This window comes from Delphinus delphis, chromosome 19, assembly GCF_949987515.2.
Source record: "Delphinus delphis chromosome 19, mDelDel1.2, whole genome shotgun sequence".
Lineage (NCBI taxonomy): Eukaryota > Metazoa > Chordata > Mammalia > Artiodactyla > Delphinidae > Delphinus > Delphinus delphis.
Window position 1 is genome coordinate 8,748,657 of NC_082701.1, and position 121,896 is coordinate 8,870,552.

The 121,896-nt window shown below is 48.0% G+C and overlaps 1 protein-coding gene, 1 long non-coding RNA gene and 1 other non-coding gene across 4 annotated transcripts; 2 read left to right on the forward strand and 1 right to left on the reverse strand.

Moving 5' to 3' along the window:
- Positions 1-29,985: 29,985 nt before the first annotated feature.
- Positions 29,986-30,172, reverse strand: LOC132415633 (small Cajal body-specific RNA 16). The gene has a single exon (XR_009517353.1). It is a non-coding gene; the product is annotated as a small Cajal body-specific RNA 16 (non-coding RNA).
- A 5,058-nt stretch (positions 30,173-35,230) lies between these two features.
- Positions 35,231-36,915, forward strand: LOC132414703 (uncharacterized). 2 transcript variants are annotated; one of them, XR_009517005.1, is made up of 3 exons: positions 35,231-35,386; positions 36,091-36,331; positions 36,419-36,915. It is a non-coding gene; the product is annotated as an uncharacterized lncRNA (long non-coding RNA). The 2 variants fall into 2 exon arrangements; XR_009517006.1 differs by having other exon boundaries at positions 36,225-36,331.
- A 31,418-nt stretch (positions 36,916-68,333) lies between these two features.
- On the forward strand, positions 68,334-120,344 carry SEC14L1 (SEC14 like lipid binding 1). Its single transcript, XM_059997917.1, has 16 exons — positions 68,334-68,498; positions 70,975-71,067; positions 102,658-102,807; positions 102,922-103,053; positions 104,294-104,422; positions 105,167-105,401; positions 106,635-106,744; positions 108,182-108,371; positions 109,202-109,290; positions 110,390-110,460; positions 111,540-111,711; positions 112,016-112,150; positions 114,037-114,171; positions 116,212-116,463; positions 117,584-117,762; positions 117,990-120,344. The coding sequence occupies exons 2-16, from the start codon at positions 71,005-71,007 to the stop codon at positions 118,093-118,095; spliced, it is 2,148 nt and encodes a 715-aa protein (XP_059853900.1). The 5' UTR covers positions 68,334-68,498; positions 70,975-71,004; the 3' UTR covers positions 118,096-120,344.
- The last annotated feature ends 1,552 nt before the right edge of the window (positions 120,345-121,896 follow it).

The following is a 121,896-nucleotide window of genomic DNA, read 5'->3' on the forward strand; positions in this document are numbered from 1 at the left end:
TTCAGCTGGAAAAACTTCTCTACTTTTAAGGGCTCATATAATGACACCCCCTGCAGCCACCCACCCCTTACCCATAATCCCAAATGATCTCCCTATTTTAAGATCTCTAATTATATCTGCAAAGTCCCTTTTGCCATGTGCCAAGTTTGGAAGTCCCCAAGACCACCTTCAGTTTTGATAATTCACTAGAAAGACTCAGAGAACTCAGGAAAAAAAACATCTGTTACATTCACAGTTAAGGTTTATTGCAGCGAAAAGATACTGATTAAAATCAGCAGTGGGAAGAGGTACCTGGGGCAGCATCCAGGAGACACCAGATGTAAGTTTCCAGGTGTCCTCTCCAAGGGGGGGTTGTGTGAACAGCCCTTGATTCTCCCAGCAACAATGTGCAAAAACACACATGGAGGGCTTCCCTGGTGGCGCAGCGGTTGAGAGTCCGCCTGCCGATGCAGGGGACACGGGTTCGTGCCCCGGTCCGGGAAGATCCCACATGCCGCGGAGCGGCTGGGCCCGTGAGCCATGGCCGCTGAGCCTGCGCGTCCGGAGCCTGTGCTCCGCAACGGGAGAGGCCACAACAGTGAGAGGTCCGCGTACCGCAGAAAAAAACAAAAACAAAAACAAACCACATGGAATACTGCCAACCAGAGATGCTCATCTGAGCCTTGGTGCCCAGAGTCTGCACTGGGTTTCAATCATGTAGACACAGCGGACTGTCCACGTGGCCGACCTTAGTCTGCAGCCCGTCCAGAAGTCGAGCCCAAGTTCTCTACCCCTCTGCCCCCCACCACCAAGTCACATCATTAGCACAGACTACCTGGCCGGCCAAGGCCCCCAGGTAAACAAAGACACTCTTATCAGGCAGGACCTTCCCGGGGCTCAGACCTCCCAGGAGCCTTTCTCTGGGCAAGGTTTACCCCTTACTGCACACCACGAAACTAACATATTCACAGGCTCCAGGAGAGGGAGGACATCTTTGGGGACCATTATCCTGCCAACCACAGGGAACATTAGTCTTCCAGATTCGAATGGAGCAGTGTTTCCCAAAGTGTGTCCTTTGGAACCCTAGTCCCACCAGATGCGTGATGGTGAAGAGAGTTCTGGATCAAACAGCTTTCAGAACCGTTGTCCCTCCCTCCCCTCCTTTCTCAGAGACCCACACTGGCTTTAACGGAACCCCGGCGAAACCCTGCCACAAAGAACCCTGTCACACTTGACTTAATCCAGCATTCCCTAAGCTGTCTTATCCATGGAGCTCTCTTTTCATGTAATCTTTTGTAAAGTTCTCAAAAGATATTTGGAGGAAAGTGGGACTGGACCTTAAGCCACTTTGCAACCCGAAGGCTTTCCTCTAACCACTTCCTCCCGACAATTTTAACTCCTCACCTCTTGTCCCGACGTTGAGTTTTGCACACATGCTGAGCATCTCTCTTGCAGAGTGGGCTCACCAGAGCCTGCCTTGAACCCTGGCTTCAAGACTTTCTGGACTGGTGACAACGCGTAGGTCTCTGAGCCTCGGTTTCCTCATCTGTAAGACAGGAATTATTTTATTTCCTATCTCAGAGGGTCATTTCACATTAAATTAGGTAATGCATGCAAAATACTTGGTTCATCGTATGCACTCCACAGATGTTAGCTATTACTGCCGTTTTTATTTTTTGAAGAACTAAGAACGTCTTCATTAAGCTTCCCTGGTGCCTTTTCATCACTGTCAACACCAGGTCCAAAGAGCCTGTGAAGCATCTTACAGGATGGTTGTGATTTTGGCTCAGGGACACGGAACGTGGCCAGGCTTGCTGGCCAACGGTAATTGATGCTTCTCCAGCGGTTCCCAGAGATCTGGATGAACTAACGGATCCAGAAGGATCCTGTCTGATGTACATGAAGTGAATAAAGGACTTGATGCTCAGAGTGACCAGGAGAAGTTCACTTACTGACACTTTCTTTCAGTGTTTACTGAGAGTGAACACTCTGCATAGAGGGGCTCATGACGGGGACACACAGGCTCCTGTTCTAACCCCTAAGCGTCCCCCATGTTTGTTTGGATCTCTCCAGAGAACCAAACAAATACCCCCATGAGCCTGCAAGGGCGATGCAGTCTGCACGCTGCCCCCTCGGCACTGCTCAGCATCATTAACCAAACGTGCTGCAGAAGGACCTGAAAGGCTGCCACGCCCCTGCTTTCTCTCTGGAGTTTCTCTCCTGCCAGCCTCCACGCATGTGGCCTCTCAGACCTTCCGCCCCACCTCAATCCTCTCTCATTAGACTCCACACAGTGGCTCCGACTCTCAGCCTGGCCCTGAGACTGACGTCCAGTTTGGGGCTTGCTCCCTTGGCTTTGACCTGGGGGTCCCTCCAGAACACAACTCCTTTACCGCCTTTGACCATCACAGATAACGGCAGATAGAGGCCCCGCCCAATAGGAACATGTCAAATAGGGCGCCCCTTGACGGTCAGCGGGGAGCCTGGATACACCTGCAGATGCCCCAAGTGACCCATGGGAATGGGTCACCCTGGGAAGATGTCTAAGAGGAGGCTGGGTGGACCACGATGCCATCCGAAGCTGGGCTTCTCGTGTCCAGACTGTCCATGCATGTGAGAGCCACGTGTGGTTTGTTTTGTCTGTTTTACACTTGCCCCACCTTTCCAAGGTCACCACATACCATTAAGAACAACGAGGATGACAGAGCTGGTGATGCTGGTGATGGCGTGTGCTCTGGGCTGGATTGGGTGGTAGGCACTGTCTCATGTAACCCTACCAGGTAGATACCGTCCGTACCCTCAATTCACAGGTGAGGAGAGGTTAAGTAACCCGGCTGGGGTCACCAGCGGGCAGGTACTGGCACCCGGCTTCTCCCCCAGGCCCGTGTTCTCCCGGCGGCCTCTGCTGTGCCCCCCCATCTCCCTGGATCTCCCTGGCCTGACAAACAGGTGGACACCGTCTGGCCATCAGTCTCTGGCCCTGGAAGCCCCGTGAGGAAGTCCTGGGGATCTGGAAAGCAGCCTGCTTCAAAATGCAGGGCCCAGGGACTTCCCTGGCGGTCCAGTGGTTAAGACTCCACGCTTCCAATGCAGGGAGCAGGGGTTCGATCCCTGGCTGGGGAACTAAGATCCTGCATGCCACGTGGTGTGGCCAAAAAAAATTTTTTTTAATTAAAAAATGGAGGGCCCAGGTGGACTCCCCAAGGGACGTCCTTCCAAGCAGGAGCCTCCTGTGGGTCTAACCATGGGGCTCCCAGCCCATACTCCACACATGTTGACAATTTGGTCTCCCCTCCTGGGTCCCTCACTGACACAGGTGACTCAAATGCCCCCCTTCCCGGGTTCCTCTGGGTTCCCTCCTCCCCTCCAGCCCCACTCGGCTACACTGGGGCCAGGCCCGGTCTCTACTGCCATCTAGTGGCTTCCCAGACCCGGTAGCCAGGAGTGTTCCAGAACCGTGGACAGGGTTTCAAGTTCTCGTGACAACCAGAATTCTCTGTGCCTTTAAAATGATGCTGTAGCTTGGTCTGGCTCAGACCTCTGCTGGGCAAACCCAGGGCTCTGCCCTCTGGAAAGCCATAGGCTTGGCGTAGCCCTGGGGTGACCCGTATCGGGCAGCAAGTGTCTGCGGCCAGACATCCTGCTGTCCTGCCTGTGGAAGAAGGTTTTCCAACCTCAGATGGTGGGTACAGCCTTCCCTCTGGCATCCAGCTCCACCCCTCTGCCCACCAGAGGCTGGAGGGTGCAACAGGCAGTGTGTGGAAGGCACAGGGCTGGCCCTGCCTGGGCCAGGAAGCAGGGGAGGAAGATTTTCCGGAGCAGGAGACAGTCGAGTGGGTTAAACATCCTGGAGGGAGAGGGGTCGTCTCCTCCCCCGCCCGGCGGGCCCTCTGAGCATTCGGGTGGCCAGGGTTCAGGTGCTCCCCCTGCGGCTCACTGGGACCATGTTTCCGGAAAATGCAGCCGCCTCCCACGTCCCGGCTGTTCCCATCCGATGGAGACATACGTGAAGCCCTGCACACTGTAGGCCCTTGTATTCGTGTCCTGGGGCTGCAGTAACAAATGACCGCACAGGGTGGCTCAAAACAACAGAAATTACTCTCTCCCAGGCCTGGAGGCCAAAAGTCCAGAATCAAGGCGTCAGAAGGGTTGGTTCCTTCCGGAGGCTCTGAGGGAGAGTCTGTCCCGAGACAGTCTCTGTCTCCACAGGGTGTTGTCTGTATGTGTCTGTGTGTCTTCTCTTCTTATAAGGACCCAAGTCCTATTGGTTTAGGGCCCTTATCCACCTTAATCAAGTATATCTTCATCTCGGGAGTTCCCTGGCAGTCCAGTGGTTAGGACTTGGTGCTTTCACTGCTGGGGCCTGGGTTCAATCCCTGGTCGGGGAACTGAGATCCTGCAAGCCACTCGGCGTGGCACGGCCAAACAAACAAACAAACAAAGTATGTCTTCATCTTAACTTGATTATATCTGCAATGACTCAATTTCCAAATAAGGTCACATTCACAGGTGCCAGGGGTTAGGACTTGAATGGGGGGACACGATGACGCCCACAGCAGCCCTGCGATAGAGCACTCGTTATCTGGGTTCCCTTCTTACCTTGGAGTCGAGAATAGGTCCACTCGTGTCCTCTGCCCCAGCCCTCACCTAAGCCCTGCGCTGTCCAGTTCACGTGCCTGACGCCGTGAGGCCAGACCAACCAGCACGTCCGCGTTTGGAGAGCAGAAAGGGGCTGAGCAAGGGGAACGGTCGGCTCGCACTCAGAAAGCCTGAACTCTATGCTGGTCTTCAGGGAAGAGCGTTTATGGGCAAAATTTGGGAGACAGGCTGCAGGTGTGTGACCTTCCTCTGACTGGTTGCTGGGAGGTAACAGGGCGGTGCTCCAGGAATCTCATCATCAGCCTTCCGGTTCCAACCAGTCTGGGGTCCCCTGCTTGTGCTCAGCCTGAAGTTACCATCCTCCACTGGGGTGGGGGCTTTAGTTCCTGTAGAAGAGCTCGGAGTATGTCGCTAAGGACCCTGCTTTACGGCTGCATTACTGCTTCTTGGCGGCTCCTCCCCCGTTTCTGCATTCCCTCCCTTCCCTGATTAGTAATTGTTTGAATCTGACCTTTGGAACGCAGGGAAGGTCAAGGAGACTGAAGCTTTTTTCCTACAAACAAGCAACAGGGGACACAGAAAGGCTTTTGTACTTGGGAGGGCCCTGTTCGGTTTCGATCCCCCTTTTTCTTTGACACTCCCCAATCTTGAGGGGAACAGGTGTTGGAATCATCAACTCAGCAGAGGAACCTGGTTTTAGGGGGTCGGTTTCACCTCGGGTCCTCCACACTGGGTTTGCCGGCTCCCACCTCAAAACGTTGGTCATGTCTGGCCTTGTTCACAGTGGAAATCACTTCCCACGATCAGCTCTATCATTTCCCATCTTTAAAAGGCTACAGAGTTGTCCCTACCCCGTGAAGTGTCCCCAGATCAGTTGCCACGCTCCACCCTCTCCCACCAGCCCTCCTTCCCCCACTGGCACGTGCAGGCAGTCAGGCACCAGCTGCAATGACACAGGCAGCCGTGTAGGGCATGTTCTAGGATTCAGCCCCTCAGCCCGCTTCTCATGGTCAGAAGGGGCTCAGAAGATGTTCTCACTGCCCGATTGGTCCAGGCAGGCCTCTGAAGGACAACTGTCCAGACAATTGTTCTGTGTAAAAACATGTCCTAGAAAGCCAGGCTTCCTGGGTCAAATGGTTAGCCTTTGAGTATGTTAAGGAAATGTTTCACCCACGTGGGCCCGAGAGCCTTGGAGAGGAGGATGGCCTGGAGGTCAGGGATGTGCCGGCCAGAGCAAGGGGTTTGAGATACCCAGCACCTCTAGGGGCCAGAGCGGGACCCAGTGGCCCACGGGAACTGGTGCTGAAGGAGCAGTACCAGACGGCAGGCCACTCTCACCTCTACCTGGCCTCCTGGAATGGTGGTCCCAGGTGGGAGTCAGGTGGGTGATGGTGAGCGAAGAGAGGCCTGAGAAACAGGGCTGAATAAAGCCGACGCCGTCCCCTAAACCAGGTCCTTGCTCAGCAACACGGCGAAAGTGAGGCCGCCTCCTTCACCCTCTAGACCACGCAGGGGCTTTTGCTGTGATGTCTGAGGAATTCCTGTGTCTGTTGTAACAAAACACCGCAGACCGGCGGCTTGAACAATGGAAATTTATTCTCTCCCTGTTCTGGAGCCCAGAGGTCTGAAATCAAGGTGTCGGCAGCCTCCTTCAGAGGCTGGTGGGAGGATCTGTTCCAGGTGCCTCCCCTTGGCTTTTGGATGGCTGTCTTTCCTCTGTGCACGTCTCTGTGACCAAATTTCCCCTTTTTATAAGGACACTGGTCATATTGGATTAGGGCCCACCCTAATGACCTCAACTAATTACATCTGCAACAACCTTACTTCCAAATAAGGTCACATGCTGAGGTCCTAGGGGTTAGGACTTCAACATATGAATTTGGAGGGGACACAAGTCAACCGATGAGCCCAAGTCACGCATTTTCTCTGACGAAAGTCCGCCAGGCAGGCTGCCCGTTAAGCTGAGCACTGCACTGCCCGTGAAGAGATGGGCAGTCACACAGCTCTAATGAGATGCTGTTGAAAAGCGCGCAGTCTGTGGAATGTTCCAGGCAAATTAAATATACAGCATCCGAGAAGCCAAGTGGCTTGGAAAACTGCATTTATGGATTTAACAAAAGATGGAACAGTTGGACCAGCAAGCAAGACACAGCGCTACCTGGCAGCTTCTTGTTTCCTCCCCACAGTTGCCTCATGGATTCGTTAAAAAAAAAAAAAAAAGTGTCGAAGGCTTGAAATTAAACACTTTAAACAAGGGGCTAATGGTCTCAGAGACCAGCTTTTGTTCCACATTCTGGGTTTTTTTTTCAGTCTGCAGAAAACATCGCGCCCCACAGGCAGGGGCACAAGATGCATTATTTTCATCTGAAGTGTGGCTCCAATTTGGGGAAGAAAAAAAGCCTTTTCATCTCTCTCATTCCTCATTTTCTTTTTCTCTCTCTCCGGAGGGAAGAATTTCCCTCCACTCGCCACGCTTTTGGAATCCCATAAAACATGCCAGCGGCACGAGTGTTTAGGACAGATAAACCCTCTTCCATCCCACCACGTGGCCCCAGCACAAGCTGTCACGGCCATTGTGGGGAGCTGGTGGGGGGACCAACAAGGTTTGGCAGGAAGCAGGCGGGAGGCACAGAGACGAGGTGCCAAGAGGGAAGGGGCGGGGGGAGCTGAGGGTCCCAAGTGTACTTGGCCCACAAGCGCCCCCGCGCGGCCAACTCCCTCCTCAGGCACGGCTGCCTCTTCAGTGCCAGGGCTGCACCTGTGTTTTCATCGCCCCATCACCCACATAACTGTAAAGGCAGCCTGACCACTCCGCTTAGGAAGCTCCTTTTCCTTTGAGCCCTTGAATCACAGAACTGGAGGGCCCGGAAGCTCAAGTTCCCATCCTTTTTTTCCATCTCTGCCCCCCAAACCGGAGTAAAGGAGATTTCCAGAACAACTTGATGGGTGTCACTGGGAGATCATTCTAAGGCAATCAGCCTCAGGATGGCCTGAGCTCTGGGGACCTCGGACACCACCCAAGGCAAAGGGACAGAGGAGGCTGGGGCTTCCCTGGCGGTCCAGTGGATAAGACTCTGTGCTTCCACTGCAGGGGGGCACAGGTTCGATCCCTGATCGGGGAACTAAGATCCCACATGCTGCGTGGCGTGACCAGAAAGCAAAAAAAAAGGGTCAGAGGAGGCAAAGGGGCCCACCTGGGGCCAGTCCCACTGCATCCTGTCTACAGAGGCATCTCCAGCAGGTGGAGAGAGACGGTGCATCTGGGGAGCATGGAAACGTTCTGCTCCCTCCATCCATGACTGAAGGATGGTGCGTGGCAGGAGCCTGGTCAGAAGAACAAATGGGTGACATGTCCCCCAGACTCAGTCTGTCACTGGGCCCAGGTGCTGCAGGATTATGGAGAATTGTGTTTGCACGTGAACACCCACATCCTTGTGGCAGCTTGCAAAATGAGAACCTCTAGAGACAAAAATTGGACTTGGAATTCTTTTATTATCTTGAGAGTCCTTCCTTAGTGCATTCTCTCTCTCTCTCTTTCTCTGTCTCTCTCGTCCCCACACTCCCATCTGTCAGTCTCTCTCTTTTGTCTCTCTCAAGCAGTAATCACAAAACGACATGGAAGAAGAGGTGACTTGGGTTCTCGCAGCTACAAGATGCTTTCAAGACCTGCCACTTGGACACGTGGGAAACTGACCTGCTGGTGGTGGGGACTCAGATCCACATCTTACCGCTGGGTACCACTTGAGAGCTGAGGAGATGCTCCAGTAAGCCCGATTCCTTCGTAAACCTTTTCAAGTCGGCTTCGCTGGTGTGTTTCTATTTTACAGTTGAGAGATGGGTCCATGTGGGACCCCCCATCGTTGTTCCCTCCAGTCACAGGCCATCTGGAAGCTGCAGACAATAAATACCAGCTACAGACATGTGGAACCTGAGAAAGGAGGTGCAGGTGTATTGCTGGGGCTCTGTTCCCCTCCAGAGTGGACGTTATAAAGAAATCCTGCTTTACAGGCCAAAGCACCCACCCCCGCCAATTTCACCACTATCTCCAACCCCAAAAGCAACCACCCGGAAGACCTTTAAACCTTTTTCACCTGAAGAAATGTGTGTAGCTGGGTCCTCAGCCACTGCTTCCCTCTTGTGGAATCAAAAGAAGAGGGAGGGGAAGAAAAAATAATGAAGGTATTAGTCTCTCCCAGGCACAAAGCACTGTGTTTCGAGCTTTACAGATGTTCCCACCTAACCCTCAGAACAGCCCCAGAGACAGGAATTGTTTCTAGTTCATAAAGGAGGAAGTGGAGGCTTTTGAGGGAGGGTAGTTAACCTGGTCAAGGTCGCTCAGCTAGTCTAGGACTGAGGCAGGACGTCAAACCCCAAAGCCCACGCTCCTGCTTCTGCAACCAGCTACCCCCAAAATGTTGATGAGATCCTGGATGCAGCAGAAGCAATTCTAGCTGTTGGGCTGTCCTTCTGTGTGATATTTGGCCAGACTGCTGCTACATTAACCTACTCCATTCTTCCCTTAACCCTCCAACCAGCCTGTTACCCTGAGGGTGCTCTTTCCTGTTCGCACTTCCGAGCCCAGGCAGTGCCCCTGAGTTCAGTTCTCAGCACCTGCTTTTCTCTTTCTGCTACTTTCCTTGGAAAATGCCTCCCTCTCCTACCTCCTCCACTGTCTTTGTGAGAAGGGCCCTCCCTCCGTGTCTGTGTCCCGTCCACTCCCCTGAGTCTCCAGCCACCTGCTCAGCCCTGCACAGGCTCACGGGGTTGGCGATCACCCAAGTGAACACTACCTGTCACGTGTGAAATGGAGGAGGGAAGCTGGGAACTGCGGCATCACATGATTCAGGGGAACACGCATTTGCTTTAAAACCATGCCTCTCACCTCCCTCCTTACACACAGATGAATCCAATTTGGATCAGAGACATCAATGTAAAAAATGAAAGCAGGGCTTCCCTGGTGGCGCCGTGGTTGAGAGTCTGCCTGCCGATGCAGGGGACACGGGTTCGTGCCCCGGTCCGGGAAGATCCCACATGCTGCGGAGCGGCTGGGCCCGTGAGCCATGGCCGCTGAGCCTGCGCGTCCGGAGCCTGTGCTCCGCAATGGGGGAGGCCACAACAGTGAGAGGCCCGCGTACCGCAAAAAAAAAAAAAAAAAAAAAATGAAAGCATTGGGCTTCCCTGGTGGCGCCGTGGTTGAGAGTCCGCCTGCTAATGCAGGGGACACGGGTTTGTGCCCCGGTCTGGGAAGATCCCACGTGCCGCGGAGCAGCTGGGCCCGTGAGCCATGGCCGTTGAGCCTGTGTGTCCAGAGCCTGTGCTCCGCACAGGAGAGGCCACAACAGTGAGAGGCCCATGTACTGCAAAAAAAATAAAAGAAAAAAGAAAAAAAGACATACAAAGAATATACCATCATATTAAGACATAAAGAATATGTCTTTATTTTTTTGTGACTTAATTTGCGTTTCATTCAGGCTGGGGGGAACCTCAGATCTCCATTAGTTAAGGGTTGTACCTCAGGAAATGAGTCTTTAAACCATGCTGGTAGAGAAGATAAAGTTCAAACTGGGAACTTTTAAGGGGAAAAGCAGGGAAGAGACCCAAAAAGGAAGCAAACATTTGGTTCATTTGAGCTCAGAAGTGTAAACTCTCTTTTTAGCTGTGTTTCCATGGTTTTATAAGCCACGTGGATCATAATCTGAAGTCGAATCACTAGAGCGGAAAGGGAACCGAGGTTCCATCTAACTCAGGGGAGTTCCCATGATAAATGGTGCGCCCTGGGCCTCAGTGTGTCCTTGCAAATAGCCCTCCAACGGTGCTTTTCTTTCTTTCTCTCTCTCCGTTCTTTCTTTTTCCTTCCCTCCTCTGGCAAAAAGGTATAACTGGCTTGTAACATTTCGCCAAAGGCAGGGGAGCTGGGGAGCTGGGGTGAAGGGAAAATATGAAGATTGTAATCAATTGTGTAGCTGGTTCACTGAGCGGTCTCAGACTTGGGGGTCTAAACAAACTGGTTTTATACTTTCTCTAATCAATCCTGTTAGCCGCACTCTGTCGAATTCTGCTTTCCTTCTCCTACCGATAGGCAGGCAGACCCCACTGTTTCTTGATCACTTTCAGTCATTACAAATCCTGCTGGCTTTAAATCAATGCCTCACATCCAGTTCAAAGCTTTCGGGCCCCAGTCTCCCAGCCCAGCCCAGCCGTGGCTCTGAGACAGGAGTGGAAGGGACTCCGTGCCCACCTACTCCGACTTGGTCTAGTCCATCTGCCCCAGGTAGTGTCTGCTTTCAAGGGGGTCTCCACGGAGACCATCACTCCCCGAGTTTTCTAGGGGGCTGTTCAGGCTCACGCTGGACATCATCTCCATGGCTGAGGACGCCCTCTGAAAGGAACGCCCATGTATCACCCCAGGCCCTTCCCCAGTGGTCCACTTGAGGGCAGCCTGGGCGATCTACGACTCCCGCCTCTTCACTGTCATTGGCATGGAACCATAGGAGGCAATGAGGGCCTCTACAGTGCCTTCTAAGAACTGTGAAGATATGGGTTGGGGGACCCCATATCCTTTCTTCCTTTGCAACTGCATCCTAGTCCCTACTTGCCCAGCCTCCACCAGCTGCTCCGGCCACATTCCTGCCCTCAGAATATTCTAGGTGGAAGCAGACATCTGTTTCTATGTTTTTTACACATGATACTCCAGAGGACCCAGGCCAAGCTCCCCTGGGCACACCTCCTCTGTGCCGCAGTCTGTTCCGAGAGCAGAGAAGATTGCAGATCTGCAGAAGCCCATCTGGGAGTGAGCTGCCTGCGGCCTCTGCCTATAAGGATCCCCAGCTCTAAGAGCCACCCCCTCGGAGCCCCACGTGTCTGATTTGCTTGCAAGGGAATGACTCCGTCTCTTGGTTTGGGTTGCAAGGAAGAGCACTTCTCCCCGCCCTCTACTAGGATGACGGAACTCTAGAATAAAATCATAACGATTCCTCATAATTAATCATGATTAACCACAACAGATTAAACGCTTATCACCAAAGCCATCCCTATACATCACTTCATTTCCCTAGAGAAGTATTCTATTGTGACCTCCATCTGGTGGTGAAAAAATGGAAAATTGGCGGGGAGGGGAATCACACCGTAGCCAGTGGGCCAAGTCTAGCCCACCACCTGTCTTTCTATGGCCCACAGCTAAGAATCGCTTTCACATTTTTAAACGGTTTAAAAAAACCCAAAAACCCAGAAGAGGAATACTTTGTGACATGAGAGAATTATATGACATTTAAATTGCAGTGTCCATAAATAAAGTTTTATTAGACCCGCTCACTCATTTGTTTACACATTGTCTGTGGTTGCTCCCGTACCACGATGGCAGGATTGGGGAGCTGCATGAGAGACTGATGGCCTGCAAACCCCAAACTATTTACTCTCTGGGACTGTAAAGAAAAGTGAACCAAGCCTGCTAACATTTCTTTTTCTTTTTCTTTTAGTTTTTGGCCATGTTGCAGGGCTTGTGGGATCTTAGTTCCCCGACCAGGGCCCCTGGCAGTGAGAGCACCGAGTCCTAACCGCTGGACTGCCAGGGAAGTCCCCAACATTTGTTTTTCATACTCACAGTTCTCTGGGTTGGCTGGGATTATCTCCAGGCTGCAGGATGGGTTCAGGTGGGGTCCATCTGCATCGTTCTGGGATGCAACAGTCTCCCAGGGCATATTCTTCTCAGGGTAGATGGAGGACACGTAGGCAGGACAGACGGCACCTCTGAAGCCCTCGGCTGGACCAGGCTTCCACATCCCACGTACTCTGCCCACTCTAGCGGGAGGGGCTGCAAAGTCACATGCCAAAAGGGCGACAATTTCTAATTCTGATACTGGGCATGAGTAAAGAATTAGAAGCAAAGATCTTCTCGACTACAGTTGGGGATCCAGGATTTGAACTCAGGGCTGTCTGACTCAAGAGCCTGTGTGCTCATCCCTCTGCTCCACTGACCTCTGTCTCTGGCAAACCGTCATAGCTGCAATAAAGAAAAAAAGAATAGAAAAACCATGGAGAAAAGTGCGCAGAAAGCTGTTGTTACCGAGTCCAAACGTGCTGCTCACCACACACCGGCCAATAACTTGAGAGACAAATTGTTGGGGCAAAGGAGTAGCAACTTTATCCAGAAAGCCAGCAGACCGTGGACTCGTGTCCCAAAGAACCATCTTACCTGAGTTAGAATTCAGGCTTCTTTTATACTAAAAGAGGAGGGAGGAAAGTCAAACATTTCCTGGTTCCGGTCAGCCTCTGGAGGGGATGTGTTCATTTCTTCCTTCTTGCAGTCATTCACAGGTGGGCTTGGTCAGCATGTTTTTTGTGAGCTAAAGAGAGGTATTTTAGCTTAATGCTCATTACCTGGGAGGCAGGGTTCCCAGAGGTGGGCCATTATGTATAATTTAAGCTTATAGGCAACATCCCTTTAGTGATGAACTTGTAATAGAATACAAAGGTTCTTCCCTATTACAATGTTTCCATCATTCTCTGTCCACGAGGGCTCTTCCTGAGCACCGCTGGGTACCATCTAGTACATCACCATGTTGAGTAACCAGAAGAGACAGCCACGGTAAACAAAGTCAAAATGGCTCCTGCAGACCCTTGGAAAACCTCAGCAAGTGCTCGCAAGAGCAGTGTATCTTTCAGGAATGCCACTGTTGACAACAGAACACGTAATGACAGGAAGTGGAAAAATTCTGAAGACCGTCATTTCAATTACCCAGCAGGCATTCGTGGAGCAAGCTTCTCTCAGAGTGAGAATATAAATAAGTCATGTGTGTCTGGAAGCCCTTCCAGATGAGAAGAAGGAGATGGGTGAATAAAACTTTCCGATTATCCCTCTGCCAGGTTTTTCACGAAAGCGGGAAAGAGCAGACGCACTGCAGAGTCTCCTGGTTATGAAATGCGAAGCCTCGCAGGAGTTGGGATCCATTAAGTATTTGTTGCGCTGAGTGACAAGGCTGGAAGCAGCATGGGAGAGGATGATGAATAAATGCCCCGGCATTACAGCAACTCAGTGAGCCTCCTGCGGCCCGAAGTTGATTCTCCATGTCATAATGGAATCAGACGCTTGCCAAGAAATCGACAGGAGGGAGAAAGAATTTATGACACATGTACAGGCTACTCGTCCTGTGACTGCTGTTTTGAAAGAAAGACGGGAGAAGAAACATAGCAAATAATACGGTGACACTGACATGCTGTAGAACGTGGTGAGATGGGGTGGATTTTCTTTTCAAGCTCCACCGAGAATCAAAGAAGCTGAGAAACAGTGGATGTAGAGGCTCTTTGAATAACCACATGTCAGAAATATGATACTTGATGAGACGTCTTCTCGGTTCAAAACCCTACGCTTATTATCCTTCTGAGTTGTGCTCCAGACAAAATCAAATACTTCTGGGCAAGTGTTTCTACTTACCTATGTAGAGGAATAAAAACTACTATTTATTGAGAACATACTTGTACCAGGCACAAACTGTCTTAAGGACAGGATTCAACCTTACCTCCGAGGTGGGCATGACTCTGCCCCCCAGTATACATGGAGAGACTGAGACTGAAACAGCAACGTCCAGTGACTTGCCTGAGGCGGCCTAGCTCATAAGTAATAGAGCTGAAGCTAAAAATTGGATTTGTTTGAGTCCAGACCAGTGTTTTGCATTCATTACATGGCCTCCCCAAAGAGCAGGTTAAAACACCTTACCCCCAAGTGGACATAATTTAGGCTATTTATGTTGCTGCAAAAAAATTTTTTTGGCAAGATTAAAAAGTCTTCCTCCCAGTTATGGGCTCCCTGCAGCCCTGACTCACCTACATATCAAACCCTCGAGGAGATCAGAACCAGCTCAAATCCATCCCCAATTTGTTCTGCTCCTTGGGTCACTGTGATGAACTCACTAGATGCAAGTGAACCCACTGGGTTCTCACCACTAGCTATTTCCCACTCTTTTTTCCAACATTTTGTTATGAATGTTTTGAAATATACAGCGAAGTTGAGAAAATTAAACAGTGAACACATATATCTATCACCTAGTTTTACCACTAACATTTTATTACTCTTGCTTTATCTGTCCATCCCCACATCCATCTATCCATGCACCTTATTTTTGCTGCATTTCAAAGTAAATTGCTGTCATCTGTACACTTCCCCTAAAAAAGTCAGCACACCTATCATTAGCTAGAGCTATTTATTTATAGTTTTTACTTTAAATTTTAGGTAATTTATGTAATTTAGGTAAATAATTTAAATTTTAGGTAAAATTTGCACACAATGAAATGCCGAGATCTGAAGTGCATATTCGCTGTTTTGACAAATTCATACACTGTAACCCAAACCTCTATCACTCTATAGAGCGTTACTACTATCCCCCCAGAAGGTTCCCTTCTGTCCCAATCAATCCCCACTCCCAACTCCCAGAGGCAAAGATGTGATAATGTACAGGCGACCACTATCAGATCCACTGGTCTCACCAGATACTCCATCATCTGGAAGCATCTGGACTCAGAGAACAGTAGGATGGCTCGTTAGAGGTTTATCGAAGGCACCGAAGAAGGAGTTAACATCCTGTGGCACAAGTGTGCTGTCCTCCAGGATGTGGTGGATGCACCAGATCGATGGCCAGTACGTGGTGCTGTGTCCACAAGTGCTAGAGGGCGCTGACCCCACACAGAGCCGTGAATGCACGAGCGAGAATCACTGGGGGCCGTCTCGGAGCTGGCTATCACAGCTGAGAACAACCCGAAAGTACTGTAACTGAAAGTGGGGTCCGGCTGCTCACCGCTCAAAAGCCAATGAAGAGGCAAGCCTGGTGGAACGGAAAGTTTGCTTTACTTCAAAGGTCAGCAACTGGGATGGGGGAGGGCCAACTCCCCCCAACCGACAATCAGTGGGCAAGAGCTTTTATAGATGGAGGGAGGGGGCTACATGTAGAAACAGCACAGGCAGCTCTGACAGGCATCTTGAAATTGTTCATCGGTGGTCTGACCAGCATCATCTTGACTGTTTTAAGTACAGTTAATCTTCAGTTCCAGGGTCGGTTTGTTCCCATTTCCTTGAGGCCAATTCTCAGAATTGTGGCAGCTTGGCTGTCATGTCATGTAGCCATGTCGTGGCTACAGCCTGGTCATCATGTAGTTAACTTCTTCCACCTGGTGGGGCTTTCAGTATCTATAAGACAGCTCAGAGGATATGGCTCAGAATATTATCTACAGCCCTTGAGGAGGAACTAAAGGTCCTTGAGTTTGCTTAGTGATTAAACTATTATCATTTAGTCTTGCTGGACTGCTTTCCTTTGCCTCTGTAATTTCTCATTTCTCTGATTAAACTTATTCTTCGGCCAAAGCTTTTCCACAAACAAAAGGCAGGCTGAGGACATGGGAGGCAAGGACCCTAGGGTCCTGCTCCATTTCAGTACCAGGGAGTTAATGCCAAAAAGTCAACTTGGACCATGGGGGCAGGAGCCAATGGAAAAATGCTTCACCTCTGTCCTTCCAGGCAGGCAGTTCTGAGATACATTTCATAAGGCTCCTGAGAAGGTCCTGGTGAAATCAAGCTCCAGTCACCACGGGCAGCACCAAATTGATGACGCGTCTCATATTGATTTTCCCACCTCCCGTGTTCCACTCCCCATACCCCTCACTCCTGCTAACTGGAATTACTTCTCAAATAAATAAACCTTTGTCTCTGGCTCTCTGGTTAGTGTGTGTGTGTGTGTGTGTGTGTGTGTGTGTGTGTGTGTGTGTGTGTGTGTGTTGAGGGGGGAGGGGAACTAAGGCTAAGATAGCTGTGCAGTATGTGTTGTTGCTTGTTTATTTATTTATTAAGGTATAATTATATATAGTAAAACGCACAGCTTTTTTTTTTTTTTTTGCGGTGCGCAGGCCTCTCACTGTTGTGGCCTCTCCCGTTGCAGAGCACAGGCTCCGGACGCGCAGGCTCAGCGGCCATGGCTCACGACGGGCCCAGCCGCTCCGCGGCACGTGGGATCTTCCCGGACCGGGGCACGAACCCGCGTCCCCTGCATCGGCAGGCAGACTCTCAACCACTGCGCCACCAGGGAAGCCCAAACGCCCAGCTTTTAAGTGTCCGGTTTGATGAGTTTTGACAAATACATACACACCCATGTAACTGACACTCCCCCACTCACTATAGAGTCTTGCCAGCACCCTGGAAAATCCCCTTGTATAGTTTTTCAGTCCATCCCCAGCCCCAACCCCCAGAAGCAACCTCTATTCACCTATTTATTCCTGTAGATTTGTTTTGTCTGTTTTGAACTTTATATAAATAGACTAGATGGGCAGTATTTTCATTGTGGTGGTGGATGGAAGATGATGGAAAATTCTTTGTCACTCTCTGACAAGAGGTCGAGTCTATTTCCCTCTCTCTCGGATCCGGGCTGGCCCCGTGACTTGTTTTGACAATAGGATGCTGCAGAAGTGATACTGTGATCTCCAAGGCTGGACTTAAGGAGTCTGCAGCTTCTTTATTCTCCACTTGGATGCCCGCTCTGGGCAGAAGTGCTGGCAGCAGCCGGGGTAAGATGAGGGGCCACCAGGGGACTTCCCTTGTGGTCCAGTGGTTAAGACTCCGCGCTTCCAACGCAGGGGGTGAGGGTTCCATCCCTGGTCAGGGAACTGAGATCCCACATGCCGCACGACCAAAAAATAATAGATAAAATAATAATAATAATAATTAATTAATTTAAAAAAAAGGAAGGGGGGCCACAGAAGTGCATAGGAGGTATGTCCACTAGGTCATCAGAACATGGGAGATGCAGCTAACATGGTACTTAAAGGGCGCCGGAAACCCCTAAAAATAAGAAAGGTGGAAAATATGGGCTAAGCAGGCAATTCAAGAAGCTAGAAAAAGAAGACAGCAGAGTAACGCTGAAGAAAGTGAGATAAAAGACATAAGGAAGGTGAAAGCAAAAATTCATGAAATGTCAATAGAAAACAAAGAGAGGGCATCAATGAAACAAGTGCTTTCTTTGAAAAAGTTCTGAAAAAAGAAAAAGTCTAGCCGAGAAAAAAAGCAAGAAAAAACGTAAAAGACAAACACTATCAGGAATGGAAAAGGGGATCTAATTCCAGATGTAGGAGAGATTTAAAAATTATATATAAATACTATGAACAACTTCATGTACATACATTTGAGTATAGCTGGGCAGACAGGCAGGTCAGACAGCACAAGGTGATGGAGACGGCGGGATGGCGTGTAGGGGCTGAGGAACCAGGAAGGGAGGGGCACACCGCTCACCCTTAGGGGGGCTAAATTATAATGTTCAAAAAGTTGAAAACATGACTTTCACATATAAAATGGACATATGTAAGTAACTGTTTCCAACTCATTAATTAATGAGGGAACCGATAAGATATTAAGACCAGTTGAAAGGAAAATTTGAAAATCAGCCATGTATAGAGGCAATCAGGAACGCCAGAACGAATTTGCTAAGGGATGCAAAACTGGTCAATGGGGCAATAAAATGTAATGTTTGAGGTCATCTTCTCCAGATGACAGAAACCAATTGTATCTCTGCGGGACAAAATCCATTTGCACTGTTGTGGACAAGAATTATTTCCATTTTCTACAGCTCAACTTCTCCCCCATCGAGCTGTAAAGTAGCCTCGTCAAGAGAAAGACAAGGGTCCAGGCTCGGCCAGGACAAGGCAACCCCTGGGGATGAGCTGCACCCGGCACGCCCAGTATCACTTTGCCCATTTTCAAGTCTTGGACAATTTCTCTAGACAAGGGACTGTCTCTGTCTCTTCACACCTGCAGGACAGAGAGTGCCTCAATCCAGTGCATTAGAATGACCCGGGGAACTTCTAAACAGCCGGATCCCAGGCCACACCCCGGACCCTTAAAATCAGTATCTCTGTGGGTGGTGCCTGGTGATCTTTAAAGTTCCAGGTGATTCTGACATGCAGCCATAGTTGAGAACCACCCCCCAGAGGACATCCAAGCGGGAGCTACGGGCCGCTGCCCTCCCACCACTCCCCGTCCCTCCCTCCACTCCCCGCCCCTCCCTCCACTCCCCGCCCCTCCCACACCATCACAGCCCTCCCCTCCCACCGTCCACTCCCTGCCACCCACCCCTCCCATCCCTCCACTCCTATCCCTCCCACCCTCCACTCCCATCCCCTCCACACCCCCTCCCAGCCTCGCTACCCACCCCCCACCAGCCCACCCCTCTCTCCTCTCCCTTCCCCGAGCCTGGCTTCCCTTGAGCCTGGGGGGTGGGGGCAGTCATCCCTACCACCGGGCAGAAGGGGCCGAGTGGGTGCTGCCTGGGACAACTCCCCTTCCAAAGCCCCCTCCCCCGGGGGTTCGTCCCAGGAAATGACCTCTTTTGAAAGTGTTTTGCTCCCAGACACAGAAGGAACAGCAGCTTGAGAGCAGCAAATGAGAAGAAATCTATCATCCTCAGGAAATTGGTTCAGGCCGCCCCGCAGAGTGACAGTGATCACAGAGGCCCTTCAAGTGCCCCGAGAAATGCATAGGTTGGATAGTAACGCACCAGCTGTCCTCGGGACGCTTGTAACCACGAGGTGGGTGGGCCATGGAGCAAGGGCTTAAATCAGGGGACATGGGGGGAGGCTCAGTCCCCAGAGGCTCCTTTCACAAAAAAGCGGGATGGAGCCAGTCTGCTTTCAGCCTCCAGGTACGTTTTCAGCCGAGTGAGAGCCCAGGGCTAAGCTCCCCAGGCTCCCATGCAGCCCACCCTGGAGAGCATCCGGGGAGATGGTCTGGGAGGGTAGGCTGGCCTTGAATGGAACTGACCAGATGTCCTGGCAGCAAAAATCCTGAGCAAGCTGACCAGCCAGAAGGCTGAAGGGGGAGCAATTTGTCCAGTGACCTCAGGCAAGCCTGAGCCTCTAAAAATTAAGCACAATAATACCTAGTTCCTGAGGTTGCTCTGAAGATTAAATGACACCACGGACAGAAAGGCCAGCCTCCGCAGTGTAATCTCCCTCCCTCCCTCCCTGTACATCCCCAAGAATCAGGGCATGGGCTTGGCTATCCTACAGGCCCTAGAGGTGCACCTTCCATGGTGGCAGCCACACGTGACCACTGAGCACTTGCAGCGGGGCTGGTGCAAACCCAGATGAGCCGTGAGTGTCAAATACACACTGGATTTTGAAGACGCAGTTTAAAAAGCAAGTACTCGGGCTTCCCTGGTGGCGCAGTGGTTGAGAGTCCACCTGCCGATGCAGAGGACACGGGTTCGTGCCCCGGTCCGGGAAGATCCCACATGCTGCGGAGCGGCTGGGCCCGTGAGCCATGGCCGCTGAGCCTGTGTGTCCGGAGCCTGTGCTCCGCAACGGGAGAGGCCACAACAGTGAGAGGCCCGCGTACCGCAAAAAAAAACCCAAAAAACAAGTACTCTCACTAATATTTTTTATACTGTATACTGGTATATTTGGTATATATATATATATATATTTGGTATATTAAGTTAAATATATTATTACAATTAATTTCACCCGGTTCTTTTTACTTGTTTTAATGTGGCTACCGAAAATCTAAAATTACTGGTGTGGCTCACATTATATCCATTGGACAGGGCTGCCTCACATGGAATCAAAAGGAGTCCATCCCACGCTACAACTACTGAAACCCACGTGCCTAGAGCCCGTGCTCTGCAGCGAGAGAAGCCACCGCAATGACAAGCCTGCGCACTGCAACGAAGAGTAGCCCTCGCGCGCCGCAAAGAGAAAGCCAGTGCACAGCAACAAAGACCCAACACAGCCAACAATAAATAAATAAATAGAGTCCATCCCAGAAGCTATAGGCGGCCTCCTGCAGGGTGAAGGGAGGTCACATGAGCCCCTGATGATGAGGGCTTTTCTCAACTGTGAAAAGCAATAGCTAGCTTACCAAGTCGCTCTGTCAACCTCCTTAGGAGAGCTGGTACTTCTAGTGCCTTCAACATGCTTTACTTGTTAATCCTCACTTAAATCTCATTAGAAAGAGCTGGGCCTGGGATGTGAACCGTTCAGCACATGTGCACTTGCATGCAGTGTCACACTGCCTCTCCCGAGTGGCTCTGAGGCAACCTCCTCCAAGGTTGCCACCAACAGCGGGGCAGAGGGCGCTCCTAGGCATGGCTTTGCCAACCCTCCTGCAGGTCTGAAGACAGACCCTCTCCCCTCAGAGAGGGGAGGTCAGGAGCTCCCAGGAAGAGTGTTTGGTGGGCTGACGGGGCCCTCTTGGTAAATGTCATTTGTTTTTAAACTTTTTTTAATATTTATTTTATTTATTTTTTGAAAAAAATTTTTGGCTGCGTGGGGTCTTAGTTGAGGCACGCGGGATCCATCGCTGCGTCGCGAGGGCCTCTCTCTAGTTGTGGCACGCGGGCTCCAGAGCGCGTGGGCTCAGTAGTTGCGGTGCACAGGCTTAGTTGCCCCGCGGCATGAGGGATCTTCGTTCCCCCACTAGGGATCGAACCTGCGTCCCCTGCACTGGAAGGTGGATTTTTTACCACTGGACCACCAGGGAAGTCCCTAAATTTCATCTGTTGATCTAAAATATACGCTGAGGCTGGTTAAGCAGCTACACACCTCAGTACATCCTGAGACGTGTGTCCGTGATGGGGGAGCCTTATTCAAACCCAGGCAGGAACATTTTATGCGGTGCAGATGAATGTTCTGTCTACCACTTCAAAGCCTTTTCTCTCAGGGCCCCCAGCCTTATGAAGAGTGCTCTGTTGTTCAGTGGTTAAAAGCAAGGGCTTAGAGATAGGGGCTTCAAGCCCCAGCTCTGCCACTCACTGGCTTTGTGGTCTCAGCAGAGTTACTTAACCTCTCTGAGCACGTCTCCATCTGTAAAACTATTAATGGCAGGAGACTCCTGGGTTCTATGAGGATTCGATGAGGTCAAGTGGTCAGAGTTCCCCGCCGTGGTAACCACATAAGACAAGGTAGCTTCCATTACCAGAGGGTGAGGGTGATAACGGGGCTTTGGCCCACACACTTGCAGGAGGCTCCTACACAGGTGCTCCTGAGGGCCGTGCCGTCTGCCTGCACAGCTGTAGACACAGCTGCAACCTGGGCCCAACACCACCAAGAGCTATCAGGGCCACAGTGGGACTCGTGTCCTGGCCCTGGCTCCTCGGTGGGTCCTGCCGGCTGCCACAGCTGCAGGGCCCCAGGCCGGCTCTTCAAAGCCCACCTTGCACAGTGGACCAGCTGGCACTGCAAACTCTAATCCAACACACCTGGTCTCCTCTGCCTCCCCGCTGAGTATCCCCAAGGCCACCTTTCTCTCTGCACGTGCAAGCAATTCTTCAGGCGCTGCAGGCCACACGCTGCTCTGCCTTTGCTTGGGGAGAGCTTAGGGCTGGCCCCGGGGACTGATAGACCTGTTCTCCAGAATGGGTTCCCACGCCCAGAGACTCGACATCCTGGCCCTCACCCTGCACATCAATGTTATGCTGGCGGTGCCTTCCCTGTCCCATGGCCACTGGCTCACACAGGGCTACGTGGTGGCTTTTGCCTTGCAGTTAGGGTTGCCAGGTAAAATAGGGAATACCTGATTAAATCTGAATTTCAGATAAACAACACAGATTTTTTAAAAGTATAAGTATATCCGATACACTATTCAGGACATACTTAAACTCAAAAAAAAAATTCCTTGTTTATCTGAAATTCAAACTGAACTTGGGCCAGCTTCTTTGATTTGCTAAATCCGGCAGCCCTGCCTGGACTACTCTGGAGCGGGGCTTAGGGTTTGAGTGTGCAGAGTAGAGAGCGTCCACTCAGGGGTCAGGTTCTGGCTCTGCCACCTGCCAGCTCTGTTTCCCTGACCTCGAGGCCTCAGTTTCTCATCTGCAAAATGGAGATGACAGTACTGGTCCCTGCTTCGTATGACTGTCGCAGGGGGGAGATGTGACAGGGCACAGGAAACCTGCCACGTCGGAAGTGCTCCCCTGCCGTGTCGCGGATGAGGGAGGGAACGCAGCAGCGGGCTGAGGTCCAGCTCTCACAGCCAGGGTAGGACGCTCTCCTCCCCCAAAAGGGGGTGTGCTGGGAGTGTCAGGCACAAAGGTGCACACTTCCCAGGACACGGTGGCATTCAAACTCCAGGACTGCCCGGACCCCAAGGGGAAGTGTCCTGCCTGGTGGGTACGGAAGGAAGCCCTTGTCTGCTGGACCCTGGGCTTGCTCGTGCCCCTTGACTCCTGAGCCAATCAGAGGGGTGACAGGGCTTTGCCAGGTTCTCCTGGGCCTCTCTGAACCACTGGACTGAAAGAGGGTAAAGAGATTTGGTTAAGATGAGCGGAAATCACCCAGCTAACCACCAGGCAGCACGCCAAGCATTCCCAGGCTTCCTTCCTCCTCTGGATCATAATTTCTGCAAGCCATGTCACTGCATGATAACGTTGTTTGTTAAATCAAAGCAAAGGGTCCCGACATTCAGTTAATCACTGCCAGTCTGCAAGGTTCCTGTTACAGGTATAGATGTGCTCGGCCTTCAGACGGGACACTTTGAAAAGAGTGACACAGAGAAGCAGGTCTGCTGCTTCAGCAAACATCATTTCCTGAGTGCCAGCTGCTGCCTGGCTCTTCCAACCCCCAGCAAGCTCTCCAAATGCCCTGCAAGGCACCGAGCAGAGACCTCTCCCAGTTGCCACTCCGCCAACATGAACAGCCAGGTAAAAGCCTGCGCTTTCCAAATGCCCTTGGAGCTAAGTGTGACACATCTAGGTGCCCACAGGACTGTTCCCTCTGGAGGCTCCAGGGGAGAAGCCATTTCCTTGCCCTTTCCAGCTCCTAGAGGCTGCCACACTCCGTGGCACGTGGCCCCTTCCACCCCCTTCAAATTCAGCATCACATCTCCTCTCTGTCTCTGACCCTCTGTTAAGGACCCTTGTGATGACCCTGGGCCCACGCGGCTAGTCCATGATGGCCTCCATCCCAGATTTCTTAACTTCATCACATCTGCAAAGCCCCTTTTGCCTTGTAAAGTGACATATTCACAGGTTCTGGGGGTTGGGGTGTGGACATCTTTGGGGGTCATTATTCAGTTGACCACAGTATCTGTCCTCTTCATCCCAAAGCCACTATACCCCTGTCCCTTTTGGCCTCGAAGGGTGACTGCAGAACCCTCTGGTCCTGGAATTCCCCAGGTGAGAGCCAGCACCAGGCTGTGCTCAAGTACACCCCACCTTCAGGGGACACCTGTCAACCTCTCCCAGGACTCTCTCCACATCCTGGTGGCGGCACCAGGATGGGCTGGCAGGGTCTACAGCTTAGCAAGCACCCAGCTGGGGACGAGATGTTGGTTTCTGCTTCCAGCAGCCGCCCCCCCCCCAGCTCTGGGCGTTCACCTGGGGTACCACGCCCTCTCTCGTGTCGGTGGGAGGAAAGGGGCAAAGGCTCTCACTGCAAACCTGTCTTCCCCATAAGCCCGAGGAGGCTGGCATATCCTGTCTTGAGAAAGAGAGGCCAGATGCAGGGCAGCTGGACCTCATGAAAAGGCGCAGGACAGACAGCCCCAGGTGGCACAAGATGGGTCAGGTGAGTAGGACAGAGAATTGGCACTAAAGAGCCAGAGAGAGGAAACTGTCAGCTGGGACCAGAGCTGGTCTCAAAGGACAGGCGGGCTCTGCTTAAGTGAGAACACGTGGGGTGTCTCAGGCTGGGCTGACCAGAATGGCCCGAGCAGGGTGTCTGCGTGCGGACAAAGGCGCTGACCCAGGAGGTCAGATTGACGAAGCCGGTGGCGCAGGCTCTGGAGGGCCTTGAATGCCGAGATAACTCTGGAAACCACATACCTAACAACATGTGTATCATGCGTGTCTGCCCGAGCCTGGAGAATGGTGCACAAGGACCCACACAGGCCACAGGTTGTCTTGGCCTGAACTGGGGTGGGGCAGGGGACCATCAGCTCCTTCCCTCGCCTCTCCGCTGCTTAAGGAACACGTGATTTATGCGTTCCTACAGCTCACAGAGAGACTGTGTAGGCCTCTGAACAGAACTGCCAGGCAGGTGGCTGCTTTGTTTCTGACCCGGCCTGTGGTCAGCAGCGCCACCAAGAGCCGTGATGGAGTAAAATTTGTGTTTTTGAGGCAGCACAAGAAAATGTAGGCATAACATACTCCCTGCCCAGGTTGGGCCCTCCCTAATGGGCAGTGTATGCGTTAACCAGACCTCCTCAAAGGCAGGAATGTCTACTCAACCACAAAGATCAACTTTTCTTCCTTTCTTCAGACACCAGCAATGAATTCCTTAAGAACATTCCTTTCCTAACCCTGTCAGGGGTCATGGTGATCTGCTGCTTGCCTCCGACGTGCAGATCTGGACTATGTACCGTTGGTGAACTCTGTAAAACGTGTGTCATTTCGTCTCAAAAATACATATAAGTGTGCCTTCGACTTCTAAGAAGTGAAGCACCCCTCAGAGATTTCTGAGAAACTGTCTCCTGGGTAGTAACCCTCAGGTTGGCTTGAATAGAATCCTGTTTCTCTTTTTAACCGCCTATTGGTTCATTTTTGTTGACAGTGGCCACCAGCGAGCACAGCTGGGGCCGTGGAGCAGCTCCTCCGGTTTCCGCCCAGGACACCTCTCTCCCCCTTCCTCTGAGGCTCTGGTCCTCAGGGAAAGTCCTCACGGTCTCCAGGAAACTCGGACACCAAAGGCTGACGCTCCTCGCTGGGAGGACCCAGGCTTCTGCTCCAATCACATGAGCTGGAGCCTTGCCAAAGCCACTCGTATTTGTTCCCAAACCTGTGCGCGCCAGCTGACCTCGTTCAATAATACATGATTTAATAAAGGAGGATGCAGACTGGTGAAATACTGTAAAACAAACAAAACAGAAGTGTTGCTCCTATTTGAAATAAAAACAAAACAAATCTAAGTTGTGTCGACAGAAATAACTAATTAACAATCTATAATAGGGATAGAAAAAAATTTTATTTGAGCCAAACAGGACTACAGCCTGGGAGACGGCCTCTTAGGTAACTGAGCAACTGCTCAGAAGCAGGGTTTCCAGCATTGTTTTGTATCTTGTCAAAACAAAACATTAAACAAGTCAGGGATACAGTCCTTCAAGGTTTCAAAAAAAAAAAAAAAACCCCAAAACAAAAACCTATGAGCAGGTACACAGTGAGTCAGTACAGCCTTGGCACCTGGGAAGGGAGTCTCATCATTGAAGGAGTACCAGCATTGGCCTCCCAGGAAGGGAGGCGTTTCATCTTTCTTTCTTTCTTTTTGGCTGCGTTGGGTCTTAGTTGCGGCACGGGGGATCTTCCGTTGCAGAGCACTGCAGAGTGCAGGCTCTCTGCTTGTGGCACGCAGGCTTAGCTGCTCCGCGGCATGAGGGATCTCAGTTCCCCGACCAGGAATCGAACCTGCGTCCCCTGCACTGGAAGGCGGATTCTTTACCACTGGACCACCTGGCAAGTCCCCATCTTTATTTTTCACATGGACGTTCTTTACTTCCGGCCAATGCACCTTTTTCTTTAATGACTAAGGCAGATGTACAATGTACGTTTGACAGGCCACAAGCAGGCTATTGTAGTTAGCATAAAATTCATGTTAAATCATGTATAAGCCATAATGATTTCCCCATACCTCAATATTGAAAATTTCTTCCATTAGTTGAATACTGTGGAGTCTTATATAAAGCTAAAAATATTTAATTAGGTGTGAGCGGGACAACTCTACAAGATTGGGGGGCTCATAAAAATCTAGATGAATTTGCTCAGATTACTTTGCAAGCATATTTAAGACCTCCCTAGAAGTGTTTAGACCACGCCCACCAAAAATAAAAGGCCTCAGCTTCCTATCAAAACATTAGCAAATGGATGTTATCTTCTTCCATTTTACATTAAAATAAAATGTATGTAACATGTCTGCTTTTTTTAATCCCCGCTTTACCTGACTTTTTGGATAAACCTAATTCCAATCAGATTCTGCTGGTTTAGGAGGTTAAGAATCTCTACCCTATAGTCCCCAGCTGGCTGGGTGACGTGGGGCAAGGGGCTGGAAGTCCTATTTGAACCCTAGGGGAGGCCTGGATGATAAAAGGATGCAAAGTGCAGAGTCCAGAGTCAGCAAATCCAGAGACAGAAAACAGATCAGAGGTGCCCAGGGGCTGGGGGGAGGGGGCTTCCTCTCGGAGTGATGGAAATATTCTGGAAGTAGGCAAGAGCTGAAGGTTTCACAACATTGTAAATGTACTTTAACAAAAACAAACAAACTGAACCGCACACTTGAAAATGGTTAAAATAGTAAATTTTATGTTCCGTGGGTTTTACAAGAAAGTCCTGCCTGCCGTCCTCAGCACTCTCTGCACCTCTCGGCTTATTCCGACCTGTGACTATATACGGCCTGGGTTTTACGGATCTTATCTGCTCTTCTGATTTGTCCTCTTGACACGCCCTTCTTTCCATGTGTTTGTAAAATGCACCGAAAATCCAGGGAAGAACGGAAATGACCATCCTGACGTGCCAGCTGAGAGTCCGAGCGCTTTACACCATCCGCTAACCCAACTCTCACAAGCGCCACCTGGCAGGAAGCATCGTAATTATGACCATCGTCCCCATTTTACTGAAACTGAGGGACAAACAGGGAAGTGGCCTGCCCGAGGTCACACTGCAGGCCAGCGGTGGAGCCTTTGGCTACATCTGCCCGTCGGCGCTGCTCCACCCGGGTCACCTGAGCTGACGAGCTGCCGCTCCCAGCACTGCCCGTGGTGGCCCTGCCTCCCCTGACACCTGCAGCCCTTTTAGATTATTGGTCCATAAAGACCCACCAGAGGCTGGCCTTGAAGCTGCAAAGCTACATCTCGGCCTTGGTGGGCACTAGCGGCCACGCCCTCTCGGGAGATGAGGTGAGTGTGAAGTCGGGAGGGCCACCAAGTATGTCAGGCAGGTACCTGGCTCTGGCACGACTAGGTCCAAAGTCCAAGATAACGCTTCTACACCGCATAAAAAAATGTATGTACTGTTTGTAACGCCCTGACCACGACACGAAGATAGCATGGAACACTCTGATGACAGCACTATGTACAGAACCACCACCGTCACAGCTCAGGACACAGGCTGGTTTTTCCTTTCTGCACCTTAACAGATGGCAAAACATTCGAAGACAGTGGGACTTGGGAGAATTCTCTGCTGTGAAGTATGGCCCCAGCTAGTGCCGGCAGAGCCCCCAACCTCTGCAACAAAGCCTCCTGACCCCGTGATATGTGCACACACTAGGTGTCGGGGGGCGGGTAGATTTCAGATCTTGGAGAGTATTTTATTGTGTGAACTTTTAAATTCTCTGAATATTCAGCCTTGCTGAAGTCGAACAAGTCTGACTTGGCGAGGGGGGGTTCTGCGCCCACCGAGAAGCCTGGGGTCGGGGTGCTCAGGGACTAACTTACTGGTCCAGGGCACTGGCAGCACTGAGGGTGTGTGACCGTGAGTCACTCTTCAGTCGGGAACTGTGCTGCCCACTGTGCCCCCTCGGAGGCCGAGGTGACACACTCAGTGCGTGGTCACCGGGCACGGAACCCATAACGTGTATGAAAAGTCTCCTTGGGGTCTGACTCCTTTTATTTGTATTCTCATACAAAACAGGGCATTAAACAGGTCAGCACTCAAAAACTATGTAGACAGGAGTTAAACCAAACAAACCTGTAAAGTGCTAAAGCAAAACAATTACATTTCAGGCGCACAGAACCGGGCAGAAACGAACTCAGCAGATTTTCACCCACCACACACACAAATCTTCCAGTGAACTCACCTGCAAAAAAACCACACTTCATCGGTTTTTATTTGACTTCGGCAAGTCTGAATATTCAGAGAATTTAAGACTGTTAACACAATAAAACACCCTCCAAGATCTAAAATCTACCTTCCACCAAGAGTACGATGCAGCCGGTGCCCCGCAGCGACCGATCAGCCCCCGCCTTCCAAGTCTACGGGCTCCACCCCAGTGACTCCCTAACCCACCACTGCAGGCACACCTGGACATCTGCCCACCACCACGTGGGGCCCTCCTGGCCCATAGTGGGCACAACAAGCCGAACTCTGACAAAGCCCCCCATAACGCAACACCAGCCCATCTATTCCTACCTATTCCTCCCTTTCTCTCGCTGTGCAGTTCCCCAGTTTCCCCCCAACTTTTGAGTTCCCCACATCCTCTCAAGCACTTTCACACTTCCTCCCTTTGGTCACATGTTTCATCGGCTGGAAACGGCCTTTACTTCCTCACAGGGCGGCATTCTGCCGGGTCCCACTGGAAACGCCTCTTCCTGGGGTCCAGGGCACTTCCTGCCGTCTACCTCTCTGCATCCCAAACCCTGGAACACCAGGGACCACTTTTCTTGACGGCCCCTCCAAAGCTGAGACGTAATGCTTTGACCGCTGTAGGTACTTCGATGAGTTGAAGAATCACTTCTCCATCTGTGTGCTGACAACAAAACAGGCAAAGGTAGGAGAGGGAGGAACATGCCGCTTCATGAAGGAGCTGAACCACACCAAGAAAATAAAAACGAAAGCAGTTCCACAAGCAGTTACTGTATGAGATGCCCAGGAATGATCAACGTGTGGATCCTCCCCAAAGTGGAACCTGTCTCAGCCCTTCTTCAGGACGTGAAAGGGCATCTGTGTGCCACGATCTGTCACTGCCCCCTCCAACAGGTTCCAGAGCTGCGCGGTCGCACGCGGTCCCACACAGCGGCCACTAGGCGCACGTGGCCATTTACATTTAAATTAAAATTCCACTCCAGGCTCGGGGCCTGCTCTACAGGAGGACACAGATTATAGACCAGCATCGCAGAAAGTTCTGCTACTGTGCTGCTCTGTACACCGGGCTCTTTTGACGTTACAATTTTCAGTACAACATCTTCTTGTTTAAATCCCATACTAACCTCCCACTATTCTCAGGCCCAAGCCCCAAATCCTAACATAAGCCACAGGCCCTGTGTCGTCTGGCCCTCCTCACCTTTCCAGCTTCGTTTCACACCGTTTTCCACTTTGCTTTCCAGGCTACAATGGCCTTTTTCCAGTTCCTCCACTAGCCATACTCGCTAGCCCACTGGACCTTTGCACATGCTGTCCCCTGGCCTTCCCACCAAACTCCTACTCATCCTTGAGTCCTTCAGAGTCCAGCTCAAGGGTCTCATCCTCAGGAAAGCTTTCCAGTCTCCATCAGATTCTTTAAGACACATATTCTCATTAGACTATGCTTTCCTTCAGAGCACTCACCTCGGATTGAATTATACCCTCTTTAGGGTGATCACTTAATTTTATCTCCCCAACTGGGCTGTAGCTTCCTGAGAACAAGGGCCGTAACATCTCTGTATCCCTAACACTTAGCATGGTGGGTGGCCAAAGAATCAGAAAATATTTATTGAATAAAACATCAACACTGTTGATGAGGCAGCTTTTCTTCTTTCAGCGAAAATCCTGTTTGCAGTATCATACATGATCATCAAACTGCTGCTAGAATGTTCACACCTGTTACTGCAAATTCGAAACCCAGGAAAAACCTCTCCTGGGAATTTACTTTAGGTCAGGGTCGGGCTGCCTGGTACAAGGCTGCACCCACAACTGGGCAGGTTCAACAACACAGGAGCCTCTTCCCAGACCATCGGCCTCAGGACACTGCGTGTCCACGCTTGACATACCTGGATCCCCCAAACTGAGGTCACTCCGTATACGGTCACCGACAAGAAGGAGCAAAGAAAGGTTGCATGCCTTCATCCAATCGCCGGGGTCTGGAGAGCTCTTATTGCCTGAGAAATACCTGGGAAAAGAAAGTGATACCACGTACTCTAGGAGGATGAGTCTCACTGGATGTTTACACACCCCCAGAAACTCATGCTGGCCCTCCAGCCGGGGAATCCAAGGCTTTTCTGCACGGTGCAGTGCCTCCTACAGTAGCCCCTCACCCCGATTTTGGTGCCTGCATTCTCTCTCCTCCGTCCAAGCCGCAGTTGCTATACGGGGGGCGGTCCCAGAAGTCCAGGCCCCCAGAGCTTCGTTCCCGGCCCGGGGAGGGAACCGGCGCCGCGGGCCAGCATCACCCTGCGGGCCGGGGATCTGCCACCCGCCGGGGTCGAGAGCGCACATCTCCTCGGACACCAGAGAGCACGTGCCGCCACTCTCTTCCTAATCCCGAGCCAAAGCCGCTCCGCATACGCACTTCCGGCCGTAAGTGACGACTTACCATAGAGACGGCACCTAGAAGGTCGCCCTTAGCTTTGAAACTGGGTCCTCCATGGCCGCCTTAAAGGGGCCGCAGCCGCGAGATGTTGATTAATGGGGACGAGCGCTCTAGCGAGAGGGGAGGGTCCTAGAGCAAGAGAATCAGAAGGCCATCCAGGTGCCTGGTGCTGAGCGTGAATTATCCCTTTACTCCTAATGCAACCTTAGGCAGCGGGTAGGTACGATGATCACTCCTGTTTTCCAGGTGAGAAGAGCAGTGCTGCAAAGAAGATGAGTTATTTTCCCAAGCTTGGCCAGCCAGCAAGCCAACGGCCCTCTGCTTTCTATGTTAGGAATCACAACCCAGCAGTTTTGGAATCTGCCTTTAGGCAGGGCGGTGCTCTGGTTAGCCACAGGCCCCCTCCAATCCCTATTGCTTTTCACCCACTGTTCTCCACATTTACGGCACCCGAGGTCCCAGGAAGGTGTTTGAATTTGTGACTTGGGGCCTCCAGGCTAAAAATCCCAACTCATTGGCACTCAAATCCTTCAGAATCTAGCCTGGTATGCTGCTGCTCTCTCCCTCCGTCAATTACGAGGAACTTCTCACCATGCCCCCTGAACACCCAACCCTGCCAGCCTCATCTTCCCAGAAGTCTTGAAGGACAGGATTTGTTTTTGCACGTGTAGTTCCTCACAGAGCCGGGCACCTGGGCGCTGCTCACTCCAGGTGTTGAGTGACATGGGAGGAGGTGAAGCAATCTGTCAGACAGGCTGTTTTGCTACTTACCATGTGGCTTAACCTCATGGACCTCTGTTTCTCTGTATGTGAGATATAAGGCTGGACCGGGTCCCAGCCTTCATTTATCAGTAAACCTCTTTTTTTAGATGCAATATTTTTTCGGAAATCCAGTGGTTAAGGCAGATAAACTTTCTAAAACCCAACAACGAAAAGATAAGAAACCCTATTTAAAAATGGGCAAAGGACTCAAATCAACATATCTCCGAAGGAGACATACAAATGACTGATAATCACATGAAAAGATGCTCAACATCATTAATCATGGTACCACAGTGAGATACCACTCCTATCCACTAGGATGGCTAGAATCCAAAAATCTGAAAATAAGAACCATTGGGGAACATGTAGAGAAACTGGAACCCTTGTACATTGCTGGTGGGAATGTAAAACGATGCCGCTGTGGAAAATAGTTTGGAAGTCCCTCAAAAAGTTAAACATAGAAATGTCGTGTGACCCAAAATTCCACTCATAGGTATATACCCCAAAGAGTTTAAAATAAAGAGTCAGACAGATACTTGTGCACCCATGTTCATAGCAGCTTTATTCACAAAAGCTACAAGGTGGAAACAACCTGAGTGTCCATCAACAGATGCATGGGTAAACAAAATGTGGTCTATACATACAGTGGAATATTATTCAGCTGTAAAAGGAGCCAAGTTTTGACATATGCTACCATGTGGATGAATCTTGAAAGCAGTGAAAGAAACCAGACAGGAAAGGTCTTGTATTGTATGATTCTGTTCATATGAAATATCTAGCATAGGCGGCTCTTAGAGACAAAGTAGATTAGAGGTTACAGGGCGGGGGGAGTGGAGAATGAGGAGTTACTGCTTAATGGTCATGGAGTTTCTATTTGGGGTGATGAAAAAGCTTTGGAAGCAGATAGTGGTGATGGTTGCACAACATTGTGAATGTACTTAACGCCACAGACTGTACATTTTTAAATGGTTGGGGATTTCCCTGGTGGCGCAGTGGTTAAGAATCTGCCTGCCATTGCAGGGGACACGGATTCGAGTCCTGGTCCGCGAAGATCCCACATGCCGCGGAGCAACTAAGCCCGTGTGCCGCAGCTACTGAGCCTGCGCTCTAGAGCCCACGAGCCACAACTACTGAGCCCGCGTGCAGCAACAAAGACCCAATGCAGCCAAAAATAAAATTAATTAATTAATTAATTTTAAAAAATGGTTGGGAATTCCCTGGCGGTCCAGTGGTTAGGATTCTGCACTTTCACTGCCGAGGGTGTGGGTTTGATCCCTGGTCAGGGAACTAAGATCCCGCAAGCCGCATGGCCAAAAACAAAAAAATTAAAATGGTAAGTTTTCTGTCAGGTATATTTTACCATAATAAAATTTTTTCCTAATTAAAAATGATTAAAATAGCAACTTTTATGTTATTTATATTTTAGCAAAATAAAATAAGAGAAAGTGGATAGAAAGTCCTTCGAGATACACGTTTTTAAAATAAATAAATAAATTTATTTATTTTTGGCTGTGTTGGGTGGGTTTATGTTGCTGTGTGCGGGCTTTCTCTAGCTGCGGCGAGCGGGGGCTACTGTTCGTTGCGGTGTGCAGGCTTCTCATGGCAGTGGCTTCTCTTGTTGCGGAACACAGGCTCTAGGTGCGCCGGCTTCAGGAGTTGTGGCACGCGGGCTCTAGAGCGCAGGCTCAGTAGTTCTGGCGCATGGGCTTAATTGCTCTGCGGCATGTGGGATCTTCCCATACCAGGGATTGAACCCGTGTCCCTTGCATTGGCAGGCGGATTCTTATCTACTGCGCCACCAGGGAAGCCCCAAGATATACTTTTAAGTGAAGAGAAAAGCAAGGCGGAGAAAAGTATGTTTGGTGTGCTACCATTTACTTTAGAAATAATAAAAAAGAATATTTATGTGTGGGGGAAAAAATAGATAAACTAGGCGTTGCTCTGGTGGAAACAGGACAGCCCCCCGAGGCCTTGAGACAGCCTGGTCCCAGAGGTCTCCCGTAAGTTCTGTGGACCCCTCAGCCCACAGAGCAGAGGGTGCCAACCATGGGACACTCCCAGGGCTCTTCCCAGCTATCAGGTCCTTGATCTCGGAGTGAAATGGCCTGAAAGGGAGTCCTTGATAGAGTCACACACACACCCCAGCCTTGGGGGAAGCAGAGGCTTAAGGGAAAGATTGGCATGAAACCCAATGCTAGAAACGCTACAGGAGAAGACAGTTCCCGGGAGCTACTAGTGACATGCAACTGTCCAGGTCATTCTACACTATTCCCAGTGAGAAAGGACTTAGGGTCTCCAGTTGAACATTCTCTAGAGCACTGGACGTTAAACAAACATGTCTTTGCATCCTGTTTCCGTCTGCTGAAAGGCTGCCCGGATGTCGGTTCTTAACATTGAACCTCCAGCCCTGGTCTGTGACCCCACCTCAAGACAACAGTTTTCATTTGTTCTCCTACATGATGAGTGTGCTGGCGCCTGAGTGGGTGATGGAGGGAAACTTCGAACCCACAGGAGGAGACTTGTGAGAACATCTGTGGAGAACATGTCAACCCTGCGTGTGGCTCCTGGAATGTTCCCCAGCTGTCTCCTGCTCAGTCCATTCCAGCCCCTTCATGGAGTCGGCCCAGCTGCTCGAGGCACGGGGACGGCATGCTTGTTTTCCCCAAGAAAACGTGTGTGTGTGTGTGTGCGCGTGTGTGTTATAGGAGGCTGTGTACTGTGGATGGGCCTTAGCATTTATGATGTTTCTTCCTCTGGATTACGTAAGAGTGTTAAAGCCGGCAGGAGTCCAGTCTTTCAAAAAGATGCTACACTTTAGTAGCAATGGATAATTAAACTGTGATCTCTAAGAAGTAATTTTTTATGTTAAAAATGGCTGTGGGACACAAAAGGCCTATAGCAGAAAAGTTAACAAAAACAGAGCTAAAGAATAGTTCTATCAAGTCAAGATTTTGAGATCTCTCTCCGTCCACTAGAGGGCGGAATCCTACACCAGACTGTTCTCTTTTGTAACTTGGCACAAAGTTTTTTGGATTTTTTTGTTTTGCTTTTGTTTTTGTAATTTAGCCAAGACCTTATTCACTGGAAAGTTATACAGAAGGTTAACCTGCAGGGTTGGGCTCTTTCTTAGGAATCTGCCGGGGAGTCCCAGCTGCACACAGCTCCTGGGAAGTATTTATCATGTCATGGGCCAGCTGAACCAAGCTTGATCATAGGACACTTGGCACTTGGGCATCAGAGTACGTTGTATTGCAGCCTTCTGTCCGGAGTCACTCCCTGTGACGACAGGTGGTTCTACCCAGCATGAAAGATTTTCTTTGATGAGGAATCCAGGGCAACACATACCAGTATTTGAAGTTCCAGACAGGGTGTTAAGGGTTTAGAAGCATCTCTGGCCAGAACATTGTTCATACTTGAAATTGAAAGGTACAAATCAAGACTGGAAAAAGTTTGTACAAAGTCAATGTGGTTGTCTGTTGGAAAAGTGCTGTTCATCTGGGAAAAAAAAAGAGTTAACAACTCTGGAAGTGTAATTTTTTTGTTTGAGTTTTTGCAGTACGCTGGCCTCTCACCACCGTGGCCTCTCCTGTTGCGGAGCACAGGCTCCGGACGCGCAGGCACAGCGGCATGGCTCACGGGCCCAGCTGCTCCGCGTCACGTGGGATCTTCCCGGACCGGGGCATGAACCCGTGTCCCCTGCCTCGGCAGGCGGACTCTCAACCACTGCGCCACCAGGGGAGCCCTGGAAGTGTAATTTTAAGTAGACTGCTACATGTTCTCTGGTTTATGAACCTGCTTGACAGCTTCCTGATGGACTGAACAAATGCTGAGCACTCACTGCTGGTCGAGTGAGGCCAGGACAGAAAGCAAAACAGAGGTAACTCCTTATCCTCCCGGAGCTGATAATCCAGTACAGGGGAGACAGCAACATCACTAGAGTAGTGGACAGTGTGATTGCTATGGGTGGGGGTGGGTAGAAAACTGGGCTAGGAGTCGAGGGTGAGGTTTGCAATTTTAGTTACGGTACTCAGGAAGGGCCTGGATATTTGACCTTTAGCAAAATCCTAAAAGAAGTGGGTAAGTCATGTGACACCCTGGAAGAGCATCCCAGGCAGAGGGAACAGCCAATGCAAAGGCAGCCAATACAGTAAACGGTGAGCGAGAAGGGCTTACGAGGAGGGATGCGGGGGCCTGGGGACCAGGTCTTGCAGAATCTTGCAGGAAATTGTGAGACTTTGGCTTTTACTCTGAGTTAACGTCAGTACCTCACATTTTCTCTTCTTATCTTTTAGGGACCTTTTCTCACCCCCACCCCCAATAAAGTAGTTAATATTAGAAGTATTGGTATTTTCTGTTTTCGTGCTAACAAATTTGCCCATTGAGCTGATCCCAGATCTGTGTAGAGATAGTGTTATCTTTGCCCTGGCGCCTGGAGGAGCCTCTCACTCTTGGCTCTGTTGAACCATAACTCTGGTGTCCTGAGATGAGTGACATGGAAAAAGTGTTTAGACGTGACAAGTAAAGTTCCTGGGACAAATGACCTTCTTCACATATGAAGGCCCTGTGCCCTTCACCTTGTAGACGAAGGCAGAGGCTGCCCGGATGTCTGCCTGTCTCAGCAGCAAGGATCCTTGTCCCTGGCCGCCCATGCACACCTCCACCAGAGCTCGCGTGCTTTGTGATTATTTATTTTCCTGCCTGTTTCTACCTGATAGGAACAGTATACTTGTCTTTTCAACAAAGAGTAGATGTGTGTCATTTAAATCATTCAATTACCATCAGGAAGACTACAAGAAGTACATCTCTCCATAATCTTTACAAGGTACAAGTCTTTCTTGGTTGTAAGTGAATACACATAATGAATGCATTTTTAAAAATTCGTCATTCTGATTTTTTTTTTTCCGATCAGTTTTGCAGCTCCAGCAGAAAAGGAGGTCTTTATTGCAAATTTAATTAGAGTGGAGCTGAGTAAATCATTGGAAGTTCACGTGTTTCTTCGGCCTGTCAGCTCTGCAGTTATATGATAGTTGTACAGTGCTGCCACCAGCAGCAGGACATTGAGATTTCTGTATGGAGTTCAAATAGGACTCCTGGACTTCCCTGGTGATGCAGTGGTTGAGAATCCACCTGCCAGTGCAGGGGACACGGGTTCTAGCCCTGGTCCAGGAAGGTCTAACATGCTGCGGAGCAACTAAGCCCGTGCGCCTCAACTACTGAGCCTGCTCTCTAGAGCCCACGAGCCACAACTACTGAGCCCGTGTGACACAACTACTGAAGCCCGCGCGCCTAGAGCCCGTGCTCCACAACAGAGAGAAGCCACCGCAATGAGAAGCCCGCGCACTGCAATGAAGAGAAACCCCCGCTTGTCACAACTGGAGAAAGCCTGTGTGCAGCAATGAAGACCCAATGCAGCCAAAAATAAATAAATAAATAAATTAAAATAAATATAGTAAAATAGGACTCCTGTTTTCTTTCAACAACAAATTCCTAGTTAACAAAACCAAGACGTGGGTTTTTAATAACTGACTTCCACCAGCAGCTATGTAAGCCGTATGCCACCTGTGTGGGCCGTCCCCGCTGAGTCAAACTTCCAACACTTGTGCCCACTTGCAAACTTTACTTAGTTGTCATCTTCTGTCGCGATGACTTACCGTAATGAGCTATGGGCAAAGCTCCCGTAGATCCCCTTCACTAACGTGCCATCTCTGTTCCAAATTACTTGAAAGTTAATTACCCCTTTGAAAGTTAATGGGGGAGATAAAAAGAAGATATTAAGAAGTCAAAATGAAATAAAGGCCTCACTTCCTCTGGTCATGTTAGATCTGTGTAAACATTGCTTGGTGTTTGTTTTCAGTTTTTTTCCTAAAGTGATCATTAGTGCACTAGTTTTAAAAGTTCATAGGATGAGGGAATTCTTTGGTGGTCCAGTGGTTAGGACTTGGTGCTTTCACTGTCGCGGCCCGGGTTCAATTCCTGGTTGGGGAACTAAGATCCCTAAAGCCGTGCAGCAGGGCCAAAAAAAAAAAGTGTTCATAGGATGAAAAGGCTGACAGTAAACAGCCATTGCCCACTTCCCACCGCCCTCCGCGCTCAGCTTAGCTCCTTCCTAGTTCACTCATCTCCCTGTTTCTGAATAACCTGTATGTGCTGCTCTTTGACTCACCCTCTTCATCCTGGCCTGTTGCCTTCCTTCCTGGCGGATTCAGGCTGAGCTCTCAGCACCTGCCCTCTGCTTCCCTTTGTCCATCCTCCCACTGCAAGCATCCTATATCATTTCTGTTTTCACCATTCAGAGGTTACACTATCGTGCATGTGCAAAATCACTCTTTGCCTTTTTATTTTCCCCCATAGTTGTCTTGCCGTTTCTCTGGCTGCGTTTTCTTTGAACCTCTTGCTGATTCTTCCTGCATTTACAGTAGCCTCTTAGCATAGCTTGACACGAGCGAGGTCAACCACATTAAGTAATCTATCCATTCTAATTTCTTTTTAGATGAGTGAAAGAAGACTTAAAACAATTTAGTTATGAGTATGTGCGAAAGTTTTATCACAATCTCGTAGGCAAGGGGAGAGGCCCCTATAGGCCAAATCAAAAGTTCATCTTTTTGGATGCAACTAGAGATTATCATACTAAGTGAAGTAAGTCAGAAAGAGAAAGACAAATACCGTATGATATCACTTATATGTGGAATCTAAAATATGATACAAACGAACCTATCTATGAAGCAGAAACAGAATCACGGACATAAACAGACTGGTTCCCCGAGGGGAAGGGGGTTGGGGGAGGGATGGAGTGGGAGGTTGGGATTAGCAGATGTAAACTTCTATAGATAGAATGGATAAACAACAAGGTCCTACTGTATAGCACAGAGAACTATATTCAATATCTTATGATAAACCATGATGGAAAAGAATATTAAAAAACAGAATTATATATAACTGAATCACTTTGCTGTACAGCAGTAATTAACACAACATTGTAAATCAACTATACTTCAATTTAAAAGAAAAGAAATTCAGGCTTCCCTGGTGGCACAGTGGTTGAGAGTCAGCCTGCCGAGGCAGGGGACACAGGTTCGTGCCCCGGTCCAGGAAGATCCCACGTGCCGCGGAGCGGCTGGGCCCGTGAGCCATGGCCGCTGAGCCTGCGCGTCCAGAGCCTGTGCTCCGCAACGGGAGAGGCCACAACAGTGAGAGGCCCACGTACCACAAAAAAAGAAGTTCATTTTTAGGTACGTATATTTTATAAGAAAGTATCATTGCCAGGCTAAATACAGTAAGAATCACTGGCTAATGGTCCTGACAATCAGCTGGGTGGGTAGGTAACTGGTTTCCCAGATAACTCCTTATGAACTTTATCAGGGATGCCAATCTCTTCCCCAAAGGAAGATATGAATTACATCAGGCTAATAAGCAAGAGGGACTGTAGTCCCTCTTTTTGGCCTGGGCATCATACCTGTTTTGGTTAAATACCTGACTTGGTCAAGAAGGGCCACCTGGTGGTGTTTTTGTTCTATAGGAACAGAAATGAAAGTGGCCTAGTTCAGTGTTACCGAAACAATGTGCACAGATCTCCTGCAGGTTTATCGGATGCAGAGTCTGGAGCTGCAGGTAGGTCTGGGGCGGGCCTGGGACTCTGCCTTTCTCACTAGCTCCCAGGTGCTGCCCGTCTGGGGACCACACTTTGAGGAGTGAGGGAGGGTGTTGTTAGTCGCTTTGTACTTTTTTCACAGATGGATGGTGGATTTAACTGTAGTGTACGATACATGCACAGTTGTGATACTAACACATTGATGTTATTCCTTTGAGCCAGCGTTCTGTATTGGGGAAGAATTTCCCAGCACAGTCTGTAGTGGTAGCAATTTCTTATAGTCTATGCCCCTGGGCCTCTTAGAGTATGTAAACTGGGTTCTATGAGGCCTCTTACTTATGCGGGTGCAGCAAGAGGCAATGGTAAACACCCAAAGTCTTCCTTGCTGTTTGCTTAAAAAATCTGGAGTCACATGTTGGGGAAATAGAATTCAAAACAAAATCTCCCACCTTTCTGAGGAGCTGGGGCTTTCCATCCTCAGGGCAGAGGCTGTGGAGGAAGAAGAAATTTTCCTCTGCCATTCTGGGTTCTTCTGACTGGTCCAAGAATGAAAGTGACAGGAGACAGATTAACAGGAGAAAAATCACACAAAAGATTAGTAACATGTATACATGGGAAAGACCCAGGAAGACTGAGTAACTCACCAAAATCGCCCAAACCGTCACCTTAAATACCATCTTCAGCTAGAGACAAAAGAGGATGTTGGGGGTAAGGGTTTGGGACTTCAAAGGGGAGGAAGGCAATTCACCTGCAGATGGGAAAGCAAATGTTTGGTGGACAAACGTTTGCGGGGGCCGCAGAGACAATGTGACACAGCATGGACTCTGACCTTCAGGCCCTGACGAATTTCCCCACATTCTTCGCAGATACCTCTGGTGATACCTCAGGCCCTTTATCTAAATTCTTTCGGGCAGTTAAGGGGAAGGAAATAAAAACTTTGAGGTTTCTGTTTCTTAAAAGTAATCAGCCTAAATTAATCCTCATGCCAAAGAGAAAACTTTTGGGGGGGGGCAAATTCTGCTCCTCCACAAGGTCAGAGGCTGAATTGATTACAGAGAAAGGGCTGAGAAGGAGGGTCCAGGAGTTCAGAGAACACAGAGGGAGCCGGGGGCCTGGAGTGTGTGGTGAGAGCTGGGGTGTGTGGGAGGGGGTGTAGGGAACAGCTACCGTGCTGAGACCGATGTCAGGAAAGAGAAGCTAAAAAGTGTTCTTTAGGGTAACTTTGAGGAACCCACTCAGTGCAGGGTTGTCAGAGTTAGCAAGTAAAAATTCAGGACATACAGTGAAATTTCAGACAAACAATGATTTTTTTTTTTTAGTATAAGTAAGTCCTAACTATTATATAGGCCATGCCTATACTATAGAAATGTGTTATCTGAAATTCAAACTATGGCTGGCGGTTCTTCATTGTTTTGCTGTCGACCATCATTCAGTGAAACCCAAATGATTTTTCAACGCCCCCTTTTGGCTTCATCACTAGGCTGAACGGGCTCTGACTGGGCCGGAGACTGTCTTCGATCCTGTTCACCCCCTCAGGACATTTATGACTCCATCTTGAACAAAAGGGGGGACTGAGCTCCTGAAAAACAGCGATGGTTCAGAAACACCCCCTCCACCCATTTTGTGTTTCTGGTGACAGAGTTAATGCCACGGAGTCAGAGCAGACTTATCCATGTCCCCCCCCCCCCCCCCCGCCCCGTTCGCCTGTGTTAAGGTCCGTCACGGACCCTCCAGTTTCCCCTTCTGGCCCCATAAGTGATGAGCTCAACAGCTTGTCCCATTGATCAGTGGGAACAAAGTGCTCATTAGTGAGACTTTGGTTAAGTCTCCCTCCCTCTCCCAGGCCCCTGAACTTTGGGGTGAGCCCAGCTAAAACCTTCTCTGACCTCCTCTCCCACCCAGCCACCCTTCCCTCCACTTGCGCCCAACCTGCTTCTTTCTAGCCGTCTTCACCGCTCCCGATGAAGGAAACTCCCTTTCTGCCTCACGCCTGACGTGCTCCCAGATCTGGTGGGTCACAGTGATTTCCCTGCGGCAGTGGTCCTGCCCCCACCTCCCTTGCAATAAGCCTTCCCAATAAAGTCTCTCTTCCCTAAGTCTGGATTTGGTTTTTACTTGACACCAGGCAGCCAAAAGGCCCGGTTCTGTTGGGGTTACAGGTACACAGAGGCCTCAGTGAGGTCAAATGGACTTTGGAGCTCGGTGGCACCGGGTTTAGGCCGCAGCACCACCACTAGTTCGGTCCTGCGTGCACGTGGCCCTTGCTCTCGCTGTCCCTGGCCCTGGGATGCCCTTCCCTCCACTTTCCTCTACCCGCTGTTCCTTGTGATTCTGCTCTCAACACAGATCCCACCAGGGTTCCCTCCCCTCTGCTCCGGGCCCAGGCAGGGACCCCGTGAGCGCTCCCCCGAAGGCATTACTTCTGTGTGCTTTACTCTTTGAGGGGGTCTTTCCTCAGCCAGCTGGTCTGTCCCGGGGCTGTGGTGACTGTCTCACTCACCCCTCTATCCCCAGTGCCTGGCACAGTGCCTGAGGGTGCAGTCCATGTCTGTGTGTGACAAGTGGACACTAATCCGGGACCCTGGGCAGGAGCCGGCCCTCACTGAGCCCACGTCCCCCTTGCAACATGAGAGGCTCAAGGAGGTGACATCTGCAAAGCGCATAGGCCCTACTAGGCCTGCAATAAATGGTGCTTACCATTCTCTTTTCATTATATAGTAGCTACTTTTCTCTTTTCATCATATTATATAGTATCTTCTTTTTAGAGAACATTCAAATTAACCTCAAAAGGACTAAATGAGTGTAAGTTTATGACAAAGATTCTTTGCTTGACCAAACTTTACTCAGACTCCTGGACCTTCTCTTAGGCCCATCTGTGCACCTCCCTGAAAAATCTAGTTTTAGCAAGAGCCCTGCTGAGTCAGTTTAAGCCCTAACCCCCCACTCCCGATAACTGATCAGGTTCCTCCCCCTCTACCATCCCCCAGGTGAGGTCTGAAGCCCCCTAGCTTGCCTTCAGCAAGAATCCTGTTAGGTCACTTCAGCCAGAACCCATTTTACTCCTCATGTTTCCTCTTAGTGATTTTCCACTTGCCCCACTGTAATCCGAGTTGAGCCCAGTCTCTCTCCCCGTTGTAAACTCTCATTGCAGTGGTCCCATTCCCACTGTGATGGTCTGGAATCAGTTCTCCTTACGATCTCTAGCAAGGGTTTTGAGTATTTTTTTTTCTAGCATTTAACAGTAAAGACGTGAACTCCAGTGTCAGGGAGGAAAAATGTTTCTTCTACCTTCTTAGGTCTGTTAATTGGGGGCCTGCAAAAGACAGTTTAGCAAAAGAAAAGACAGATTTTTAAAATTCACACAGGTCTGCAGGAGTTCATGAAAACTGTGATTCAAGGAGGTGGTTAGAATTGGGAGCTTATAAACCATCTTAATAAGGGAAGTGGCACGGGAGGGGAAGAAGGACAATTATGGGAAAGCAAAAGACTTTTAGGAAAGATAAATGGCGCTTTAGGAGAATAGATGGGAGCTATGGTAGTTTTATGTCTGTTAGGGGAATTCTCATCTGGGTGTGGATGTCTCTCCAGAGAGCGGAGTCTTCCCAAGTTGTGATCCCAGCCTCGGGACGGGATTTGTGACTGTTGAATTATTTTGGGACGTTCTGCTTTCAGGCCTATAAGGGGGAGTTCAGAGAATAAAACAATAACAAAACTCTTATTCTGGATCCCTTCACCTGCCTTTGTCTTTTCTAATTTTGGTACAAATCAAGGAAATCACCCTCTACTTCCCTCTTCCCAAGTAAGAGGAAATTGAAGTGACTCAGATCTGCTCTAGAGGCAGGAGGTGTCAGGCTCGGGGCCCCAGTCCTGGGTGTTCCCCTGCTGTGACCTCACCTCTGACATCTGACACGTCCTTGGGTGACAACAGAGTTCCACTCTGCGCAAGGCCAGGGACTTGTGCATCACCTCAAGTTCATTTGTTCCCCTAGGCATGCAATTTACCATCAGGGAATTGCCTATGGACGGGGGTGGGGGTGGGGGAAACAGCTGCTCCGTGTGGGGTTATAATGACTTCAGATTCTGGAGCAGGAATGAAGAATCTTATTTATTCAGGCAACCACGCTGTAGACACACAGGGGAAGGAACCAAGACCTATGAACCTAAAATAGCTTCCACCTAAGGACCACCTAGCCCACCTCGGGCAACAGGCTGAGTGTGGCACCTGCATCTCATTTACTCCTGGGAACAGGTTTCTGAAGCCGGACGATTCTTTTCTCTACTTCTGTAGAGAGAGAGGGCCAGGAGCACAGGAACAGCCCGGCAGGCAGCTGGTGAACTTGGAGCTTGAAGGTGGGCCGTGTCCAACTCCCACCGCCATGCAAAGTAAAGAGAGAGTCTCATTCATTTGGTTTTAGGCCAACAAAATGTAAAAGTGTTAACAGTATTTTAAGTACAGAATATCTATTATATATCAATATTTCCATTTTCTGTTAGGCCCACTTAATGAAGCCGAAGCCGTAGAAGGAGAGAGAGAGGGAGATTGACTGAGTCCAAGAGACAGGAAAAGAGGAGTGGACGCTGTGAGGACCAGACCAACACACTCTCCCCTCTGCACACGTGGGGACAGGGACAGGGAAGGGAGAATGAATCACCACCCTGGGCTTGCTCAGACCTGGGGTGGGGGGTGACCCCTGTGACTTAAAGGGGCCGGTCTTTTTTTTTTTTTTTTTTCCTTTTTGGCTGTTCTGCTTGGCTTGCGGGATGCAGGGATCGAACCCACATCCTCGCCAGTGAAAGCGTGGAGCGCTAACCACTGGACTGCCAGGGAATTCCCAAAGCGCTGATCTTAGCTCTTGCTGACATCCGGGCTTATTCCACAGTGCTTCTAAAGGTTTTACACATGCAAACGTACAGGCTGTTGTTTAAGCTTTACCTTGGAGCCCACTAGCTCTGCCAGTGACACCCCAAAGTCCCTTTGACAAAGGGCCTTTGCTGCTGGGTTCCATTCCACAGCCTCTGCACAAGACAATTTGGGGTTGACATTTCTGTCATTGTCTTCCACCCCCTCCACCCCGCATACTCCCGCAGGTAAAGGAAACAGGGGCCCAGAGGGAGGGGACCCGGTTTTATAAGATGATTTTATAAATGTGACGTTTCATGTTCTGAATGATGTTTCATCTCAGTTCTGCTAAAACCATGGTCATCTCAAGAAAAAACTCCTGATGACAGAGGAGTAAAGGATGTTTAATCAGATTTTCTAACTGCCTCCCTCTGAAAGGAACGAAACGAAACTAACTGTTAAAGGTCTACTTTTTTTCTTTTTTTTTTCCTGGGCCGCGCCATGCGGCATGCTGGATTTTACTTCCACTGATCAGGGATCGAACCTGTGCCCCCTGCAGTGGGAGCGCGGAGTCTTAACCACTGGACGCCACGGAAGTCCCTTAAGGTCTATTTTCTATCTCCCTTCTGTACTGTTTGTTTTTTGTGCCTGGTGTTGGAAGCATGTACTGTTCCATATAATCTAAAAGGAACAAAATAATCCACAAATGCTTAGTACCTACTCATTTTCAGTCATCAGAGCCCCCAGTTTCACTCCAGTTGGACAGACTGTTATCTACTACATTAACTAAATGCAGAAAATGCCAATTTCCTATATGCACATTTTTGGAAAGCGGCGTCCTAATTTGTCAGCCTGCAAATATTTTCCTTGGAATACTCTGGGCTCCCCTGTGCTTCTCGATTCCGTGCTTTCTGTGCAAACAACATAATAGTTGGAACCAACTGCAGAACAACTGCTTCATTTTAACTTTTGCTGTGTTACCCAGAATAGAGGTGTGGACTTATTCACTGAGGAACATTCTTTCCTGTCTAGAACACGAGGCTCTGAACAGTGGCTCTTTGGCTGGAGTAATTAGACAGTTGACTGAGCTCCAAGAGGTTGCTGGGTTGCAGGGAGAGGAAGGGGCCGGTATCGTCGGACTATAAGAAAACAATTGTTTCAGCGAGGACAGTTCTCAGTGTCCTCCAGAGAGCCTGGGTCTTGCAGGGATCAGTTAAGGAAGTGACTCTGGGAAAAGGGTGATAACGACGTGTGAGGACCCAGCTAGAAGGCTGTGTGGGGGAGGATTTTCACCCCTGGTCCACCTGCCTCTATGAATAAAAGAAGCGTGATGCATCTTTGATATTTAATTCTTAAAATTATCCCCAAACTGGAAGCAACCATACACAGAAGGGGGAAATTGATTAAACTAATGATGGTCCAGCCGTACGGTGGAAAGGTGCTTATGCTAATTTAATGAGCGAGGAAGAAAACAGGTTTCAGCATATTGCATGATTCCACTTCTATCCACAAAGCCCCAGGTCAGGCAAAAGTAATTCTATGGTGACAGAGATCAGCACACTGGTTCTTTGGGGGAGGGGTATATGTGCTGAGCAGAGGAAAGGGAACTTTGGGGACAGGAAATACTCTTTATCTTGATTCACAGGGCTGTTAATTGAGTGTCTGCATGTGTGAAAACATCTAAAATTTGTGCTTTTCAGTACGTGTAAGCTATACCTCAATAAAAAAGAAAACATTGTGTGCATACCATGTGGTTTCATTTATAAAGTTCACGAGCAGGAAAGCTAGGCTATGTGTAGAAGTCAAGAGGGGATTGCCTTTGGGGAGCGGGTGACTGGGAACAGAATAAGGGGGCTTCCGGGGGGCAATCGTGTTAGAGTTCTTGACTGGGGCTGTAGCCACACAGGTGTTTTCTCTTTGCGATCGTCCGGCCGTGTGCTGGGGATCTGTGATTCTCTGTTCCATTGCTGTACTTCAATAAAAGATTATCTGAAAATATTATGTACAGTATTGTCCTACTTTGGGGGGTTCAAAATACACAGGCAAAGAAAAATACCTGGGAGGAGGGGCACTGTATTCATTTCCTGTAGCTGCTGTGACAGGTTACCACAAAATCAGTGGCCTAAAGCAACACAAATGTATTGTCTTACAGTCCTGGAGGTCAGAAGCGTGACTGAGCTGAAATCAAACCGAAAGCAGGAACCTTGTGCTTACATTGGGCCACTTGGGTAACCCAAGCTAATCTCCCTTTTTACTCTGATTAGCATCCTTAATTCCATCTGCAACTTTCATTCCGCTTTGCCATGTGATCTAACATATTCACAGGTTCTGGTTTTAGATGTGGACATCTTTGGGGGCCATCCTGTTGCCAACCACAAGCGTACAATACAAAGTTAAGAATGCTAATTTCCTTATCTGTATCTTCAGAAGTTTTCCTGGGAATACACATATTGCTTCTGAGATGAGAAGAATTAAATCTCAGTTGTCTGTATGGATGGTGTCTTTCCAAGGTGTGGTCAGCCTCCTGGCCAGGACAGTCCTGGGCAGGTAATAGTGTACCCGAGACGTCAATGTTCTAAAGGATGAAACAAAAAACACTATATATATATATTAAAAAATGTATATTTATATAAATATATTTATATATATAATTATATACACATATAAATATATAAATATAAATATATATATATACACATAACCTTGCTGTACACCTAAAACGTTGTAAATCAACTATACTTCCATTTAAAAAAAAGAAGAAATAATAATAAATAATAAGGAAAAAAAACACCTAAGCCTTGAGCAGATCACTGCCCTTGGAGACTCTCTGTTCCTTCCAGGCATGCAGAGTAATCTTCTTATCCATAAAAACAGCTTTTCTGCTTAAAATTTTTTTCTTTTTCTTTTTTTTTTTGTGGTATGCGGGCCTTTCACTGCTGTGGCCTCTCCCGTTGTGGAGTACAGGCTCCGGACGCGCAGGCTCAGCGGCCATGGCTCACGGGCCCAGCCGCTCCACGGCATGTGGGATCTTCCCGGACCGGGGCACGAACCCGCGTCCCCTCCATCGGCAGGTGGACTCTCAACCACTGCACCACCAGGGAAGCCCACTGCTTAAAAACTTGACTGAACTTTAAAGTTGAAAATTTGAAGTAAAAGGATGCTTTACTACGGAATTTTGAAAATATGTGAAACAAGCGAATTACATTTTGGGGTTGGAGTATTGGAAACTTGCCAGTGGTACCTTAACATTCCTTTCCGCAGGGGGTTGCCTGGGCACCTTCCCAGGGTCTGTGAGGGGTAGCACGTCCTCTGCCCACAGAACCGCTGAGAATGTGAAGTTGGCATGGGTTTCTTCCAAGTCACCCCTTTGCCTTCCTTGCCAGCCCTCCTCTCTTGGGTACTTTCTGGGTCACAAGCTGAGTGCACCCCAAAACGTATCTGCAGCCACAGACTCGATAAAGAACAAGTTAAGAAATGCCAACCGAGATAAGTTTGTCTCTCTGATCACCTGCCCCTGAAATACTGCCAGTCTGAGGTTATCACTGCCTTTGGGACAAACAATTCACAAGTGAAGAAGACCCTTAAGGCTTCGTGCTTCCCAAGGAGTTACACGTGAGACACGAGTTCTTACTGTGTCTTAATGTGTCTTCTGCCATAGTTGCTCCCAACTCTGATATAATAAACACAGCCTCTTACCCTACTCACAGGCCTAACATACTCCCAGGCACACGCCTTCTGGTCTCAGGAGAGAGATCCCGGCTGCTAAATGTGGGTGCAAATAAGGTCAGTAAAGGTCGCCCTGGGTGGAAAAGAGATGCAAAAGCCCAGCCTGCCGCCTCTGCCTAAGTGACATCTTTTTCACGACACTATTTGTGTGGCCACCTGGGTATCTGTGATAAAAGTCATTATCCTAGAGATCCTAGGAGCCACTCCCCCACCCCCATCCCTCATGGTTCAAGAGTCAGGCACAAACTTCAAACAAAACATGGGGTCCCCGGAGCATCTTCTGGAGGCTCAAGGCCATCAACCGGAGCATCACAGGTCCTCTCAGTTTGCAGGCACAGAGCTGTACTCTTGTTTTATCTTTAGCTACTTATTTTATTTTATTGATTTATTTTTTAATTTTTATTTTATATTGGGGTATAGTTGATTAACAACGTTGTGTTACTTTCAGGTGTACAGCAAAGTGATTCAGTTATACACATACATGTATCTATTCTTTTTCAAAATCTTTTCTCATTTAGGTTATTACATAATATTGAGCAGAGTTTTAACCACTTATTTTAATCATTCACTCCAGAAGACTGACCCCTGCCAGTTCCTTTCTGGGTCTGACCCTCCACCAGTTTCTAATGAACTGGTAAACTCAAATGTGGGGTCTTTACGTCGGGAACAGTCAGGCTGAGAGCATCTGCCAGATGCCGTTTGTCCTTTGCGTTTGCCGTTGGCGGCTAAGTTTGGGCTCAAGGTGTTTTCACCAACGACTCCACTTGTTTCAGGCCCTTTTGGGATCAGACAGACCCTTGCTCTTGGCTGGGGGTGTGCATGGGAGGGGAGAAGGGGGTCTTGGGGCCTTCACTCTGGGTGGCTAAAGCCCTTCTCTGATGCCGCCCACCTCCAAGTAAAGGGACATTTTTCTCTGACTACCCCGTGAGTTCCTGCAACCAAAGCGGCGTGTTTTCTTGTTTTTACAACCCAGAAAACAAATCACTGTCTCCTAAATGAAAAGGAACAGAACCAGCAACGGGAGAGGTCGTGGGAGATGTTTTCCAAGGATCCAAGGGTACGTGTCAGAATCAAGCAACGCTTACATGTAAAATTCTCTTTAACAAGGCCTGTTTTTTTTTTTTTTTAATCCTTTGATAAATGTCTTTTTTTTTTTAACATCTTTATTGGGGTATAATTGCTTTACAATGGTGTGTTAGTTTCTGCTTTATAACAAAGTGAATCAGTCATACATAAACATATGTTCCCATATGTCTTCCCTCTTGCGTCTCCCTCCCTCCCACCCTCCCTATCCCACCCCTCCAGGCTGTCACAAAGCACCGAGCCAATATCCCTGTGCCATGCGGCTGCTTCCCACTAGCTATCTACCTTACTACGTTTGTTAGTGTGTATATGCCCATGACTCTCTCTCGCCCTGTAACAAGGCCTGTTTTGAAGTCAGTTCATTGTGTGGTAAAGCAAATGAAAAGAAAGGAGTGGGGCTTTCCTGGTGGCGCAGTGGTTGAGAGTCCGCCTGCCGATGCAAGGGACACGGGTTCGTGCCCCGGTCCGGGAGGATCCTGCGTGCCGCGGAGCGGCTGGGCCCGTGAGCCATGGCCACTGGGCCTGCGCGTCCGGAGCCTGTGCTCCGCGACGGGAGAGGCCACAGCAGTGAGAGGCCCGCGAAAGAAAAGAGTGAAAAGTTTTGAAACCCTACAAACATTCGCAGGGCTGTTTCGGGCTCTGGGTGCTGGACGGGGAGTGTGAGGGGCCTCTATCCAAGGCGTAGTCTTATGAGAGCTTTAATAACGGTGTGAGCAAAGCCAGATCCAGGACCCAGAGGAATGAATTCTGACCTTTCCATCTGACGGATGGGATGGGATTTCAGAGGGCGGAGATGGGGAAAAGAGACGTTCCAGGTGGAAGAGGTTCAAAGTCCTAGAGAGGCATGTGCTCCTGGGACAGCCAGTCCTCAGAAGGCACCATGGACCAGGCTTTCAGCCCTTGGCTCCTGGGACGCAGCAAATCTAAAATCTCATATTTTTATCATTGTTTCCATATTGTGCTTTACGAGTTTGAAAACTAGCACAGGCATAAATTTGCTTAAAACTCAGGAGTTTTGACTTGGGATTTGAAAGGACGTTTTTATCAGTAATGGCATGTTCGAACGATCTTAGCATTTCACAGACTTTTCCGCAACCTCCTCCCATTCCTCTGAGGAGGTGCCCGGCAGGATACTCAGTAGCCGACAGTAGAATTTCTCACCCCACCTCACCTCGAATGCTGTGGGTGTGATGGGAGCTGGTCTGCGGGTAGGAGGAATTTTTGGAACGTGATTCCCGGCCAACAACCCATCTTTACAAAATTAAATCTTGAGCATCCTTTTCTTTTGCCACAGTTGGTTATCTCTGGGTCTGTGGAATGTCATCTAGCCAATAGTCTCCAGTCTTTATTTGCAGTAAATGCTACTGAAATAATCTCTATGCAAAGGCACTTTTTGGGTGCATGCAGAAACTCAACCAACATCTTCACAAAAGACTGGTAATTTTAAAAGCCCTAATTCTCATCAGCTGAATGAATGTTTTGACAGCCTAACGGTGGTCGATGTGCTCTATAGCTTTTACACAGAGCTGATGAATTAGAGAGTAACTTCATGATCAAGCCCTAGATGAGAATTTTCCCCATGGAGTTGGCCTGTCACCAAGAGATTGCCCCAGAAAACTCAGCCCCCTATTGGCACTGGCCACCTCTTGCGGGAAGACACATTTGGAAGAGCTGAGGGATTAGAAAGTCCTTCATCCCAGTGGATTGGAGGGAAAGGGTTTAGTTTGGGGGCATCAGATCTTTGAGACTCTCTTAAGGTTATCACCCAGTCCTTCCCCCTTCATTCTCATCACTCTAGTAGAGCGGGGAATGATTTGGCTTTTTACAATGGGCCCTGAAACAACACAGCATGGGGAGAAGACCCCACAAACAAGACCAGCCCCACAGATGGCCAGCACCCCCTACACAAGCCAAGTTCTGACATTCTCTTGAACTATGACCTTAGGCTTGAAGGCCAGCAGCAAGGTGACCATTTCATCTTGGTCAGCTCCAGCGTCAACTGGATGGCAGGAACCATTTGATTTTTCCAGTCTGGCCATACTGCCTAGGCCAACAGGTCTCCCTGGCTTAGGTTGACCACCCCAATGCCCCAGAAGCTGGGGGTATATGGCCACTTAGAGCCATTGAGGATGAGTACAGCAGACAGCTCTTTAGAAGGGTTTGGAGAAGCTGCTTCTCCCTATTCTTTCTTCAACTTAAAGCCCTCTTACCCAGGCTGGCTCTCAGGGGGTCCACACCTACAAAGTGGTGTTGTCTCCCTCCTTGTCCTTAAGGATTACAAATCAGTGATCTTAAAATTTATCACCCACTTCCCTGGCAGTCCAGTAGTTAAGACTCCGAGCTTCCACTGCAGGGGGCAAGTGTTCGATCCCTGGTCGGGGAACTAAGATCCCACATGCTGTGTGGCATGGCCAAAAAAAAAAAAAAAAAAAATTTATCACTCATAGATCAAGAACAAGGACCTACTGTGTAGCACAGGGAACTATATTCACTATCTTGAAATAACCTATAATGGAAAATAATCTGAAAAAGAATATATATATATATGTATAACTGAATCACTTTGCTGTACACTGAAACGAACACAACACTGTACATTAACTATACTTCAGTTAAAAAATTAAATTAAAATAAAAATTTATCACCCAACTAGGTCACTTCTGAGAGTGAAAGGGGACGTTATTGATAATTCCCTTGTGTCCGTAGGCATCAACTGAGACTGTCTCAGGCCAACAGGGATGCCTGACGCCCTAATTATAAAGGATGGAGAAGGGCAGGAATGTGACTAATTAATGACGCCTATTAATCTCCACCCGTGTAGGACTGTCCTTTGAGCCCCACACATTTCCGAGCGACAAAAGGACGCTTTTCTGTTACGTAATAACATCCCGGGCACCACCAAGTCCAAAGGGTAACAAAAGGACAGAGCATTTCCAGCTGCCCCTCCAGGAATGCCATTTAACAGAAGGAGAGCCCTGGGCCCAGCCAGAAAAGTTCATGCTTTCCTAAAGTCAAGGTTATAACCACGCAGCATGGAAGGCTTCTTCCCGTAATTGTTCTAGTGTTCGTGCAGGCACACATGCACCTAGAAGCTGCCATCTATATTTAGCTGCCATTAGCATCGTCTCTGCACAGCATTCCTATCTTATTATGCAGGGAGCACAAGCTTTGACTGGCAATGTAATACCAGGGGGTTTAGAACAAGAAAGAAATGACTAGTATCTTCCAGTAACCATCCCATCATCTTCAACAAGATGAAGGAAGCCCTGGCTTTGCTGCCTTCCTAAGCAGGGTCCCAAGAGCTACCTCTGCATGCAGCGATGGGGGAAGAAAAATAGTCTAGAAGATCACTAGGCCGCCTTTCCTTAGGGGTTATGAGTGAATTTTAGGCTTCTGTCCTACCCAGGAACAAATACCCGCTTCTTTCAGGAGTTGAAAGGATGACTCTCAAATCACTGCATCAGCTGGAGGAAAACCCATAAAGGAGCTTGTATCCCTGTGGGAGAGCAGTCTGCGTTGCTGTCGAGGATGCCAACTCTCTGGCAGGACAAGAGGCAGCATTTCCTTTTACCCACCCGTCAGAAAAACGAGTCAATATTCGATGAAATCGTTTATGATAAGTGAATGCAAAATGTCATCTACAATCGCAGACACTGAATAGTGTCTTCATCTATAAGAAGAGAGCCGTGGTCTGGCTGCCTCAAAGGGCTGTTACACTCCAGCAGTTCATACTCCTATCATGTGTGTAATCCCAGGATTACATTAGCCAGCCTGCGCTCACACCTACCGGCTCTCATCTCTCTGGGAGCAAAGGCTGTAATTATTAGAAAAATCAGAGCCTGTACAAATACGTTCTGATCCAGTTTTCCAGAGAAAAGGCAGCAGCTTAAAAAAGCTGAAACAGGGCTTCCCTGGTGGCGCAGTGGTTGAGAGTCCGCCTGCTGATGCAGGGGACATGGGTTCGTGCCCCGGTCCGGGAAGATCCCGCATGCCGCAGAGCGGCTGGGCCTGTGAGCCATGGTCGCTGAGCCTGCGCGTCTGGAGCCTGTGCTCCGCAACGGAAGAGGCCACAACAGTGAGAGGCCCGCGTACCGAAAAAAAAAAAAAAAAAAAAAGCTGGAACAGGACTTCCCTGGCAGTCCAGTGGTTAAGACTCCACACTTCCAGTGCAGGGGCCATGGGTTTGATCCCTGGTCGGGGAACTAAGATCCCACATGCTGCGGGGCGTAGCCAAAACAAAAAAAAAAGCAGGAAAAATTTCAGGACTCTGATCATGAGGACTTCCACACGCTGCTCTGACCCTCAGGCTTCATTCGCCCTTACTCAAAATATTTTCCTTCACTGCACCGAAAACAACTTCAACTCACTTGTTATACTGCCCAAAATTTCATGAATCAGAGATTAGAGTTGACAAATGCAGGGAAGGAAAAAGTTGTCCTTGACTCTCTTAGGGTCTCTTAGGAAAATTAAACTGACAAAGACGGATGAACAGGAGAAAAGCATACAAATGTATGTAATGTCAACTTTCTGTGTCACGGGAGGCTTCCTACAGAAATGAAGACCCAAAGAAAGAGTGTAACCTGAGTATTTCTTGCTAGCTTTGATGGGGTGGATAGTCGTGGAGGAATATGATAGGTGAAAGAGTATGAAGTGAATGTAGCAAACTGGTGGAAACTTTGCATGGCCCATTTGGATTCTTCCCGGTGTCCCTTTGTCTTAGGAGATAAGGATACTCCTTTCCTCTGGCTATAGGGTGGGCACCTCTTCCATAAGGATTTTATGACCTGTTTCAGGGGAGAAGGAGGCGAAGAAGCAGGGGAAGCAGTGTGAACTGCCTGCTTCTGCCATTTTCTCAAACTCCTTCAGCTTAAAATATTTAATATATCAAGGGGCAGTATTGCGGGGGAGCATGTCCTGAACCCAACATCCCAAGCATCTTCTTAAAAGTGCAACGTGAAGGACCCATTAAACACTGTCCCTAGGGATGGCTCTTGACTCACCTGACTTTGCCTCTCACATAGGAGCTCAGCCAAGAATGTAACTGGAGCATCCCACAATGCCATCTCCGATGGACAAGGACAGAGGTACAGCGCTTCTGAGCATGTGTCCTTGGCCTGCTCCCCACCCAGAATCTGAGGCTGCCCCCAAGGTTTTGAGCCTTCTCTTCACATACTGACGATAATCAGATTTCCAGACTGTAGGTATCCCCTTTCTAAGGCAGAAATATAAAACCTACTGGGGTTCAGATGTGCGATTTAGATTCGACTAATCACATGCTCCTGCAGGGGACTCTGACTCAGGACTGACACATGGAGACAGAGACAGGAAACAGGGCATCATTTTGTTGGCACGGATCGTGGCAGAGGGAGCCCGGTTCTGGAGACCAAGCAGACTCGGCAGCTTCCTGATCCTGGTGAGGTGGCAGCTCCCTTGGTGAGCCAGTGTGACTCGGGGAGTCAGTTGTTCCTGGAAGCCTGCCTAGTGCTTGCAACTCCCGTCCTCCCAGCAATTCCGTGAGCCCTCTGGCCCTTCAGAAACCCCCTCTGGCTTGAGCTAGCTAGAGTGGATCCTATTGTCTGCAACTAAGAACCCCCTGGCTAATACAGATGGAGCAAAGACAGCTGGGGGGTGGGGGGTGGGATGGGGGGAGTGGGAAGAGATGTTCAGGATGTAGTAAAAGAATCCAGAAAGAGAAATGGGAAGTTGGCAAATATTTTGAATAATGGCTACCATTTATTGCGTCTGTACCACATACATTATCTCCAACCCTTACAACTCTGTTAGGCATTACTATGCCCATTTTACAGCTGAGAAAATAGGCTCAGAATGGTTAAGGGACCTGCCTAAAGTCACAAAGCCTTCTACAGTGAATTAAGACTTTGAACCCAGATCCTCTGTGCTCAAGGCCCAGGATCTCTCCACTTTGTTCCTCTGCCCAGGCCAGCCCTGCTTGCAGAAAGGAGGGGAAACTCCTTCCCCCGTTCCTTTTACTCCTCCCGGCTTCCCGCTCTCACAGCCCAGACGTTCTGCTGGTCTGAGTCACACTACAGTTTACCTGCGTATGGGCTCAGGAAGTTAGGTGAGCAATTCATCCCTCAGGAACGGCAATTACATTAGAAAACGCTGACATTGTGGGGGAAATTCCCATAATAGATGACAAACTGCTAAGAGTCCGTCACTGAGGAGCTGGGGTTACAGCAGCTATTTCTGTATCCAACTGTTGTTCTATCCGAATTTTTTACAAAAAGCAAGTGTGTGACTTCTGTAGTTATATATCACAATTAGCACCACCAACAGGTGATGGAAAAGCAACAAAACATAAATCATGGTTGTTACTGGATGGTGGGAGGATTGGTGATTTTTATTTTCCTCTTTATGCATTTCTGCATTTCAACACATTTCTAAAACAAGTGGGAGCTCAGGTTGCTTTTAGCTACAAGGAACAGAAAACCCTTCCTCAAGCTGGACTGCACAATGAGAACATTGACAAGTGCAAATGACAGGAAGTCTAGCAGGAAGGGGAGCCCCAGGCAAGGCGGCGATGTGTCACCAAAGACCTGCTCTGCTCCCTCCACCTCTACTCTCTGTGGCCCCAGGACCCACCCATCCCCATCAAAGGCCACTTCCCCTCGTGGGCACAGCACAGCTGTCGCAGTCCCAGGAATCAGAATGGACACAGCAGTGCCCAGACACAGAAATGGGCTGTCTTTTTCAGGGTCTCCTTTTTAGACGGCAGGAGCCCTTCCGGAACCCCCTAGCAGACTTCCCTGTGGGTCTCGTTGGTCAGAATTGGGTTACATGCCCACTCCTAAATCAGCCCCTGGGAGAAGGGATGCCTTAGATTTACCTGGTCTGCCTGCCAGAGCTGGGGCAGGGTCAGTTTCCCCTGGAGTTCTGCCGCCCCCGCATGTGAAGGAGGGTGGGCGCCTGAACAGAGTCCGGCCTTGGGAAGGAAGACATGGGCAGTGGATGCTGTGTAGACAGTCTGCTGTAGCGTATATTATTTTATAATTTAAAAAATTACATTGATGGGCTTCCCTGGTGGCGCAGTGGTTGACAGGCCGCCTGCCGAGGCACGGGACACGGGTTCGTGCCCCGGTCCGGGAAGATCCCACATGCCGCGGAGCAGCTAGGCCTGTGAGCCATGGCCGCTGAGCCTGTGCGTCCAGAGCCTGTGCTCCGCAGCGGGAGAGGCCACAACAGTGAGAGGCCCGCGTACCAAAAAAAAAAAAAAATTACATTGATATTTAAAATTTTTAAATCACCCTTTTTGCGGTTGGAGCCACAGTTGAGAGCTTTGGCAGGAGCTGTGCCCGTGAGTCCCTCTGTTTAGGAAAACTTTCTGCTCCTTCTTGGAAAATAATCACCGTCTAAGCAGGAACAAAAGCCTTCTTTTTCTGCTTCAGGGTATTGTTTTATCTCTGGGAACATCAGGAACCGGACAAGTCCCAGCTGGCAGTCATGCGGCCTGAATTTCCTCAGGTATGTCTATCAGTTGGGTCACATGAGCCAGACCACTGACCAGGGCTCCCTGCCTTGGCTAATAAAATTCCTTTCTTAAGGTGTTATGGCTCAAAATTAAGTTTTAGCGTGTCCTTAACCACGAAGAGCGCTAAGTTTTTATCAGACATTATTTGATGCAGACTTCTCAAACACCTAAAAACTTTTTAAAATTTATTTTATTGAAGTCTGGTTGATTTACAATGTTGTGTTAACTTCTGCTGTAAAGCAAAGTGATTCTGTGACACAGTATATACATTCTTCTTCATATTCTTTCCCATTATGGTTTAATCACAAGATATTGAATACAGTTCCCAGTGCTATACAGTAGGACCTTATTGTTTATCCGTTCTATATATAATAGTTTGCATCTGCTAACCCCAAACTTCCAGACTATCCCTCCCCCACCCCCTCTCCCCCTTGGCAACCATAAGTCTGTTCTCTATGTCTGGGAGGCTGATTCTGTTTCATAGATAAGTTCATTTGTGTCATATTTTAGATTCCACATATAAGTGATATCATACGGTGTTTGTCTTTCTCTTTCTGACTTACTTCACTTAGTATGGTAATCTCTAGGTCCATGCATGTTGCTGCAAATGGCATTATCTCATTCTTTTTTATGGCTGAGTAATATTCTGTCATATATATGTATCACATCTTCTTTATCCATTCATCTGAGACTTCTTAAACATTTAAGGGCTTGGCCAAGATGAATGAAATGGTTGTGAAGATGACTTGGATCCCAGCATTGCAAATCTGAGGATGGGGCTAAGAGGAGCCACTCGGAGGGATGCTGGGTTTTCCTGCATCCATAAATTTCCTTGGCATCACTTTCAGCAAGTTTGAACCAGCTGCAGAGAAATCATCAGTTTCTTTCAGCCTGTTGTGCAGTTGCTAAACTGTGTAATGCAAAGGATGCAGAAACTAAGACAGAGGGTTCAATGTCTTCCATCAGGGAGCAAGCTTTGCTTTGTATCGAGACCCCAGCTGGCCTCGTAGTCTGCTGCTGGGACATAAAAATAAGTGGATTTAAAGAAAAAGAAAGGGGAAAAAAACCTTTCTATTCTTTTCACCCAGTTAAGGGTACCTTTCATTTCATTCAGCATTCTCAAACTTGAACTTAATCAGGGTTTTCTGGCCTCCATTATGTCATGTGCCAGGCGCTTGGGAGCTCCATTATTATAAATCTCAGAACAATTAGCGGATGGAAGAATAAATGGAACATTAAAAAGTCACACAGGTTATTGCCATTTGCTATTTAAAGAATGTATGAGTCAAGACTATTTGACTGCACACAGAGGTCATATGGAAATATCTTAAGGCCAGATACGTTTGCGAGCTCAGCAGAATGTCTGGGGACTCACAGGTGTCTCTGTCCATCAGGTGCTCCCACACTGCCAGTCGGATGCCACCTGGGCATCCACATGCCTATGTGATTAGGGGTGATGGGCATTTCACCACGACACCTGGGCGTTCAGGTCTTGAACCTGGTGAGTTGGAAGAAAGAACAAAAAGGAGAAACAATGAGTTTAACCTCTGCAGAGAGAGGCTAATGCAACGGAAACACTCCCATGAGTGTTGGAGTCAAACAGTATTAGGGTCATATTCTCTGCCCTGGAAGTCACCGTGTGTGTGCCTTGGTGGCCCCACCTGTAAAATGGGCTCTTATGAGGATCCCTGCCTAGCGGCCGGCCAATACAGTCAGTGTGCAGCAGAGGGGGCCGTTATTAAGCCATAACTAACTTAGCTAGGGTACCATATTCAGTTACCATATGGGGTGAGAGGCACCACCCACTGCCTCCAAAGATCCGAATTCTCTGTGGGGATTAAGCAGGCCTCCTTGTGCCTCAGTTTCCCTGGGTGTAGAAATGAGCCCAGGTTGCCAGCATCACAGAGGTTCCTGGAAGGCTCCCCGGAGCTGCCAAGAGGCTGGTCCTTAGAGAAGCCCTTTGTGTGCCTAAGCGGGTTCCGGGACGAGCTCCTCTGCAGATGCATGTGGTGAGCCACTGAGCACGGCCCACCCACCACGGAGGCTGCCCCGGGAGCCAAGGACAGCAGGGTCTTTTTTGTTTGTTTGTTTTTAATTGTTATTTATTTATTTACTTATTTGGCTGCGTTGAGCCTTCGTTGCTGCGCATGGGCTTTTTCTAGTTGCCGCGAGAGGGGGCTGCTCTTCATTGCCGTGCACGGGCTTCTTATTGCCATGGCTTCTCTTGTTGCTGAGCACGGGCTCTAGAGCGCAGGCTCAGTAGTTGTGGCTTGTGGGCTTAGCTGCTCCGAGGCATGTGGGGGGGGGGGTCCCTGACCAGGGTTGGAACTCGTGTCCCCTGCACGGGCAGGCGGATTTTTAACCACTGCGCCACCAGGGAAGTCCTGAGAGCATGGTCTTTTTTCTCTGGCTCTTTCAGAGCCCGGGCCTTAAAGTGGACTGTAGGCCCACCTTAAACTTCTTTTGGCCTCACTTTCCTTAAAGCCACGCTTGTTGGGGGTTAGGCAAAAGCACGTGCCCTCGGAGTCCTGGAGGCCCCCCGATGGGTTGCAAGCACCTTCTTCTCAGCTTCAGGCTGAACCGGTGATGCAGTGAAAGGGGAGCGTGCAGGAAGTGCCCCCTTCTCTCCAACCGGACTTTGGTTCTAACCAACTGTAGAGGGTGGAATGGGGGTTCCCCCCAACAGATGTGTCCAAGTCCTAACCCCAGGTAGCTGGAAACATGGCCTTATTTGGAAATAGGGTCTTTGCAGATACAGTTAAGTTGAGGATCTGGAAGGGAGAGGAGATCGTTGTGGATTTGGGGGGGGGGGCCTAAATCCAAAGACTGGTGTCCTTATAGAGAAAGGACATTCAGAGACACACAGGGAAAAGGCAGATGCAGAGACTAGAGGACGTGAATGCAGCCCTAAGGCATGGGATGCCTGGGGCCCGAGAAGCTGGAAGAGGCAGGAAGTGACCTCCCCTAGAGCCTCAGGAGGGAGCACGGCTCTGCCAGCACCTTGACTTTCCCTCCAGAACTGTGAGAGAATCAATTTCTATTGTTTTAAGGCACCTGGTTTGTGGCAGTTTGTCGCTGCAGTCCCAGGAAACTAACATACCAGCCCCAGGTGCTTCCTGAGCCTAGGTGGTAAACCTGCTGAGTAAAGTTCAGAGGTGTAGCTTGTGTCCCTGGGGGTAAGGAGTGAGGGCGAGCAGGCTCCTGGTTTTGCATCAGAGTGTTGCACGTTTCTGGGGAGCAGCAGAAGGTTGGCTGGTGTCCTGGAGGCAGCCGAGGGTCACTCTCTGGCAGGAGCACAGTACTTGTCAGACGTCACGGCGGAGCAAGGCTGCCAGGAACGTCCCTGTTAGGATCAGTTATGCATTCACGCTTGGGCATGTGCTCCAGTGAGCTTTGTGAATTTGGAGGGTGGCAGGGACTGCTGTATCCAGCTAAGCAAGATGACCATCTCTGCATGCGTCCCCTGATCCCTTCAAGTCCTATGTAGCTTGTAATTACGGAAAGTGGTTTACCAAGAAAGACCCCATATTGTTTCAGCATGTCTGTGCTTACAGCCATTCAAGTGAGGACTGATCTTTTGAACAACACTCTTCATATTATTTTTCCGTTTGGGGGAAATTTAAGATGCGGGAAGGACTTATCTAAATAGTAGAGGTTGATGCTGGTAACCAAGCACAGGGGTAGGCAGGAGAATAATCTATGCTTAGAGAACATTCCGGAGGCAGAGCTGTGTAGGATGCCTGTCTGTGGGAAGCATTTACATACAGCCTAACCATTTCCAAAGTGTTTTCACAAATATTTTCTTATCTCAGCTTAGCAACCCTGTGAGATACATGTTTCTGACACCAAATCCCGTCAACTTCCGACTTTAAAAAACTTGTTTTGTTTTGTTTTCTTTCCCTTTAGAAAAGAAAAATCCTAAAAGCTGCTTTGGGCTACTAAGGTGGCCCAGTCAGGCACACAGGCCCTGCCATGGTGGGAAGGGAGGGGAGATGGAATTTTCAGCAGGTGTGAAATGAGCAGATGTGTGATTCTCAGCAGGAGGTCACAGAATATTCTGGAGGCAGAGCTGTAAGATGCCTGGCTGTGGGATGCACCCCAAACAAACACTCCCCCCACAGACAAAAAGCGGTTGGGCGATTTGGGGGTCGGCCGTGGCCCTGTCTTTCACCCACGTCAAGGAGGAAGCGGGGGAGCTCTGGGCTCGGATGGGCCCTGTCCGTCTCTTCCTTGTGCAGTCCAGTCTCTGCCCACAGAACTGAGGTTGAAGAGGTTCTCGTCCATATTTAGCCTTGGGAAAATTGTTTTACTAATCGAATTTGGGGCGCTCTGCTTCTTATCCTCACCCGGTCCCCCCTTGTTCTGTGGCCTTTGGTCTGTCCCTTGTTAGCGCTCCTTTCCTTGTGCGAGGCTAACCACCCCCCCACCCCCCCCCACCGCCCACCTGGTATGACCCAAGGTGGAGTAGCCGGGGATGAGTTGCTGACTTGCTAATCTAAGCCTCCATCTGGCCGATGAAAGCGCCACACAGCTGCACCGGGGTAGGAGAAGCAAGGACAATATTTTGTGAGAGAAACAAAGCAAAAAAAAGTCTGATCGCGTTGCCTATTTTTATTCCTCTGAGCCAGAAGCTGAAAGGGCTCAGGTCATCCTTTCTTGTCCTAAATCTCACTGGATGAGTGCTATGCTGTCCAGGGCACACGGCAGCAATTCTCTTAAGCTGGGCTGCTTCCCTAAGCTTGATGTCCTCGCTTGGTGACACAGGGGACAGTACAGGGGGGTGGAGTGAGGTGCCGAGAGCACGTCTCCCAAGGACGCATCAGCTCAGTGCAGGGGGTGGAGAGACGTGTTTAACGCACACAGAATCGAGGCCTCATTGAAGACTCATCGCTTCAACCCAACCAGTATTTGATAGGGTTCTGGAAAATGCCAAGTGCATAGGCAGAAGAACGTGTGAGTGGATGTGATCCCAGGACCCAAGCAACTCACAACTGGAGGGGAGAGACAGACCCGATTCATTTACAGTCTCATTTCAGGCAGTGTGCCTTACAGTGGAAGGACACAGAGGAGAAGGAGAGGAAAAGGAACGGCTGTAGGGAGGGGTCACAGAGCTTAAGAGGCTGTGTGGTCGTCACTGTTTACATGTCTCTCCCATGCAGTAGGCTGAGCTCCTTGAAGGAAAATCTGTTTTTATATAGTAGATCTTCCCACACTCCTGTGCTAAATATGGTGTCTGAATAAATGACGGGGCTGAATACATGTTTGCTGAGTTAACGAAGGAATGAATAAATGAGCAGATAAAGTGGAGATGAAACTAAAATCATTCTGGACAGAGGAAAGATTTATAGAAGACCTCAGATGGCAGGCTTTGAAGCTTAAATTTATCTCTGTTGTCAGTGTTAGATTTTGAGCAAAGGAGTGAGTGAGTGAGTGTGTGTGTGTGTGTGTTTGAAAGAGAATTTTGCCAGCAGCATGGAGAGTGCCTTGGAAGAGGAAAGACTCTGAGGTGGGGAAATCAATTAAGATATGCGGAGCTTTGCCTCTCCAGGTTGAAATGAAATATTTTAGAAACATGTAAGGCTGGATGATAACTTTTGCAGATCTGGTTTCTGGGCCTGAAGTTTTCCCAGGTTGGGTATGATGCAATGGTGTTAGCTCGAGACCACTGGATGACTGCCAGAGCAGGATGAAGAAATTGTGCCTTTAGGGTAACCTATATTTTTCGTACTTTTCCAGGCTGGAAACTTTGCCAGCTGGTCCATGTCAGGATAATCTGTCATGCCTTGCAAGGCTGTCTTTTACCCTTTTACTACCAAATGAGAAAATGATCCCTTCCAGAAGTGGAAGAGACCTGACACGTCCCAGTAGCTGGCCAAAGTGCAAGGTGCAAACGCCAAGGTGGGTAGGGCTACCAGAGAATCAGGACGAGGTGTTCTCAGCACAGCCTAAATGTTTCATTGACCCTGCCTCTTAGTAATGTTCAAAGGGGTCATTCAGACTCACCTCCTACGTATCTCGCTGTTGTGGGGAAGAGGTTGGGTTCTGCAGGCTGAAATTTTAGCTAAGACCGTCACTTGTCTCCCAGTGTCTTTCCTGCAATGACCCAATCCTCTTGGTGTCAACAACTTCCCATGCTTTCCTTGGGATGACTCTTCATATTGTGCTAAGATCAATGGAGAAGATGTGGTCGGAGGGACCAGTAACAGTGACCCCAGCTCAGGTTAATCCTGCTGGGGAAGATGTAACAGGCCACAGGGTCTGTGTCCAGGCTGTAGATGCCGCATCCTGTCGTCAGCCAGAGTGCCACCAGGAAAGGCAGCGTCACGCTCAGGGTCCTAGTGGGGCTCAGCTGAGAACCCAAAGGAACCAGAGTGTCTTGCTGTGGAGGCCAGAGCTTGGGAATCCTCCGTTTCCATCACAAAGACACCGGATAAATGGCCTTTACACAGTACCCGGCAGGGCTTCCATCTACCAAGTAAGAGGGGACACACATGCTCCTCACGCTAGGGACTCCCTCAAGGTGTTTCAGATACTCTCATAATATGACCTTACAGAGAGTCTGTCTGAGGAAGAGAGCAGGTGCGCAGCTGAACACAGGAGCAGTAGCGTGGTCTGTGCTGCTGCGCTGTCCTTTGCTCTGCTTTCACACACCCACTACTGTACGCACACACTGCTTCCAAGGAAGCATCGTTCGAGGAAGGACATTTGATCCTCTTCAGCCTTTCCTCCTACTTGCCGGAGGTACAGGATACATCATGATGATGGCAAAGCAGCAAGACAGAAGGAACCCATGTCCCTGATGATGAGACCTGAGGCCACCTGCATCCCCATTCTGGTGGTCTTTTGGGAGTTGGCCATTGATGGTGACGGTGGAGGTGTCATTCCCACCCTGGACTCCATTCACATGCAAGGGACACAGACTTCTATCTTGTCAAGGCACTTTTACTTTGGCCTTTTGGTCACCGGCAGCCAGACCTGATCCCGATACACTTCTCCACTTCCCCCTCCATACGTGCTCATCTTTATGCCTCACACAGCGTCTGACACATAATAAAGACTCCATGCGCGTGTGTTAAAAGGACCGGATCTTTCTGCTTAACTCTGAAGCGCGGTGCTCAGTACTGTTTCTTATAGATTTTGGATACACACCCAATAGAACGGATTTTATTTTAAAATATTTATTTATTTATTTGGCTGTGCTGGGTCTTAGTTGCGGCATGCGGGATCTTTCAGTCGCAGCATCCGGGATCTTAGCTGTGGCAGGAGGCATCTAATTCCCTGACCGGGGATGGAACCCAGGCCTCCTGCATTGGGAGCGTGGAGTCTTAACCACTGGACCACCAGGGAAATCCCTAGAACTGATTGTAAAACAATCAAACATACCATAACTTATGCATCTAGATGAGTGTTGTTTCCTTCAAATTACTGACCTTGGGGATCTGTTCACGTATCTTAATTATACTACTTAAAGATACTATTCATGTGGGAATACAAATTGGTACAGCCACTATGGAGAACAGTGAGGAGTTTCCTTAAAAAACTAAAAATAGCGCTACCATATGATCCAGCAGTCCCACTCTTGGGCATATATCTGGAGAAAACTATAATTCCAAAAGATACATGCACCCCAACGTTCATTGCAGCTCTATTTACAATAGCCAGGACATGGAAGCAACCTAAATGTCCATCGACTGAGGAACGTATATAGAAGATGTGGTACATATATACACAATGGAATATCACCCAGCCATAAAAAAGAATGAAATAATGCCATTTGCAGCAACATGGATGGACCTAGAGATTGTCATACTGAGTGAAGTAAGTCAGACAGAGAAAGACAAATATCATGTGATATCACTTATATGTGGAATCTAAAAAAATGGTACAAATGGATTTATTTACAAAACAGGAATAGAGTTACAGATGTAGAAAACAAACTTATGGTTAACAAGGGGGAAAGGGGAGGGAGGGATAAATTAGGAGATTGGGATTGACATATATACGTTACTATATATAAAATAGATAACTAATAAGAGCCTACTGTATAGCACAGGGAACTCTACTCAATACTCTATAATGACCTATATGGGAAAAGGACTTTAAAAAGAGTGGATATATGTATATGTATAACCGATTCACTTTGCTGTACACCTGAAACTAACACAACATTGTAAATCGACTGTATTCCAATAAAAATTAATTTAAAAAAACCCCAAAACCCCAAAATTATCAGACTTTAAAATTTTGCCATATATTAAAAAAAAAAGTTTGAATGTTCTAAAAAAAATAAAATAAAGATACAATTTGTAGTATGGAGGTTCCTTAAAAAACTAAAAATAGAACTACCATATGACCTAGCAACCCCAATACTGGGCATATACCCTGAGAAAACCATAATTCAAAAAGAGTCATGTACCACAATGTTCACTGCAGCACCATTTACAATAGCCAGAACATGGGAGCAACCTAAGTGTCCATCGACAGATGAATGGATAAAGAAGATGTGGCACATATATACAATGGAATATTACTCAGCCATAAAAAGAAACGAAATTGAGTTTTTTGTAGTGAGGTGGATGGACTTAGAGTCTGTCATACAGAGTGAAGTAAGTCAGAAAGACAAAAACAAATACCATATGCTAACGCATATATATGGAATCTAAAAAAAAAAAAAGGTTCTCATGAACCTAGGGGCAGGACAGGAATAAAGACGCAGATGTAGAGAATGGACTTGAGGACACAGGGAGCGGGAAGGGTAAGCTGGGACGAAATGAGGAAGTAGCATGGACATATATACACTACCAAATGTCAAACAGATAGCTAGTGGGAAGTAGCTGCATAGCACAGGGAGATCAGCTCGGTGCTTTGCTAGGTGGGTGCTTTGCTCCCACCTAGAGGGGTGGGATACGGAGAGTGGGAGGGAGACGCAAGAGGGAGGGGACGTGGTGATATATGTATTCATATAGTTGATTCACTTTGTTATACAGCAGAAACTAACACAACAATGTAAAGCAATTATACTCCAATAAAGATGTTAAGATCACATGACCCAGAACTGCAAAGTGAGACCTCTGGATCCCCCTGATCAAAAGATTGGTTCAGGGATGGGCATGTGATCCAGGTCAGGCCCTGGGATTACTGTTTGTGTATCTTATTTTCTTGAGACATTTTTCAATACCTCATTTGTGATTATGCCATGATTTGGCATCCTCAGTGGTGACAAACCATCTTTTCTGTTAAAAATATTTTCCTGTAGGTAACTTCAAGCACATACAAAAGTGTACAGAGGAATATAATAAACAATGATCAATTTACAACCAACCTTATTTCATGTAGGCCCTTCCTCCTTTCTTTCCCCATCTGGATTATTCCGACACTAATCCCAGAGATCACATCATTTCACCCCCAAATATTTCAGCGTGTATTCCTAAAAAGAGAAGGCTTCTTTAAGAGATATCAATATTAGCCATAATACCATTATCCCACCTAAACAATTAATAATAATGTTTTAGTTATTTTTTATTGACGTATAGTTGATTTACAATGTTGTGTTAATTACTGCCGTACAGCAAAGTGATTCAGTTATACATATATATACCTTTTCAAAAATATTCTTTTCCATTATGGTTTATTCCAAGATATTGCATAGTTCTCTGTGCTATAGTCGGACCTTTTTGTTTGCCAATAATAATTTCTTGTTAATAATGTTTAAGTTACCCTGTTTCATAAAAGTTTCTTTTACTATTTTATTAAAATCAAGATGGAAATAAAGTTCATATATTGCAATTGGTTGCTACCTCAAGTATCTGGGTTTTTTTTTTTTTTAGAAATTTTAATTGAAGGGTGGGCACCACGGCGGAGGAGCTGCTTTCAGGGGTGTGGCAGGCAACCAACTTCAGGGAGCAATTCTCCCACTTAGAGAGCAAGAAGCAATGGAAGGTCCACATGGAATTCATCCTGTGTCACCTGTCCGACTACCGCGACCCACCCAGCATCTACCGCTGCCTGGCCAGCTGCTGTCCCTCTCCATTGTCTGGGCCAACCACTTCTTCCTGGGTTACAGTTACAACAGACCTTTTAGACAACGTGATGGAAATGGCTGATGACGTTGAAGTGGCAGACCAGTCACAGTTTACTACCAGAAGTGAATTAATGAAAAAGCATCAAAGCTAAGGCAGAAGATTCATCACATTTTCATCATCAGCTGCAGACTGGAACAGGAGGCTGGCATGAATGCCCACATTGACAACAATGGCTCTTTTAAGCTCTTGGTATCACCAACGTGTAGGAAAGAGGCATTGGAATGGAAGAAAATCTTGTCTAGATTGGCGTTTTAAAAAGTCTCATTCTGGGACATCCTTGGTGGTCCAGTGGGTAAGACTCCATGCTTCCAATGCAGGGGGCCTGGGTTTGATCTCTGGTGGGGGAACTAGATCCCACATGCATGCCACAACTAAAGATCCCGCATGCCGCAACGAAGATTCCATGCTGCAACTAAGACCCAGTGCAGCCTAGATAAAAAAAAAAAAAAGTCTCATTCCTCCAGTAGCTATCATTCTAAAAGCATACGTGGGTATTTATGTATTTATAAATCCTGCCCTCTTTTTTTTCAGTTTTTGAGTGTCTAAATGTTTGTTAAAAATGCCTATTTATTTAAATGTTAATGTAATAATGGCAGGTGATGATTCTTACAGTTTGGATTTTTCAACAATGTACTTTTAACTGTGAAAAAAAATTTTAATTGAAGTATAATATATACATAAAAAAGCAAACAAATCATGAGTGTATGGCTCAATAAATTTCTCAATCTCTTTTGATCTGTAGTGTGGCGCTTTCCCTATTTTTTCCTTTGTACTTTGATAAGGAATGTGTTTGTCATGCAGTATTTCCCATGATTTATGCTTGGCTGATTATTTCCGCCTGGTATTATTTAACATGTTCCTCTGTTCCTATTTCTTGTACATTGGCCGTTGCCATCTAGAGGCTTATCAGATCAGGTCAATTTTGGGGCGAGACCATTTCATAAGTGCTGCTGTTTACTGGGTTGTCTCTTTCTCGGACCATCTTTTGAAGGTGGATGTGATTTTCACAAACAGGCAAAAGCCAGCCCTAGCTGAGTCTAGTAAGCAGGGTGGGTGATCAAGCTGGAAAAATGATGGTTTGAGGTGAAAAACAAGGTGTGATCAAGTAATGAATGATTTTCTTGTGTGGCTGGTAAACTGGCCCTGAAGGAAATTCCGAAACTGTTCCAAAAATGTGCTGTGCACTGGCAGCGTCAAAGGCACAGCCACCGAGGGTGACTAACGCAAACGGAACAACAGTGACATTGATGGAGAAACTGTATGTTGGCTATAAAACCATCTTTGTTGTGTGGGTGGACATGCGTACTGTCCTTCTCTAGTCATTAGCTCCTCTTAAGAACCCCTAAATGTCTCAGTGTGCATCACACTTGTGCTTCAAAGTTGGAGCTCTTGCCGAAACGCCAGATCCACTTGTCTTAGGTCCATCGAACAACTCGGACGTGTTGACAAGATGCTGCTGGGTCCCACCCAGCCCCTCCCCAGCCCTGGCGTTTGCCTCATCTGCATTACTCGGCGAGAATGTGGTCAGGGCACCGCAGAAGTCAACAAAAGATGAGGAAGTACGGGGAGCCTCCTGCGCCGATCAGACAGACCAGCTCGGCCCTGAGCACCCGCAAAGCCGGAAGGCCCGGGCTATTTTGATGCCTCGCAGACTTCCCAGTTCCAAGTCAGCGGAACTCCCCGGGGCCACTGCTGGACGCCCCTTTTTTGTCTCGGCAGCCTCCGCCCAGCTACTCGCGAGCCCCGCCCCCCACACTAGGCCCGCCCCGTGACGCAAATCTGGGTGCGGCCAAGCGCCTTTGGGTAGACCTGCCTTGCTTCTGGGCCGACGCCTACTCCGAGCTCCTCCCACGCCCTCCGGCCTGGAGTTGGCGCCTGCGCAGCTCGGCTCGGCCCAGGTTGTCACCCCTCCCCCCTTCCTAGCAACCGTCGTCGCTCCTGCCTCTGCCCCTCGGCCGCTTTCGCGCACGCGTACCCCTTCGCCCGGCCCCGCCCTCCCCGTCACCCGTAACAACCACAGGAGCCTCGCTGGGCCCCTCCGGCTCCCGCCCCACGGCCCACTCCCCGGAACCGGCTGCTGAGCTGCCGCCGCCTGCAGTGGAACGGCGACGGCGCCGCGGAGCCGCCGGCATGAGCTACCCCCGCCGCCCCGCATCCCCGGCCCGGCCCTTCTGACAAGAGGTAGGCGCGCGTCTCCGTGGCGGGCTCCGAGCGCGCCCCCGGCCCGGCCCCTCCGGGAGGCGCGAGGCTCTCGCCTCCGCCTCCCCGCCTTGCCTACCCTTCCCCGGCCCCTCGGCTCCCCTCGGCTCTCCCCGGCTCCCCCCGGCTCCCCGACTCGGGAGCGGACTGTCTTCCCGCCCGCCTCCGGCCCGCCGACCCCCGCGCCGCTCCTACTGTATTGGTCGCCCCCTCCCCGCCTCCACCCGTCGATATTCCCACCCGGGACCCCTCCTGGGGGAAGCGGAGTTTGGGGTCCCAGCCGGCCTCTGGCGCACCTCCCCGGGTCGGCCGGAGCTGGGGGCCCGAGGGGCCGCCGCGCCGGACCCCCGGATCGAACGGAGGGCCCGGCTGCCCCTTGAGCCTGCTCGGGGTGGACTCACTGGGTTTGGCCATTGGCTAATTTTTAAGCACCGATTGTCATGCAGTAGAGGTTGCCCTGGTCCACGGTGCCACTTGGCGGTTGTAACTCCGGATTCCCACGTAGGACGTTTTTTCGGACCAGAGCATCGGAAGCTGGGAACTGGCAGGAGTTCAGAAGCTCGTGAATTAGCAGGTTCTCGAGCGTAGTCGCTTTGGGTTCTGCCGGGCAGCGGAATCCCGAATGGGTGTTACCGAGTCTTAACCGAGCATTACTTTTTTTTTTTTTACATTCTCCCCCCACCCCCTTTGATACTCCGTAATCACCCTCTCCTTCTGTGGGAGACACCCTAAAATTAATTTTCCTAATTAAAAATTTAAAAGGTCGTTGAATTCCTGCCGTGCACCGGCATTATCAGGTTGGCAAAACTAAATAGAACGCGGTCCCAGCGCACCAGGACCTGCCAGTCCCAGAATCAAGCTTATAGAACACGGTCCCAGCGCACCAGGACCTGCCAGTCCCAGAATCAAGATTAATGACAGCATTCCAGTTGATTGTGGTGGATTCAGGAGTTTGTCTCTGAGTCTCATGATTTTAGAGCTGGAAGTCTTTCAAGATTATCTCACCCCAAACCTCACTTTGCAGAGGTGGATCTGAGTCCGGGGGAAGTCAAATGACTTGCTTGAGGTCTCCCAGAGTTATTCTTTAGCAGTTTTCAGAGTGCCAGATATGGCTGTTTTCCGCCAGAACCTGTTCTCTCTGAGAGATATGCGAAACATACCAGAGGAGGTTCCAGACCTGTTTAAATGCAATAATATAGGTAGGAATCTTACGATATAAAACGTATCTTCGTAAAGTTTTCTTTTTTTACTGCTAGACTTTGGACTCCTTGAGGATATTACATTTTGTACTTCTGAATATCCTCTCACCATATTCAGCATAAAATAACATTCTTAATGATTATCCTCCGCAGGACAGGTAGGCTCTCTGGATTTATTTTTCTTCCTCCCTTTTAAATAGGGAAGTGAAGTCCCATAGAGGACTCCAAATAAAAGTGTGTTTTCAGAAAAATCCAGGTAGGCTGGGGCCAGTGTGTAAATGTGTCCCTGGCAGGAGGATTTCTGACTTTGAAGTAGGCTTCAGCACTTAGTTGATTGCTTCCTGATATTACAGCTGTTTGAGGCTGGAGAAGTCAGTGGAGCCTCTAGCCAGAGTGCTTGGTGGTATCTCTGCCATTTGAAGATAGATCCCTGAAGTTGTCTTTTAAAAAAAAAAAATAATAATAATTAATTAATTTAATTCTTGGCCGCGTGGGGTCTTAGTTGTGGCATGCGTGATCTTTGTTGCGGTGCACGGGCTTCTCTTTAGCTGTGGCGTGCGGGTTTTCTCTCTCTAGTTGTGGCACGCGGGCTCAGTAGTTGTGGTGCGTGGACTTAGTTGCCTCGCGGCCCATGGGATCCTAGTTCCCTGACCAGGGATGGAACGCACCTTCCGTGCATTGGAAGGCAGATTCTTTACCACCGGACCACCAGGGAAGTCTCTGAAGTTGTGGTCTTGCACTTAGAAAATGGGGATTGACAAGTTTCCTTTCAAAATAGCTTTTGAGGAATATCCCATAATTTGAGACACACTAGTGTTTTTTTCCACTTTTATTTTTGTGTGTCCTGGGCTTAATATCTTGAAGTGCCACCATTTTAATTTGGCTTCTAATGGAAGTTGTTGAAGAGAAAATGATTCAAGAACTAATTGTATGGGTTATCAGAATAATGGAATCATGACATCTCACTGCTGGAAAGGACCCAGGGCAGCCCCTGGAGAGGCGGTGAGGCAGGTAGGGCAATGGAGTCCTCCAGCCCTCAGACCAGAGCTGCTTCCCTCACTCCACTTGGGCTTTTCTCACCTTTTCTTACTGTCTTTATCGCCTTCCCTTGTCCTTCTATAATTAAGCCTCGTCTTTTGACTTTTGCGTGCATAGAATTACGACCCGCTGAGATTCCTTAGACTGTAGTATGTTGTGTAAATGCAGATTTAATTTTTTCTACATCATGTTTATTTATCACAAATGTTTGTGTTTTGCAGGTGTGAGAGGATTGCTGTTTTATTGCAATCATGGTGCAAAAATACCAGTCACCAGTGAGGGTGTATAAACACCCCTTTGAATTAATTATGGCTGTAAGTACTTTTCAGTTTACTCTTCAGCTTCTTATTTTTTTAGGTATTCAAATTTGGGGACCTGTTGCTCCACTTTTATTTGTTCTGTTTTTATGCTTTTGAACTTTATCGAATTTGTGAAATGTTTTTAAACTACAAGTCTCTGAAAATCAAAATCTGCATGTTTATTTTTAAAATAATTCACCTTAGGGTAATGTATGAATTTCAGTTAATTCTCCTTTTGAAAACACAGAAGTGGGATTGTGACTAAATAATTCTTCCTCTGGATTTTGCTCTTTTTTTGTTTGTTAAAGTAGAAAAGGGATGTGGAGGGCGGGTTTTTCCCTCTGCTGCTCATTTAGACTATGGATGAGTTCACCATATGGAACTGACACTATAGGATGCAGTTTAATTTACCAGATTCTAAGGACTCTGATGAATGAATTTCCTCCGCTAATATCAAATTCATAAGTCATATTAGAATTCTACAAATGGGTAACTAAAGTCTTAATTTTCTTTGTTACTGCCTAAAGAGTTTGGTTCAAAATAAGCATTTCACTAGAGGCAAAAAAATCCCCCAAAAACCCAAAACAAACTTTTTGCCAATCCCTTTAAGATTCGTATAAGGTATTCTTTCCTTTCCCCTCTCTTTTGTGTTATTGTTAAGGTGTAATATAAGTGGATGTACAGGAAGATGCCTCTGTTGTGAAGTATGCCCTGATGAAAGTGTCAGTCTGAACCGCGATGAGAAACCAGAGCCTTCCAGCCCGACGAGAGCCCCTCTGGGCTCCTCCTGGTCTCGCGTAGTTAGCCCCTACTCTGACTATGACACGGAGATGAATTTCTCTGTGTCTGTTCCGTGTATAAATAGAAACTCAGGTGTTTTTGCATATGGCTTCTTCCTGCTCAGCATTGTTTGTGAGATTTATCCAGATCAATTTAGTTTTGGAAAACAAAACAAAACTCAAGTCTTCTCAAGGGAACAATTTAGACTTAGGGCGTCTGTTTTTGAAATTGATGTATAATTTATAGACAGTGAAATGGTCACAGGTTTATAGTTTGATCAGTTTTCACTGAAGAGTGACACGCATCTCTGTCAAGATGCAGAACCTTTCCATCTGTTACCTCAGAAAGTTTCCTTGTGCCCCTTCTCCATCAGGTGTGAGGTTTGGGTTTTTTGTTGTTGTTGCGGGGGTACTCTTTAGTTCTGTATGTTCCTTCAATACTAGGACTGTTCAGTATTTTATATCTAGGGCTTATCAGAAAGGCTTGCTTCCTGTTTGCATGTTCTGGGTGCTGGTTTGGCATTTGGTCACAAGGAGCAGAGGCCCACTCCGGCCTGAGAGCGGGTATTGTCGGTGGAACACATGCTGTGTGCGATGAGATCGCGCAGAAATCCAAGAATGCGAGCCGGCAAGGCTGAGCTCCAAGAGCCCCGCATGGGCGGGTGGTTCCTGGCAGCAGTTGTCCCCGGAACTCACCCCCCCCCCCGCCCCCCGCCCCGGGCTCTGCCTCCTCCATCTGCCTCTCCCCCCACCACCACCAGGCTGCTTTGCTCTCTCCTGCCTTTCCCTCCCCTGCGCCTTCAGCTCCTGTGCTTTTTCAGCTGGTCATAACCCCTCTGGCTCCAGTTTGCCTTTGTGGCATTTCTTGTTGCCTTCTTTCAGTTTCTAAGTGACCGGTTCTTGTCACATTTCCTAGTTCAGATTCTAGAGAGACTAGATCTGGTCCTTCCCCCTGGGCCCAGGAAGTCGGTTGCTGGCCGGCCTGTGGGTTCCTTGTGGGGCTTGGTCACCTATCCCTTTTCGGTTGGCAGCGGCTGGTGGCGCTGGGGGATTGGTGTGGGGCCGTGGAGGGCAGTGAGCCCGGGAGGTGCCCGGGAGTGGAGCGGGCAGGCATGAGACTGGTGTCTTATGTTTTCCAGAATGCTAAGGACGATTTTAAAATCTTGATGCAACCCTGATCATTTGAGGCAAAGACTAATCTCTTATGCAGACACTAGCTTTAATAAAGAGGTATTTTGATTGTCTAATGTTCAGCTTCCTTATTTTCCTTTCTTTACAGCTTTCAAAATGGTACAGTTTGCCTTGCCACTTTTATGCATGGATTTACAGAAGAAATTGAAATTGAAATTCTCAGCCACCCCTCAATCTTTTAAAATTAACTGATTTTTCACTTGCTTTTGTTTTAAGCAGTAGTAAATTTTTTTTGAGTTGTTAGAAATTATTTTTTAATCTGAAAATGAAATGTTACCTTTTTCCTTCCAGAATTAGAGACAGACGTGCATGTTCATTAAGCCTGTAGTGATTTTTGTGGTGCCACTTGCCGCTTTTCTGATTGTAATTGCACAGCATAAAATCCTCAGTATTTTCCTTGCTCTGTTTTTTCTCTTGTTGATGAAAAACAGTGGTATAAAAGAGTTACTCTAAAAACGTTCTTTTCATTTCATTCAGGATGAGCAAAGAGGTATATAGTTAATGCAAGAACGGAACTATAGCTTCAACAGAAATATTTTTGAGAACCTCAAAAAGTGACTGTGCTTCAGTAATCACAGCATGTGACAGTGACAGAAGTGTTCGTCAGGTGATCAGCTTGTGGTATTGCCAGGTGGATCCAGGTCCTAATTTACAGGGTCCTGTGATGACCGCTGGCGGAGATGCTGTCGTTCACTTAAGGCCTTTGTTTTAACCAAGAGTTTTGTTGTAATTTAGGATTGCCAGGATATGCTGAGGTAGGAAGTGCCTATGTCAGTAGGTATACAGTGGGTATCAAGTATGTTAATTGATTTTGATTGATTTAATGACAACTGATGATTTGTTTTGGGGTCAATATACTGGTAGAATTAAGAAATCATGTAAATGTTAATGGTAAACAAAAAGAATTGAAGTGAAGGTGTTTCAGGAGGCATTTGTGGCATCTGAGGGACATTCTGTTGTTAGATGTGAGCCCAGAAACAATTGTTGGAGCTTCAGTGAGTTGAGAAGTCCCCCAGCTCAGCCCCCTTTGAGGGTGAGGCATCTGAGCCTCAGAGAAGTTAAAGCTTCCACAGTTAGCTGAGGTAGAGAGTTCGGTGTTCTTTTTATCATAATGTGTACCCTGGAATGTGTTATGAGGGTTCTTGTCCTTGAAGATGTCTGTGACCTTTCCAAGCTCAACCAGAAACATTTCCTGGGGCTGCTCTGCCTGACTTGTGGGAGGAGAACTTAATCAGTGAAGAACATTCCAATGGATTGTGCCTTCAAGGATCTGTGGTCTCACCCGGGCCTAGTGAGGTGCCCGCCGAGAAGGGGCTTAAGGTGGGAGGCGTGGTTCCGAGATGCTTGGGTTTGAGTGTTTCATTTTGAAATTTCTGAGGTAAAATACAAATTTTGAAACTTTCAGCTTTCTCCCTCCTGGTGTTCATGGCCCTTTCATAAAGGACACAGAGGGAGGACGAAGGAGAGAGAGTCCATGGAACAGAGTAAAGTGCAGAGGCAGGGGGTCGGGGCACGGGCCGAGGCCTCTGTGGTCACAGTGGCGGGGGAGGTGAGGACCTGTCTCTGATCCTTTTCTCGCCTGGGGACAGCTGCCGTTGGGACTAGTTGGAGCGCGTGACAGGAGAGGCCCCACTGCTCTCTGTGACGTGCCACGAGTCGCTGCCTTGTCCAGCCCCGTTTCTAGTGGGCTTCCTGTCATCCGACGGATTTGGTCACGTCGCTCTCTCCTCTCCGCACCCGCACAGTCTCCCTGTTCTCTCCATCCTGTCATCGTGCTCCCAGACCCCCTTGGCCATCTGTATCCCTAGCAGGTGCATCTTTTAGATTGTGCCCTCAAGTCACATCTCTGTCCCTTTCTCTCCTGAGCACCGCCTTCGGTCCAGCCTTTGGAGGGCATGACCAGAGCTGTTATTTTCTTACTTACACATGCCTCCCTCTGGTCCGTACTGTGTTCTCCTGCCAGACACTGTTTCCACTTGTCAGCCCTCTGTTGAAGTGATCTCTTATCAGTCATATCCGTTCTAAACTGCTTTGCTTTTTCCTCAGGGCCCTTATGTCCTACCCTCTCTGTTTAAGCTTATTTCATAATTATGCAAACTTCCCAGCATGAATGTTTACCTCTATTCTGTGCTGTCCCTGTTTGCCACTCGGTGTCTTTTCCTGCCCCCACCCTTTCTTTTGACACTTCCTTCCCCGCGTTAGATGCTCACCTTCCCCAGCTGTCTGATCCTACTCCTACTGGCCCACCTGCTTCCCTGATGCTGCTCAGAAGCCCTTCGCGTTTCTCTCCCTTTCCTCCGACTCCTCCTTAACGGTGTAGTCAGTGGCAGGTGATTAGTTTCTTTTATTCTCTATTTTGTATGTTCCTCGAGGGCAGAGGCTTTGTTTTTTCCCTTGTTCCCTCCAGCTTCGGTACCAAGCACATAGCGGGCACTCAGATATCTTTGATCAGCTGGTGTCTGTTCACTTGAGCTTTTCGTGTGAGGATATGGGAAGTGGGTTTGGTGGCTGAAGCTCAGATCTGCGGCCTGTCTTCAGACAAGGGATTTATGTTTTCTCCACGGAAAAGAGGTAACATGCTCTGACCCTTCAGTTAACCAATGTCTCCCTTAGGAGCAAAGCCCTTTTGTGATGAAGTTGGCTTTTTTTTTTTAACAACTTCATAAATTATGCAAAACCCATTTGATAAATTTCGTAGTAGTTTAAGTGATGTACTTTTACGAGTTGAGTAACCGAAAAGCCCTCTTTGCAAGCGTGTGGTTGCTGATTGAATGGCCCCCAGAACAACATTTGCTTCTGCTCTTTTCATTCTCTTGTTTGTTTCGTTCTCTGGTTTTTTCCGTTCATTTTCTCTTTCCTCAGATACCTCATGTCTTCCCACCAAGACTAGAGGATGAAGGGAGGAGAAAGAGATTTGATGTGATACTAGATGCAGAGCTGGGCCCCGCCACAGACGTGCTCTGTAACCTAGTGTCTAGGCTGGTCACTAGTGGAGACTGTTGTGAGGACGTGATAGAACTAAGCAGACCACAGACGTGACGGTGGGTGAGGCAGGGCCTGGAAACATCCACAGCCTCCCCCATCCCTTTCTGACAGCCAGCCCCTGTCCCGCTCCCAAATACAAGGTGAAATGAATCAGCAGAGTCATATGCTGGCATATAAACTCTGAATGTGTGTCTCTTTTAGATGAAATAGACATTTGTATTTATATTTAAGCTTTATTTCATCCATTCACAGTTTATACATCAGGACAGCTGGGAAGATATGTGGGGGACCCCGGCGTAGGCTCGTGTATTGCAGCGCAGTCTGAGGGGAGCCTCACACCAAGGGCAATCAAGTTGGCTCTTTCTGGGGCGGGGGCGGGGGCGAGGTGCACAGAAATCCGAGCAGCAGAGCGCTTCCCAAGGAGGGCCCCCCATGCAGCCCTTTCCAGATTGTTCCTCTGTTGGTTGGGGTCCTGCCGGAGCCCGGCTTGCTCTGCCTTCTTGCTCCGAGGCGGCTGGCTGCCTCCTGAAGCCCCTGTGTGTTCACCCACCCCTTCCTCCGTGCCTGAAGATATTGGGAGCCCCAGTCTCCTTTCCTCTGATTTTGTTTTCTTCCTCTGACCTGAGTCCCATGCATATTGTGTTTTTACCTTTATTTCAGTTACGAAATATTTTCATTCCATCTTTTGCTTTTCTTTTCGAAGCACATCCTCTTCCTCTCATCCTAGATTTTATCCCTGGGCCTTTTTGTAGTTTCCAGGTTTCTGATGGTTAGGTGTGATGTTGAAATACATCTTTTTCATTAATTGAGGTATTGTTAGATCTTCAGTGAGCCTAATATGCAATAGAATTTGTTTTTACTCAAAGGAATAAGCAGTCTGCATTTTGGGGTCGCTAACTTTTAAAACCAGTTTTATTCAGTCTAGGAGTGAAGGGAAATGGTCCAGTTTCTCTAATGTTATATTAAGGATCCTGGACAGTTTTTAGTGGGGGAGGTTGTACTCTTTTCATTTATCAAGTTTTTGAATGCCATAGTGTAAATGCTATTGCATTTAATCAAAGCTGGGATTGTAGTCAGACGTGCTTAGCTTTGAAAATGAGCAATTATGGTGTACTTCCATTGTACACTATTTTGTACAGAACCAGGCATTTTCCATTCTCTTAAACCCACTCTCCCAATACATTATGCACTCTGAATTACTTTTAATGTGCTAGGGTGAAGGCAGTTATGGTTCAGTAGGAGATATTTCAAGAAGAAATAAAGCAGGATCTGATTCAGCTCCTTGCCTCTTTGATTTACCTGTTTTTGTCTAAAAAAACAAACAGGTAAACCCTGTATTATGGAAAATTTCAAGCATACAGAAGTAGAGAGAAAGGTACCCATGGCCCAGCTCCAAAAGCATCAACATTTTGCCAATTTGTTTCATCTGCTCTCCCCACTTTTTCCCCCGCTGGTGTATGTAAAGCCGATTTCAGGCATCTTGTCAGTTCATCCCAAAACACTTCAGCATGCACCTCAAACTATAAGGACCTTTTTCTTTTTAAAAGGTAACCTCCGTGTCATTATCCACCCGGCAAGAGTACTGATAATTCCCTGATGTCATCCAATAGCAAGTCCATGTTCAGACTGTCTCAGCTGTCTAAAACAATGTCTTTTTCTTTTAAATTTAATTTATTTTTGGCTGCGTTGGGCTTCGTTGTTGCGCATGGGCTTTCTCTACCTGCGGCAAGCGGGGGCTACTCTTTGTTGCTTTGCACAGGCTTCTCATTGTTGTGGCTTTTCTTGTTGCGGGGCACGGGCTGTAGGCGTGCGGGCTTCAGTAGTTGTGGCACGTGGGCTCAGTAATTGTGGCATGCCGGCTCTAGAGCGCAGGCTCAGTAGTGGTGGCACATGGGCTTAGTTGCTCTGTGGCATGTGGGATCTTCCCGGACCAGGGCTCGAACCCGTGTCCCCTGAATTGGCAGGCAGATTCTTAACCACTGTGCCACCAGGGAAGCCCCTTAAGCAATGTCTTTTTATAACTTGTTTGGATCGTGCTTCAAATAAACCTTTGTGTTTGGTTATTATGTTTCTTCAGCCTCCTGTGTTCCTTTACATCCTCCTTTTCCTTTGTTTCCTTTCCTGCCATGGCTTTGTTACAGAAACTGGGTCACTTGTCCTTTTCAATTACCTTAACCTTTTGCTGATTTAATTGTTCATGACGGCAAATAGGCACAGGGAGTACACACAGGCCTGAGATCAATCAGTTCATCTACTTTTTAGCAGCTCTGTTTAAACATTCCCTGATAGAGATTGAAGTGAGTGGTTAAAACCGGCTGCTCCTTTTTCGTCCTGGTGATTATCCTTTGTAATTTTGAGTTGCAAATAGGATGCAAAACATTTTTTTCCCAAATTAAACTGGGTTTTTCCATTTATAGTTACTTTGTAACCCACTTCATTGATCCTACTGTTTATAGTGAGCAGTTGAAAGGAGCTAATTTATTGGCAGGTCTGATTAAGAGGGTTTCTGTGTAGCGTCTGCTGTGAGCGCTTGGGGACCCCTGAGGTGGTGGGGGTGGCAGTGGTGCTGGCCAGTCCTTTGTGCTTCTTTCATTAGAGCCCCGGATAGGGATGTCGGTCTAGTTGGGGAAGTGCCCACAGAGAAATTCACTGAAGAGAGGATTTGCCTTGGCAGGTGTGATAATTGATCTTTCTATCTTGATTTTTAACCTGTGCGAGAGTGAAACTGACAATTTTATATACTTCTAGTGGAATAATTTTACATGTTGCAACAGAAAGCATGTATCGCATTACAGTTCTCTTGAAAGGTACAATTTGATGTTAGGAGTACTGGCCTTGGTTTTGTTTTTCATATGTAGGTTTATGTAATTATCACTCTGTAAGATAATTGCTATATATATCGTGATATGTACTGAATCCTTTTTCCATTCCGAAGTCCGCCACGAGTATTTCATAGATCTCTCCTACATGGTTTTGCACTAGAGTATCCCTAGTGCATTGTTCACATGCATAGTGCAGATCTGAGTGATTGACAAGTGTCCAGTTCTAAATGTCTCGCATGTTTGATTAGACGGCTGGTGGTAGCTCTCTTCCTCTCGGGTCTCTGGCCCTCCCTCTGGTTGCCCTTGCTTTTGTTACTCCACCTACCTCCTTGCCTTCTTGGGTACAGATGGACTCTTCCTTTAATGATAACTTGTTTTGCTATTTTGAGACCCCCTAGTTGAATATTTTGTGTTTTCTGGACATCACAGGTGTTTTAATTGGTAATTAATGCTATTTTAGGAATATCCAGCTCTCTCTCACCCGACATCTCTTCCTGGGCAGCCTCATTTAAACCCATGGCTTCAACCGTCACTTTATAAACCACAGCTCTGAAAGCTTATCTTAAGCCTACACGCAGGAGCTTCCAGATTTCCAGCCAGCTCCCTGCCAGGACATCTCCACCTGGCCATTTCAAGGCAGGTTTAGTACATCTGAAACAGAGTCCACACTTTCCTTCTGCCCCACAAAGAGCACACCAACAGAAAACACACACACACACACACACACACACACACACACACTAAAATTCCTCTGAAAAGCTCTACTTTTCCTCCAAGCTGCTGCTTCTGATGAGCGCCACTGCCACGTGCCCAACCCTCAGACCCGGAACCCAGACATCCCTGACAGCCCCCCTCCCCCCTCAGCCCTGGTGATGGCTGGACCCTTGCCAGTTGAGGAGGTCTTCTGACCTGGGTCTGAATCTGCTCCTTTGACCCTGTTGGCTCAGCCTCAGATCACAGCTCGTCCCTTCACGTCCAGGTCCCTGCAGTGACCTACGGGCTCTGCATCTCAACCCTGTCTCTCCCACCCGCTCTTTCTGAGGGTTGCTGCCGCCCAGTCTTCCAGTTGTACATCTGACCATGTCACTTGCTAGTTTAAAATTCTCAAGTGGCTGCACCTCACCTCCGAGACAAATTTGGACCCTTTAGCTCCATCCCGGAGCCCTTCTCCTTCTACCTCTTAAGGTCTTCTCGTAGCCTTGTCTCCGCAGGCGAGACCCTCACGTGCTCCCCGCTCGAGTTCTGTAGGGTCACTGGCTGCTTCCCAAGTGTGCCATTCTGCTTCCTGGCCTTCGTGCCTGGAGGGCCTTTCTCCATCCTTCTCACTGGTCAGATCCTGTTCTCAGAGGAGTTCCTGCTCTGGGCCCTGGTGTCCCACTGTCACCTCGCCGGTCCCTGCCTTCCTGGAGTCGCTAGGCTTGTCACCTTCCCTTACACTCGAGCATCTTGAGGGTGGGAGCCAAATGTTCTGCTTTTTACCCTGAGCATAGAGGAAGGCCCCAGAAATTGATGTGTCTAAAGAATAAGCGAGGGCTTCCCTGGTGGTGCAGTGGTTGAGAGTCCGCCTGCCCATGCAGGCGACACGGGTTCGTGCCCCGGTCTGGGAAGATCCCACATGCCACTGAGCGACTGGGCCCGTGAGCCATGGCCGCTGAGCCTGTGCGTCCGGAGCCTGTGCTCCGCAACAGGAGAGGCCACAACAGCGAGAGGCCCGCGTACCGCAAAAAAAAAAAAAAAAAAGAATAAGCGAGTCCTGGGATGCGTGCTCTCGCTTCCTGCATGACTCTGCTTCTGGCAGTGAAAATTTCAACGAAAGGTCACATTGGAACATACTCTTTTGGTTGGATTTACTGCTTATACTTATATCGTGTTTTGAAGGAATCTGATGCAAATTGGTTTTTGTAAGTAAAATAGGGTTTATGATCAGTGAACTGAAGCCTATAATTACTATAGTTGACTGACAAACGTGTCCTGGTTTATGTATCACTTGGTGTTTGAGTGGCTTTTTTCGCATAGCAATGAATGCCAAGTATATAAAAAATTTTGTTTCTGTGGTTCTACAGAACATAAAATTCATTTAAAAATTCTTGACTCTGATAGAATAGTATTCTAATTTTCTTTTTGAGATCTCTACAGGTTTAAACCTGAGAGGTTGGTGATGCATGACTCTTCTTTTCTTTTTTTTTTTTTTTCCGGTATGCGAGCCTCTCACTGCCGTGGCCTCTCCCGTTGCGGAGCACAGGCTCAGACGCGCAGGCTCAGCGGCCATGGCCCACGGGCCCAACCGCTCCGCGGCATGCGGGATCCTCCCGGACCCGGGCACGAACCCGCGTCCCCTGCATTGGCAGGCAGACTCTCAACCACTGCGCCACCAGGGAAGCCCTGACTCTTTTTCTTAATGAATAAGTTACTCTGTAACATAAGGTGGTCCTAATCATAAAATGTGTGTTTTTCTTTTTGCTTGTTTAATGCCTATATATGTTTTAAAAACCAAGTCCAGAACTAAAAGCTACAGGTACATATTTTAAGAAGTAAATTGATTTAAGAGATGGTTGCATTGCAGGATATATGCTATTAATATTGAGAAAGCTCTTCCCCAGATGCATGTTATCTTCATTTTACTGAACACAGAGTTGGTTTAGAATGCAAATTCTAACAGTTCTAAATTCTGATTCTTTACTGAATCAGGATTTCTGGGGGCAGGCCCAGCAGTCTGGTTTCACAAGCCCTGGAGATGGTTCTGATGCCTGCTTGGGTTTGAGGACCACTGGTTTAGATGTCCTTAATTTGGTTTGTAGTAAATGGAATAGGAAGAAAGGAAGTTGGTTTCAGTTATAACTTTTTTTAATTTAAAGATTTTGAAAGGATAGATTATTTAACAGTTGTGTAACAGAGACTCTTGTTACATTTTGTTTTCTTTTGAAGGATTGAACGTACACTAAAAGGAGACTGTTTGCTTTGTGTGCTTCTCCAGACTGCTGTTCTTGAGTTTATTTAGTGATACCAAAATTATATTAACAAGCATGTGCTTCCTTGAACTGGTCTTAACTGAATTATTTGTATGGCTTTATTTGCTAATTTTCAGGTGGAGTAGATTTGCACTTTTTTTTATGTGGTAAAATATACATGACATAAAATTTACCATTTTAACCAGTTCCAAGTGTACAGTTCGGTGGTATTAAGTACATTCACATGTTGTACAGCCATTGACACCATCCATCTGCAGAACATTTGCATCTTCCCAAGCAGAAGTTCTGTCCCCATTGGACACTAACTCCCCTCCCCCTCCCCCACCCCCAGCCCCTGGTACGCCCCACCCCTTTTCTACTTTCTGTTTCTATAGATTTGACTATTCTAGATACCTCACATAAGAGAAATTACACAACGTTTGTCCTTTTTTGACTTGCCTATTTCACTTAGCATAATGTCTTCACAGTTCGTTCTTGTTGTAATGTGTCAAAAGCTTTTTTCTTTTTTAAAGTTGAATAATCCCACATATGCGTGTATATATAGATATACACACTACAATTTGTTTATCCATTCATTCATCAGTGGACAATTGGATTGCTTCCACCTTTTGGCTATTGTGTTTACTGTACATTTTTAAAGTCTAGTTTTTGACTATTATGTCAAGCAAAAATAAGTGCATATCTCTCTAGGTTTATTTTTTGGTCTTTTATATTTGATAGATTCCAGATCCAAAAGACAAGTTCCTTGAGGAGTTCAACCACTGTATTTCATTCCACCTGTTCAAAATAGATCTTTAAAGTTACATCTCATGATTGCCACTGCTGTTAGTTTCTTAACAAAGGAAGAAGAGCATCTGAAAGTAGATGTAGAATGATGAGCTGGGGGGCATGCACTGAAACAGAATGGGGGCTCCTGCCATAAAGGAAGGGAAGTGGTAGAGAAAACAGAACCGAACACGTCAAGGTCTGTGAGGTACAACTTGTGTCATAGGCGTTTAATAAGCAGCGCTTGATAGATATTTTCCTGATACAGTAACCCGACTCCTACTATCAGCCTACTGACGATAGATTTTTTATTCTGGTTCATGAGACCGGATAATATTTCCATGGCTCATTACATTCTTTTATGTGGGCAAACACATGGCATCTTTAAAAGCTGACAGCTGCAGGTCCCTGGAATATCAAATGCTCTTCTGAAGTCCACGAATTTATTTTTTACACTCTGGAAAGTAAAACAGTTCTCTGCCAAATACAGCTTAATTTGAAGAAGAATATGCAAAACTGCTATTTTTATTGTCACATATACTCAGTTTGCTCTCTAGTAGACAAAAGATTTCATGGATTAGGAATATTTTTGGAAAATCATGGCATGTTTTGGATTCCATTGGGTCACGGATCAGTCATGTGACTGTTTCAAAGACAAAAAACGAAGAGAAGAGAAACCCTTCATAGCACTCCAGACATTCTTGTTTGCCTAGGACTTAAGTAACTGTGGTCTGTGAAACATTTGACCTTCAAGATTTATTGACAGAGACAAGATATCTTAAGTGTAAAGATGTACTTAAAGATGTGTGTACCTCTATTTTTTCTGACTATTATCCTTTAATTCTCTAACATGATTGGTTAATGTTGTGCTTTTATTTATCTATCTATCTATCTATCTATTTATTTATTTATTTTGCGGTACGCGGGCCTCTCACTGTTGCGGCCTCTCCTGGACACGCAGGCTCAGTAGCCATGGCTCACGGGCCCAGCTGCTCCGCGGCATGTGGGATCTTCCTGGACCGGGGCACGAACCTGTGTCCCCTGCATCGGCAGGTGGACTCTCAACCACTGCACCACCAGGGAAGGCCTTGTGCTTTTATTTTGATAATTGAAAAAAATAAACACATTGAGATCATCTGGATACCTATCATATTCATAGCTAAGTGCTATTAGACAGTATATGTTTTCTTTTAAGTTTATTTTGGGGGCACCAAACAGTACTTTTTTCTTTTTATTGAGGTATAGTTGATTTACAATGTTGTGTTAGTTTCTGGTGTACAGCAAAGTGATTCAGTTATACGTATATATATTCTTTTTCATATTTTCCATTATGGTTTATTACAAGATATTAAATATAGTTTTCTGTGATATACAGTAGGACATTGTTGTTTATCTATTTTATATATAGTAGTTTGTATCTGCTAATCCTAAACTCCTAATTTATCCCTCCTCCACCCCCTTTCCCCTTGGGTAACCATAAGTTTGTTTTCTATGTCTGTGAGTCTGTTTCTGTTTCATAAATAAGTTCATTTGTGTCGTATTTTAGATTCCACATATAAGTGATGTCGTATGGTATTTGTCTTTCTGTTTCTGACTTACTTCACCTAGTATGATAATCTCTAGGTCCAAGCATGTTGCTGCAAATGGCATTATCTCATTCTTTTTTATGGCTGAGTAGTAGTCTATTCTGTGTGTGTGTGTGTGTGTGTGTGTGTGTGTGTGTGTGTGTGTGTGTGCGCGCGCGCGCATAAACACACGCCACATCTTCTTTATCCATTCATCTGTCGATGGACATGTAGGTTGCTTCTATGTCTTGGCTATTGTAAATAGTGCTGTGGTGAACATTGGGGTGCATGTATCTTTTTTTTTTTTGCAGTACGCGGGCCTCTCACTGTTGTGGCCTCTCCCGTTGCGGAGCAAAAGCTCCGGACGTGTAGGCTCAGCGGCCATGGCTCACGGGCCCAGCCGCTCCGCGGCATGTGGGATCTTCCCAGACCAGGGCACGAACCTGTGTCCCCTGCATCGGCAGGCGGACTCTCAACCACTGCGCCACCAGGGAAGCCCATCTTCTTTTTTAAATTTTATTTATTTATTTTATTTTTGGCTGCGTTGGGTCTTCGTTACTGTTCACGGGCTTTCTCTAGTTGTGGTGAGCGGGGGCTACTCTTCGTTGCGGAGCGCAGGCTTCTCATTGCGGTGGCTTGTCTTGTTGTGGAGCACGGGCTCTAGGCGCGCGGGCTCAGTAGTTGTGGCTCGTGGGCTCTAGAGTGCAGGCTCAGTAGTTGTGGCACGGGCTTCATTGCTCTGCGGCATGTGGGATCTTCCTGGACCAGGGCTCAAACCCGTGTCCCCTGCATTGGCAGGCGGATTCTTAATCACTGCAACGCCAGGGAAGTACCTATATGGATAGTTTGAATTTTATAATTGTATGAGTTTTTGCCCAGTTTGTTTGTATGTATTTAAGTAACATTACAGTAAAAATAACTGGTTAACATTAAAGGTCCAAGGAAACTTTTATCTTTTAAAAGGGGTTTTTGTACGTTACTCAAACCGTTTCTCTGAGATAGATTTTGCTACACTTTCATGAATCCAAGTCAGTTAGGTCCTTAAATTGGGTTTTGTTTGACACTCAGCCAAGGTTGAAACCAACCTGAGGGTGGGGAGGGAGATAAACATTCACTTGAGGGAATTGTTGGCTCAACTGTTTTCAGTGATAGTGGGCAGACCTTTTGCACGATGGATCAGGAGTCACAGTTCTTTGACTTAAAATTGAGTATTGACTGGCAAGGCTGAGAATAGAAAATAGGGAGAGCACTGTCTTCAGCTTCCGGGTCTGACTTAAATCTGTGGAAATTAACACAGCATAAACATTTTGATTCTGCTGTGTCACCATACAGGGGAATGGTGGGGGAAAAAATATCTTTTTATGTTTTTGTGATTCTCATGGTCATGTTTGCTTTTCATGAAGGAAATTTTAGATTGTGAATGGCCCTCAAATGCAGCTGTATCATGTTTTTAACTTAAAGCTTTAAGCTTTTAAGGCAATTTCGTTGGAGAATGTTAGTCATGTAATGGGAAGGCAAAATAGGCCTGGATGCCACAGGGGGATGGGAGACAATTTCAAAACGAGTTCTGCCTTCAGGAGTCTTCTTATCTTATCTCCTGGAGGGGACTGGTAGGGCATTCCTCTGTGCTAGGCCTTGAGCACACAGTGGGCAACCGACAGCATACAGCCCCTTGAGGAGACCTGGTTGCCTGGGCCCCTGTGCGCACACGGGGGTCTCACAGCTGAACCACCATTTAAGAAACACTTAAAGAACGTCTAAAAGACCTAAGAGTAATGACGAGCATGTATTGGGTGCTGTATGCCAGTGTCTCATTCATTGCTCACACTGGCTTTGTGGGGTAGGCTCTTCTCCCCTCTCCTCCCCCCCCTTTTTTGAGATATAATTGATATATAACATTGTATTCACTTAACAATGTAATGATTTATGTACGTATTGTGAAATGATTACCCTAAGTTTAGTTGACATCCATCACCTCACAGTTACACATTTTTTTTTCTTGTGATGATAACTTTTAAGATCTCTTACCAACTTTCAAATGTCCAATACAGTATAGTTAACATCCCCAGGACTTACTTAGCTTATAACTGGAAGTTTGTACCTTTGGGATAGGCTCTTCTCTTAATCCACTTTACAAATGAGAAAACTGAGATTTAAATTGCTTGCCAAGTAACCATCCCTGCCCTGGTTGCCTCGCCCACTGACCGTGGTGCAGACGGCCCAGGTGGCATGGCTCTGATCCGGTTGCATGTAAGCCCAGACTGCCTGCAGCTGGCTCGCCTCCAGGCAAACCCGATCTCGCCCCTCCACAGGCAGCGCTCAGACCCTTGGCTTTCCTGATTCTGGACAGGGCGAGTTTGCAGTCTTTGCTTTGCGGTTCCTCCCCAGTCCTCTTCCCCCAGCCTCATTCTCCCTATGATCTGTCTGTGTCTGACCTGGTTCCCAGCTGGGCAGTAAGCTTTCCCCCTACTGCTCCATCTTTGGTGGCTCGCAACCTTTCTTGCTCTTTTCTGTAACAGAAGGCTGGCGCTTGTAAGTGGTACCACTGAGATTCAAATCAAGGCCTGGTGATACTCCAGCCCAGGCTCTCTGTTGGCTCTGCCGTGTAGCTCCTTGGTTTGTGTCTGAGTCCTGAAGTGACAGTGCTGGAGGAGAGGAGGGAAAGGGCGCTGTTGTGTAGTTGAGGTGAATACCTGGTAATTGGGTGGTAGGGGTGGCAGGGAGGGAGTGGACGGCAAGTTGCTAGGAGCTCTGAGTTTAAAATAGTGTGAGGCCATGAGTGCTGGCGCCCTCGGGTAGTCAGTTGTGCAAGGTTACCCAGAGAAGGCTTTTGTCCTTGGAACAGTAGATGACGTTCCAGGATTGTGGGAACAGCAGTCTGATGTTTACGTTCATTCAGGCCATGATGGGAGCTGAGCAATTCGTTTCCTGACGCGAGTTCTTTCCCTTCCAAGTATACTGTGTTTCTTCATTCTGTGGAAAGCGTTAATACCATTAGCATTAAGCCTGATTCAGGGCTACCTGTAACCCTAACCTTTCAGAGAACATCTTGTTCCTCAGCAACTTCCCTTCCCCCCATTTATTTTATGAAAGTTCTCTTCCCAGCTTTGGTCATTTATCTTTGGGGCCATATTTTCTGCTTCTAGCAACTGAGTATAGTATATTTAGCTAATTAATGAGTTATATAACTAAATCCATGTGTTTCTTGTATTTCATATTACAGAGGGAATATTTTACTCAGTGCCTAAATTGAAATAGTATCATTTCTATCTTTATCCCCTCTTGGCTTTTTCTTTTCCTTAAAGAAGGAAGGAGACCTATATGATATTACTTACACCGAGTTCCTTTTTTTTTTTTCAGTTGGCTAATTATAAACTTAAAATAATTAGTTTCCAACCAAGCCTCATGGATTTACATCCTGTGTTTTTAGGGCCATGGAGGATATAATTAATTTTAGCTTGGTGAACACATGGGTTTTGGGGGTGCATTTTCAAAGTATAGTAGAGAAGGTAAATGTCAAATGAAAATGTTTAGTTTTTAAAGCCATTCACATTAGAAATTTCTCTTCCTCTTTTTGTGCAGAGCCAAGTTAGTTCCTGGACTGTGGGTGGCAGTGTCTTTGCTTAGTGATCACTTTTGTCTTCTTTGAGAAGTTTGTGTGCAACCTGGAACGGTAGCTACATTTTTTGTACTTATTCTGTGTCAGGGCTGCTAAACACTCTACATTTTCTTTTTTTAATCTTCCACAATTCTGTACGTTAAAGCAGATGAAGAAACTAAGATGAATTGAAGATGAAGAAATTGAGGCTCATTGAAATTGAGTAGCCTTCCCAAGGCCCTCTTCTGATGGTAGGACTGGGCTTGAAGGCGGGTCTTCTCTCCCAGGGCCTGTGCTCTGAGACATGACGTTGCTCTGGGACACGCCTGGGTTCAGATCCCGGGATGTGACTTCTCTCCGCCTCTGTTTCCTCATTTTATTTTATTTTATTATTATATACTTTAAATAAATTTATTTATTTAATTTTGGCTGGGTTGGGTCTTCATTGCTGCGTGCGGGCTTTCTCTAGTTGCGGCGAGCGGGGGCTACTCTTCATTGCGGTACACGGGCTTCTCATTGTGGTGGCTTCTCTTATTGCAGAACACGGGCTCTAGGCGCGCGGGCTTCAGTAGTTGTGGCGCACGGGCTCAGTAGTTGTGGCACATGGGCTCTAGAGCACAGGCTCAGTAGTTGTGGCGCACGGGCTTAGGTTCTCCGCGGCATGTGGCATCTTCCCAGACCAGGGCTCAAACCCGTGCCCCCTGCCTTGGCAGGCGGATTCTTAACCACTGTGCCACCAGGGAAGCCCCTGTTTCCTCATTTTAAAGTGGGGAGAAACTTGTTTCACAGGAAGAGTCTGCCCAGTACATGCGTTAATCTTCATGAACCTGCTTATGGTGCGGCTGTGGGGAGGCAGTGCTGGCTCCTTCCCCCTTGCCCACCTTGGTGAGAGCTCTTGGCAGGGTGGGCCCTGGCCTTCCATTCCTGCGTCCCTGGTGCCTGCTCTGCAGTGCCTGTCATGGGCACTGGAGGGAATGTTTGTTGAATAAATGATGTTACGAATTTCTCTAGGTTCTTCTTAGAAGAAGTTTTTTTCTTTTTGTTTTTTTTATACCACAGGTAGCTAATAGGCTTTTACCTTTGGCCAAGGTGTTACTTGATCCCTTTCTCTTTTCTTCATATTTAGTAGATTTTAGAGCAGTTTTAGGTTTACAGAAAATTGAGCAGATAGTACAGAGTTGCTATATACCCCTCTACAGCTTCCCCTGTTATTAACATCTTGCGTAGTGTGTTTGTTTTAATTGGTGAGCCAGTGTTTATACGTTATTATTAACTAAAGTCCACTGTCTACATTAGGATTCACTCTCTGTTAGTACAGGCCTGGGGGTTTTGACAAATGTGTAATGTCACGTGTCCACAAGGACAGTGTCTACAGAGTAGTTTCACTGCCCTATAACTCCTCTGTGCCCCACCCCTTCATCCCTCCCTTCTCCCATCCAGCACTGGCAGCCCCTGGTCTTTTTATTCTCTCGATAGTGTTGCCTTTTCCAGAGCGTCAGATAGGTGGGATCATACATTCTGCAGCCTTTTCACACAGGCTTCTTTCATTAAACAATAATCATTTAAGTTTCTAGCACATCTTTTTGTGTCTCGATAGCCCATTTCTCTTTATTGCTGAATAAGACTCCATTGTGTGGATGTACCACACACTGTCTGTTTATCCATTCACCTTTCGTAGGACATCTTGCTTGCTTCCAGTTTTGGGCAATTGTGAATAAAGCCTTTATGCTGCGTTCCTTTTCACTTAACCTTGAGTTTTCCAGCTGTGCTGATGATGGCGCATCAAGCTTCTTTATCAGGAAATACTGGTCACTACTAGAAATGCTTCCCTGAGTTGGCCTCCATTTAAAACTATATGTATTTGTGTTTTTATTGCTTTTTCAGCTTTATTGAAGTATAAATGACAAATAATAAACTATATGTTTTAAAAATACATAGTTGGATAAGTTTTGACATATGTATACCTGTGAAACCATCACCATAATTACGATAGTGAGCATATCCATCACCCCAAAAGTGCTTTATGTCCCATTGTAATTTCTCCCTCCTTCCCATACCAACACACCTCCACCTCCAGGCAACCACTGATTTGCCTTTTGTTACTATAAATTAGTTTGTATTTCCTAGAATTTTACGGAAATAGAATCATAACCTTTTTTTTTGTCTAGCCTCTTTGATTCAGCATAATTATTTTGGATTCATTCATTGTGGATGAAAGATAGTTCATTACATTGTATTGCTGAAGAGTGTTCCATTATTTGTATACATTGCAGTGGAAAACATAGGCATTAAAAAAAGATAATACTTTTTCATTCAGTAGTATCTTTCTAATATTTTAGATGTTAGAATCAAGAGTAAAACCTATCATTTATTTTCAAGTTAGGATTAATATTTGTAAACTAGAAAACAAAGGGTTACTTTTCAGTTGGTAAACCAAAAAAGAAAAAAAAGAAAGAAAGAAAAAACCAGTTACTGAGGTTATATTCTAGGCAGAAAACAAAACTAGATCTTTAACTCTTGGGGAGCTAGAGAGGGAGGGATACAGTGGGTAAAGTTGGGGGAAGAGTTGAACAGGAAGGGAGATTGCAGAGGTGGGAGGTGTGGCTTCCACAGGCCACACCTGGGAGGGGCAGGGCCGGTGGCCTGACAGTGGTCCCTCTGCCCCCAGAATCTCTTCAGAAAAGGCCTTTGAGCCACCTCAGTCAGCTGTCCTTGAAAGAATTAGCTGATGTTTACCTGTAAGTTGGCTTTATGATTGGTGTGCGTTCAGAGGCTGCCTGTTCCCCCCCCCCCCGCCCCGGTACGCAGGCCCCTCACTGTTGTGGCCTCTCCTGTTGCGGACGCAGGCTCCGGACGCGCAGGCCCAGCGGCCATGGCTCACGGGCCCAGCCGCTCCGTGGCATGTGGGATCGTCCCGGACTGGGGCACGAACCCGTGTCCCCTGCATTGGCAGGCGGACTCTCAACCACTGCGCCACCAGGGAAGCCCTGCTGCCTGTTTTTTGAAAAATTTCCCTCTGATGCCAGAAAATTTTAAATAGGTAGCGCAGCCTTCTATTCTACTTCTAGACAAAAGGCTTTAATTAAAAAAGCCTAGTTGATCAAACAGATTTGAAACTCATACTAGATTCATTTATCAACAAGTACGAATGACTCTTGGGTTTCATGGAGAGAAGAAATTTGTCATAAGACTTATTATTTTGGGCATGTGCCACCACAGCCTTACAGACATTCTAAGGACAGTAACGAGGACAGAGATATGTAGTTGTCAGGTCAGCATGTTTGCTGCAGATTTAAGTTATTCATGGTGAGTCAGTCAAGACGATCAGAGCAACTTCTTGAACTTGAAATGTGGCCAGTGAGACTGAGGGACTGAATTTTAATGTTATTTGCTTTTAATTAAATTTAAATAGCCGCATGTGGTTGGTGGCTGCAGGTTATAGAAGAGATGGTTCTGGAGTGCATTCCATTGAATGGAATGGTAGGAGTTACCTTCATTATTCACATTCATTCTTTCCTCTCCCCTGCTCCCCACTTTCTTTTCTGGGGTAAACGTACATAGTCCAATTTGTGTATGTAAGTTAGATGTGCATTTGTTGGGACCCCTCTGTATAACGGAGAACAGTTAAGTACAAGTACAGTAAGTGACAGTCCATTGGTTTTATAGTCCTTTCTATTTTACTTCAAGTTTTTGTCCTTCACAATTTTGACTGGTTGGCATTTAAAATAACTCTTGAATTTTTGTGAGAAAATAATTAAATGGAACCTGTTACAGTTAATCTCTTAGCTCAGGAGTGGGCACACGATGGCCTGCTGTCTGTTTTTGTACACAAGCTAAAAATCATTCTTACATTTTCTAGCGGTTGGGAAAAATTCAAAAGACTATTTTATGACATGTGAAAAGTATATGAAATTCAAATTTCAGTCTCTGTAAATACAGTTTCATTGGAACCCAACTGTACTCAATTTGTTCACATATTGTCTGTGGCAGTTTCTGTCCTCAAAAGGCAGAATTGAATATTTGCCACAGAGACTGGCCCAGAAAGCTGAAAATATTTACCATTTGGCCCTTCACTTATGGCAAAGGCTTGCCCACCCCTCTCTTAGATTTTTGAAGGCTTTTATGCAGAAATTGGAAACTCAACTTGAACACCGGACCCTTTGAAAGTTTGATAGTAGAGGATAATCACTTGGATTGAAGCTCATTTGTTTGCATTTTGAATAATGTATTTATAGGCAAGGGATTTGTGAATGAATGAATAAAATTTAAAGCACTTGGAGCCACAGTTCCCAAACTGTGCTCTGAGACACCCCAGAGCACCCCAGTGCTATGGGATATTTTTAATTTTTGAGGAAGCATAGTGATACTCCACATTTCTTAAACACTGCAGGCTCCTAGTTCAGCTAGTTCACGGTTTCAGGCTCGCACTGCATTTCTTTTGATGGTGTCGCATCTTGGTGAAGCTAGGGTTGCAGTGGTTGCTGTGCTAAAGGCAAGTGCCTCAGAGGAGTTGGTGTCCAACTCCAGGAAACTGGGGCAGCAGTGTGGCTCCAGCTTGATTCTTAAGAGGCGCGCGCACCCGCACGTAGTTCTGGTCATTTAGGAATGAAACAGAAACATCTTTTCCTTCAACTTAAGTGCATTATTTCTTTCAAATGCTTACTAAGTTATTAAGACACAAATGCTTTTTAAATTGTTTGGACCTACTAATCTAATAAATGGTATTTCTTTTGGCCTTGGGGCACTGTGAAAAAGTTGCTGAGATTCCAAGGGTGCTGTAAACCGAAATTTGGGAACCTCTGACACAGAGCACCAAGTGACAGTGCTTTAAAGGACAGATGACCCCAGATAAGCCAGTCAGAAATGTCATCAATCATTATCTTCAAGAAAATAAACCCGCTGGAAGTATGGAGCCCCCAGGCTATTGACTTAGATGTCAATCTTGAGATCTTTCAGAAAGTGACACAGTTGGACAAGTGTGGGTGGCTATCGTTTTCTAACCTAAATTAACATGCAGAAGATGCAGTTAATCAAGCATACTGATTATCCTTTGAGTTTATTTGAAAACCCAGTAACTTTGTCAGTCTATTAAATTGTGTTAACAAAAGTTTGCAGGTGGTCTTGCCTGGAAATTCTTGAAGAGGAACACATTACAAGAACTTTGAGGTACAGTATTCTGGAAGGCCTCGCTAAGTCACGGCTTTCACGATACAGCACCCACGTACGTGTTAGGTTTGGCAAGGAGAGAAGGGGTAATGTCTGCTCTGTCTTCCACCAGGGCCCACCTGAGACTGGCTTCCTGTTGTGCATTGTATCTAAAGCAAGAGCCCTGTGCTAGTCTTGCTTTAGCCAATGTGAACAAGCCAGTTTGTAAGCAGGTTTAGATGATTCTTTTTCTTCTAAGCAGAATTCTTTGTTTTCCTACTTGTTTTGACCTCATAGCGATGACTCAGATACTTAGATGCCATGGTACTTTTTGCTGAACATTATAAAATATTAACATGTAGACATTTCCCATGAACCAGGAACAGTTTGTTAGCAGGACAGTGACTGTCGTATGTGCAGTGTAAAATCGCAACCACGATTCACAGTATGTTGCAGGGAGAGTTCGGGGGTGGCGGGCGCTGTCCGGTTATACTCTATGGGTGACGTCCCAGTTCTTTGCTGATATTTGCCTGCTCCTCTGTTATACCCACTCCTTTGTTTCTTTGCTCGCTGATATTTTTTTTTGCGGGGGGGCGGTCATGAACTAGTGCTTGTTTCTAGGACCCAAAGGATTAGGAAAATTTGTGGTAGAAAATCTTAAAATGGGGGCTTCCCTGGTGGCGCAGTGGTTGAGAGTCCGCCTGCCGATGCAGGGGACGCGGGTTCGTGCCCCGGTCCGGGAAGATCCCACATGCCGCGGAGCGGCTGGGCCCGTGAGCCATGGCCGCTGAGCCTGCGCGTCCGGAGCCTGTGCTCCGCAACGGGAGAGGCCACAACAGTGAGAGGCCTGCGTACCACTAAAAAAAAAAAAAAAATCTTAAAATTGGTAGAACTCTCTAGGAACAACTTATGTGGCTGTTTGGGAAGAGACCATCGCCCTGAATTTGGGTTCAGAGCACTTCCATCCCACTTGTCATTCAGATCTGCAAGAATGCTGCCTTGTGGAGTAGAGTCAAGTACATGGGCATCACGAACCAGATATTTTAAGAGATCAAAAACCCTAGTATTGGGACTTCCCTGGTGGCGCAGTGGTAAAGAATCTGCCTGCCAATGCAGAGGACACGGGTTTGATTCCTGATCCGGGAAGATCCCACATGCTGTGGAGCAACTAAGCCTGTGAGCCGCAACTACTGAACCCACGTGTCACAACTACTGAAGCCCGCGTGCTGCAGCTACTGAAGACCATGAGCCTAGAGCCTGTGCTCCGCAACAAGAGAAACCACTGTAATGAGAAGCCCGCACATCCCAAAGAGTAGCCCCTGCTCACCACAACTAGAGAAAGCCTGCGTGCAGCAACGAAGACCCAACGCAGCCAAAATAAAACAAAAAACAAAAAAACCCTACTACTGTTTTTTTCTTTTTGGATACTATTTTAAAATATCATAGTATGGATAAATCAGATTATTGACCTCTCTGTGGAATTAAAACTTTTTATGTGTGAAGTCTTTTAATTTTGTGGGTAGTTTTTACCAGGTCCTTTAGAATTGTCACTGTTGCCTGGTAATAGTCGTCCGAAGGTCCGTTAAGGGGCAGGTGGTAAAGGTGTGAGTGAAGTGCAGAGGACACAGACGGTCACTGGAAGTAGTGACTTTCCTTCATGCAGGCCTGACACGCCAATTGGCACAAAGGCCCTGAGTCTGTGTGCTGTTTCCCAAGAGAAGAGATGTGGATTTTAGAAGCAGTTCCTGAAGTGTCTTATCCTTTAACAAAAAGATTTCATGTTTAGGACCGTTGAAGCAAAGGAGTGGATTTATGAGTGAAAGAAACTGTGATGTGTTGGTGCAAAATTCCCCACGTTTCTTCTCAGTGTTTGCGCATTCCCCCTCTGTTGTGCAGAGTAATGTATGTTGAAATGGCTCATTTATCAAAAGTAAACAGAGCTGGTTTATATCATTGTGCACTGTGGGAGTGCGTGTTGGGAGAAAGGGATACGTTCCTGGTAAAACTGTCTAAAATGTTTGGAGTTGCAAGAGTTTTGGTGCATGGTATGTGAGCAATGCATTCACCATCTGTTCTTTCAGCTCTAATTGTGCCCTCCACAATATTCATCAAAATCACATTTCAACGAGAAGGTTCTAGAAAAGAAATCGACCTCTTATTGGGTTATGTGCCCTTTCCTTAGACATTATGGCACCATAGGTTGAACTCAAGTCTTTTCCAGACTAAGTATTGCCGCTGGAAAAAGTGTGTTATGTGTGGATACCAAGGGGGAAAGGGACGGGTGGGGTGGATTGGGAGGTTGGGACTGACACTTACACACGACTGATACTATGTATGAACTAGACGGCTAATGGGAACATAGTGTATAGCACAGGGAACTCTACTTAGTGCTCTGCAGTGACCTAAAGGGGAGGGAAATCCAAAAAGGAGGGGATGTATGCATGTGTGTGGCTGATTCATTTTGCTGTGCAGTAGAAACCAACAGAACATTGTAAAGCAACTATACTCCAATAAAAATTAATTTTAAAAAAGTGTTATCAGGACCATGGAATTTGAGGTTGTCTAAGATGAAATTCATAATTTAAACGTCAGATATGTTTGATCTTAAAGGGAAATGGCTTGGAGTATATTAAATTTTTATATATATCTTTTTAGTTCTAGTATAATCATTTTATTTCCTTGTTTGATTTTACCGGTGGGTATCCAGCCTGTCGTGACTTGATACGCTGGTCTATCTGAAGACGGGCGACTGAGGGAAATGGCTGGGTTAAATGCAGCTCTTACTACGACAGCTGTGTGTGCCATGTGACCGTTGTTCCTTTGTTGGTCTTGTACTGGTTTGAAAATAGCTAATATGATAGGGTTGTCAATAAGTATTTGGATGAGTGAAGTATATCATGACTAACTGGATTGTAACTTTTCTTTAAAAGGGCTCAGATTTCTACAAATTCCGGTTTTATCCATATCTTGTTGAGTATGAACACATTTATTCACAAATGGCCTGTGATTTGGAACCTCGGCTTAGGGGTGGAGTGCGAGGGCCCACCGAGGGCTGAACTGGGACAAGGTGCAGTGCCAGGCCCCGGGTTCCCTGGGCGGTTGTCACGTTTCACGTCTGGAATTAGCTTGGACGTTTGTCTGCTCTTGAGTTTCAGCCACAGACGTGGAGCTTGCCGCTGTCGGGGCAGCGACCCTCGCGCTCTAGCTGCTCCCCGGGGCTCGTCCAACTTGGCTTCCTTTTGGTTCTGCTCCTGTCCCTGCCACCAGGGATGTTTCCTTCCCTTTGGGTTACTTCTGTAAAGCTGCCCACCCTTGAAGACCCCCGGCAGACGTACTTCCTCCGAGAAGCCTCTGGAACCACCCAGCCGGGACGTTGTTGTCATACAGCCCCTTCGGTGGTGGCTCACCTCTCCCTGGGGCCTCTCTGCTGCCCTTGTGTACAGTCGTATGTTTCTGTGTCTTCCACTCGAGTGTTTTCCAGAACCTTAGCCTAGGGCTGCGTTATGGTAGGCCCTCTTTACGTAGCTGTTGTTTTGAGACTCCGTGAATTGTAGAAATATAACTCTGAGGGACTTTGATCAACTTGCCATGTTTTCTTGATATGTTGTATATTTCTTTGAACACTGGCACCTTCTAAGAGAGACTTAAGCCATGGTTAGCTTTTTCACTTACTGATTCTTTCCAGGGTGGAACCCTATCTGTTCATGAGGGTCAAGCCTGGTGCCACAGGATAGACAAGTTGAGGGAAAGCAACGGGCTTAGTTTGTTGGCTAAATTGGGTATGAACATAGTTCAATTTAAAGGTAGGTTCTTTAAATGGAATTTCTTTTAAATGGGTTTTCCTGGCACTATGCAGTGTTAAGCTCATTAATGCACAAGTTGAAATGTCTTCACTAAAATATGGTTTTCTTTGGCACAGTACCAGCTTTTAATATGTCACAATTGCATTCGGAGGTTGGTTAAAAACCGAAAGTACTGTTTCCAAGCTCCCAAATTGCAGGCTCAGAACTCTTTTGAAGGAGGAAGAGTGGGTGTAGGAAGGTGGGCGGGAGTTGCTACCCAGGAGCAGCTCTCCTCTCAGGGGCAAGTGGACAAGGCTTTAGTGCTGCTTCTACCATTGAAACGATCACTAAGTTAGACAAAAAGAGTGAGCAAATGACTACAATGGTTATTCCTCTTCCAAAAGTAATTTTTCCTTTTAAGAGGAGACATCAAAGAACATTTCTCCCCCTCTGAAGAAACTACTTCTGGAAGAGTTACTTTTGTTCAGCCTTTCTTGATTTTTGTATTTGTTAAATATCGAGTGTGATTAGGAAATGACTTGATAATATTGCAGATAGTTGGCAAAAAAATAAGACATTTGAAAGTTACCTCTGCTCTTCTGACGCAGTGGTTGGAACCTGGTGAGCGTTGAAATATGGGGTTCTTCCTCACTTCTCTCCTAGAGATTTCTTCCTGCGGAGATAAAATTGAAGGCCTGCTAGTGTGGGCTCTTTGGACCAAACAGGGTTTTATAAAAATAGGGAAGCTTCATAAAATCCGGATTGCTGGCTTCTCTCGAAAAACCATAAGCTGGAGCTCCCTGGGCCTGCGTCTCCTCCGAGCTGCAGTGGACGGCCGCGGGCAGGAGGCCCCACAAGGAGGAGCAGGTGCGCCTTGGGTTAGGGCTGTGGGCAAACCTAAAAGTTGTGTACATTTTCACGTATAAAATGGGACAATGTTGTACTTAATCAGTTACTTGGAAAAGCACTGTTGGTTTACGTGAGGACTTCCCCCCCAGGGTTACCTTTTCCTATTAATATTTTTCCCAGCTTTCTAATTTGAAAAATTTCTATTAAAAAACAGTTGAAAAAGGAACTTCCCTGGTGGTCCAGTGGCTAAGGCTCTGCGCTCCCATTGCAGGGGGCCTGGGTTCGATCCCTGGTCAGGGAACTAGATCCCACATGCAGCGACTAAAGATCCTGCATGCTGCAACAAAGATCCTGTGTGCCGCAACTAAGACCCAGCGCGGCCAAATAAATAAATATTTTAAAAAAGGCAACAACAAATGTCATTTAAAAAAAAAGTTGATAAAGTATAGTGAGCACCTGTATACATTTCACCCAGGTAAATTAACACATTTGCTTTATCTCGCTTTTTCACACACACACACCATATATTTTTTTTTTTTGCAGAACCATTTGAAAGTAAGCTGCATATTAACACTTTTGCCCTAAATACTGAAGAATAGATGTTCTCCTTACATAACTGTCATCATTATCACACCTGAGAAATTTGACACTGATAGAATAATATTATTTAATAAGGAGTACATAGAGTTATTTTTATTCCAATCCAGGAACCACGACAGCATTGCATTCCATAGTCCTGTCTCTTCAGTTGTCTTTATTGTAGACACATCCCTGCTTTCTTTGTCCACCTTTCAAGACGTGGACAGTTTTTCTTTTCTAAGCGTCCGGGCTGGTTATTTTGTAGAATATTCCACAATTTGGATTCGTCTGATTGCTCCCCACGATTAGCTTTAGTTTGCCCTTTGCGTCGTGAGGACTTCGTGGGTTTGTGTGTGCTTCCATTGCAACCATTGGATTGTCAGATTGTCCCAAGTGCAATCGTTTGGTTAAGGTGATGTCTACTAGATCTTTCCATTATAAAGGTACCATTGTGCCTTTGTCACTAATGATCGGCAGGACGATAATTTGAGACTGTGGTATCTTCCAGCGACTACCTTTCTGTAGCAACCATTTATGATCCTTGCCTGAATCAGTTATTATAAATTGACGGTTGCAGAATGATGATTTTTTCTAATTCTGTCATTCCTTCTATGATTATTAGGTGATCTTTTTCTGTAAAATTTCCTCCCCCGCCCATATTTCTTGAGGATCACTCTATGATTTATAAAGCTTTACCACCTTTTTTCTTTATGTTGCTCAAATTATCCCGGGATTGGCAAGTGGAACCCCTTCAGGCTGGTTCCCCATCAGTCATTGAGCACTTCCTTGATTTCTGGTAAGAAATACTTCAGACTAACCTTGACCTTTCCTTGCTCCAGACTTGTGATCAGCCATTTCTCCAGGGAGCACAGCTTCCTTTCTAGTAGGGAATGGTATTTAGGAAACAAGATCTGGATGCCAAGTTTGCTCATGGCAGCTGAGGTGTCATCACTTGTAGGCCCTTCCTGTGGATGGAGCTAGAACATATATTAATTATATTAATAATATTATATATTTTATTTTGAATAAAATCAGAATGCTGCTCTTTTTCAGAGGCTCCAGAAACTTTACAGGTTGTAGTTCATGCTGGAAAACTAGGGTACTGGTATCCTAAGCAGTTTCAGAGACTAAAGTTTGGTCAACTTCTTGCAGTCTTCCTTTTCCTTAACCCTCTAGAAAGTTAGGGTTTTCTATGCTAACAGTACGCAGGACTCATTAACCTCACATATCTCTGAAAGGCCAGGGTAAGTGAGCACAGAAGCAAAAAGCTGGATTCATTGGTTTATTTAGGAAGCTTTTATTCCGTATTTCAAAAAATGTTTATTGAACAGTGACTCTCTTCTTACTAGGCATTGAGTAAGGTCCTTGTTCTCCTGGATAATCAAAGAGAAAAAGGACTTGGTCTCTGCCCTGTGGCTGAGTGTCACCCTGCATCTGGTGGCAGGGTGACGGATGTAGAGGGAGGAGGGTAGATGCTTACCAACCACTTTCCACCACGACAGAGCTTTGGAGAGGAGCATACCGATTCCTGTATTAGTGGCTCGTTAGCCTGGATACCTCAGATGCCATTTGGTTGGGGCATACCGAGGTAAAAATGGATGTCTCTGCAAATATGAATCTGCATGGAGGGATAATTTTACAGGGAATGGAAAGTTTTTACTATGTTTTAAATTCAGGGCTAGCTTGTGTGGGTAATGCCTTATGCTGACCACTCTATTTCAAGAATTTAAAGATGTGGGTATTTTGAAAATGATATATAACAGGTACTTAAATAGGAGAGATCCGAGCCTAGGTTGTTTCTTGCTAAGTGCTTACTCTACCTTTTATGTAACTTAAAAAGAATTGTTTTGTTTGAAGCCCTTGTATTCTCAGTTTCTTGATATGTCATAGTCCTGCAATGGACAAAGCCAGTTTTTTTTTTTTAATGTAGTAAAATTTAAAAGTCAGTTTAGACAGTGTCAGTGTGTAGAACAAATGATAGTCAGCAATTTTTTTTTCGAGAATTGTTTGTGTGTGCAGTACTTAATACTAACAAATTTTAGGGCCTCGTGGAGGCCTAAATTATCTATGTTACGATCTCAGCGGCTGAATAAACTTCTTAAACGTTGTTTATTATAATATGCATTAAGGGAATTATCGTGCGATTTATCATCCCATGGTAGCAGTCACGGAACTCAGAATGTATTTGAATGGCGGGGAGTACATAAGCATGAAGATTATATTTTCAACACCCAAAGTAAAAACATTTAAAAAGTAAATGTAATTGGTCACCATGTGGGTTTTGCCTCCCTTCCTGACCATCTGGTCACATGGTAGCGTTCCCTCCTTCCCTGCAGAAGAGGGCGGGGCCTCCTGTTGGTCCTGGTCTCCCCCCCCCCACCCCCGTCTTGCTCTCGGGGCCTGGCTACGCGGCTGGCGCTGAGCTGGGATGTTCCTTGTCACGGCGTCACTGCAGGCCCCCGTTTCCCTCCTCTGCCGGCTGTGGTTCTGTGCTCACGCCCCGAGGTATCCTCGAAGTCGCGCTCCTGGGGTCTCTTTCCTGGGAATGTTCTCCCCTCATCGCTGACTATGAGCAGCCCTTTCCATGCTTTGAGGCCCGGTGTAAATGCCTCCTCTCGCTGGAAGCCTTCCGAAGCCTCCGTCCCTCTGTTCCTCTAAGCTGTGTGTTTTCTTCTTCTTAAGCCCTTACAGCACTTGCTATTCTTAGGACACTCCTGTGTATTTCCCTGACACTGTTTCCCGAACTGTCCGCTTCCTCTTCCCCTTCCTCCCATGTTGCCTAGCTTGGTACAGTATAAATATATAAAGAGCAGGAGGGCAGCATACATTTTTCAGATTGGGGTAACTTTATAATGTTATGGAGAGAAGATGAGATACCAGAAAACTGAGAATTACTTGGAATGAAATGGTCGTGAACATCCTGGGTGGAGGAATTGCTAGGTCACTCTGGTGTTTTACACGGTCTTCTGTGACCGCTCGTGTGATGAGTGTACTTACGTTCAAATGGTCGAGCCTGTTGAAGGGGAACTTCAGGGAACTTCTCCAAGAAGGCCAACTTTTTTAGTATGATGGTGCTCTGAAACCACGTGCACCTTGTTAGAAGTGCAGTCAGAGCAGTCTGTGCCATTTCCACACTTTCATTAATCTTTCAACACCGTAAATTTCTTCCTTAAATCTGTGCTTGCTTGTCATTAAAGATGGGGTGTCTCAATTCCCCTTGCCTCCGTTTCTACTCCCGCCTAAGAGGGGAGTGGCGTCCGTCAATCTAACATGACAACATCTCACGGTACCGTCCTTTATTATAGGGGGAGCAGAACTGCGAGGCGAGCCCTGGGCCTTTTTTAGGTTTCTTCTTACGGCCAGACACTTGTCATCCCATGCCCTGTGGTTTCCTGTGTTTGCACACCTGTGATCCTTTGGATGGCTTAGGTTTTAGTGTGAATTCAACAGTATCTTTAGTTCGGTAATCTTCACAGATTGCTACAGAGCAAACTAAATCTGGTGCCTAAGTACATTTTCTAAAAGTTTGGATGAATTATGTAGCAAGTCTTTTTCTTTCTTTTTTCTAAATTAAGTTTTTTTCATTTTGAGATAATGGTAGACTCATAGTATATTAATAACATATTATTCCCAAGGAATATTATGGAGCGATTCCATGTGCTCTCTACCCGTCTTCCCAAAATGGTAACATCCAGCGAAACTGTTGTACATCATCACAACCAGGATATTGACATGATGCAGTCAAGACAGAACATCTCCCAAGTGCCCCCGTCTTGTTGCCCTATTGTAGTCACACCCACTGCCCTCCCACCCCCCGCCCTTCTTTAACCCCTGGCAACCACTCATCTGTTATCCATTTCTATAATTTTGTCATTTCAAGAATGTTACAGAAATGTTTAAGTTCATGATCCACTTTGATATAATTTTTATGTAAGGTGTGGGGTTAGGTCGAGGGGTCGAGGCCTTTTTGTTTTTTTGCCTGTGGGTGTGTAATTTCTCCAGTAATATGTGTGAAAAGGCCATCCTTCTTCCATTGAATTGCTTTTGCAGCTTTGTTAAAAAAAAAAGTCAGTTGGCATGTTTGTGTGGGTCAGCTTGTGGCTCTCTGCTCTGTCCGTTGACCTGTGTGTCTTTCCCTTCACCCGTGCACGAAGCCTGGATTCCTGTAGCCGTGTAGTAAGCTTTAATCCCCAGGAGAGGGATGCCTCCCGATGTGGTCTTCTTTTTCAGAATTGTTTTGGCTATTTTCGTTCTTTCTCCTTTCCATATAAATTTTTAAATCTTGTCTATAAGCTACAGAAGAAAATCTTGCTGTGATTTTGATAGGAATTTGTTAAAACTCTATATCCACGTGGAGAAAATTGACGTCTTTACAATATTGAGTCTTCCAGTCCATTAACGTTGAATGTCTTTTTCTTTTTAAAATCATGAAAGCTTAAGGTGTAAAGATGAAGATGGCTGTGATGTAACGTGTTGCCATGTATTAAGAGGTGATTTTATTCCAGGGAGACTGTCAAAGACAGACTGTCAGGTTGCATCTTTGTTCAATTCCTTTTTTAAAAAATTTTATTCATAGGCCTATGAAAGGAGGTTCCCTACGTGTCCTTTGATTCCGATGTTTGTGGACAGTGACACTGTGAATGAATTCAAGAGTGAAGATGGGGCTATTCATGTTATAGAAAGGCGCTGCAAACTGGATATAGATGCCCCTAGACTGTTGAAAAAGGTAACTGAAAAGGACACCTTAAAAGGCAGTCCCCCCAAAGCCAAAATGAACTTATGCTTATAGCTTCTGTTGCTCTTGTTATTAACCCGTTTTCTTTCTGTTTCTGTTTTAAAGATTGCAGGAGTCGATTATGTTTATTTTATCCAGAAAAACTCACTGAATTCTCGGGAACGTACTTTGCACATTGAGGCCCGTAATGAAACGTTTTCTAACCGCGTCATCATCAACGAGCACTGCTGCTACAGCGTGAGTAACCGGCGCTCAGGCAGAGGCGCAGAGTGTGCTGGCGCGGAGCTTCTGAGAGTTGTTTGGCCACTGCTTTAAGCAGTGCGTGAGGGCTGCCTCTGTCTGAGAGGGCAGTTCTTCATCACATAAAGTCACCGGTTTCTGACGAGCGGGAGCGGCAGGTGTGGTGTACTGCAGGGTGGATTACATTGTTGTCGCAGTTCAGGTGGCCAAGTGATGGCCTGACTTGTTCTTTAATATGCCACATCTTTTCTGGCCACTCTGACACTTTAGAAATGTGTATTGAGGGACCCAGGCTACTGTGTCCCCCGAAGATTGGAGCCGAGTGTGTTTATCTGCCCCCCGTCTTCACTGCTCACCACCCTTTTTCAAGAACTTCTCTGACCAGATTATTGGAAAAACCTAATAGGTCTCTCTGCTTCCACCCTTACTTTCCTACAATATATCCTCGACACTGAATCCAAAGTGATCCATTTAAAGTATGTCAGATCGTGTCATGCTTTCTTTGGGCTCAAACACCTGCAGTGTCTCTGCATTTCACTCAGAGGAAAAGCCCAGAGGCCTTGCAGTGGCTCGTGAAGCCCTGTTTTCTCCTCATCTCTCCTCTGCTGTCCTGCCTGCCTTGGGCACGGCCTGCCCGCTGTCTCGCTGGCTGTGGTCGTGTAGGCGAACTTCCCGGAGGACCTCTGCTCCTTCTGCCCCCAGACCTCCGCTTGACTCCCGTCCTTCCCTCCTTCCGGCTTCGCTCAGCTCTCCCCTTCTCGATGGAGCCAGCCCTGAGCACCCTGTTCGGTTCTGTAACCTGCCCTCTATCCCTTTAACCTGCACCAACTTGGCTTTTGTCCATAGTGCTTATCTTCAACAGTGATATCATTTCTTACCTGTATGTTTGTGGCCAGTTGTCAGTCTCCTCCTGCTAGACTGGAAGCTTCACAAGGCAGGGATCTTGGTTTTGTTCATGGTGGAGAACATGGCTCGATGAATATGGTGAATGAATGACTGAACCAAGAACGAAAATGAAGCTCTCCTTCTAATAGTCACTTTTAGACTATTTTAGAAACATTATTTGAGCCTTTTCATGAATTTGAACCTCTCTGTGTAATTTTTCCATCTGCTGTTTTCATGATAATAACATCAGTAGTAAAATAAGTGTTTCTCCTGGGTACCAGTTGACTGAGGAGCAAATGATATTCTCAGTTGTCAGTATAATTAGTGGGAATACTTTCCCTTTTACCTGCAGGTTCACCCTGAAAATGAAGATTGGACCTGTTTTGAACAGTCTGCAAGTTTAGATATTAAATCTTTCTTTGGTTTTGAAAGTACAGTGGAAAAAATTGCAATGAAACAGTATACCAGCAACATTAAAAAAGTGAGTCTGTCTTGGGATTTTAAGGAAGCGGGTGGGCGGGAGTCTCTTTGGGAGGCTGGGAACGGGTTAGTCAGGGCTCCCGGGGGTGGAAGGGGTGGGCGGGGCTGCAGGTGATGCTGGTCGCTGGGGGACTGAGGAGGAGGGGTCTGCGGGCGCTGGCCTGCCCCACCCCCCTTCCGGGCTTTCTGGGAAAGGTGAGCGCTGCAGTCAGGCCGGGCAGCAGCCCCCAGCAGCCCCGGGGCCAGCAGGGCCCTGCTGGGTGAAGGCGCTGCTGTCCTGAAGAGGCATTTCAGGGGGTCTCTCGGGTCCCAGGCGCTGAGAGGTGAGGTTCGTCTTCCTTGGAGTCTTCCTTTCCTTCTGGTTTTCATGCTGCTGCTCATCATTGTGGCAGTTGGGTTGCGAAACGTATCAGTATGTATGGGATTAGGAGTGCTTTCTGAAGGCTTGTTTTAAGTGATACTGGAAAGCATTTGGATTGAGACACAAAGCACATGTTGAGTACCAGTGTGGTAAATCAGTGCTTTTAACTGGTTATATAAAAAATTCCATCTTAGATATGATTTCCTAGACCTTTAGAGAAGAGGAAGTAAGATTATGAAAAAAAAAAACAAGCCACAAAGGCATTTGGCTTTTCTTTTTCCTATTTATGTAACTCAGTTTTTATCATGGTTTTAAAAACCCGTGAGGGATGAATAATTTGAAAACTCAGTATATACTAACTTTAAAACCGCTTTTGCTTCAAAGGGAAAAGAGATCATTGAGTACTACCTTCGTCAGCTAGAAGAAGAAGGCATCACGTTTGTGCCCCGCTGGACTCCACCTTCCCTTGCACCCTCTTCAGAGATGTCCTCATCCTGCAAGAAACCAGCAGCGCCGTTGGCTGTAGTGGTCCCAGACCCTGCGCTAAAGGAAGGGCTGAGCAGCGAGCCCCTCAGCACCCCGAGCGGGGTGCCTGAGCCCGCGGTGGGGACCCCTGACGGTGGGTCTGAGCGAGGCTTCGCTCTGAGAGCAAGACTCCAGGCTTACCTCGAGCCATTGCCTCTCGGGACGCTTAGAGGTTACACGAGCAGAAAATTGGTCTCGTTACTGTCCCCTTTCCTCTGGCTTATATAACACATTGATTTTATTTTTCTCTTAGAATGAAGAAACTTCCTTCTAAAAAAAATAAGTTTTTCTTATTTTTATGAGTTTTTAAAAAATGGGCAGGAAGGGACGTATCAAGTTATTCTTTTACTGAGACCAGGAAACGTTTTTCATTTCAGTTGAAGGTATCTTCAGGGAATTGTAAGGTAGGAACTGATCTTTCTAACACAATTATATCATCTCCAGACACATTTTAGGCTTACTAGATTCAAGGCACTGTTCTAAGCACTTTATGAATGTTCACTCGTTTCATGGTCGTTCCTTTTAGGTAGGAAATGCTTACTGTTCGCATTGTATACCTGCGTTAACTGAGGCTCATTGCGGGCTCCACCACGCTGTGCCGCCTTTCTCGTGCGTTATGCCCGTGCGCGTGCACGCGCACACACCTCTTTTTTATTTCTCAAGCTTGTGCCCATTGTACAATAAGAAAATACAAGAAAATTCTGCCCTCATAAGTTTTGTTGAATTATTGGCATTTATCTTTCCATACCTTCTTCTCTGCGGCTCAGCTGTGCCCTTGGTTACTTTCCAACGGGTGGCAGGTATTTTAGTTGGTTTGGCAAAAATACGTTTTATTTTTCACTTTGGGAATTTTTCTTTGCTATGCTTAATTTGAAATCTCATTCTTCCAGTTTATGTTACCTTATGAGGAAGATTTCTTGTGTTCTTGAACATCCAAAATAGGTCTAGATCCACTTGTTTGTTTTATTCTGTAGTTTTATATGATGTGCGTCCTCCTTATGTAACTTTGAATTAAATATCATTAAATATCTGTAACAGCTGTCATTCTGTCACGAATAGAGTTGATATCTCGCAAGCAGAGTTGATCTGGTGGTAGTTGGGGCGTGTAAAGGAATCGGCACGTTTCTGTGTGGCTCTGGCAGTGATTGGGCTTAAAGACTGTCACTGGGGGTCTCTAGGGTAGCTGGTTAGAGTCCCCCGTCCCTGTGGTTCCGTCACCTCTCAGACTCCGGGACCACACAGGAACGTCACCAAGCAGGAGGACTTTGGAAGCCTTCGAGCTTCTGTGTTCTTCGTTGTAAATGATGTCCTGTAATTTATATTCCAGACAAACTAGACGCAGACTACATCAAGAGATACCTGGGTGACCTGACTCCACTGCAGGAGAGCTGCCTGATCCGACTTCGCCAGTGGCTCCAGGAGACCCACAAGGGCAAAGTGAGAATTCACACTCATGTGCAGGGGCGCTGTTGTGAAACCTCGGATCCCTGGTCCTGTTCATAGTGACTCAGAGTAAATGTGCCCGATTGCCATAGCTGGGAATGTCCCTTCCAGTCTAAAAGCCATTGAATCCGTATCCCCGTGTGTGGCATCCGAGTCTTTCGTGGCAAGTTATGGTCCCCTACTGTGTATAATTAGCTGTACTTTTGTAGATGTTACAGAGAATGGACTTGCTGAAAAACAATTATATGTCCAGTTGCAAAGCAATATTGTATTCCAAGTATTCATACATTTAATTTTCAGAAGGTTTGGAAGTGGTTCACAGATTATTCCGAGGTTCGAACTGTCTGGGCTTTGATTTTGAGGGTTTTGGTAAGCAGCCTCATCAGGAATTAGAGTTTTGTAATCCTCCAGCTGACGGGGACTAGTAGGAGCAGAGGGATTTGTGTGTCGGGGTGTTATTCACTCGCTGGCCTGCCCTCTAAGTCCGTCAGTCCTGGTCACTAGCGCCCAGCATCTGAGGACCGTTTGTGTTAGTGATTGAGAACACAGCCCCTGTGGTAAGAGCTGCCATTTGTTGTGTGCTGACCGTGCACCAGCCTCTCTTTTAAGATCTTAATTAAATCCTCCCAGCAGCCCTGTGAGGTGGTGCTGTTTTTATCAGCCCCGTGGTACACACAGAGGAGTTCAGTAACTTGCCCAGGCTCTGTCTTGTAGTGAGTGGTGGGCTGGGGTCGAAGCCAGGCCTTTAGGTTCTGGAACCGCCGTTCCTAGCCACCTCCTTGTGACGGTGCTCCTTTCTGAGAGAAGGTGATGCCGTCTCAGTGCTTTATCTTCCCAGGAGTGGGGTAGTTAGGGGGTGCCAACCACATCTCCCCCATCTGTGCAGCAGCAGCATGTGGCAGTGAGTGCGTGGCCGGGGTCAAGGGCAGCCAGTCCACGGGAGACCCAGACGCAGCCTTGGCCTGTGGTTTCCTTAGGGAAGCCGACCTGTCGAACTTGTTGATTGCCAGGAGCGGAACCTGGAGAAGGTTCCTGTGTGTCAGGACACCAGCACCACTACCAAAACCAACAACACTGTTTTGTGTTCTGGGTTTTTATTTACGTGTAATATATACACAGAAAAATGCACAGATCATAATAACTCGTAGGTTAGCTCAGTGAACTGAAGCATCTGGTGTTTAAGAAATTCCTTATGCCTTCACTCTACTTTGCTGAAACTAAAATGGGAATAGCATGAAGATTATTCAGACTAATCATGCTGATTTTCTAAAGCATTAAGGAATTTCTGGTAATGGCTAATTTTACATAGTGCGATAGTGCAGCTCGCTGTTGATAAGAAGTGAGACTTTCAGAGCCTTATTCCGTTGGTAACTTGGTTTTTCCCCTTAGCAGCTTTTAACATTGCTTAGAAACATCTCTAACTCTCAACAGATCCCGAAAGATGAGCATATTCTCCGGTTCTTGCGCGCCCGGGACTTCAACATAGACAAAGCCAGAGAGACCCTGTGTCAGTCTCTGACCTGGCGAAAGCAGCACCAGGTGGACTACATCCTCGACACCTGGCAACCTCCCCAGGTCCTTCAGGACTACTACGCGGGAGGCTGGCACCATCACGACAAAGGTAGCTGGGAGCTTGGCATCGAGACAGGCGGGCCCGTGGGCACGCTGCCCCTCCCTCCCCCGGCTTGAGCAAGTGGATGCCCGTTTCGCCGCCGCCGCCCTGGGGATGCCCTGCAGAGCGGAAGGAAGGGCCTGAGGCTGCTGCTGCCTCCCTGCTCTCGCTGCCCTCGGGCAGCCTGCTCCACTGCAGTCCTTAGTTGCGTGGAGTTTGACTTTATTTTAAAAACTTCGAAGGCAGAGGTTTTTCAGGAGCACAGTGCTAGGAAAGGTACTTTCCAGTGACTTAACCCCTGCAATATCTGTAAAAACGTGTAGCCGGGTTTTGTACATCAGAATTTCAGCTCTACCTGGAGAGTGAACAAAACTTAAACCAAGAACAGTGATCCCGAACATGAATGATGAGGTGTGCGTGGGTTGGTTGGATTACCCTGCACGCGGCGCCCTGCAGGACAGCCTGCGCCGTCGAAAGGCGTGCCCGGTGCTTCCTGACTCGACTTGGTGGCGGGTGGAGTGGGGTCACGGCTGAGCCCGGCAATGGCCGCGGTGTGGGTGGTAGAGCCGGACGGAGGACAGAGCTCCGCTGGGCCCCCTCTCTCCGTGCAGAGCGTCTCCGGGGCCCTGCTAATAAGCTGCTCCTTCGGCTGGCTTTGGTGGGGCAGGGTTGCAGGGGCCCTGTGGGCAACACAGAAGGCAGCTGCTGCTCCTCAGCGGGAGAGCGCTGGAAGCTCCTTTGGAACTTGGGTGAGCCCGTCTCCCTGTCAGGGCCTCAGAGCTGTGTCCCCAGCCTCATGTCAGGAATGGCGCTCACAACGCCTGTCCTTCCCCCTGCAGACGGGCGGCCCCTCTACGTGCTCAGGCTGGGGCAGATGGACACCAAAGGCTTGGTGAGAGCCCTCGGCGAGGAGGCCCTGCTGAGATACGTGAGTGCCCCCTGCAGAGGACACCGGGCTCCGCTGTGGCTTCACTTTCTTTCTCTGCCCGCAGGGGTGGGATAGGACAGCTGTCCTGTTGCACCAGCATGTTTTACTTTCATAATTAGAAAGGAAGATCCATTAATATATTTCAAAAACTTCAAAAGAGGGCACAAAAATTATAGAAGTGTTTTTCCCGGTGGGGCAGTGTGAACAGAAGAATCAGCACAGCCCCTTGAGAGGGTACGGGGAGCTGGTCGCCTGTTCCTTTCTCTCCCACTGGCTCGGGCCGTCCCCGCCCACCCTCACTCTCTTTTTAAGATGCCCCTCAGATCGGACCTCTTAATAGCACTCTCTCCACTGGCACGTCCATGATCCAGGCTCTTAGCATCTTTCATCAGGGCTACTTCCCTGTCTCCCTGACCCCTTCCAGGGCAGCTTCCACCGCGTGGGCAACTATGAAGAGAAGAATATTGTCCTTAAATTAGAAACAAACAAGCAAAAACTTTAAAAGGCATATCTATAATCCATTATCCCAAAATATCCACTGTTGGCATTTTGTTGCTATTCTGTTAGCCCCCGCCACTGTGCGTGTGCTGACATGGGCGTACGTATGCATCCACACGTACACACGTGTGCGCACAAAGATACGGGTGGACTACGTCTGTTGGGGAAGGGCTTGTTACTCCAGATTGAAGGGTTCCCTTCAGCTGGACTTCAAGTCAGTTCTCAGACTGCCTTTTCTCTTGGCTGGTACGTGTGGCATCACAGTGTCCCCACTTGACGGACACTGACGTCCGACACTTCCGGACGTGTCTGCTCTGGAGACAGGTCAGCAGTTCGTGCCCTCCCCGCCCATCTGGAGACTCCTGTCGTCTCACTGGGGAGCTGTCCCCTTTGCCACACAGGACAGCGCTCGTTCTCTTTGAAAGAAATGTTCTTTATCCGTGCTGTGTTTTGTGTGTATGAATGTGTCAAGATTTAAATACATGACTGGTTTACACACCTACCTAAAACACGCCGTGTTATTGTCAGTCGCATAGCTTTGATACAGTCGTGGTAGCTTCTTAGACTGATAATGGAATCTTTATGGCCCTTGTGTACGTAGGTCCTCTCCATAAATGAAGAAGGGCTAAGACGGTGTGAAGAAAATACAAAAGTCTTCGGCCGGCCTATCAGGTATCTGTGTGGTGCTGTTTGTCCTGCTAGCTTATTGAGAATATGAGTTAAGTATTTCTAGTTGATTTTTAGAACCAAAATCTGGTTTGATTTTATAGGACCAAGTGGAAATAGTTTACTGTTTACCATAATGCTCTAGGAGGCAGGTAAGAGGGAAACATGTAGAGCATGTAATATAGTCAGTTGTGAGGGACCGTTGCTAGAGTTTGGTGTTTCTGCCCCCAGGCATTGCCATCCCCTCAGTCTGAGTGGATTGGCGTGTCCGAGGTCTGCATGGTCCTTGGGAGCCCAGAGTCACAGGTGGTTGGTTTTTGCTCCTTTATTTTTTGGTGGTGGGGAGGTGGGACAGAAAAAAATGAGTCTGTGCTATTAAACCAAACTTCTAGTTATGGTAAACCCTTTTTTTTTTTTTTTAACATCTTTATTGGGGTATAATTGCTTTACAATGGTGTGTTAGTTTCTGCTTTATAACAAAGTGAATCAGTCATACATAAACATATGTTCCCATATGTCTTCCCTGTTGCGTCTGGTAAACCCTTTTGAAAACGTGCAGTGGTTCAGAGGTTGGCATAGAGCAGGGTATAGATGGTTAACTAGCACGTAAGTTCCAGGAGGGCAGGGACTTTGAGGGCCTTTGCTCACTGCTGTATTCGCAGCTCCTGCCACAGTGCTTGACTCAATAACGTTTGTCAAAGACTAGGTTATCGCCGTTCAGTCACACCACGTATTTAAATGCCACACACACACCCCACTGGGTCAGTAGAGGGGGCTCAGCAGGTCAAGGGCAGCACGTGGCCTCCTTCGCTGGATTGCTGAGTGCGTCAGACTGAAGCTTTGAGTCACGGTCCCTTAGCTCTTGGTGGCTTTGAAGTTTCAGGGATTAGTCCTACCACACCCATCCCATATCTTGATACAAGCAGATATATATAGAGTTCATTACACTGTGATTTTTAAAACCTGGTGTATCTTTGGAAGTGGAATCAAATGACCGTATATAACATCGAAAAGAAAAGCAAGTCACTCTGGGCCGCGGTTTGCCGAGTGTGCCGTGTACTGAACGGAGCTCATCTCACCTGCAGTTCGTGGACCTGCCTGGTGGACCTGGAAGGGCTGAACATGCGCCACCTGTGGAGGCCGGGCGTGAAGGCCCTGCTGCGCATCATCGAGGTGGTGGAGGCCAACTACCCTGAGACGCTGGGCCGCCTTCTGATCCTGCGTGCCCCCAGGGTGTTTCCTGTCCTCTGGACTCTGGTGGGTTTCCATGTCATTCTGCATAACTGGTAGCCGCTTGGAAGGTGCACACATGTGCGTTCATGTCTGTGTATGTGTCTATGACTTGAAGTCATAAAGCAAAATAAGCACGGAGACATCAAAGTTTCTCAGATTATTTAAGGAAAGAAAGAATTCCCGAGGGCCCTAATGTCGTGCACTCGGGCTTTACGGAAAAAGCGTGTCAAACTTGAATCCGCCCCGTAATATCAGTGTGTAATTTTAATCTTTGAAATACAGACAGCAAACCAAATATGACTACGTGGTTTTTTCTGATTATTTATAGGTTAGTCCATTCATTGATGACAACACCAGAAGGAAATTCCTTATTTATGCAGGAAATGACTACCAGGGTCCTGGAGGCCTGCTGGATTACATCGATAAAGAGATTATCCCAGACTTCCTGAGTGGCGAGTGCATGGTACGTATCTAGGAAAGCACCTGCATGTTCGGCTGCTCACGAGGGTAGCAGAGGTGGATGCTGGTTTGCACAAAGGAACTTCAGAGCTTTTAGTTTGGATTATTTGATTGTCTTTCCGGTTTTGTTTTGGCTGACATCTCTCTGATACTGGGTTAAACTAAACAGAACCATGTCGGTAATTTTTGGTAACACATATTCTCCATTGTTAAATACTAATGAGAATTTGTTTTACGGTCAGTGTGATCGCAGTTTGCTTTATTCACTCAGCTTTGTGTGAATCAGATTCTTTAATCGTTTTAGAGGAGCTGTGCATCTTTTTAAAACATTAAAAAATCAAATTGATTCTCAAAAAGATTTCCCCCTTGACAATAAATCAGGATAACATTTTAAAAGGGACAGTTAAGGGAACTAGTTCTCTTGTTGTGATGTGGGGTTTTAAATACGTTGAGTTGCTCGGTTAGCAGGCAGGGGGCTCCACTTCTTTACCCCGTACTGTGGCGATGGAGTCAGAGAAGTTTAGTTCCTTGAGGACCGTACAGCCTCGGGGGCACAACGGCCTGACGGGGCGGAGGGGTGGTGTGAAGGAAACAGAAGCGTGGTCCACGCATCTAGCTGACGTGACAGGTGACGGGCGCCAGCAGGGAGTAGTGGTTCTTCTCAGAGAAGGGACTTCCATCATCCTTCATAGTAAATAAGGTTAGCCGTTGAGATGTTGAGATGTGGCCCCCCGGCTGACTCACGTATTTAGCTGATGATTGGGCGCTCGGGGGAATCCCTCTGGACTGTTCGAGGAATTTAACCGGCGCTGAAATCAGCTCTGAGGCCTTCAGTCCTGCTCCAGGGAATCGCAGTGCAGCACAAAGGAGCAAGTGAGGTAGAGGACCTTCACTCACCCAGCGCCCGTGAGATTAAAGCGCAAGGTCAGATCTGTAGAAACCCACAGACTTCGATTATATCAGAGCAGGACCCGGCGAGGTTGCTTCTTCCAGTTACAACGAAAGCAACTGGGCTGCAGCAGAAGCAGACCTGACTCCCCCGTGAGGCGTTCAGGATGCTAAGAGTCCCGCAGTTAGCAGAGATCTCCCCACGCTGGCCGTTAAGGCTCCTTCTCTGCTCTTCCGTGCTGTTGTCGGGCTGGCGTTGAAGAGACAGTGCTCGCTTCTGCCCGCTGCCGTCTAACGTGGCCTCGGCGCTGTGGCGTGTTTGCGTCCCGCTGCACTGCCCGCTGTAGACGGCCGTGTTTCTTTCCTGTGTGGTCGCCTCCCAGGGCTGATAATGTAAGCAGTGCTTGGATTTTATGAGCTCGAGTGTTAAGTCATTATATCCGGGTCAGTTAGGAAATCTATGAAATGTGCAAATTCTCATTCGGCCTGTTTCAAGCAGATGCGGAAGTTGCTGCTCTTTACTATTTTTTGGCTGGTGTCACGGACCGATCACTTGATCTGGCTTAGACACAAAGCTTTCTTTGTAGATTATATATCTTGACTGTAATTGTATGTAATAAGAATAGTGCCTGTAGCTGCGGAGAATAAAACTCTTTTCTTAACATAACGTTTTCTTCTGCAGCGCAACATACGTACTTAACTATTCTTACATAAACCAGCTTCAGTAGTTGGATGCAGTCCCTCATACGCACTAGTGTGAATTCTGTGGCAAATCAGCTTCAACTTGTTCTCATTTATTTAAAGCGAGACACATGTATTTAAGTGGCTTTTCACAATTATTTTGCTAAGTAGTGTAGAGTGTTCTGCGACATGGCAGGTGTTGTCCATTTCCTAAGCGGCTCCGAGGAGTCGCCTGTGTCAGGACATGGCGCTGCCGGCGTTTGGTTCTCAGAGGAGTGGCCTGCGTTGGCTCAGCTCGCACGACTGCGTTTACATTTCCAGTGTGAAGTGCCAGAGGGGGGCCTGGTGCCCAAGTCCCTGTACAGGACCGCAGAGGAGCTGGAGAACGAAGACCTCAAGCTCTGGACCGAAACCATCTACCAGTCCGCGAGCGTTTTCAAAGGGGCCCCGCACGAGGTAGGTGCCGGGACGAAGCCACAGGGGCCGGGCCCCCGCTTCCCACCGAGGTTCTTCTGTGGGTCTCCCCAGTGGGGTGTAGTTTAGGAGAATTAGGTGCTTTTCTCTGGTCTTGGTCTTTAGGTTTCTGTTGACACTGATCTGCAGTTTAGGCAGATGTCGACACAGGAGAGCAGGGCTCTCTCAGAGGGAAAGGTGGCTGCCCTTGGTCAGGGCGCCTGGAAGGAGGGTAGGCAGCTCGCGGTCCAGTTCACCCGAGAGCCTGGACACACAGGGGCGCGCAGCAGGTCTCCCCGTGGGAAGGTTTGTAGCTCTTCAGTTTAATGTACTCAGTGATCGGGACCAGTCGCATCTTCTGTTTTGTCTTGACTGGATTTGGGTGTTTATTACCTTTAAGGAATTTGCCCGTTTCTATAAATCTGATGGAGTGAGGAGAAACTAGCACATGTGTTTTCTCTCCTTGCTGTCACGTGGTGGTGCAGAAGCAAGAGTGTGCCTGTGTTTTGACACGCGTGTGTGCTGTGGCGTCATGAGGGACTCAGCACAGACTGGCCCTTCCTGGACTTCGGGCTGAGGTTTGTGGCTCAGGATCGTGGGAGGGGTGGCACCTGGCGTGGAGAGGCCGCTCAGCGCGCTGGGCTGCTGGCCGGGTGGACAGTGGTGGCCGGGAGCTGACGCCGTACTGCCTCCTCCATCCTCCTGGCCAGAGTGTGTCCCGCACGGCCCACCTGTGCCTCGTGGGGCGAGTGGACATGGGGCTGTGGTTTGAGCGAGCAAAAAAGACAGGTTCGATGTACCTTATTCACAGCCTCTGTAGGGGGAAGTCGACTGTGTCTTGAGGATTATTTTTATGAGTTTTTTATTTGGAGGCCGGCAGGCGCGGGGAGGCCAAGTTCTTCCCTTAGGTTGTGGTTGCTCTCGTCCAGGGTAGGGAACCCAGTGGTGTGACGTGTTCTTGTGAGTCACGTATCCGTGCAAGTGTTTCTACATCAAAACTGAACACTTCAGTTCTGCTTTGGGGGTTCAGTAAAGCACAAATCGAGAACGGTGGCCTCATGAAATGAGCACTGAATTCCTCGTCCCCGCCGTGAATGCAGGAGCGAGAGTGCTGGTCCGCAGAGGGGCTGACGTCCAAGGGAGCTCTGCCCTCAGAGCCACTTTGGTGTCGTTGGTGCCACCGCTGTGCTTAGATGCAGCTCTTGTGCTTACGGAATCCGCTCTTTAGGGAGATTCTGTGTGGCTCTGTCAGCGGTGAGAAGTGGCCGTGGTGGGACCAAAAGGGCTGCTTGACGAGAAGCAAAGCGCTAACACGCCTCCCGGAAGGCTCAGCGGGCAGGCTTCCAGGGCAGGGTGGGGTGCGGGGCCTGGCTTCTGCTGGAATTTTTTAGTGAATACATAACTTTTTACAGCTGGTTTTAATTCTCACATCCCTCCCACAGTAATCTTTTGAAACTGTACTTTGATCACTCCCTGTGGGGAAGCTGTATGGGCGCCGCGTGAAATTCAGCTTTTAGGTTGGCACTCGACACCCGGGGCCCTTCCCCATCCCAGGGCCACGTGGCGCCCTCTTCCCACCTAGCGCAGTGGCCACGGGCAGAGGCCACTCAGCCTGCACTCGCGTCCACCCCGCTCCCCGCTTGGATGCTTCCTTCCTGTCCCTCCTGGGCTCTTCTGCGACCTTCCCTGTGCCCTTCAGCCCAGAGCAACCCACGGAACCACTTCTGTGGTGTCTAGCATTATTTCTGTTTTGTATTAAGACACTTTTTACAGCCAGCACTGGGTGTTTTAAAGCACTCAGGGAATTGAGGGGAAGCTTGGACCATAGGTGTGGCTGACAGAGCACAGAGCCTGGCGCTGACGCGTAGCAGGAGCAGCTGGGTGAAAGAAAGACAAGAGCGAGCAGAGGCCTGGAAGGTGGGGTGAGGAGTGTCGGCTGTGCGCCCCCCTAGCCGGGGGAAAGCTGCCGGGGGGCCTGCTGCCGCGGCGTCGCCTCAGAGGCCCGTGCTTATTTTGGTGGGTTGATGCGACCTCTTTTTCCAGATTCTCGTTCAGATTGTGGATGCCTCTTCGGTGATCACCTGGGATTTTGATGTGTGCAAAGGGGACATCGTCTTTAACATCTATCACTCCAAGAGGTCGCCGCAGCCACCCAAAAAGGACTCCCTGGGGGCGCACAGCATCACTTCCCCGGGAGGGAACAACGCGCAGCTGATAGACAGAATCTGGCAGCTGGGCCGTGACTACAGCATGGTGGAGTCACCTCTGATCTGCAAAGAAGGGGAAAGTGTGCAGGTAAGGTCTCCTGGGAGTCCCCGCGGCGTGGCTCTTCCGTCTGGAGAAGGAAGTCTTGCTTCGGCCCCGTGCTGCGTCTGTAGACAGGCAGTTCAGTGTGTCCTCTTAGTTACGGTTAGAGGCGCTCAAGAAGCCGAGCGGATCCCAGAAGAACCTAGAGCTCAGCAGAATCCATTACTTGTATCTAAAGTCATGAATTATTTCTGGAAGTATTTTCACAAAAGCGACATGGAAGAAAGGGAAAGGCATTCGGCGCACGTACAAAGCTGGGATTGAGAAGGCTTCTGCTAAGACGGCCTTTGACCTGGCAGCATTCTTCTCTTCAAGGAAAATCACCCCGAATAGAAGGGAGAGAAACAAGTAATTAGGGAACTATTAAGTGTCATTACTAAGCATCCTAATTTATCTTAAACGCTCTGTCAGCTCATTTAAAATTTTGGCTGGTTATTCCGAGTGCCTGAGCTCAGAGTGGTAGCTCTCGGGTGCCTCTGGCCTTCATAATAGATGCATAATTTTGCTGTCTTTACGGTTTTCAGGGATAAGCCTGTCAGTGTTTTGGTGGTCTTAGAGGCAGGGTAAAAGAGAGTATTTTATTCCATTTTTAAAATAATGAACATTTTAATCTGTATCACAGTCTTTAGTTCCAGAATTAAGGGAGAAAGTAGTTTTCACAGATTGGCATTCTACTGTAGATCGCTGTCCTTTTAACCCAGAATACACCGGTAAGGTCGTTGGAAGCACATCAGAGAGAGCATTGCCTGGTCCAAGTGGCCTTTTTTGACCCCAGGCCCTCAAGGGTGAGCAGAGGACCCCCGGGCGCTCCCACCCTGCGGGCGCCTGCATCCTCCTCCCAAGGCAGAGTCCTGGGGGCGGACAGCCTCTGAGGGTCCCTCCCGTGGCCTCCCCTGCGCCTGGCAGAGGCCTGGCTGCAGTGCCGACACCCGGGAGGCAGCGTGGGATGGACCCCGATCGTGAATCAGGGCAGCCGGTCCTTCCCCCGTCGCGATGGTCAGTAATCGGAGTTGGATCCGAGTGGACCCGGTCTCCTGGCGTTTGTCAGACCCGTTGTGGGAGGGCACGCGAAGCAGGTCCTCAGCTGGTGCCGCCTGACTCGTTCCAGGGCTCCCACGTGACACGGTGGCCGGGCTTCTACATCCTGCAGTGGAAGTTCCACAGCATGCCGGCCTGTGCTGCCACCAGCCTGCCCCGCGTGGACGACGTGCTGGCCTCCCTGCAGGTCTCTTCCCACAAGTGCAAAGTGATGTACTACACCGAAGTGATCGGGTCCGAGGACTTCCGGTGCGTGAGGCCGGGGTCCAGGCCGGGGCGGCCTCCGGGCCCCCTGTCGCTGGCAGTTCACGGCGTCATCAGTGTGGGAGGGCGGTGGGGGGCTGTGTCCCCCTGGGCCCTGCACGGCCGGCCCGGCTCTGGGGGGGCGCTGCGGGGAGCGGGCTGGGATCGGCCAGGAGGGCGGTGGGCGGCCGCGGTGGGGTCCTCACACACCCCCCTCCCCGTGCTTCTTACAGAGGCTCCATGACCAGCCTGGAGTCCAGCCACAGCGGGTTCTCCCAGCTCAGCGCTGCCACCACCTCGTCCAGCCAGTCCCACTCCAGCTCCATGGTCTCCAGGTAGCGCCCAGTGCGCAGAGGGGACGCCCACCGCCTCGGGCCGCCGCCCGCCCGCCCACCCCGCAGCCGCGTTGTGCAGGCTCCTCTGGCCCTCTAGGTAGCACGTAGCTCTCCAGGTGGCAAACGTAGTCACTGACCCCGAAACAGTCTCGACAGGTAGTTTTGACTCCAGCTCAGTAGCCATAGGTTTTGTATACAGTGTGCACAAAATCCAACCAGAGCACAAGGGCTCTCTCTTCAGAGAAAAGCAGTTTATGCACCAATGAAGAGGTTGACTTTGTCTCCAATGTTGATGCAAAAAATGTTTCCAAGCGCCTGCACACCATCCCTTAGTGGATGAACTCCCCACCACCCGTCAGAGGTGACCCACCTTCCTCCGCGGAGCAGAAGCTGCCAACCTGTCCCCTGCCCTGCATCTGGCCCTCACCTCCTCCCTGCTGGTGGTCGACGCGGTCCGAGGATTCAGTGACTGCCCGCTAGGCTCCTTTTCCTCTGAGCAGACACCGCTTAATCAGAAGGACTCAGAGGGAGCCTGTGGGCACCCCGGCCCGGCTCCGGGGCCAGACGGACCCACTGTTGTAAAGTGGGTCTGGGGGGTCAGGGGCTCTCACGGACTCCCCACAATGCCAGGAAGAACACCGCCATCATTAAACATTATTTTCTCTTTCCTCCTTTCAAACCTTTTGGTACTTTGAGAGCAGGCTTCCTCTGTCCATGAACTTGGGCCAAGGGCGTCCTCTCCCTTTTCCTGCCGGTGTGTTGCTCTTCCTACCTGCACGTGTTAGTTCTGAACTCATTCTAGATTGGCCTCCCCTAGGCCCCTCACAGCTTGGTAGCATCAGAGCCCAAATGGTTCTTCTAGTCACTAGAAGGGTACTTAAGAGACAGTGAGTCCCATCTGCCGTTTTGAAACTGTCCTGTGTTCATTGTGTGGCCATGTCGGGACAGCCTGTGGCCTGGGGGAGCCCTGCTTCTTTGTGACAGGAAATTGTGGGCGTGTGTGTGTGTGTGTGCCTGCAGGCATGTGTGTCTCGGGGTGGGTGTGTGTCAGCGGGGGACAGGGCGAGTAGAAACTTAGTTCAAGTAATGAAGGGTTCGATTGCATAGAAGCAGGTCAGATTGTGAGGTCGGTCTGCTTTTTACTTTTTCTTTTTGATTCCAGTTACCAAGCCTGGTCTACCTTTATTGGCCCTCGTTTTCTCGGCTTGTTATGGGAAAAGCAGGTTCTTTGCGAACCTGTCCAGGTGTTGCCTTGGGTCAGTCTCCGTGGTGAATGAAGACGTGTGTCATGGTGGGTGCGTGGCGGAGGCTGTGCTTTTAAGGATCTGGGCCAAAAGCCAGGCGGCCATCGTCAGTGTGTGACGGGCACGGAAACCCTGAGTTGCGTTGTTGTAAACCTGCCCTGGAGGTGTTAGGTGGGTGCCGCGTGGCAGGAGAGCTGCGTGGACGAGCGTGCGCCCGCGGGGAGGTGTCTGCAGGGCTCCGGAGGGGCGGAGCAACCCTCCCAGGCAGCGATACTCGGTGGCTGCCTGCACGCTGAGGACGTTCCTGGGCGTCTCCAGGGCTGCTGGCCCGTCCAGAGCACAGCTGTGTGTTTCCTGCACAAGAGAAGCTCACCATTGGCACCTAAAGGCTTGTTTCCAGAAAGCACAGTAGGGTTAGTTAGTGCATCCGTTTCCAAATTCTCAGGACCTGAAGACGGTCCTGTCTCCGTCCTCCTCTCTCTTTCTCTGTGTCTCAGCTGCCAAGAAAACACTGCACCCGACAGCCCACATCAGCCCAGGGGCGCTTGCAGAACGGTCTGAATCGCAGCCGCCCCTCCCCCAGTCTGAAGAGCGGCTCTTTTGGAGCTGACTCAGAAGTGGCACTGTCCTGTCCCCAAAGAGTTGAATGCATCCTTAAGCGTTCACAGCACATCACTGCACAAATCCTTACAGGGTTCCTCCTGAGTACCCATCGCCCTGTCCTCCTTGGAAGGCAGGTGGACTTCGAGCACGCAGTTTATCGTGACTCTCCTTCAGTGCCCTGCACTCTTTTTAAAATGCTGCTGTCGTTTCACCTGTTCTCAGCACTAACGGTCCTTTCGGTTTCCCCTCTGTTACTAGTGTCTTAATTCACTTTCTTTCCTAATTTCATTATTTACGTATCAAATTCTGTAAATGTTTTGTAAACATATTACCTCACTCTTGGTAATACAATACTGATAGTCTTTAAAAGATTTTTTTATTGTTATCAATAATAAATGTGAACTGTTTAAAAAAACGAATGTCTTTTTCTTACTGTGAATCGGCAGTCTCCCTTGAAGGGTGTGACGTCCTTAGGAGACTTTAGAGACTGAAGGAAGGGGAGATTCTGGAGCCAGAGGACTGGTGTTCCAGAAGCTCGGGAACAGTGGCTAGCTTGTGAGGGGCCATCATACACTGTCCTGCACACACGCTGCAGCTGTGGGCTGCCGATTCCTCAGGAGCGTGGAGCCCGGTACTTACAGCTCCCTTGCTCCCGGAAGAGAACAGGCTGTAGTTTTCCTTAAACTCTGTGAGGTCGAACAGGACTCAGCCACGATGCAATGTTTCTTTAGTAACAAAATGGGTCCTTCTGTCAGGTGGCCAGCGTGGACCCTCAGAAACCTGGGCCGCCTTGTCCCCGGCTCCTGCAGCTGGGCCTGCCGGGGTGGGATGCTGCAGATGCAGGAGCAGCGCCTACCCCGTCAGGAGCCTCGAGGGCCCGTCCTTGGTGGCAGCGGCCGTGGGACCGGCCCGGCCGCGGGGCGGGAGCGGGTGACGCCTGCATGAGCCCCCATGCCCACGGCCCAGCCTGGGTTGTGAGCCCGCCCCCCGGCAGTCGACACAGGAGACGGGCTTCAGTCCTCCCTCAGCAGCACCTGCAGGACGTGCAACTGATGACTCAGCCAGCCTGTCCCCGAGGGAAGGGAAAGGCTTTTCCCATGAATTCCTTCGAGCTCTGTCATCTCCTGGGCCCACTTTACCAAGCCTTTGGTTTAGCGTCAGGTTCTCGCAGTGGTGGCCAGAGCAACGTGAAAAGCAGATGAGGCTGTGGGCACCTGTCGCCCGCTGCCCGTCTCTGACTATCTCAGGGCCACAGTGAAACGGGGCGTCCTGACAGTGGGCGTCAGGTTTTTGTACCGGGCCACCAGGCCATAACATGTATTGATCTGTAAGTGTGTCGTTCCCTTTAACACCAGGTCTCATCAGACGTCGACAGAGCCTAACCACAGGCTGCACTGCAGTCCTGAGTCGTGGCAGGGGTGTTCTCGGTAAAGGGTTGGTGTGAAGCAAACCAATGAATCAGTTTTGTTTGAAAAGTTAGGGCTTTGGAAAGCAGGGGATTCTGGGAGGATTGTAGTGTCGTCCCCACACGAAAACAGAAAGACCGATGTGGAACCTGAAACCTACGTACAACTGACTTGTACCCTAGAAAATGGTTAAATGGCAAAGCTTATGATATATATTCTCCACAGTTAAAAAAAAAAAGAAAAGAAAGAAAAAGCTATGGACATAATTTACAACAAAGCTAGGGGATAAGGCCCAAAAGAGGCACAAACCAGCTATAGTCACAAGACTCATGTTAAACAATGGAGTGTCTGGGAATTCCCTGGCGGTCCAGTGGTTAGGACTCTGTGCTTCCACTGCAGGGGGCACGGGTTCTATCCCTGGTTGGGGAACTAAGATCCCACATGCCGTGGGGCACAGCCAAAAAGAATGAGGGGAGAGTGGGGACGGCATATGCAAGAAATTAACATGGTTATTCTGAGCGTCTTGGTATGTAATATATGTGTGTGTATGTG

Bases quoted from the DNA above. Each gene is read 5' to 3' on its own strand.
- SEC14L1 (XM_059997917.1), top strand. From the start codon at position 71,005: ATGGTGCAAAAATACCAGTCACCAGTGAGGGTGTATAAACACCCCTTT. The intron at 108,372-109,201 runs GTAGCTGGGAGC...TTCCCCCTGCAG, and splicing joins CTGGCACCATCACGACAAAG to ACGGGCGGCCCCTCTACGTG. The intron at 110,461-111,539 runs GTATCTGTGTGG...TCTCACCTGCAG, and splicing joins GTCTTCGGCCGGCCTATCAG to TTCGTGGACCTGCCTGGTGG.